At 44.8% G+C, this 144,179-nt stretch overlaps 2 protein-coding genes across 2 annotated transcripts; both read left to right on the top strand.

The window, feature by feature from the left end:
- The first annotated feature begins 9,937 nt into the window (after positions 1-9,937).
- On the top strand, positions 9,938-12,606 carry LOC148141828 (putative G protein-coupled receptor 139). Its single transcript, XM_087977614.1, has 2 exons — positions 9,938-10,076; positions 11,708-12,606. The coding sequence occupies exons 1-2, from the start codon at positions 9,944-9,946 to the stop codon at positions 12,604-12,606; spliced, it is 1,032 nt and encodes a 343-aa protein (XP_087833740.1). The 5' UTR covers positions 9,938-9,943.
- Positions 12,607-66,640: 54,034 nt separating this feature from the next.
- Positions 66,641-123,748, top strand: LOC148141827 (putative G protein-coupled receptor 139). Its single transcript, XM_087977613.1, has 2 exons — positions 66,641-66,854; positions 122,817-123,748. The coding sequence occupies exons 1-2, from the start codon at positions 66,641-66,643 to the stop codon at positions 123,746-123,748; spliced, it is 1,146 nt and encodes a 381-aa protein (XP_087833739.1).
- The last annotated feature ends 20,431 nt before the right edge of the window (positions 123,749-144,179 follow it).

Here is a 144,179-nt window from a genome sequence, read left to right as displayed (position 1 = left end):
GCTGGAGGAGATTAAAAACTAACTTCTAGAAATGGAAAGAATTCACGTGGAGGAACAGAAAGTTCAGCAAGTGAGAAGGGCAGCAGAAATGGCAGGTGAATACATGTTGGTGCATCAGACAAGCTTCCAGCCAGAATGTCGTCCTGTGAGGGATAGACTTTGGGAGAAGGGCAGATCCTACACTACGAAAGAAAGAATAGAGAACACTGGTAAGAATTTCCCACAGGATAAAGAAGCCGCCGAAGAGGGTGGGCAGGAGGTGAAAGGCCTCAGGTGTGTTCACTGTAATGGAGTGGGACACAGAACATTACAGCGCTGGTGGCTTCAGAAGGACACTGGGAAAAGGTGTTTTCACTGCCAGAAGGTGGGACACAAGTCACAGCGCTGGTCGTTAAAGAAAGGCATTGTGGGAAAAGAAGCTAAGCCAGTGGCATTAGTGAAGGGAGTAAAGGAGACCCCAAGAAGAGTCGAGGAGCTGCAGGAGAGTGCACAGCCTCAGCAGGGGCTGCGTATGGAGTTAGTACCTGATCTCGACAAAGTATTCAACTCTGTGGGTAAAGTTTACTCAGAAAGAACAAGGGGTGAAGGAAAAGAAGTTTGAATTTGAGATACAGGATCTAACCAGTCGCTGATCGTAAAGGATGAGCGAATATGCATTCGTTCTGATCTGTTACCCGAGAGTGTGGTAATTTGGGGGATAGATGGACAGAAAGTTAACGTTCCCCCATGTACAATCAGGTTGGAGTGCCAACTCAAGACTGGGGAAGTTACAGGGGGAGTAACTGACAGAGTGGCAGTACCAGGAATTTAGTTTGTTCTTGGGAATGATTTGACTGGATCCAAGGTGGAAGTGACACCCCTTATTGTGGGGAAGCCCAAGGAAGACCAAGAGACTGGGGAGTTAAAACAGGACTATCCTGGTATCCTCCCAGACTGAGTAGTAACCGGATCCACTGTCTTAAGTCACAGAATGAAGTGAGAAGTAAAGAGAAAGATGAAGGAGTCGAGGTTCAGTCAGTGTAGAGGAGAAATGGGCCGAAGTGCACCAGATTGTGTTGCCGATAGCACACAGACAGGAAGTGACACATGAACTACCTGTACAAGGTCACCTATGGGTATGACAGACTCAGGCTAAGGTTACAAACAGTTTTATTGGCCTGGAATGCACAAGGATGTGGTTAACCTTTTGCCGTACGTATCATACATGGCAAATGGTTGGTAAGCCACAGGCGGTAAGAAAACCAGCAACTTTTTGCCAATTCCTGTATTTGAAGAATCTTTCATGCAGTTTATAACTGATTGTGTAGGTCCCCTCCCGAGAACTAAAAGCGGGAACCAGTACTTGTTAACCATTATCCTAGGATTCTCTGGGAAGCAAGGGAGGAGGATTGCAGAGCCATTGGCCTTGATTTTTATGACCTCTTTGTCTACAGGAGTAGTGCCAGAAGACTGGAGGATAGCAAATGTGGTTCCCTTGTTCAAAAAGGGGAGTAGGGATAACCCTAGTAACTATAGGCCGGTGAGTCTCACTTCTGTTGTGGGCAAAGTCTTAGAGAGAATTGTAAGGGATAGGATTTATGCACATCTGGATAGGAATAATGTGATCAAGGATAGTCAGCATGGTTTTGTGAAGGGCAGGTCGTGCCTCACAAACCTTATTGAATTCTTTGAAAAGGTGACGAAGGAGGTTGATGAGGGGAAAGCGGTAGATGTGGTATATATGGATTTTAGTAAGGCGTTTGATAAGGTTCCCCATGGTAGGCTACTGCAGAAAATACGGAGATATGGCATTGAGGGTGAGTTGGAGGTTTGGATTAGGAATTGGCTGGATGGAAGAAGACAGAGGGTAGTAGTTGATGGCAAAGTTTCTTCATGGAGTGCCGTCACTAGCGGTGTTCCGCAAGGATCTGTTTTGGGACCATTGCTGTTTGTCATTTTTATAAATGACCTGGAAGAGGGGTTAGAAGGTTGGGTGAGCAAGTTTGCGGATGATACGAAAGTCGGAGGAGTTGTTGACAGTGAGGAAGGATGTGGCAGGTTACAGCAGGATATAGAGAAGCTGCAGAGCTGGGCAGAAAGGTGGCAAATGGAATTCAATGTAGCTAAGTGTGAGGTGATTCACTTTGGGAAGAATAACAAAAAGATGGGGTACTGGGCTAATGGTCGGATACTTGGTAGTGTGGATGAGCAGAGGGATCTTGGTGTCCATGTACACAGATCTCTGAAAGTTGCCACCCAGGTAAATAGTGCGGTGAGGAAGGCATATGGCGTACTGGCTTTTATTGGTAGAGGAATTGAGTTCCGGAGTCCTGAGGTCATGATGCAGTTGTATAAGACTCTGGTGCGGCCGCATCTGGAATATTGTGTGCAGTTTTGGTCGCCATACTATAGGAAGGATGTGGAGGCACTGGAACGGGTGCAGAGGAGGTTTACCAGGATGTTGCCTGGTATGGAAGGAAGATCGTATGAGGAAAGACTGAGACACTTAGGGCTGTTTTCATTAGAGAAAAGAAGGTTTAGGGGTGACTTGATTGAGGTGTACAAGATGATTAGGGGGTTAGATAGGGTTGACAGTGTGAACCTTTTCCCGCGTATGGAGTCGGGTATTACAAGGGGGCATAGCTTTAAATTAAGGGTGGGTAGATATAGGACTGAAGTTAGGGGTAGGTTCTTCACTCAGCGAGTTGTAAGTTCATGGAATGCCCTGCCAGTAGCAGTGGTGGACTCTCCCTCTTTATGGGCATTTAAGCGGGCATTGGATAGGTATATGGAGGATAGTGGGTTAGTATAGGTTAGGTGGGCTTGGATCGGCGCAACATCGAGGGCCAAAGGGCCTGTACTGCGCTGTATTGTTCTATGTTCTATGTTCTATGTTCTAACTCTAGCTCTGTAGTATATTTGAATTTTCTTTATCCTATCGTGGAGTGCCTGGGTCAAGGGTGGGGCACTGGTTGGGAGAGGATATGATGGGCTTTTGGAAAGGAAGTGAGGCCCCCTGGGAACAAGGGGGAAAATCTCCGTTTAAGTATGTTTTATATTTTTTCTATTTAGAAATAGATTTTTATTATATTGATGTGAGTGTATTAAAGGACCTCTATTTTTGTGAATTTTATATGTTCTATGCTCGGGATGTTTTGGATGGGGTTTCCCCTCCCAAGTGGTCTCAGACTTGCCCGGACGATTATGGTTAATCAGTCGGTTAAATGGTGCACCTGGAATGTCAAGGGGAGTAATTCACCAATCAAAAGGAAGAAAATATTATCAAACCTCAAGAAAGAAAGGGTTGATATAGCTCTCCTACAGGAGATACATTTATTGGATAAAGAACACTTGAAATTACGGCTGGGTGGATTTGATCAGGCCTTCTTTTCTTTCTCCAGCTCAAAAAGTAGGAGAGTTGTCCTCCTTATTCAGAAGAATCTCCCTTTCAAAATCCTAAATCAGATAAAAGACGAATCTGGAAGATATATTCTGATTAAAGCCCTTAAAATGAAGAGGAATATGGGATCTTAAATCTATATTGTCTCCAAATTGATGACTCTTGGTGCTCGTCATACAATTATAGGGGGAGACTTTAATTGTATTATGGATCCGGAAATAGATAGGATTCCCAAGAGTGCTGCAGGAGTATCCCCCAGATCCAGACAATTGGTGGATTTGAACAAAGAATTAGGACGAGTAGATGTGTGGAGATGCCTTCACCCACAGGACAGAGATTTTTCTTTTTACTCCGATCCACATAAATGTCACACCGGAATTGATATGGTTTTTGTCCCCTTGACTTTTAAAAATTCCATAATCATCCTGTAAAATCGGTAGTATAGCAATTTCTGATCACGCTGCTGTATATATGGAAATCAAGGTGAGGAACAATGGGACATCCCCTCGGTATTGGCGTATGGATTCCTTCCTGATGAAAGATAGTAAATTTGTAAAGTACTTCTTTCAAGAATGTAAAACTTTTTTAGAAATTCATTCAGATACGGCTAGCAACCCATCAATGATGTGGGAGACCATCAAAGCTTACGCGTGAGGTTTGATCATTTCATACTCAGCGACCCAGAAAAAATTAAAGGGAGAACAACAGCGTCTGCTTGACATTCGCTCAAAAGCAGCTGAAACAGCACACACTGACAGACCTTCTATTATCAAATTACAAAGGATTACGGCCCTTAGGGCAGCTCTAAACACCACGCTTACCCAAACGGCTAAAAGGGAAATATTATTTGCAAAACAAAGGTTCTAGGAATTGGGCGATAAACCTGATAGATACAGAGCATTTCTTGTAAAGAAAAAAAAGGCTCCTCCAACTATCACGTCTATCAAGGAAAGTGTGGGTACTCTGACTCATGATCACAAAAGGATTAACACAATCTTTAGAAAATTTTATTCTGTTTTATATAAATCACAGGATTGCGAAGATAGAGCTAGGAGGATGCAGTCATTATTTTTAAAAACCTGACCTTTCCGGACCTAACTCCGGAACATGTATCGGTCCTGAATGTTCCCTTAACAAGCCAAGAAATACTTGACACAATCAGGCAGCTTCAGAGCGGTAAGGTCCCTGGCCCAGATGGCTTTCAAGCTGAATTCTATAAAGAATTTACAGGAATATTGGCTGGTCCACTTATGGACATGTACAACTACTCATACAGTCAGGGCTGTCTCCCGCCTTCGCTGAAAGAGGCAAATATCTCCCTTATTCTCAAAAAAGGAAAGGACCCAGAAGATTGCACATCATACAGACCAATATCCTTGCTAAATGTAGATTTTAAAATCCTTTCGAAAACGTTAGCATTGAGGTTAGAGAGGGTATTGCCATATATCATAAAGGAAGATTAGACGGGGTTTATTAAGGGCTGTAGATCATCCAATAATGTTAGAAGGGTTTTGAATATGATTCAAGCCTGCCATCAGGGAAAGATACCAGGAGTAGTAGTCTCATTAGACGCGGAAAAGGCATTCGACAGGGTTGAATGGTCATATCTGTTTTACACTTTGGAAAGGTTGGGCGTTGGAAAGGTGTTTGCCAAATGGGTCTCAACATTGTATAATGATCCCAAAGCAGTTGTGATTACCAATGGATTAGGCTCGGAAAGCTTCAGTGTGGGTAGGGGCTGCCGTCAGGGATGTCTTCTCTCACCATTGCTATTTACATTAATAATCGAGCCACTAGCAGAAGCCATACGGGCTGACCCTAATATAACGGCCCCGAGGATTGGTACAGGTAAACATAAAATTACCCTTTATGCAGACGATGTTCTCCTATTCCTCAGTATTTCCCTGATGTCCGTGCCTCGCTTAATCCAAGTTATTAATATATTTAGCGCATCCTCAGGCTATAAAATTAATTTTTCAAAATCGGAGGCTATGCCAATGGGCGGCCTTGCTCGTGTTTCCACCTATCGGACGGATCCCACTTTCCCTTTCGATGGTCCCTGGAGGGTTTTTTATATTTAGGCATTTTTATTACCCCAGTATTTAGCCAGCTATACAAGGCTAACTTTGTGCATTTACTGGAAAGGATAAGGCAGGACCTCCAGCGATGGGGAGACCTTCCAATTTCCTGGCTGGGTAGAATAGCACTAATTAAAATGAATGTCCTGCCCCGTCTCCTATACCCTATTAGAATGCTTCAAGTGATGCTGCCAAGGCTGGCACTATGTAAATTGTATGGCTGGTTGGGTTCCTTTATCTGGAATCATAGACGGCCTCTCATTAAGCTGAAGAAGCTACAGCTTCCACAGGTAAGGAGAGGACTGGATTTTCCAGATTTTAGGAAATATCAGTTAAGTTCCCTTTTAAGCAACATAGCTGATTGATTGCGGGTCAGACAAGACCCAATCTGGCTGGACATCGAGGCTTCTCAAGTAAAATGCCCACTTATTAAGGTCTTATTTTCAGACAAGAAGAAAATCATCACTGATCACTGTAAAAACCCTATAATACTAAATACAATTAAAGCTTGGAATATAATGCAGCAAAATGAGGGCAATTCACATAAAACATCCCCCTATACTCCGATAGTGGGGGCATGGGGATTTCAACCGGGGCTTACAGATGTCACTTTCAAACTCTGGAGATCCAGGGGTATCTCCTGTTCAGGGGATCTGTTTAAGGAAGGGGTCCTGATGTCTTTTGAACAGCCGCATCTGAAATTTGGATTACCTAATGGTGATCTCTTTCGATACTTCCAAATTCGAGATTACATACAGAAGAAGACTACACTATTAGATAGTCTTTATAAATCAGACAGAGAACGTAGAGTGCTATGGCCAATGGGGGTATTTTCGGTCAACACTATTTATCATTTATTACATGATGAAGTATTGGAAGATATGGACAATCTGCTTAAAACATGGGATCAGGATTTGGGGCTGGAAATCTCCATAGAAATATGGAATGACATTTGGGAAAATGCCAGAAAAACCTTCATCTGCAACAGAACCCAGGCCATTCAGTTGCAGATACTTCACAGGGCCCGTATAGCACCGGACCGATTGGCAAAATGTAAGGCAGGAGCATCTCCAATGTGTCCCAATATGTAAAACACAGGTGGGCACTCTTGTACACTGCTTATGGACTTGTCATAAGATCCATAAATATTGGACTAAAGTAGCAAATGCCCTGACAGAAATCTTGGGAACTCAAATTAGACTGGATCCAGTATCTCTCCTTTTGGGCTTTTCAATCTTACCTTCCCTGGATGTGCACGAGAAGAGATTATTTTCCATTCTCTCTTTCTGTGCAAAGAAAAATATTTTGGGTGAACTGGGTGGCTGAGGGCCCTCCTGGATTTTCGAATTGGCTCAGAATAATCATGGAATATATTCCCCTTGACTTCCTTACAAACATGGTGCACCAAAAAACCGAATTATTCTATAAAATATGGCAGCCCTTCTTGAAATACACAGATACAGATATTTCGGCCATTCTAACAAGGGCTTTTATCGAGTTGAGACGACGACTCTGGCTGCTCCGGGCCCCTTGGGAGAGGAATCCCGCACGAGTACGGGTTTTGTTACGATCTGATGTTAACACATTCCGAGCATGTACTTTACGACTCAATTTCTGTGTTATCCGTCGTTTATTCTTTTCTTGAGTAATGTAAGAGATTTAATCATACACGCTGGTTAGTTGTAGGTTAGATTAGTAGTTAGTTGAGTTTTGTCTTTTTTTCTTTTCAGTATCTCTTCTTTTGTTTGATAGAGTTTGGCTATTATTTATTGAAGATTTAATTGTATATCAATGTTTATACCTGGGTTTTTTATTTGTAAACTTGGAAAAGCATGTTATGTTTTCAATAAAAATATCTGTTAAAAAATCATTTCAGTGACATCACACCGTAAATGTTTGCTATAAATTCTGTGTCTTACAATCTTACAAATAAACCTATTGGACTATAACCTGGTGTTGTGTGATTTTTAAATCACAACAGGGAGAGAGAGAGAGACTAAATATTTAAATTTCAAAGTAGCACCAGAATAATACAGCTCCATAGTGAGTATTTTAACACGAGCAGCGAGTTCTGGAACGCCGGGAGCAGCAAGTTCTGGAACGCAGTGAGCAGCGAGTCCTGGAACACCGGGAGGAGCAAGTTCTGGAACGCAGTGAGCAGCGAGTCCTGGAACGCCGGGAGCAGCTGAGGTCTGGGGCTTGGAGCGGGGGTCAGGGACAAACTGGGAGTTCTCTTCTTGCTGCTCGAATTGGATGTGAGACAATCTGTTTTACTGAATGTGCCTTTGTCAAGGGGTGTGGTTATGGGATGTTCCTATATTGGAACAGATAATTATAATAGTTACTCCATCTATTATTTGGCTCTGGATTTGGATCGAGTTACACCTGAGCCAGTTCTTTTCTTTATCTTTCCTCCTGTTGTCTTTTTAACGATAGTGTACAAATAAAGTGTGTTTTGCTTCATATCTGGTTTTCCCAATCCAATTGCACCTGGAACACAACATCTCACACGGACCTTTCAAATACAAAATAGTTCAGGTCTAGATTATCTTCTTATTGTATGTTGAGGGTGTTCAGTCAGGTCCATAATACATGTTGTAATTGTAAGAAAGAGAGTGCAGGAGCACAATCTGGTGAGCAACTCGCGGTGAGAGCTCCCCAGTTGGTGAGGGAGACATGCCCCAGGTGGCTGGCACTGGGAGGATGGTCAGACACCGTGTACCTGCTCAGGCCTAGGCAGGAGAGGAGCCTGTGGTGTTGACAATCAGGGATTTCATCCACATGCACAGGGAGGGCCAGGGACAGCAGGCTGGGCTGTGGGACACAATGGCCCTCATTGGCCAGAAGCTGCAGCAGGGCAGACATGTGACTGTCCGGCTGGGCCCGTCTCTCCCTAAGGGTCTGCTGGAGGGGTGTACACTTAATCAGAAGAAAAAGACATGACCAGTTTCGTATTCTAAGCTTTTATTTGAGATGGGATGTGGACATTTGTTGCCTGTCCCTAATTGCCCTTAGCTGAGTTGTTTCATTTTGGAGAACAATTAAGAATCAGAGTCAATCACCTTGGTCTGGAGCCCCGTGTCAGCCAGACTGGCCAAGAATGGGAGATTTCCTTCCCTAAAGTATATTATGAACCAAGTGGGTTTTCACAATAATGACCACGTAGCCACCATGAGGGAAGTTTTTAATTCTCAATGTTATTGATCACTTGCTGCAATGAACTTTGAACTGATATTCCCGGAATATTAGCCTCGTGCTCCTGATTATGGATAGGAACATGACCATGCTTCCCGCTAAAGTCTACTGATCAGCAATTACACAGAAGGGAAGACTGGCTGGATTTCATAATCACAAAACCCAAGATTTTTACAAAACAGATGGAACCTATTTGGTTTTGCCTTTGAAGGAATTGCTTTGTTTTGTCTACCCTGCCTGCTATGTTCGCTGGAACTGAAAATTCCTCATAACATGATTTATCCTGTTCCATTTGAAACCCAGGATTGAATCTGCTTCCATCAAGTCCTGAGGCAGTAGATTCCCAGATTTAAACAACTCTCTGCATCTGAAAACAATTTCCTTTTTTCTCCTCAGCTTTTAAAATCCTCCTCGTAGTGAATGTGTCCTTGAAATAATGTCCATTATTTATCAGTTAAGGTCAATCGTATGTTTCAGAAAGGGCAGTGCTGCCAATGCTGACCCCGGGGCAATATCACGGTGTTCTCCCCTTCCAATCTGAACCATGACCATTCACCCATTCCCATTATAATCTGTCCCCTAACCAATGCCTTATCCACACTCCCACTGCACCTTTTTCATCAACGTTTTTCAGTTTCTTAATGTGTGTGAATTAAAAGCCCATCGACAACCAAATGGATTAACCCAATAGCTATTCCTCATCTTCTCTGTTACTTCACCAACAGAATTTCATAAAATGAGTCAGAAGCGATTTTCCTTTCATGTATGTTTGCTACTTGTCAAATATTATCTCATGGTTTTTCTAAGCCCCACATTAAATTGTCCCAAGATATAAAATTTAAGAGCTCCCTTTATATATTTTATTGACATTAGACTGGCTGTTCTGTAATTAAAGGGTTTAGCCATCTCTACGTTTATAAACCTCCCCTGCTTGTCTGGTAACCCCCCTTCCCAAGAAGGATTGAATGTTTCAGACTGACCTTTATGCAATTTCTCCAAATTCCCTCTTCGCCTGTCTGGGTGTAATGTAACTGTTTTAGTTTATGGTGGGACATAAAGTGCTGGATTGAAAGAGGTTAATTGGATTTGGTTGTTCAGTGATTCTGACTGATGTCAGTCTCCATGGATCCTAATTGTGTCACTGGAGGGTTTCTGACTTTTATTAATAAGAGGTTCCTTTTAATGCATTACCCCACAGGATCAGCAGGAACATCACCTTCCAGCAGCAACAGGCCTCTGGACAGAGGGAAAGGAGAGATTGGAATCTGAGAATAGATTGGAATTTACAACAATGGACAAAGGATTAGATTCCGCTCTCTACATGCTTTCTCTAGATCGAATCCCATTAGAATGGCGCATCAGATACACACTTCAGGTTATTCAAGTCGGTTACTATCCCATCCTGGCTATTCTTGGTGTCCCTGGTAAGTCTCTCTAACTAGTTATTGACTTGATGACCCATATTTAACTCTGTTATTGTTCCTGTCGTTGACATTTTGTGAAGCCTGTAACCAGTTGCTTCATTTCCAATGACAAATCCCATTCCCTGTGCATTGATACAAACCCCTTCCCTGACCAAAGGCTAAGGTTGAAGCAGAATGGTCCCAACCTTGGGTTCTCGTGTACACAAAGCTGATTTCAACCCCCTTCACCTCTCCATCCCAATCCCCTGATAACCACATCCATTATGTCACCCATCTCCATCTTTTCCTGAGTCTGTCTGCTCAATAAATACACACCAAACACTTCCTCAAGTCTGTGAAAAGACAAAAAGAGATGGTAAAGTGAGACTTTGTTCCATTGAATAGGACACTGAGGGAAACAAGGAAATAGAGACTTTGAACATGTACTTTGGATTGGTCTTACAGCTGGGATACAGCAAGTAATTCAAGAACAGTTGAAAATAAGCGGGAAAAGGGAGGGAGAAAGTTTAAACCAGCATGGTCATGAGACAAACGTATGAAGCAAACAACAGAATTAAATGCTGTCAAGTGCCACTTACCTGCCAACCACATTTTAATATCTTCTAAAAGTGGTTGCAGACCTTGTTGTTCTTCTGTTATCCAATGTCTCATGTTATTTATGTTGGGAATTGGTTTAGCTCAGTTGCTGGATTGTTGGTTTACAGAGCAGTGTGGGTTCAATTCCCATCACCACTTTGTGGTTACCATGAAGGACTCTCCTTGTGAATCTCTTCCCTTGCCCGATTTCTGTGGCCCTCAGGTACAATCACCACCAGTCACTTCTCTCTGTAATGAGAGAGCAGCTCCTGTGGTCTGGTAAGACAATAGCAACATAAAAAAATGTTTATGTTACACCTTATCTGTATTGCTCATCAACATTAGGTGAGAGTTTTGTAAACTATCTGAAGATTCAAATAATTTAAGAGTCAGCCATGGATCAGCTGAACTGCAAATGTAAATGGGCTCAGGAATTTACTGCAGATGGAAATTGTATGAGCCTTTCAAAAGGTAAACCCTCTGGATCTTGGGTCATTCAAACATTGTGTCTGTCCCATCAAAACCCTCGATCTTCCATATGTCAGAGAAATTGTGTTCCATTCCAATATTGACACATTGACAGTTTTTTAGATTCATTGACATATTTGCTGGTCTCTAACCCGTCTGTGCTCTTCAATTGCCCTGTTAAGCTTACTCTCACTCTGGTGGCTGGTCTTGGTTTTATTCTGCCACACTCTTTATTCAGCCGTCTCTCTCTACTCTAATCTCATTGCTGTTCTCAGGCCAGCTCTGTCTCTGCTCTTTACCCCCGTTCATCTCTTCACTGCAGGTGGAATGAAAATGTCAGCTTAGCGGTGACTTTTATCCAATATTCTATAACATCATGTTTCATTCCATCCCTAATTATAATTTGCATTTTATACTTGCTTTCTTTGAATGTTAATCTGTCTCAAGCAGATAATCCTGTGGCAGGTACAATCATTTCAATTCATCAGGCACAGTAACATACATGGAAAAGACAGTAAATCATGAGTCAAATCAATTCCTTTGATTCAACCTGATGAATAATCCTCGTTTAATTCCCTCTCTTACAGTTAACATAGTGACGATTGTGATTTTGTCTCAGGGTAAGTGTGGTCTCTCAAAATGTGTTACTTATTACCTGGTGGCCATGGCAGCAGCTGATCTCGTGGTTATCATCCTTGATCTGATATTGAGGCACATTCCAATTGTTTATGAGGAGCAGTTTGTTTTCCTGGAGTCCATCCCAGTGTGTAATATCCACGCCATCCTGCTTTATGCAGCCACTGACTGTTCTGTCTGGTTCACCGTCACTTTCACCTTTGATCGGTTTGTGGCCATTAGTTGCCAGAAGCTGAAAAGCAAATATTGCCACAAGAAAACTGCAGCCGTGGTTCTGGGAACTGTGACTGTGCTGAGTGGATTAAAGAATATTTTCTGGTACTTTATGTTAATGGGTCGATATTCACTGAGGAATGACCCTTGGTTTTGTGATGTAACACTCATGACTCTGTTTTCTCGAATCTGGGTAACAATAGAATTTCTCCATCATATTCTCACCCCAGCTGTCCCATTTGTCCTGATTTTGCTGCTAAATGTTTTCACCGTGAGACACATTTTACTGAGCAGCAGAGCTCGCAGGAGACTCCGGACTCCCAGCAGTGGCCAGGGATCCAGAGACACAGAGATGGAGAATCGAAGGAAGTCCATTATTTTACTGTTTGTTATCTCAGCAAATTTCATCCTATTATGGGCCACATTAATGCTGTTTTCTATCTGTAGGCGAATGTGGTTACTGGGCTATCGCTCTGTATATATACATGGTTTTGTACAGGAATGTGGCTTCATGCTGCAGCTCCTGAGTTGCTGCACAAACACTTGTATTTATGCTGTTACTCAAACCAAGTTCAGGGAACAGCTGAAAAATGCACTGAAATATCCCTTCACATCAATTGTTAAATCTACTGGATGATCAGAATAACCCATTGTTGAGAGTTTCTCATTATATTCCATCTTTCCAAGAGGGACCAGGCTGTTGCTGTGATAAGGTATGGGTGGTCTATTTGCCCTCCCTGGGGATAATGTTATGGACCAGAACAGATCCCCTCAAAAGTATTTTGAGAAGGTAGCCTAGACCCAAATGTTTTCTTCTTAAATGTAGATGTAGTGTTGTGTTCCAGAGGCAATTCGATTGGTCAAAATGCTCAACGTTAGCAAAATACAATTTATTCAAACACGACAGATAAAATACAAATAAAAAGAGGAACATAGAATAACTTAACTCTGTTGGAAAACTTAACAGAATAATAAATCCAGTAGCAACCCATAAACACACCCTTTTGTAAAAAGGCAAATTCGGAAAACAGATTTTCTCACATGCAACCCAACGGCAGAGAGAAAGAAAAAAAATGAAGCATAACTCAGAGAGAGTAGTATGAGGAGACATTTCCTGCTGCTTCCAAGCCTCTTTTGACTCCAATAGCAACTACTGACAGTGACCTAAAATTCTGTGACAGCTTGCGCACACCCATTCAGGCTGCTTCTATTGTTGCAACTTTAAAAAAACAAGACCTCACAAAAGTTGTTTATCTTCCCATAGACTGCTCCGTACCTGTTCCCCAATCTCTCATTAAAAGAAACGAGGACAAAACACACCTCTGAAAATCACAGCCTTGTCACAGTAATGCAATCAACGTGGGGCCTGTTCCTGATGGTGATGAGATGGAAGGACATAGGAGTCATTTAGGAGTAGGAAATCAGAGAATCTATCTGCAAACAGAATAGCCTGAGGACCCTCTGATTGTTCATTAAACAGTAGCATCATTAATCTCCACCTAGCATTGCTCCCTTCCCCAGAGGCTAAACTTGTTTCCTCACTGAACAGCTTCTCTTTTACCTCATTTCACTGCCGCCAACTGAAGGGGAATGCAATGTGTCCCCACAATGACCCCAGCTTTTTTTTATTGGTTATGTTGAGCTTTTCTTGATCTAATCCTGCAAGGCCCCCTCCCTCAACTCGATTTTTGTCAGTACATTGATGACTAGATCAGTGCACTTCATAGTCACATGATGTATTGGATCATTTTGGTCACCATTTCCAGGTTTGATCCTTCTCCCCTTCACCAGGTCCATTTCCAAATCCTCCCTTCTCTTCAACTTCTCTTTCAATTTCTGGGGATGAGCAGCCAATGAATACTCGTTATGAGCTCAGCCACACATCCTCAGACTGCCCTTTCTGTAAGGATTCCATTCCATTCTGAGTTTATTGGTGTACCTCATCTCTGTTGGGAGAGCATAGCCTTCCACATTTGAAGGTCCTTTTACTTTTCTCTTGTATGAGGATTCTCTCACACAGTCAGGGGTCTTATCAAACATGGGGTTGGGGGAGTGTAAGAACCCTTCCCCTCCCTCTTTGTTGGTTTCCTCCCTCCCTCCCTCCTCCACACTCAATGCATTATCTCCTGCCCCAACTCTAACGTGACGCCATCACAAAACATCTTGGCCCTGCATTTCCCTTGCAGCCTTCCCAAGGGTCTATTCCCTCTGGAGTGGCCTCAGCCATCCTGCTTACAGCACCTTCCTGTGCGACTGGAGTAGGCATAACATTCACCTCATCCCTCGTCCAAGTGTAAGACCCTAAACACTCCTTTCCACTGGGAAAAGAAAACAAAAGTATTTTCCTTCTTTTACCTTTTTCAAAATCAAGAGACTTAATTTGCTCCTGAAAATGCTGTGTCCTCTACAGAGGGAGAGGGGCCTGTTCACCAGAGGGACAGGGGATCGAGAGTGGGGTTCGTACCCGTGGTGATGGAGGATTGGGAGTGGGGCCTGTTCAGCAGATGGGTGGGGAATGGGATGATAGAAGATTGGTTGTGGGCCAAGTTCCCATGGTGTCCGGACAGTGAGCAGATCGTAATGTCCACTCTCACTTTCAATAACATTGACCCATTGGAGCAGGGAGAGGGCATGAGGGGTATGTGCAACAAGCACACACCAGACAGAGATGGCCATTCCCCAGAGGAGTGAAAGAAGAGGAGGAGTAGGAAAAGCTTTTGTGATTGGGACTGGGATTCCTCCCATCCAGAGATGCATGGTTCAGCAGTTTGCCTCAGGCCCTGAGTGTGTAACACGTGGGGATCTCTCTCCAGCTGAATTCATCTCAGATTGACTGGGCACCTCTGTTCTTTATTTGGAATATTTAGCTCTCAGTCTGTGTCAGGGGCATTAGTATCATTTTAAAATGATCAGATTCCACTCACAGGGTCCACACCGGGACTGGGAAATGAACAGGACCCAGTGTCACAAATCAATTCCACACATAGCTCCCACTTTCTAATAAAGCCAGTCAGCTCCATTTCTTCAACCCCTCTCTCTTTATCTAATGGTCAGGGTTGGAACGTCACCTGGGTGTAAGGATCCTGATGTCTGAACCGAACTGGGAGGGGGAGACTGAGCCCAAACCTCCTGGCAGTGAGACTGGGATATACGTGTGAGGGAGTGAGGGAGGGAATGAGGGAGTGACAACAGTTTTATTGAGTAAACTGATTTCCAGAGGTGACGGCAGGGGGAGGATTTTATACTTTCTGGAGTCCTACAGCCCAGACTCCAATTCCATGCAGATGTCACTATAACAAAGCTCCATCTCCACACACTCAGAAGATAAACTGAGATTAAAGGTCCAATTCCGTTCTCTTTACACCTCCCCCAGGTTCTTCAATGCTAATGCTTTTTACCATGACCATACAGCCATTAGCACTGAACTGGTTTATTCTGATCCCCACACAGCTCATCAGTCTATTTTGCTCAAGGGTCAAATCTCCCACGGTGTGCTTTGTGAAAGTGTAGGATATAGACGATCTCTTGTCGATTCCCAGAGCAATGATGTAATGGTGGATGAGAATGGCGGCTGGTTGTTGTGCTGTGACACTCAGGAAGAGGAGCCTGCAGCAGTGAAAACCACTCAACAAAGAATGGATTTCCAGGAGGAGAGTCCAGGCTGTAAACAGACCCAGCTTTTAGAAAGGAAGGCAAAGTAGTGACATTCTCATGGTCCTTTCTCACAGCTTTGCTCTTTGACCTGGAGATGAATGTAATCAGATGGAGAGGAGAATGTAGGGTGTTCCACAGAGAAGGGTGGAGACAAGGAAATACAGATTGCACCATTATTCTAGGGTTGGGATTTGTTCTGTTATGTCTCATAGGCTGTGTGTCAGTATACAATACAGAGACATGCTCATGGTATCATCATGGTGTATGGCCTGAGGGTGGAAAGGTCACCGACTCCATCAGACCGCCAGGAACAATTGGAGCATGACATGTGGCTAGGAGAATGCTGCTTTCTGCTGTAACCCAGTCGTTAATGTTAGCCCATTCACCTGCAGGTGTACCTGCAAATACAAGGTTTTCTATATAATAGTCAGCTGCAATAAATGTCATTTGGAATCAATACAATGATGCTCACAACCAGTTTCTTATGTAACCATGGAAACATCAGCATTGTCACATCGGGTAAAACACTCTCCTAGATCAAACTCTCACGAGGAATTTCTTTCCCTGAAGGTGTTTCTGTTGTTAAGGCTTGAGGTGACTGAGGTGCAGAGAGGGACAGTGTGGGGAGTCCGTGAAAGTGTCAGACTGTGCCATCATGGACAATAAACTAACTACAGGAACAGGGTCAACAGGAACTTCCTGCAGATCCACTCCCACAGCCACCATCATTCTGTAGGTGATTCCTTCATGAAGGAGGGAACAAAATATCCTGTTTTCTCTCTCTCCAGACTTTCCTTTTCAAGAGTTAGGTCACTCAGTAACTGTAGCAGAAAGTTTCCTGCAGCTAATCATTTCCAGACCTTGGAGTTCTGAATATTGCTGCAATGCAGAGGCTGTTTTGTTCATTAATGCCTCTCACTATGATGTCAATTGGGGATGAACACTGGATGTTTGAGTGTAAGAGTTTTGTAAATCTTCTGCAAGATTCTCAGTTTCCACCTGAAAAGCTTGATTGCCTTATGTGCCTGTTAATAGTTGGTCTTTATATTCTGTCGTCTCACTGAGGGAGTCACACTGTGCCATTCCTTGCTGAGATTGAATGGGTCAAGCTGGTTTTAACATTTCCACGTTAACATTTACCGAGGGACACTCTCCGTACGCAGGAGCTCTATAGTCTGTTCTTATCGACTTTGACTGAACAAACATTCCAGTTTATCCCTGGCTGACTGATGGGTTGGTTTTATAACTTCCTGCTACCATCTACATATCTCAGCGATTTCAGCACAGGGGATATTAAGCTGAACTTAGAACAAGTTAAAGATCTCTTTATCCCTGGGTAGCTTTTTATTAGCTACTTGGTGGTAATGGACTTTAGGAGAAAGTGAGGACTGCAGATGCTGGAGATCAGAGCTGAAAATGTGTTGCTGGAAAAGCGCAGGAGGTCAGGCAGCATCCAAGGAGCAGGAGAATTGATGTTTGGGCATGAGCCCTTTTTCAGGAATGAGGAAAGTGTGTCCAGCAGGCTAAGATAATAGGTAGGGAGGAGAGACTTGGGGGAGGGGTGTTGGAATAGGTGGAGGGAGGTTAAGGTGAGGGTGAGAAGGTGAGGGTGATCATGGACTTTCCCAAGGATTGAAGTTTCTCTGAATGTGCTAAGCGCAGGTTGATCCTTTCTATACACATTTGCAAAGATGTGCTTGAATACACAGGCTGCCTATTCTGTCTGTGAAGGTGAGACAGTGTCTTCCCCAGAATTAGTCTCATTTGGAACAAAGACCTCTCACTCCGACTCCAGTAAATAAATGACTTCAATGAATGATTTCCTTTTCGAAAATTATATTCTGAAAGAGCAAACCCTGTCCAGAATCCCTTACAGCTGGTCACTGCCATCTTTAATGGGCCTTCTTTTCCTGCTGATTTCACCTTCTGTTCCCCACACTCTCTCAAAGCTGGGTCGGAGTGTCTGAAGGGGAAGGTGATCATTTGCAGACTGAGCCAATGGCTGCATCTTCTATGTCTGCCAAGCAAAGGCTGTCTAAAGTTGTACAGAGAGATCTGCTTAATGAGGAATCATAGTCATCAAGAACAGTGTACAGTGTCACTCTAAATTTACTTGTGGACAAGGCCAGCAATGGAAGTGACCTTTTGGGGATTATCCATGGGATCATAGAGAGATGGGGTTCAGATCAGGAGGGTAACAGGTGACAGATCTCACCTGCCTCCCGAAAGAAACAGCACCCACCCCCTTCCTCCAGACCTCCCCCATGCAGCTGAATTGGAGACTTTGCCCGCGACTGCAGGGCACCCCAAATACCATCATGGTCATGAGGAAGTTGGCAGCACCCCACTGTACCCAGGGCTCCCCCCTGGAAGGAGCTGTGTGGGTGACAGTCACAGCGACTCCCCCCCCCAACGTAGTGATTGGGACCAGGTGGATCTGGTGGACTATGAGCTCCTTGATGAGGGATGTTAATCTGGGCCAAATCAGGAAGCCCTGGCTGACCAGTATTACCAGGGGATTGAGAATCTCCTCAGTTCAGGAACCTGACTCGGAGCTGGCTGCTCACAGCCAGTGTACTCTGCCCAAGTAAATCAAGGGGGATATGGTGACAGGGTCTGGGGGCTCAGGTCCCAGATCGGGATGGATTTGGATCGGTTCAAACAGACTTGGGGATTACTGTCCCAGACCTTAAAATAAACCTTCGGTGGAAAGATACGGTTAGTTTTGGTTACTTGTGGTTGGTTAAATCAAAAGCTGGGGGAAATGGCTTTTAACATTGCAAAAAACGTTCTGGGTTTGAACAAACTTCCCAAATTTGCCGAGGAAGTTTAGAAAGAGAAACTTTCAGAGTTAGCAGACAGGCTAAAATTTCCAAATTACCAAAATTCAACAATAAAGACATAGAAGCCTTTTTGAATTATTTTGAATAACCGGTGAGACAGATGACTGGGCCAGAGACTGTGGGGGTAATGGTCGTTCCTCCCAGTGGGAGTTGGTAGGTGGGGCGAGTGAGGTGTTTGCAGCGCTGTCAGATGGGGGTGTGAAGAGATTGTGAAGATGGTAAACAGGCTCTCGAGTGGCTACAAATGGATTTCAGAAACATATAGACAGCAGGTCGGCAACAAAGGAACCAGGTCAGACATGTATCTGGTTTGAAAGAATTAAACATAACAACGTCCATAGATAGGGGAGGGCATTAAAGATAGAAGAGATATACAGGGATTGGAGAGAAATTATTCTGCAACTTAATGTGTTCATTTGATCTTGCTATCGAAGACTGGGCCCAGGATGTAGAAAGAACGTGATATTTCTTCTGGGCAACTGACACTGGGGCAGGTGAAACGCAACAAGTAATCCTTCGGACTGCTTGCAGACCCACAGCATTTTCAGTCACAGGGAGTTTAAATGTTCCTAGAGGCACCAGATACCAGAACCTTCCGAGAATTGACAGAGTTGCTGAAGGAATATTACGACGACAAACCATTTCTACTCCTCAGACGCCATCGGTTTTCTTCGGCTGTTAGAGGACCAGGGAATCCGTAGAGATTTTTGACGGGGTTGAGGCGACTGGCAGAGGCAGGTGGTTTTGGGTTAACACTGAAGGAGATGCTGAGAGACCGTTCTGAGGAATGGGAGACATGGGGATGGAGCCAGCTTTCCCATTGCTCATCACCAGATACTGACTGAACCCCATCAGGGTCATCCAGGGGTTTCCAAGATGGAGATACAAACAAGGAATTATGTCTGGTGGCTGGGATTGGATGCAGCTAACACAGCTGCATTGGTGGGCAGTGCCCAGAGTACCAAGGATAAAAATTACCACCAGCTGAGCTCCCATCATTGTGGGAATGGCTCGGTTACACATCGATTATGCAGGTCCTTCCATGGGCACAATGGGCATTGACAATGACCAGGAACTAAGTGGTTGGATGTGCATAAAGTTTATTCAGCAAACTCAGGGATGATGGAGAAGCTGTGAGCATCATTCACAATACACAGAGTCTGGGAAGTATCAGTCATAGAGAGTGGAACATCATTGACTTCAAAAGATACTCAAATTCTGTGGGAAAATGGCATTTGCCACATAAGGTACTCCATGCCAACCATCGTCCAATGGTCTGGTGGAAAGAGTGTTCCAAATGTTGAAGGCAGGCTTAAAGCAGCAGCCTACAGTGTCGCTCGATACCAAACAATCCTGGTTCCTGATCGAATCCTCACACTTCCTCCAGACCAAAGGGGTGGCCATGGGCGCACGTATGGGCCCCAGCTATGCCTGTCTCTTTGTTGGCTACATAGAGCAGTTGATCTTCCGTAATTACACCGGCACCACTCCCCACCTCTTCCCCCACTACATTGATGACTGCATTGGCGCCACCTTGTGCTCCCGCGAGGAGGTTGAGCAATTCATCAACTTCACCAACACATTCCACCCTGACCTTAAATTTACCTGGACTATCTCTGACACCTCCCTCCCCTTCCTGGACCTCTCCATCTCCATTAATGACGATCGACTTGACACTGACATTTTTTACAAACCCAGACTCCCACAGCTACCTGGATTACACCTCTTCCAACCCTACCTCTTGCAAAAATGCCATCCCGTATTCCCAATTCCTCCGCCTCCGCTGTATCTGCTCCCAGGAGGACTAGTTCCACCACAGAACACACCAGATGGCCTCCTTCTTTAGAGACCGCAATTTCCCTTCCCACGTGGTTAAAGATGCCCTCCAACGCATCTCGTCCACATCCCGCACCTCCGCCCCCCTGACCCCACCCTCCAACCGTAACAAGGACAGAACGCCCCTGGTGCTCACCTTCCACCCGACCAACCTTCGCATAAACCAAATCATCCACTGACATTTCCGCCACCTCCAAAAAGACCCCACCACCAGAGATATATTTCCCTCCCCACCCCTTTCCGCCTTCCGCAAAGACCGTTCCCTCCGTGACTACCTGGTCAGGTCCACGCTGCCCCTACGACCCACCCTCCCATCCTGGCACTTTCCCCTGCCACTGCAGGCATTGTAAAACCTGTGCCCACACCTCCTCCCTCACCTCTATCCAAGGCCCTAAAGGAGCCTTCCACATCCAAAGTTTTACCTGCACATCCACTAATATCATTTATTGTATCCGTTGCTCCCGATGCGGTCTCCTCTACATTGGGGAGACTGGGCGCCTCCTAGCAGAGCGCTTTAGGGAACATCTCCGGGACACACGCACCAATCAACCAAACCGCCCGTGGCCCAACATTTCAACTCCCACCCCACTCTGCCGAGGACATGGAGGTATTGGGCCTCCTTCACCGCCGCTCCCTCACCACCAGATGCCTGGAGGAAGAACGCCTCATCTTCCGCCTCGGAACACTTCAACCCCAGGGCATCAATGTGGACTTCAACAGCTTCCTCATTTCCCCTTCCCCCACCTCATCCTAGTTCCACACTTCCAGCTCAGCACTGTCCCCATGACTTGTCCGGACTTGTCCTACCTGCCTATCTCCTTTTCCACCTATCCACTCCACCCTCTCCTCCCTGAGCTATCACCTTCATCCTATCCCCCACTCACCCATTGTACTATGCTACTTTCTCCCCACCCCCACCCTCTAGCTTATCTCTCCACGCTTCAGGCTCTCTGCCTTTATTCCTGATGAAGGGCTTTTTCCCAAAACGTCAATTTCACTGCTCCTTGGATGCTGCCTGAACTGCTGTGCTCTTCCAGCACCACTAATCCAGAATCTGGTTTCCAGCATCTGCAGTCAGTTTTTACCTCAATTCTGGGCCCAGCCCACACGCAACAACAGGATAGTTCCAGCAGAGTTGGTGATGGGGAGAAGACACTGCACCAGGTTAAACCTGATATTTCCCAAACTGGGGGAGGGCTGTTGGGTTGAAACAGCAGCAAGATCACCAATGCCAGCCACATGCCTCCTCGAAGTGAGGGAGACCATTTCATTGAGGGGATGACGTTTGGTGCCAGAACCATGGCAACACCTCTGTATGGGTACGAGGTGAGGTTGACGTGAGGTCAGGTCCTGTGACTTATAAAGTTTGGGGAAAGTGAGGCAGTCCTGAACCAACACGTGGATCACCTGAAAACTGTTCCCTCACAAACAGGGCAGGAGCAAAACATACTAGGCCCCTGTCAACAACCAGAAAGCCTGTCAGAAACCATGGGCTCTCCCCTGGTTGGTGTGGGTTTGAGCATCAAAGAAAATGTTCAGGCCCTTCCTCAGTCTGGGAAACCAGTGGAAGGTGTTGGAGCAGCTTGTTCCTGGCCAACAGCTGGTGTCTACTCGAAATCATGTTTCTCCTTTCCTGTCTCTCTGTATTCCGAACAATCCTCCAATTCCCAGTGAAAAAACCCTCTCCATTTGGAGAGGAAAGGAATTGCTTTATGAAAGTAAAAGACTGTACTGTGAGGTGGAGTCAGGACTGTAGGGAAGAGCTGCTAATCTGAGAAATGGATGTTATCACCGACTTGTCCCTCACTGGAACAAAACACAAACTGACCCACAATTGACAATCAGCACTAAACTGATTCTGGAGTGTGCACCATCTGAGAGGGTGGGGATGGAAACCACGACCAGCCTGACTCCAGGTTCCAGAAGGAATTGATCTGACCCTCCTTCACTGGAACTGAGGGTGAAATGGCAGGGACTAGATTAGAGTCTAGATTAGAGAGGTGCTGGAAAAGCAGGGGGTGCAGTTACTGGGACAGGGAGCTGGATTAAACAGCGGGGAATGCGGTGACCGGGACAGGGAGCTGGATTGATGTAGAATTCAGACTGTCTGGTTTATCTCACCATGTTGTTTATCTTGAAGAGCAGGGAATTTGCATGATATTCTCTTCACTTGCTGTCCCTGCCAATACAGTGACTGATAAGCCATTTGTGTGGGGAATTAAACTGCTTCACTGACTTTATTAAACCACAGCACTGTAACTGCATAATGTGGTGAGTTAACCACTGTCCCATGATCAGTGATTGAGATGAATAGATCCAGTCACCCAAGACCTGGAGGAGGCTGAGGAAGGGATGGTAAAGAGGTGGTGAGAGCAAGCCTGAAACCTCCAGGGTGTTCTATCTCCTGCTAGAGTTTTGCTCTGAGAGCAGTTAACCCTTCAATGACTGCCCCTGCCTTAATCATGGATCCTCACTACTCCAGGTGTCTGTTAATTATATTGAGGCACACTGTCTCACTGAGGCAAAGCAGAAATATGACCTGGCTTTCTGCTTGGAGCCAGTGTCAAGTTAAAGCTATCTATACCCAAACGCTCAGCTCCATAATGTTGGCTCCATTTAAAATAGTGCAATCTACACTGAAGCAGCTTCAGTGTAGAACTAATCCACTCTGGTTATGACTCCACTGAGGAGTCCCATTTAATTGAAATGATTTGACAAATGCACATCTGAGCTTAATCCCTTGATCCCATCAACACCAATTAATTCCATGTGAACAATGAATTTGGGATAATAACCCACACAACTGAAGATTGTGACAACTCGACTTTGTGGTCTTGGCTCAGTTGGAAGCTGAAGTTCATGAATATCCAAGTTTATTAAATGCAGTTTCAGTAATTGCCCTCCATGGGTCATGTTGCACATTGTTGTGTCCCCCACCACTCATCAGTAACCCACCTACAAGCCAAAAGTAATTGGTCTCCCTTTGAGCACAAAAATAGGGCACACTTTCCTCACTACCTAAGGATTCTGTTTGTCCTTGGAGTCTCAGCTCAAATCAGTTCTGTGATCACATCTGGTCATGTATTTGGAGAATGAAGTCTGTCTATCTAATTATGTACTTGGCATGATGACCGTTTAATTAGTTCATGTTGTCATTTTTTTTCCGAACATCATTAACTGCTCTCAACAAGTCCTCATCAGACTGGTAGTGACTAAGAGAATGGAGTCAGTCTTTACCAGACTGGACAGAGACGGAATATACCCTTTGGAGGATATTGGGGAACTGATGGGTGTTCACGGTTCCATAGCTCCCTTGTAGTTGAACTCTAATGCCACCCAGCTGTTCTTTGCCCTTTAAATGGAGTTTGACAAATTCCTTTCCATTCGGAAATGGGAGGAGGCCTGGCCCACTCTGTTGGTGGGAGATTCCAGGTTCTCCTGGTTAATGATTGCAATGGGAATGTGTCACTCAGTCTCAGTCTCAGCATCCCAATGCCACCATCCCTGTTCCTTGGGCAGATGATCCCAGCGGTTGTATCATGGGAAGATGGTGGATCTCCTTTTGTAAAATTACTAATACTTTGGATGTTTTGAGATGCTTCTATTTAAAATCAGATGGTACACTTGTGGGGAGCCATTGTTTGAAAGAATGACACTTTTGACATTAGAGCAGTTGATTTTAAATTAGACCAGGTTTTTGCAATTTTTCCTCCCATCCTGCTTCCTGTGAACCTGCCCAAGGGTCAACCCATACCCCTGAATAGTTCTGTCTCTACTGGGGGATGGAATTAACAGGAGTCCAGCTAAATGACCAATTATCTCAGTAATTATACGAATGTTTAGTGAGTTTTGAGAAGATTTGTGACTCAGGTTGAGGTTCTGGATGTACGTTTGCTCACTGAATGAAAACTAACTAGCTGTGTGGGAAGATTGTGCACGTTTTCATTGCACACCTTCTCCAGTGAACTGTCCTCCTTCTCAAACACACCCGTGACATCGACAATGACCACCAAACATTTTCCGGAGAATAATGTCCAACTTCCATCATCATTCATCCCCGGCTCTTATCCAAACTTCTACAAATGTTTTCTAACGGTATTTACCGACAAGTTCATATAATTTCTGAACTGTCTTTTAATGCCATTTATTTCCTTTAACCCAATACCATTGGGTCCTGCTGCTGTTCTGGGACCCACCCCACAAATGATCATCCATTTCCTCTACTGGTTGCTCCATCAGGTGATCAGTGGAAATAATACCTCCATTCGACTTAAATCACATCATGAGCCTTTATTGGAGGTTAACGTCACCCTCTGATCTATTCACTGACCCGATGGGCTTACAACCTGGTATCAGCAATAGACAAAAATCTGGGGGTCTCCAACAGTCAGTTAGTGTTGAGATGGTAGTCATTTTTCTGGTGTGGTTAATATTTGTCACAATCCCCCCAGCACAAGTGAGCTTACAGGGTGTGGCCAGGTATCTGTCCATCCGGAACTCGGGAGATTGACTAAATCTCCCATTATTTATTTAATAGCACCGTCCAATGGCAGTGCCTACAATCCACGCAGGTCAACAGTGGATCGAGCCAGACCAAGCCAACCGGCTGTACCACAAACCTAAAGCCAGTACTCTGGTCCAAAGACCAGTAAAACCAGCTTAAAAACAAGCAATAAGAGTTAAACAGGTACACTCTCCCACTGCCATTACCAGAGGAACCATGAGGTACAACTAAACATCATGAGATAAAAATCTGAACAAACACTCTCTCAACGGTGACTACACAAGCAAGGCTTCCGGGGAGACCCCAGCCACAAATAGAGCCACATCCCCCGGCATTCCCGAAATGGGTTTAGCCTACTCTCCTGTTCGAGGGCAATTGCTGTGTGATTTAGAATATAAATCAGTAGTTAGTTGAATAAAATGATTTAAGGACACAAACCTTCTGAAGTTTTTAACACCAGCAGTTTGTGATGGAGTTGAAGGCTGTAGCCAGTTCCAAGACAACGGAAAGATCCTTTCTATTGCTCTGGGCTCCTTTTGAATAATATTTTGTAAGAAGGCTGTATTTCCATTACAGCCCAGTTTTGCTGCATTACAACCATTCTGTCCAAAATTCAAACTGAGTCTCCTCGCTTAAACCCTCAGGGAAAAGACTTGCTAAAATCAGGCCAATAGTAATAGGTCTCTGGTTATCAATTACTTTAAGGCTGTCCTTGTCATCCAGTCTTTGGAATTAAAACAGTTTGATTTGTCAATGAATCGGGTCTCGCTCCTGATGATCCAGAGAGAACCTGGAGGTGAGCAGTAACTCTGTGAATGTTAATGGCCTCCAGGTTCATCCCATTGGGTCCTGGGACACGTTTCGGATTGATCTCCTCAATCGCTGTCTTGATTTCACTTCCTTCTATGGGGCTCATCAGGAGCTTGACATTCCCCCTGATGGTATATGGCTAGAACTAACGTCTCAGCTTCATGATTGGGAATGGATCATTCCCCACTGTATACCCTTTCCAGCTCCTCACTGGGTAGAGGACAGAGGGGAACAGTCAGTGCCCCAGAGTTTACTGGGTACATTATCTCCTATTGTTATTCAGTATTTGAGTCTCTTTAATGGGATTTCTTAGCCAAATGTTTCCAGGCAACACTATTGATGTCCTCTTTCTGCCTTCTCTTACTAGTCCTCTGTGCCCTCCTGCCATGATCTGCTTTCCTCCCTTTCCCTGAAGTTGTTTCTCCTTGAGTCAATGATTCCGTGTTCTGAGCCCCAGCCCCTGCTCTCTTGTTTCTGGATCCTTTTTAACTGATTAATTCTTCTGTCTGAGTTAGTTGTTCTTCAGGATCAGTATTACACAATAGGCAGGTAATTGCATAATCTCCTTAGCAACCTCAAGGAATGGCATTTAACCTTAAAACAGTGCAGACATTGAGAGAATTCTTCTTTTCCCACTAATGCTGCCAAGCCTGTTCCCTTGGCTGTGTTTTTGCTCGATAGTAGGTCGGGACAGTGGGAATCTCGTTCATCCATTCATGCGCGTCACTAATTAGGTGGCGAGGCATTTGGTTACATTGAACACTCGCCATCTATTGTATGGGTCGTGTCTGTTCAGAGTTTTGTCGTCTCTCGTCGATGTGAGACCGAACCCCAATCTAGTGTTGCCACAGATTTAGAGAGGCAACTCTAAAATATAACACTTTATGACTAAAATTAAATGTAAAATATTAAAATGTATTAAAACAAATATAACTGAGAATTTAACATTTATAATTAAAGTTAGCAAGCTGATTTAAAAAGTCCATAAAAATGTGAATTAACTGTTAGGGAAGTTGTAAGACGAATGATCTCTTGGGTAAATGTCTTGTCATGTTTAATTCCTGATATCTTCATCAATTCATTATTCTCGTGCCATCTACCCCCTTGATCCTATCATGAAGCCAGAAAAGGATATATTGGCACCTTTTTAGTTCGGTGCAAAATCTCCTCCTTTCAATGTTGTTCCTTCTTTACCTTCTCTTCCCATACTAATTGCAAAGAATCATTTTCATTTTCAAACCATATAGTGATGCCCACCAATACTGCTCAATTATCCTTAGGCACGATTTAGGTCAGGAATCCCCAGCGTCCCTTCCATATCTTTTAAATGGGCTTCAATAAAGATTGTCCAACCATTTCCTTTGTAAATTGAGTGAATGCTTCTACAACTTTGTTATGGCTCTTAATCCTCATGTTCATGGGGCACCAATTTAGAGGCAGCACTGTAGCTCAGTGGTTAGCACTGCTGCCTCACAGCATCACGGTCACAGGTTCGATTCCAGCCTTGGGCGACTGTCTGTGTAGAGTTTGCACATTCTCCCCGTGTCTGCGTGGGTTTGCTCCGGATTTCTCCCACCGTCCAAAGATGTGCAGGCCAGGTGAATTGGCCGTGGTAAATTGCCCATAGTGTTGTGTGCCTTTAGTCAGAGGGAAATGGGTCTGGGTGGGTTACTCTTTGGAGGGCCGGTGTGGACTGGTTGGGCCGAAGGGCCTGTTTCCACACTGTAGGGAATTGAATCTAATCATGAAATATGAGGAACCGTTTCCATGGTTACATTGCATCACCTACAATTCTTGTTACTTAAAGGATAGAGTTGACCTTGTGGGATATGAGTTGACCTTGTGGGATATGAGTTGGTTTTAAGTAGAAAAGTGTTGATGACCTTCAATGTCTTTGTATATAACCATGATCTAGTCCAATTATTAGGTGATCATTTTTAAAGTAGTGGACGCCAGCCCCTTGACTGGGCAACACCATCCACTTCTCGACCTCTAATTCCCTCCATTTATCATTTTTACTAATGGTCTCCTCTATCTCTTCACAATTATTTGTAAGCTGCGTAGTCCCGGATCCACCTGACTGGGTACTAATTCGAGGATTCCCTAATTCTTTCCGATATTTCAGATTCATTACATCGGAGTGAGGTATCTTGTCAGAGGATCTTGTAAATGCCTTGTACTTTCGTATTACTGCGATTGGAATTAAAATCGCTAACTTAGTCCGAGTCCACCACCTCTATTACGGGCATGTAAAAAGCCATCTGTAATCGACTGGCAGATGTAAACTCTCTCAAACCCTGAATTATCATATCTAATCTGGAAAGATAATTTTGTGAAGCTACTAAAGGTTAAATAGTTGTATAATCTGGGGATAAAATGTTTGAAACAGGTGCAGAAAGCAGAGTTATTTAAGTCAGGATCTTTTTAAATTCCTTACCCAATGTTTGATAACCTCTTCCTGATTGGCCATGTCTATGCTCGGCCATGGACCAATTTCAGCTCCAAGATACTTGCCCACATTTCCGGGCTCGATGAACTTTAATATATTAAGTCCAATTAATCCTATTATAAACATGTTATTTTTACAAATAAAATGTAACCCTTCAGTTTTCCTGATGTTTACGTCCAATTCTGTAATCACTCAATTTCTGCTCTATTTTAAGGTTAAATGCCATTCCTTCGTACGTACCACTTACTAATGCAATGATAGTTGTCCCCAGTGGGATTTAAAGGGATTTTTTTTTTTGACCCTCTTAAGTACTCGAAGAGGGTAATGGAGATATTGAAAACAGGTGATAATGAATCTCCCCGCTTTGTACCTTTATTGAAAATGTCAAAAACCTTCTACTATAGTGCTATTAGTATATAAATTTGCTATTATTACTGGCAGAATTCATGAAAGTAATAATCAATTAAGGGTTTTTTTCCTTGGGTCAGGAAAGTAAAATGTCGCACATTGCTGAAATAACTCCACAAAGGATGGTGTTCTGTCAGCAAGTCATCCTTTCTTTGTATGTGGGAAGTCCTTGACACTGATCCAACTCCCTCAGAGCCAGCTCTCTCCGACATGATGTATGACACCCCCTGTTTAATATTTTTCCCCTTTTATACAGTGAGAGACACAAGGTCCACCAAGCTTTATTTGGCTTCCACCACCAGGTAGGCCGCGCCCTCATGGAGGACGGTGAATGAGCCCTCGGTGACCTCCTCCCGGGCCAGGCAAATGAACACCTGGCGCCGGAAGGAGTAAATGTGTCGGAGGGCAGGGTCCTTCAGACCGAGCAGGAGCGGCTGGACACCCGACCGGATTTCCCCCAGGGTGGCGAGGTGGGGGAGAAGGAGCTCGCTGGCAATGAAGGGCGGGACGTTAGAGATCAGGGCCGTAACCTCCAGAGGGTCGACGGGCAGATGTATCCCGCCCACAGTGAGCCCCCTCTCCACGGCCAGGTGGACCGCCTGCTCGGTCTTCAGGAAGAAGACGGCCTTCCCGTACATGCGGGCCGCAGCGACGATGGCCAGTGGGCCGACCACACTAGCCATGGCCTTGCTGCAGGCCTCGATGGTCATGTTGGGATGGGGATAGGCCTTGACCCCCAGGCGTTTGGTGAGGTGCCTGAAGGGGGTCGACGTCGCAGCCGGGGTTGGGACAGCCGAGCCCAAGGCAGCGGCTACCCCGGCGTAGGTGTGGCTGGGCCCCGCGACCTTCGGGCTCGCCATACTCTGCTGCTGGACGTTGGCCGGCCCCAGGCAGCAGCGGCAGAGGTGGGCCTCCGGCAGCAGCAGTGGTGGTGGGGGTTGTAGGGAGGGGCCAAGGCGAGTACCAGGCAGCAGTGGAGGAGGCAGGCCTCAGGCGATAACAGCAGGCCTCGGGCGAGTCCTAGTTTGGCCCTCAGTCACGGCGGTGGGGGCAGACCTGTTGGGGAGGGTCCCAAAGGCAGGTCAAGTCCCAGGCAGCCCCAAGGCGAGTCCCAGGCAGCGGTGGCGGAGGCAGGCCTCAGACGACAGCAGCAGCGGTGGAGGTCCCGCAAGGGGCCCAAAGGCAAGTCCCAGGCTGCAGCGAGGCAGGCCCCAAGCAGCAACAGCCAAGGCAGGTCCGGGCAGGGCCCCAGAGACCAGCAGTGACGAGGCCTAGGCTGCAGCTCCAAAGGCAGGAGCCAGACCAAAAAGGCTCCTGCCTCTCCTTCTTCCTTCTTCCTTCTTCCTTCTGTATGTGCGTAAGGCAGTAGCACAGGGGCAGTGCCCCTTAAGGGGGAGAGTCCCAGCACGTGAACTCACTCCCGCCGGCGCGCTGCTGGAGAGTCCCTCCCCTCCAGGGGCCGGTGCCTGGACCTGTTGATGGCCAGTTTGGCCAATCTCCAAGTTATTTTTGTTAATCAGGACCTCCTGATTGGGGTCTTCAAGCCCAGGCCAATCAAGGACCTTGTAGCACACAAATCCCCCCACCCTCCCAGGGGACTGGGTCAGCTCCTCTTGTAGCTTTTCCTGTGACGTTTCCACCCCAGCTCCAGTCCCTCTGATGCGGACTCTGACACGGCCTGTACCGGACTGTAGTTCCTCTCCTTGTATCCGGAGCATCTCGAGAATTTCCTCCTCTTCCAGCAGTAATGGTATCGAGGCTGCATCCATCTTAGACCCTGAGGTTTCCTCGACACCAGCCGGAGGGGAGAGCCCATGGTTTCTGACAGGCTATCTGGTTGTTGACAGGGGCCTAGTATGTTTTGCTCCTGCCCTGTTTGTGAGGGAACAGCTTTCAGGTGATCCACGTGTTGGTTCAGGACTGCCTCACTTTACCCAAACTTTGTAAGTCACGGGACCTGACCTCACGGCAACCTCACCTCATACCCATACAGAGGTGTTGCCATGGTTCTGGCACCAAACGTCATCCCCTCAATGAAATGGTCTCCCTCACTTCGAGGAGGTATGTGGCTGGCATTGGTGATCCTGCTGCTGTTTCACCCCAACAGCCCTCCCCCAGTTTGGGAAATATCAGGTTTAACCTGGTGCAGTGTCTTCTCCCCATCACCAACTCTGCTGGAACTATCCTGTTGTTGCGTGTGGGCTGGGCCCAGAATCGATCAGGAACCGGGACTGTTTGGTATCAAGTGACGCTGTAGGCTGCTGCTTTAATCCTGCCTTCAACATTTGGAACACACTTTCCACCAGACCATTGGATGATGGTTGGCATGGAGCTGTCCTTATGAGGAAAATGCCGTTTTCCCACAGAATGTGAGTATTCCCTGAGGTCAATGATGCTCCACTCTCTATGACTGATACTTCCTGGACTCTGTGTATCGTGAATGATGCTCACAGCTTCTCCATCATTCTCATCCCTGAGTTTGCTGAATAAACTTTCTGCGCGTCCAACCACTTAGTTCCTGGTCATTGTCAATGCCCATTGTGCCCATGGAAGGACCTGCATAGTCGATGTGTAACCGAGCCATTCCCACAATGATGGGAGCTCAGCTGGTGGTAATTTTTATCCTTGGTACTCTGGGCACTGCCCACCAATGCAGCTGTGTTAGCATCCAATCCCAGCCACCAGACATAATTCCTTGTTTGTATCTTCATCTTGGACACCCCTGGATGACCCTGGTGGGGTTCAGTCAGTATCTGGTGATGTCCTTAACTCTGACAATCCCACTTGCTCCACACAGTAATCTGCCGTCCTCGATGGTGACCTGGTCTTGCTGGGATCAGAAAGGTTTCAATCCTGGTTGTGATGGCCCTTCTCCTTCCCCCATTCCCACCAGCTGCTTGTTTCACCAGGACAGGATCTTTGTGCCCTCAGTCGGATATTGTCAGGAGTGACTGCAAGGGTGTCCAGGATGTTTTATACCAGAACAGACCCTTTCATGGGAACTGGGAGACCATTTACCCAAACAGTGTTTTTAATACCATCTGATTTGGATGTTGCTAAGCCATTGGATTGTCCCAACCCACGTGGAGGGGGGCTTTGCGAGGTGGGCACTCTCCTGGGCACCAGCCGACAAGTTTGTTACTCAGGTCAGACTTTGTGGGACCCTTTGCTGTCTTGAGTCCACATTCCAGCAGCGACTACAATGGCGTCTGAGCCAGATCCTGAAGGACTCTTCAGCCAATTGGCTGAGGTCCAGCTGAGGGCTGGCCTTGGGCCCCTCTGTTCAGGACATGCCCAGCTTGAGGCTCTGGGATTGTCTACACTCAAATGGTGCTGCCCAACTCAGTCAGACAGGTGAGAGTGTCCCCTTCATTGGGATGGCCCGACAGCTCCCATGATGCACTTGCTGCAGTTTCTAATGACAAAGCCAGGTGTCGTAGCTGTTTGAAGTCCAGTTGGGCTTCAGCCGGTAGATCCCTCTGTGTGGTTATGTCATTAATCCCACATCCCCACGTACTGACTAACAATGGGAAAGCTGGCTCCACCCCCATGTCTCCCATGCCTCAGAACGGTCTCTCAGCATCTCCTTCAGTATTAACCCAAACCACCTGCCTCTGCCAGTCGCCTCAACCACGTCAAAAATCTCTACGGATTCCCCAGTCCTCTAACAGCTGAATAAAACCGATGGCGTCTTAGGACGAGAGATGGTTTGTGGTCGGAATATTCCTTAAACAACTGTCAATTCTCGGAAAGTTCTGGTACCTGGTGCCTCTGGGAACATTTAAACCCCTTGTGACTGAAAATGCTGTGGGTCTGCGAGCAGTCCGAAGGATTGCTCATTGCTTTTCACCTGCCCCATTGTCAGTTTCCCGGAAATCATATTGCATTCTTTCCTGCATCCTGGGCCCAGTCTTCGACAGCAGGATCAAGTAAATCAAGATTCACAAAATAAACCAGAAACGCTTACCCCAGCAATAAGATCAAAAGTTCTTCAGGCGCGTCCTGTTTTCTCCCATAGCCACAGAAATGACTGCGCTGATGTTTAAATTTTCTGTTCCTCAGTTCTTATCATCTCTGGAAGTGAGTTTTTAAGTTTCAGAATAATTTCTAAGATCCCTGTGTGACTTTTCTATCTTTAATGCCCTCCCCTATCTATGGACGTTATGTTTAATACTTTCAAACCAGATACATGTCTGACCTGGTTCCTTTGTTGCCGACCTGCTGCCTATATGTTTCTGAAATCCATTTGTAGCCACTCGAGAGCCTGTTTACCATCTTCACAATCTCTTCACACCCCCATCTGACAGCGCTGCAAACACCTCACTCGCCCCCCCCTACCAACTACCCTTGGGGGGAACGACCATTACCCCCACAGTCTCTGGCCCAGTCATCTGTCTCACCGGTTATTCAAAAGAAATGAAAAAGGCTTCTGCACCTTTATCATTGAATTTTGGTAATTTGGAAATTTTAGCCTGTCTGCTAATTCTGAAAGTTTCTCTTTCTAAACTTCCTCGGCAAATTTAGGAAGTTTGATCAAACCCAGAATGTTTTTCACAATGTTAAAAGCCATTTCCCCAGCTTTTGATTTAACCAACCACAAGTAACCAAAACTAACCGTATCTTTCCACCGAAGGTTTATTTTAAAGTCTGGGACAGTAATCCCCAAGTCTGTTTGAACCGATCCAAATCCATCCCGATCTGGGACCTGAGCCCCCAGGCCCTGTCACCATATCCCCCTTGATTTACTTGGGCAGAGTACACTGGCTGTGAGCAGCCAGCTCCGAGTCAGGTTCCTGAACTGAGGAGATTCTCAATCCCCTGGTAATACTGGTCAGCCAGGGCTTCCTGATTTGGCCCAGATTAACATCCCTCATCAAGGAGCTCATAGTCCACCAGATCCACCTGGTCCCAATCACTACACGGGGGGGGGGGGTCGCTGTGACTGTCACCCACACAGCTCCTTCCAGGGGGGAGCCCTGGGTACAGTGGGGTGCTGCCAACTTCCTCGTGACCATGACTGGGTTTGGGGTGCCCTGCAGCCGTGGGCAAAGTCTCCAATTCAGCTGCATGGGGTAGGTCCAGAGGAAGGGGGTGGGTGCTGGCTCTTTCTGGAGGTGGGTGAGGTCTGTCAGGGGCTTTGTGGTATATTCCTGCCCCTTCACCCATTCCTGCCCCTTCTCCCATTCCTGCCAGTTGGAGGGGGGTGGCTGTAGGAAGTCTGAACCACGCTTAGACGGACTGACTTTCCTGGATGGCTGTTGTGTCCTCATGTCCCCCTCTCCTACAGCGATCAATTTGTGGATGACCCAGGTCTCATTTACAGGAGGTGTTAGAGGGGTTGAATTCCATAGACCCCTCCCTCCTCCTTTTTGAGGTAATGGGAGACAAAGGTGTGGACCCAGCTTTTTGCCTGTGGGTTAGTGTGATGTGGGTCATATCCCCGAAATCACGGACAAATTGGACACAGTCTCTGGGCAAAACTGTTGGAGTGTTCGCCTTGTTGGTTGCATTTGTCTAGCACCTCGATGGGGTCTGCCTTATCTTGCCCGATGGCAGGGAGGACCTCAGTTCCTGGTGTCAGGGGTCTCCCTCCTGAGTTGCTAGTTCTCAGGGTGGGTCTGAATGGCCTGCTGGCCTGAGGCATGTGATCCTCCGTGTCCAATCAGTGTGTGACAGCCTGGAGATAGATTTCATCAAAAAACAGACCTGGGTCTTCCCTTTCCCTGGGTACATGGGTCAGGGGGTGGGTGCTGGGGGCACAGTCACCCTGGGGAAAGATGGTGGGGCTCCCTGTCTGTGGGCCAGAGGGGGATCAGGTGTGGCTGGGTCAGTGTCGAGCCTCTCACTTATCTCCATGGGGAGGGAGAACCCCAAAGCTGCCCGTTAGCCCGTTCTGGGCTGAGACCGGTTCCTCCTGGGGACTGGATTTGTTCCTGGGACTTTGTTCTGTGTTAGGGTCAGATGCGTATCACTCCATGTTACAGACTTGGAGGAGACCGGTACAGTCCCTTGGAGCTGACTGTAATGTTGTCTCAATCAGTCCATGTACAGTAAGGCTGTCTCCTGGTCCCCAGTGACCCTCCCCTCACTAGAATAAGCATTTCCAAATGGTGGCTGGAACTGTTCCACATGGATCAAGCTTTCCTGTAACTTTCAGTCTTGTTCCTTGTTGAAGAGCTCGAGCCTTGCATTCTGCTCTGTTCTAGTGTGGAGTTGAGTTTGGGATTGCCTGGATCCCATGCTGCCTTCCCCTGGGGAGTCTGTCCCAGCTGCAGGCAGCAGCAATCACTGGGATAAGCTTTATAGCTTTCTTCCCCACTTCCCAATGGGCTTCTCCCCACAGCTCCTGGACCAGGGAACCTTCACCCCAACGCCAGGCAGGCTCCCTGGCACATGCTGCCCCTTTGGGACATTTCACACAGAGATTGCTTCAGGGTGTCCTGCTGTTTTTGCCATTGGGATCCCTTGTCATTTTAACAGGTTTATGTCGTCCTTTAATCAATCCGTTTAAAAGGAAAATGAGGATCCAGTGTAGTTACCCGGCCCGTGCTTTGCCTGTCCCAGTTTAAGACTCCATGGTGGTCAGTGTCAGTGTTTCTCATGTTCAGTTTATACCCTGGCCTTCACGTGGGGCAGCTGCTCTCTTCAAGACCAGCTCAGGCTGAACGTGCAAGATACCGGCAAGGAAGGCAGTTCAGGTTAAAAGGACGTAAAGGGTCACTTTGTACTGAAGCCAAAATGTTATCTGGAACAGGGGGCCTCTAAGACCCTGTGGACACCTTAACCAATGTACACAATATTAACTTCCCCAGGCACCATGGGGTGTGTTCGGAAGGGGCTACACAGCACAAGTCTGCAGGCAGGGAACCAGGTCACAACTTTATTTGAACCAAGGTTAAAAGTTCAAGTTCAAACTTTGACCAACTATTTATTTTGAACTATCTGATTCTTTAGAAACTGAAAATCCTTCCCAGATGCTGGTAGCTGGTCTGTCGAATGGTTTGGTTTGGTCTGTTCCTCTCTATCCGGGTGAAATCTCTCTCTGGTCGGAGGGTGAGCTGCTCTGGTCACTGCGTGTCCCCATGTACCTTGAGTCCAGTTGGAGAGTGCAAGTTCCCCAAGTCCTGCCAGGCTGGCTTATACCCTCCTGGCTACCTTCTGGAACTTTCCAAGGACCTGACCAGTTCAGAGCTATTGAATTAATTGGTTCATTCATCTTGACGTGCTGCTGATGGCTCTCTGGCTTCCTTAACAGTAACCCCTTTGTGTCTGCTCTTGTGCCCGGAAGTCTGGCCCAGAATATACACCTGGTCTCTAGCCTTGCTGAGGCATCTCAGCCCCATGCATAGTGTTTGTTCATCAGGAAGGGCTGAATTGCCCTTTCACACTTCCTAATGTGTTCTGATGTGCCTCTAGTTGGCAATTGTCTGGGTTTGAGATCTTGCAATGACTTTTCCCTGAGGCTGAATTGTCTCTTGTCTTGGTTCACATATTCCCAGCATGCTTTGTATTTTGGCCAGTTTTGATGCCCTGTTTATTCCAGTTGCTGTGCCTGTATTTCCAGCCTCCCTTCCTGATGGGTTTTATTTCCAGCATCTGCAGTCTTTTTAATCTCTCACCAAGTTTGTTCCACTGTGAGGCCTCTTCAAAGAATGCCCACTTTGAAGAAGTTCTCTCCCACGAAGGGTTACCCCTGAAATGTTGACTCCTATCCCCACACTGATGCTGCCTGGCTTGCAGTGTTCTTCCAGCCTCCTGCCTGTCTGTTTTATTTCACTTGAGCAGTTAAAGGCTGCTACAATGGCAGTATCCCATAAACGCATCCTTTGCAAAGGCAGTTGAGTCATACAGTTCTTACACTGCTGTTGGGAACCAGACCAAACCCCCCCCCCCCCCCCCCCCCCATGTACATTATGAAGATAGACGAGACCCCAACCTTTTCTCATTTTGAAGGAAAGTGCCAGGCGCTGCATTCTGGATACAATTCAACTGGCCAACCTGGCAGACTTGAAGCAAAACAAACTTTATTCATTCTTCTTCGTTCAAATGTCTCAAAAGAAACCAGAAAGTGGAGAGTAATTCCATTGGAAATATTAATGCTATAATTTGAGTGGCAAAGTGGTTAGCACTGCTGCCTCACAGTGCCAGAGACCTGGGTTCAATTCCAGCCTCAGGCGACTGTGGAGTTTGCACATTCTCCCCGTGTCAGCGTGGGTTTCCTCCGGGTGCTCCGGTTTCCTCCCACAGTCCAAAAATGTGCAGGTTCGGTGAATTGGCCATGCTAAATTGCCCGTAGTGTTAGGTGAAAGGGTAAATGTAAGGGAATGGGTCTGGGTGGGTTGCTCTTCGGAGGGTCGGTGTGGACTTGTTGGGCCGAAGGGCCTGTTTCCACACTAAGTAATCTATCTCTGTCTTCAATTTAATTAATAAACAGTAACTGTTCCAATATAGTAACATAAACACACCCTTGGTCAAGGCAAATTCAATAAAAGAGATGGCCTCATATGCAATTCACCAGTCCAGGAGAAAATCAAATTGGGCAATGGAAAGGTGAACTGCAGCTTCCAAGCCCAGCTTCAAGACCCCAGCAACAACTGCTACTGAGGAACTAAACCGAACATTGCTGGCTGTGGGGAAGCTTGACCCCACCCACTCCGGCTGCTTCTGTTGTTCCAAACTTTGTAAAACCAACCAAGACCTCGAATTGTTTATTGAATTGGATTCAAATAGACACCTTGGCACCTCTGTCTTAAAATCTAACCCAAAAAAAAGGATAAAGTACATATCTTAAAAAAACCGTAATATTTTCACACCTCCCTCTTTTTTCTAAAAAAACCTCAACTCCTCCACAGACCACAATAAATACACACTGACTCTAAACATGCAGGCATTCACCATTACAGACCATTTTGTCAGTTTTCTCCTGGTACTGAACACCTCTATCTCCTTCAAAGCTGTGACAATGCATCAGCATTTACCTTCCCCCATCCTGCCATGTGTCTCATTTTCAAACTGACTGCAATAATAAGCTCCATCCAAACAGTCTGGAATTTTTACCCTTAATTTATCCCTGAAACATTAAATGGTTATGATCAGTGTGTATACAATTAGCTCGAACACCTTACTGACAATATAAATGTTGAAATGTTGCAACACCAACTCTAAGCTCAAGGTCTCCTCTATCATGGAATATTTCTTTTGATTCTTCAATTTTCTGGAAAAATATTCCATCAGTCTTTCTAACTTATTGTCATCTTGCAAGAATACAGCGCCGACACCCAAATCCCTCTCATTGATAGCCACCTTGAATGGCTTTGTATAACTGTGTGCCTAACAATGAGGCAGTGGTTAACACAGCTTTCAGGATGTCAAATGTCTTCTGCCAGAATTCCATCCACTGAAAGTTCATGTTCTTCAAGTCCATCAATGAAGCAGCCACAGACTAAAATTCCCTACGAGCTTCCGATGAAAATCGGACAGTTGCAGGAACCATGGTATATCTCTCTTTGGAACGGCAAACCTCCCAAAACCTTTGTTTTCATATCCCCTGGGTGGTATGTGTGTGTGTGTTCGATCACATGGCCCGGGAATGTGACTTGTGCTTTTGTGAATTCACTCTGCGCCGGGTTTATCACCAAGCCTGCTGCCCGAAGGCGATACAATAATTCTGATCGATGCTTCAAATGTTTCTTTTTCCATATGTAACTAAGGAATGATGAATACCACAGTTAGTGGTAATTTCAAAATAGTTAGTCTTTGACATGGGGCTGGCACATTTTTCATAAGAAATAGCATGGCTAAATTGGCACAGTCCATTTGGTGTCATGAAAGCTCTCTCAGATAAAGGTACCTGTGAGTATCCTATAAATTCCAAATTTGTCTTGGTGAGACAATTTATATTTCAGTATTCCAAAAATAGAATAGGATATGAATCAGTTTTTGTAACTGCATTGAGTTTGTGATAGTCAATACATAATCATTGGGTACCATCTGGTTTTAACACTATTACTATGAGTAAGCTCCATTCACCAAAACTCATGATGATTATATTGTCTTTGAGCATGCGTTCAAATAGCTTTTCAATCTGAACTAACTTTAGTGGGTTAAGTCTAAAGATGTGGCTTAACTGGAACAATATTTCCTACATCCATATCACGCTTAATAGATTATGTCCCAGTTTATTCCCATGTGGTTTTACTAACTTTCAGGCCATTTAGGTTTCCACTGGAAGGTAACTTGATTTAACCCCATTATTGAGAACTTCCTCATTGGCCAATTTGATGATGAGGAATGTCCAATTCAGTCTCTGAACTTGGCTCGTCGCTGTGTTGGGAGCAGCATCACATTCTCTTTATTTACCTTCCCTATCAAAATACCTTTTTTGAGTATATTCACATGGTACAGGGTTCTTTCAATCTGGCATTCTTAAATCATTTACCTCCCTCAATATCCTCTTGGATTTGATAAGGCACACTAAACCTTGTCTTTAAAGGTTCACCTACCACTGGCAGGAACACAAACACCTCCCCTCCACCTGCAAAATAAGGATTCTTTTTATTTCTTGTCTGTTTCCTGTTTAATCTTTCCATTACAGTAGGTGCTGGGTGCATGCAGCCTCCTCCCAATCCAGGCATTACGCCCCTCCATGTGTGACGAATGACTCGATGTTTCTGGCTGTCCTGAGGGAAACATTCCAATGTCCCATTCAAGTCTAACTTCAGGTGTGTATTACAGGGTCTGCCGCTGTCAGGGGTGTTTGGAAAATGTCAGTGGGCAGCTGCAGCCTGTCTGGATTCTGTGTGATGTTTATTGGCATCATGTTAGTCAAGCTGCCTTTGCTTTCCCAGCATGCTTTAGTTTATGGCCACTTTGTTGAATTTCATCAGAAATCAATTATTTTGGGAACCTCTCCCGCCACAGTCCCTCCTCTTGATCCTGAACAAAAGCTCATACCAATAATAGAAGACCAGTCTCTGTCCGGTGGGTATAAAACCATTCAGACTCGAGTAAAGCACAATACATACATAACCAACTGGAGTGTTACAGATGGCATGAGAAAGGTACATGTAACTCGTATCAGAAACTGGAATAAATAAGGTATCGGAAACATGAGCAAATACAAAACAAGAGGGAAACTACAATGGCCACACGTTATAACGTCATTAATAATAAAAGAAAATCAAACTGTATTCGTGCACAAGGGTGGCTAAGATTCACTTGCCTGATCAAACAACAAATGAAATGACAAAGCGAAACAAGTTCTAAAATCAGAAACAAATTTCTAACAAAATGTTTCATAACTGGAAACTGGAAAGTGAAGAAACGTTATAAAAACCGGGAAAAACTTTATACGTTGGAGAGTGGAAAATGGGAATATCAAGCAAATGTTTTAAATCTCAAAATTCGCTAAGGAAACAAATATCGCAGAACATTGTGCACACAATGGTAACGAAGACTGATTTAATTGGGTCTAATCAAATATCGACAAGGTTTCAATAGGCTGGGGGAGACCGGAAGTGGACTGAGAGTTTGACAGTTTGTTCTTCCAGTGGGTAAATGTAACAGTGAGGACTGGTGATGTACACTGGGCTCACCAGAGTCAGCAACATACACCGTTCTCACTGTCAGGAAGGCAGACACAGGGATGGATTTGTGTGTTGGAGCACCAGTCCCAGAAAACCTCCCAAGTCATTACTCGAGTCTCCTTTACCTCTTTGTTGGTATCATGGGCCTGCTGTATCGCCTTGGTGATGGCTCTATGGGCTGTGTCCAACCGGGCTTGAATCTGCTGTGACTCCTCCGACAGGGGCAGGAGACCGGGATTATACTTCACCGGGTATTCCTGCAGCATTTGGCTGAGTTTCTCACTCCCATTGAATTCCACCCTGTCCCTTTTGTGTCTATTTATCAGCTGAGTTTGGCCTATTCTGGCAGGGATGTGGGGCCTAGTACAGGTGGTGGTGGTGGTGCTGACATTGCATTGGGTTATCCCATACTGATAACCCGGGGTGGGGTTAATACTGCCCCAAGCTCCCCTCGCCCTTATGTTGGTGTCCAGATTGACCCAGAAAGGTTTGCAATCAGGCTGATGTTTGTCTTGAAGCCACACAGTGCGTGTGAATTTGAATAAATTGGGTACAGGCCTGTTATCACAGGATTAATTTGGTGATATTTGTCCAAAGTGGTGCCTGTAAACCTCCTGTTCTTCTCTAAAGCGTACTGTGTAGGATGTTGTCATCTCCTATCCATAGATCCTCATGAATCATGCCTGTGTTTACTGCCTCAGGCACCTTTTGTCCAATTCTGTTGTGTCATTATTGGGAATCCTAACACCATCCCTAATGCTTTCCCAGGAGTCCCTTTGCAGTCCCTGTTGAGCCAGACTCTGGTCAGTTGCCTCCGTTGGCAGTCTGATCATTTGGAGTGTTTCTTTCCCTTAAATAATTATTCGATCTGTTCATCGCTGCTCCAGAATGGACCCTGTCCCTGTCTATCACCCACTGTCCATGTATGCTGCACAGGGCCCAGTTCTGTTACATGCTGTCATCTTCTAATTTCCCTCATCGTCTGTTGTATTGTTTTGGAATGTCCTTCCAGCCCAGCTAATTTCACCCACTCACTATGCTCATCAACGTAGGTGTACCCCTATCTAGCTAACCACAGCCAGATGATCTTAAGGGGGAATGGGTTAAAGTAATGTGGACCAGGCTATCAACAAGGCGAGGGATGAGCTGGATTTTTCAACCATTTGATTACGTTACCACTCATCATCCGTCGTGTGGCGCGTGCACTTTAATTCTGAACACCACAATTACCCACCACCTTTCACTGACTTAAAATACTTAAAATTTTCATGTTTTATTAATAAAAATTAAAAATACTAGTTAAAATCAATACTAATTAAAATTAATCTAAAACCTTATTTAAAAACAAAATTAAAAAGTTATTAAATTTTGTCAACTGGAGAATCCTAAGAGTCCATAAAAATCCTTAAAAGCTCGAGAGTTAAAGATAAAACAATGTTTGAGATGTTCTGAGCAAAAAATTTAAATTTCTCGATCCCGAGGTTTGTCCTTAGTTCTTTGTTCTTTTCGAACCATTTTCCTCGGGATCCCATCACAAAACCATAAAAGGATTTTTTGTTCCTTTCATCAGGTCCATTATTACCTTTTCCAGATGTTTATACTTGTTTTTCTTCTCTTCCCAGGTCTGTTTGAGTGAGTTAACTTGTAGGTCTGTTCTAATTGTTACATCGATCACGAAAATCTGATTTTCCTTTTTAAAAATTAAATCTGGTATCCATAATTACCTGGTATTATCTTTAATACAGGGATCCACGTACATTATCCATCCTTTTTTCTTAATAAACTTTGTTAGTTCTTCCATTACTCTATTGTCTTTTTATCCTCATATTTTTAACAAAGGGACACCATCCTGAGCTATGCACAATTGTTTCAGAATTATCATTACATCTCTGACAACCCTTGATATTAAATGGCCTTCCATATGCTAGCGTCCCCAGTGATGGATATAGGTTCGTTCGTAATAAAATCAAATTTATTACTTTGGACATCTTCACGAGTTGTATTTTTGTCAACTGTTATTAGAGATATTATCATCCTTAAAATAATGGGTACCAGCCCCTTGACAGGGCAAGGCCATCCATCTCTGAAGTTCCATGGATCTCTAGTTAGCATAGTTCTTATTGCTAAATTCTTTTCCGTCATTCTCTTCCTCGATAATATGAGATTCTCCCAAGTGTCGATTTATATTCGGATTCCAGATATTTTCTAATACTATCAATTTACTGAGTTTGTGCATTTTCGTGGCTATACTACCACTCTCGAATGAAAACGAGGCATGTAAGATTTCATCCTCGGATTTGTATAGCGTCTCCATATTTCCTCAAAATCGCAATTGGAATAAATATTGACAATCTGTTCAACGCGAGGCCGCCATCGCGGGATTCTGTATATAATAGCCCATCTGTGATGGATTGTGGGAGATGTAATATTTCCTTAATTGCATTTTTAATTGTTATCCAGTTTATTAAGATAGTTTAATAATATCATCTAATTTTATCAGAGGTATAATCTAGGGATAAAATAGATTTTAAGTTCCAATTTCTGAACCGGTTTTAAAAGGGATCTTTTAAGATTTTCAATCCATCTACCTAGTTGGTTTTCCCAATCCGATTGGCTTACACCAATCCATGGGTCTATCTTTGCTCCTGAATATTTATCAGTATTTCCCTCGTTAAACTTCCAATTTGCTTTGTCATTTATATATAAACCTTTTGTTTTTCTTATATTGACCTCCATCCCTGTACTATTACAAAATTTCTCAACCAGTTTTTAAATTGTATGCCATTCCATCGTAAGATTGGCTAATTAAAGCGATATCATCGGCAAACGCTAGAGTTGCACAACGGTAGCTCTCTTTATCTTGACCTAAAAACAATCCTCTTTTTCTTTCTTCGATAGTGCTTATAAGGGGGTCCATAACTATATTAAAAAGAATTGGTGATAATGCATCACCCTGTTTGACCCCTCTTAAAATTTTAATCGGAGTTAAATTGTTTTCATACAAATTTGTAATTAATTTAATAAATGCTGGGGGGAGCTGAAGCCTTTTAAGGGCACTTATAATTAATTATATGTCCTACGGTATCAAAGGCTTTCGCCAGGTCTACGAATATCACCGCTAAATCAATTTTATTACTCTTGGCTCTATTTTGATATTCTCCAGGATTTTAATATTTTCTCACACCCTGCCACACCTGCCACAAAACCTTTTTGCCTTTTATTTAAATTTATAACTCTACTTAATCTATTGGCTATAATTTTTGTCAACAGCCGAAGCATAATTGGACCTATAGTGACTGGTCTCCAGTTATTAATATCTTTTAATCCGTCCTCATCACTTACTTTGGGAATCAGCCCTGTTCAACTTATCTTCACTTTATCTGAGATTTTACCTGTTTTTACCCAAATGGTATATATTCTCGGAATTATCATATTATCTTTGTTAAATATTCTAACGATTTCTTTGTGTCATCCAATCTGGTCCCGCCACGGATTTAACGTCCAGCGCCTTCACTGCCTGATTTACATCTTCTACCGTTGTAGGACCAGTCAGTATGTCACATATTGATCCCTCAATCTGACCTTTTGTATTTAGCAAAACCTCTTAGATTACTTTTATCGTTGGAATTAGATAGTCTCTCTTTAAAATATTCCTCTAATTCCTCCTTGCTAAGCGAGCATTCACACCTAGCCGGAGCCCCCATCAGGGTTCTAGCTAAATATTGCCTTCTAGTTTTATGTAAAACCTGTACTTCTTTGAACTTTCCTCATTTTCTACTGTATCTTCTCTTAGCGTTATTTACCTTCTTGTTACATTCTTGTCTACTATCCTTCTGCTTGGTACCTACTTGTTTTTCATGTTTCAATTTCTTGAACTTATTCTCAAATTTACCGACTATCATATCCACAATACTATTGTAGTCCTTCATTATACCTTTACTCTTCCTTATTTTATCCTCTATTATCTCTACTAATCCTGTTGGTGACCTGTCTTTATATCCTACACTCCCATTAATATTATTATTACCTTGATGATTATGCTCACCAGCGCCTATCTCCTCTATTACAGTATCTATATCCAGATCACTACTCTCTCTTTTATTATTATTACAAAGGGCCACTTCCTGACTTATACCCGCAACTTTATCACGGCTTTTACTGTGTTTATTGAACAATCTCCTTTTATCGGAAATCTGTTTTGCTGTTTTAGTTTTCAATTTTTCCGCAATAAGTTTATTGATATTTTTACAACCTCAAATCCAATTCCAATTCTAATTGGAATATTTTAATTTCAGAATTAGGCCATATACCTCTTTTACCTTTTTCTCCTCCTTTTTCCGAGTTCTCTTTATTGTCGTTTTTCCTCTTATCGTTTCTCAGGTTGGGATGTACGTGCCTCTCGTGTTGTCCCAATCCTCTAGCTGTTGTAAATTTCAATGGGCACATTTCACATTGGTATGATTTCTCGTCTTCCCTCTCTTTAATATTATTATTATTATTATTATTATTATTATTATTATTATTATTACTATTTTATTATTACTATTTTATTATTACTATTACTGTGGCACTTAGAATAGTGACATGCGACTGCGTGATAGTTACCTTCCCAGCCACATTTACTACATTTAATTCTTACCGCTTTTAATCCCTTTACATAAGTTTAGATGTTTCCTAAACATTCCCATAGTATTATAAATATTGTTACAAAATTTACACACACAATTGTCGAACAGGTATTCTATTATTATCTCTAATTTATCTTCCTCATTCCTCATTAATAACCGGATGAATAATCCTCCTCTCAGTCCTCTCCTTGTTGCTCTCTAGTTCTCCAAGTTGACTAAAATCAAATGGCCCTTTAAAATTCAAATTAAAAATTGTCCGGCTGTTAAACGAACCAGACTCGAGAGGGGCCTTCTCTAAGAATCCTTCCATTCGAATTTGGTCCTGATTCCTCTGGCTTCCTCGTGCCTGCCAGAGGGCAGCCATGCCGGAGTAACTCTTAGGGTCCCTTCCCTTTGTGTTGCAATGGCTTGTCTCGTCCATGTTTGGCTAACACACTTAGCACACGGTGCCGCCAATAACAACCGTGCGGGGCGGATATTTTCCCGGTCTCCCACCCAACCGTAAATTTTGGAGTTAGACATAATCGCCACTGCCAAAACTAGGTTTCTGTCATTGACCGAATGGTCACCAAACGTCTCGTATCTTTTCTCTGGTCGTATCAGCCGATCTGATCCGAGTAATGCTCTTACAACAGAAGGAAATAATAAACCTGTCAGTGGCATACAGCCGAGGTTAACACCAGGGATAACACCAGGCTGATATAATCTCGAGACAAGTTAGAACCACTCCTCCTGTTTGGAGCTTCCTCCTACAGGTCGTTTCCAGGGGGAACCATGTGGAGATTCGACCAACTTTGCAATCGATAAAATACGTAGAAACGATTACAAAGGTGACTACACAGGCACTGGTCAGAGACCAACAGCCATTAAACTCTGTAGTCACATCCCCCCCCCCCCCCCGCACTTTAAATTACATTACCCACCACCCTTAATTAGTGAATTAAAATAATTTACTTTTATTATTAAAATATTAAAATACTAAATAAAAATTTAACCTATAACCCTAATTAAAATTAATCTAAAATTAAATACTTAAATTCTAAAAAGTTATTAAATTATGTCAAATAGAGAATTCTATGAGTCCATAAAAATCCTTAAGAGCTCAAGAGTTAAAGAAAAAACTAGATTTGTGATGTTTTGGGCAAAAGTTTTAAATTTCTCAATCCCGAGGTCTTTCATTAGTTCATTGTTCTTCTCAAACCGTTTTCCTCGGGATCCCGTTACGAATCCATAAAAGGATACTCTTGTTCCTTTTGTGAGGGCAATAATTTCACTCTCTCGATGTTTATATTTTTCTTTCTTTTCCTCCCAAGCCTGTTCAAGTGAGTTAGGTTGCATGTTCATTCTGATTTGTTACGTCTACCACCAAAACGCGATTTTCAAGATTAAGTCTGGGATCCATAATTTCCCATTTTTGTCTTTTGTGCGTGGTTCCACATATGTTGTCCATCCTCTCATCTTAACAAACTTTGTTAATTCCGCTATTCTATTGTGTCTCTTAATCCTCCAGTTTTTTTACGAAGGGACACGATCCCGAAATGTGCGCGATCGTTCCTGAGGTCTCATTACAACGCTAACAATTCTTGATGTTAAGTGGCTCTCCATAGGTTAACGACGCCCTTGTAGGATATAAATTTGTTCATAATTGAGTTTATTACTTTGGATGTCTTCGTATGCTGAATTTTTGTCAACCAATTATTGGAGATGGTATTGTTCTTGAAGTAAAGGGTGCCCGCCCCTTGACAGGGCAAGGCCATCCATTTCTGATGTTCTATATTCCTCCAGTTGGTATAGTTCTTGTTACTAAACTCTTCTATACCATTGTTCTCCTCATCAGTAATAACCATTTCTTCCAATTACCCATTTATATTTGGATTCCAGATTTCCTTTAACGGTTTCAATTTATGAAATTTTGGCATTTTTGTCGTTATACTAGAACCCTTGAATGAAAATGTGGCATGTAAAATTTCATCCTTGGATCTGTATAACTTTTCATATTTCCTTAAAATGGCAATTGGAATAAATGTAGATCGTTTATTCAGCACAAGGCTTCCATCGCGAGTCCTAGTATATAAAAACCCATCTGTGATAGATTGTGGGAGATGTAATAATTCTTTAACCGCACTTTCAATTATATTATCAAGTCTAGTAAGATAATTTAGTGATGCTTCTGATAAAATTAATAATAATAAAGTCGAGGGATAAAATATCCTTTAAAGAGTTCCAATTTCTGTACGGATTTTAAGAGATCTTTTAAGATTATCTATCCAGTCTCCTAGCAGGTCTTCACAATGCGATTGGCTTATCCCAATCCATAGATCAATTTTTGCACCTAGGTATTTATCGGCGCTTCCAGGATCTATAAACTGTATCTCTCCCTCATTAAATTTCCAGTTAGCCCTATTATGCATATAAAAATAAAACATTTATTTATAAAAGTAAAATCCTTTAGTTTTTCTTACGTTAACCTCCATACCAGTATTATTGCAAAATCTTTCAGTTTTAAATTGTAAGCCATTCCTTCATAGGATAAATGCTGTATCATCGCAAACGCGAGGGTTGCACAATGGTGCCTCTCCCTATCCTGACGTAAAAATATTCCTTTTTAACCCTCTTCAATAGTGTTTATGACAGGGTCCATAACTATATTGAAAAGAATCGGTGACAAGGAGTCACCCTGTTTAACTCCTTTTAAAACCTTGATCAAACTTGTTTTACAATTAAAACCTTCAATTCTAGTAAAATTATTATATAAACTTATTAATTTTATAAAATCTTGAGGAAGTTGAATTCTTTTGAGGGCATTAATTATCAATTTGTGCCCAATGGTATCAAAGGCTTTAGCCAGGTCGACAAATACCACAGCTAAGTCAATTTTCTTTTACTTAGCTCCATTGATAATGTTTTCAAGTATTTTGATGTTTTCTTCACAACCTGCGACCCCTGCCATAAAACCTTTTAGCCGTTCATTTACATTTATTACTTAACCTATTTGCTATAATGTTTTGTAAACATTCTCAGCAACATTCGGCCCATTGTGATGGGTCTCCAATTATTAATATCCTTTAAACCGACCTCATCACTGACTTTAAGGATTAGTATAGTTCTGCTTATCTTTAATACATCTGAGATACTGCCTATTTTAAGTCAGATTGTATAAATTCTGGGGATTACTGTATTATCTTTTTAAGTATTTTAATCACATCTGAATGTCATCTGTTTCGGTCCCGCCGTGATTTTCACATCCATCGCCTTTAAGGCCAGATTGACGTCTTCCACCGTGACTGGGCTGGTCAGAATATCACAGAGAGACCCCTCAAGTTGACCTTTATACTTGACAAAGCCTCTTAAGTTACTTTTATCATTAGGAATAGACAATCTATTTTTAAAATAATCTTCTAGCTCCTCCTTGCTGAGTGGGCATTCCCATTTGGATGGAGCTCCCATCATAGTTCTAGCTCGGTACTGTCTTTTATTTTTGTGTAAAACCTGAATCTCTTTAAATTTTCCTTTTTTTTCCTACTATATCTTCTCTTAGCATTGTTTAATCTCGAATTATCTCTGTCTAATATCCTTATGCTTAGTAATTAAATCCTTTTTTGTTTCATTTTATTCGATTTATTACACTCGTTAATCTACCAATGACCATATCCATAACGCTGTCATAGTCAGTTATTGTTATACATTTGCTTTTACTTATTTTGTCCTCCATCATCTCTAATAATTCTGTTAGTGGCCGAGTTATAGATTCTGAACTCCCATTAGTATTAATATTTCCTTGATGACTATTCCCTTCTATTACTACACCTTCCATTGGAGTATCTAAATCCATGTCCCTATTCTCCTCATTTCTATTATCATTAATGGGGACTATTTCTTGACTTAGTGCCCACTTCCTTATCGCTAGTCCTATTTTGTTTTGAGTAATCTTCTTTTATCGGAGATTTGTTTTGGTGTTTTAGTTCTTAGTTTTTCTGCAATAAGTTTATGAATATTTTTACAGCCTGAGTGTTCCTGCTCTAACCGTTTTACCATTTCTATTTCGGAGTTGGACCAAATTCCTACCTTTCTCTACCTTTTCTAAATTGCCTTTCTTTTCTTTATTTCTTTTAATATTCCTTAAATTTGGGTGCACGTGCCTCTCGTGCTGCCCTAAACCTATGGCTGTGGTAAATCTAAGTGGCCAAATTTCACATTGGAATAGTTTATCTACTTCATTACTACTTTCTTTACTGTTACATTTCGGATAGTGACAAGCGACTGAGTGGTAACTACCCTCCCAGCCACATTTACTACATTTAACTCTTACTGCTTTTATCCCCTGACACTGATTGAAGTGTTTTCTAAATAGTCCTGTCGTATTATAAATGTTATTACAAAATTTACAAATGAAAATTATTTCTCGTGTACTCTATTATTATTATTTCTATTTTACCTTTCTCAGTAACAATCGGAGGAAAACCCTACTCTCTCTGCTCTCTCTATCGCTCTCTGATTCTCTGTTTTGACTAAAATTAAAGGGCCCTTTAAAGTTCGAATTAAAAATTGTCCAACTATTAAAAGAACTAGATTCTAGAGGGGCCTTCTCTATGAATCCTTTAATTCGATCATGACATTTCTCGGCACTTTTCCTGGCTCCCTCATGACTGCCTGAGGGCGGTCGTGCCGGAGTAACAATTATGGTCTCTTCCGTTTGCGTAGAAACGGATGGTCGAGTCCTTATTTGGCTAATGCATTTGGCACACGGTGCCGCCAATAGCAACCGTGCGGGGTGGTTATTTTCCCAGTCTCCCACCCAACTGGAAATTTTGGAGCTCGACATAATTGCCAATTTGCCAAAATAATAGGGGTTTCTAAAATTGACCGACAGGTCACCAGCCGTCTCGTGTTTTTGCTCTGGTCGTATTAGCCGACCTGGTGCTCATGCAACAGAAAGAGTAAATTAAAACCACCAGTGGCTGCACAGCGCTGGATAAAACCAATGATAAAATCCACACCAGTAAAACCACATAAAGCAAGCGAAAACCACTCCTCCGTTATTGAGCTTCCTCCCTCACGCCATTTCCAGGGGAACCACACGGCGGTTCGACCAACTTTGCACCCGGTAAAAATACATAACAACGATTACGAAGGTGACTACACAGGCACAGTTGGGAGACCAACCAAACAAATCAATCTGTAGTCACATCCCCCAACAAGGCTGCCGGCTTTATTCCCAACTATTTCCCCATTGGCATCCTGCTCATTAATAGTGTCCAAAGTCTGTTTCCCTTGTTGGGTGAGGACTCTGAGCTTATTGTCCTGGGCGGCCAAATCAAGGGCACGACTGGTTGATGCTCCTGCCCCATGTGCTGTCGCTAAGTCATTCAATATTTCCCTTTTATGTTGTATCTCTGTCCTGGGTTTGGTCTTTCTGTCATCTGTCCCTATCTCTCGTCCCAGTTATCGGTGGGATACTGGGAGGTTAGATTAGATTACTTAGTGTGGAAACAGGCCCTTCAGCCCAACAAGTCCACACCATCCCGCCGAAGTGCAACCTACCCATACCCTTACCTAACACTACGGGCAATTTAGCATAGCCTGCACATGTTTGGACTGTGGGAGGAAACCGGAGCACCCGGAGGAAACCCTCGCAGACACAGGGAGAACATGCAAACTCCACACAGTCAGTCGCCTGAGGCGGGAATTGAACCCGGGTCTCTAGCACTGTGAGGCAGCAGTGCTAACCACTGTGCCACCGTGCCGCCCGCATAGTATAGTGTTTGAAGCTTGAAGCACCATTCGGGCAGTTGGGTTCCTGCTAAATTCACCACCACAGGTGCCAATTCATGGGAATGTTTTCATGCAGAACTTTTCCAATTAGTTTTAAAACTAGTCTGTTTTGTGAAGCGGATGTGGCTTTAAGACAAAAGGGTTAGGTTGCCTTTCTGGCTGGTTTCAGGCCATTCCTAATCTCTTATAGAATGAAGTTTCCCTTTTGAGTTTCCTGGGATATCGCTGCCAGAGTTCCAATCTCTTTTCTGAGTCTCTTGGTAAGCCTCCTGTCTCGGGGACACCCATTGCTGGAGAATCCCCACCAATCACCTGTGATTGCTACACTCCGGTAACAGTCACCTGAGCTTCCATTTCCTTTTCTGTACACTGCTCACTGATTGTTACACCCGACCATGATACTTTTATTGGGGCATCCCCACAGCACGCCATCCTCATTCGCCTGCGTCCGGTGGGTCAAACTGTCTGTACCCCAGGGGCATTGACCCAGGTTTGTTTGATATCTCCTGCAGGTGGTTCCTGATGATCCCGATGAGGAAATCTTTATTGCGTTCTCGTGGTTAGCCTGGCACGTGGCACTGGTACCAAGTCTGTCAGTACATAATGAGTCTTCATTGGCTGCACATCCTCAGAAATTGAAAAGTTGGGGGGGCAGATTTGGAAATGGACCTGGTGAAGGGGAGAAGGATCAAAATTGGAAACAGTGACTGAAGTTATCTGAACCCCTCGCTCCTGCACCATCTCTCAAGTTACGTATTCATCCTGCCTATTCTTTCATTTCTACTCTGACTGGCACGTGGCACTGGTAGCAATCCTGAGATGACTTCTTCTGAGATCCTACTTTGTAACTTGGCTCCTAACTCCCTAAATCCTGCCTGTAGGACCTCCATCCCATTAATTCCCTACCTCATGTGGCCTACTTTATTACAGAGAAAACAGCTGAGCTTTCTTATTTCCCTTTCCCCTCAAAGGTTTCCTCTTTACCCTGTGGTGAACTATCATTAATATCTTCAACAAGATGTCCCTTTTCCCTTACCACGTGAGGATTTCCATTTTTCCCCAATTTCGATCCATCTCCGATCAAAATTGATGTTGGGAGCCAAACTTTGATTTATGAACCAACTCACAATCATCTGCCTTTCCCACTGATAACCTTGCAATCGTAACTCGCTCTTCCACGTGAGTTCTGGTTACTTCAGGAAGTGAATTTTGAAATCCTCCATGATAATTGTCTCTCTAAGATTGTCCCATGTCTGATCGATTTTCAATGCTCTTATCCACCGATCAAAGTTACTTGGTTTGATCCTTTCAAACTCTGACACCAGGCCCCTCCTTAGGTTCTAAGATGCCTATAAGCTTCTGGTTGGAGCTCCTATGCACTGAAGATGGCTTTTTTCATCACCTGATACTCCCCAGATACCTCCTGATAATGACACAAATACTTCACCAGCTCCACCTACCAACTTCACTTGGATCAACAATACCCACATGGTCACTGGCCATTTCATTTGTTTAGCCACTTTCTCCAATGAAATGAAAAAGCCACCTACATTTTTCTTGTCAAATTGAGGCAACACTTGAACATATTTAAACAGATTTGATAAAGTGTGACACTGGAAAATGCACAGCAGGTCAGGCAGCATCTGAGGAGCAAGAGAGTCAATGTTTCAGGCATAACCCTTCATCAGGACTAGGGGAGAGGGAAGGGGGCTGAGAAATGGGGCATGGGGCTAGGGGAAAGGTAGGGGGGCTAAGGCAGGATGTGATTGTGATTGGACAGTGGGAAGGAAGATAGGCATGTAGGTCAGGTCAAGAGGGCAGTGCCGGGTTGGATCTGGGATGGGGTGGGGGGAGGGGAGGTTTGGAAATGGATGAATTCCATGTGAAGCTCTATACTTTATCGACTCTGTCCAGCATCTACAGTCCTTGCTGCCTCCTTGTATTTTAACCCAATCCTCACCAGCCCTTGACTATGATGTGATCATGCTCCACCATCCCCATCAATCCTTTCACTTCTGTCTCTGCCATTTTAAGTCAAATTTTAGTTTGCATGTTCCAATGTCTGAAGTACAAGAGCGCTCTCTTTCTCCTTTTCTTCTGTAAGGCCCATCCTTCCCTTTTGTTTCTCCTGTTTTTAATTGTAATTCAAACTCTTTCATTTCCTTTTCTCTTTATTTTTGTTCTGCCTGGGACAATCTTTCTTCCTCTTCATCCCTCGCCAAAGCCTCCAATTCAACCTGTTGGATTTGCAGTTGAATTTTGCCAGTCTCCAATAATGCTGATGGCTTTCCTGGTAATTGTAAATGTTGAGCTTTTGCTGTGATTATTTCCCCTTTCCTCGCAGACACGGGCAACTCCAACTCCAACTTGTTTGCCAATTCTGAAAGCTTTGTTTTGTTCATTTTCTATAAAAGACCCAAAGTGATCTCTTCCTCCCTCAGGAAACACTGAGCAACTGAAAGAGCCATTATGACACACGACACATGCTGCTTTAGCTAACCGAGCACAACACCCAAAATAAAACCCCCCCACAGTCACCAGTCACTGCCTTTTCAATTGACTAACTGTAAACCCAACCTGCAACAAGAGACTCTGATCCTGGGTGCGGCTCTAATTTGTTCTGGGCCAGACAAAACCCCCTCAAAGGTATTCGGAAGATATTCTAATCTTCGTTTTTATTTTAAAGATCTGTGTGAGGCGTTGTGCTGTAGATGCAATTTGATTGGTCGAACTATTTGATGATATAACACTAGTTATATAAATTCAAACAAAATAAAGAATTGGGTTAAATAACTGCATCAAAATGCTTAACAAACTAATAGATATATCAACTACTAACTCTTCCAAAAGATGAACATCCCGTAAACATACCCTTGGCAGAGGCAAATTTAGTAAAAGAGGTTCTCTCGCGTGTAATTCTAGCAGCAGGAGGAGAAACTCAGCTTTTGACTGGAACACAGAGCAATAAGAGCTTCCACATCCAGCTTCAAGACCCCAGCGACTGCTGAAACTAAAACTAAACATCTGGGTTCTGTGGGAGATTAACCCCACCCATTCAGGCTGCTTCTATTGTTCTAACTTTTTCAGCTGACTGATTTGTGTGTCTCAACCTGTCTCTATAAAGGACAAAATACACTTAAAGTCACAGTATTGTCACAATAATAATGAAGGCTTTACAAAATTTGAGTCAAATACATTGAGTGGCCATTTTTTTAGGCAGACTCCATCATGTAACTTATATTTAAATCATTCACACCTAAAACATCCCATGGCGACTCCGAGACATGGAATCACAGGAGGAAACATAAGTTGATGTTCCCGAGCATAAGCAAGGTCTTTGTGAGTGGGGCCTTTAAGAATACACGCCTGGTGGGCAGAGGCAAATCCAGGATCATCTTACTACTTGCAGTTACTTTGTTGTGGTGATGGTCAGCCTGGTTGCTATGGAGACTGCTGGGTGGGGGTCAATGCTGCCCCTTCACCAATGGTGGCAACAAATGTCACGGTTACTCCCAGTCCACCATGCCATCATCACCATGGAAACAGGCAACACACAGCCTCCAGCAGGGTGGTCCCCAAACTCTCATGTTACTGTGGGAAGCAATTCTGGCAACCATCTCTCCATCAGCATGGGGAGAAGATCCCAGACCCACCCTTTACTCTGGAAATGAGAAATGCAACAGGAAAATACTCAAAAATCTTGGTAATTTGATATTTGTAGTCCAATAATGAATTTAACGATTGATGTAAATGGATATATCAGCACATTCTTGACCTTCTCTCTAAACCTGGTCTGGGTCACTGCATAAATACAAGTGTTTGTGGAGCAACTCAGGAGTTGCAGCATGAAGCCCAATTCCTGCACGTATTTGTCGAGATAAATAGTCACGTAACCGAAATCGAGGAGTCGACTCCACATATTATACACCACAAACAATGCCCACAACAGGATGAAATTGGCCGAGATAACAAACAGTAAAATGATGGATTTCCTCCGACTTTCCATCTCTGGATCTCTGGGACTCTCGCCACTGCCGTGAGGTCGGAGTTTTCTCCGGGTCCTGTTGCTCACTAAAATATGTCTGACAGTGAAAATGTTGAGCAGCAGAATCAGGAAACATGGAACTACAACGGTTACAGTGTAATGGAGGAACTCGATTACAGCCCAGACCTGAGAATACTGAACCTCGAGGGTTACAATGCAAAACCAGGGGGAGTTCCAAAGGTAATAGCGACCAGTGAACATAAAATACCAGATGATGTTCATTGAACAGCTTATCACAGTCACTGTTCCCAGAACCACTGTGGCCGTTCTTTTGTTGCAATATTTACTTTTCAGCTTCTGGTGACAAATGGCCAGAAATCGATCAAATGTGAAAGTGACAGTGAACCAAATGGAACACCCAGTGGCTGCAAACAAAAAGACTGCATGAATATTACAGGCAGGTATTGATTCCAAGAAAATAAACTGCTCCTCAAAAACAATTGGAATATGTCTCATGATCAGATCAAGGACAATGACGAGTAGATCTGTTACTGCCACGGCCATCAGGTAGCAAGTCACACATTTTGAAAGGCCACAGTTTCCCTGAGACAGGATGGCAATTGTCACCACGTTGGCTATGGGAAGGAAAAAAAACAATTATAGAACATTCCAGCACAGTACAGGGTTCAGCCCTCTGTTCCACAGGTCAGTACAACAACCTGAAACCCATCTATCCTACACTATTCCTTTTTTCATCCAAATGTCAATCCAATGACCATTTCAATGCCCTTAAAGTTGGCGAGTCTATTACTGTTGCAGACAAGGCATTCCACGCCTGTACTATTCTGAGTAAAGAAACTACCTCTGACATCTGTCCTATATCTATCACCCCTCAATTTAAAGCTGTGCCCCTCATGCTAGCCATCACCATCTGAGGAAAACGGCTCTCACTGTCCAACCTATCTAACCCGATGATTATCTTGTATGTCTCAATTAAGTCATTTCTCAACCTCCTCCTCTCTAACGAAAACAGCCCCCAGTCCCTCAGCCTTTCCTCCAGAAGACCCTTCCTCTATACCAGGCAATATCCTAGTAATTCTCTTCTGAACCCTTTCCAAAGCGTCCACATCCTTCTAATAATGTGGTGACCAGAACTATACGCAACACTCCAACTGTGGCCACACCAGAGTTTTTTAAGCTGCAGCATGATCTCCTGATTCCGAAACTCAACCCCTCTACCAATAAAAGCGAACACCCCATATGCCTTCTGAATAACTGTAACAACCTGGGTGGCAACTTGCAAGGATCTGTGTACCTGGAGACCAAGATCTCTCTGATCATCCACACTATCAAGAATCTTACCATTAGCCCAGTACTCTACATTCATGTTACTCCTTCCAAAATTATACACCAGACAGAGGATAAAAATGTAAGTTTCATTAGACCTGTGGAGATTTGTTTAAGTATTACTATACTCAGATAGAAATCATATAATACCAAGTTATAATCCAACAGGTTTATTTGGAAGGTTGTGTACAGAAAGCTAGTGTTTCCAAATAAACCTCTCTGACTTTAACATGGTGTTGTCATAGAGATGTACAGCATGGAAACAGACCCTTCGGTCCAACCTGTCCACCCCGACCAGATATCCAACCCAATCTAGTCCCACCTGCCAGCACCCGGCCCATATCCCTCCAAACTCTTCCTATTCATATACCCATCCAAATGCAATTAGATGTTGCAATTGTACCAGCCTCCACCACATCCTCTGGCAACTCATTCCATACACGTGCCACAGTGTGTGAAAAAGTTGCCCCTTAGGTCTCTTTTATATCTTTCCCCTCTCACCCTAAATCTATGCCTTCTAGTTCTGGACTCTCTGACCCCAGGGAAAAGACTTTGCCTATTTAGCTTATCCATGCCCCTCATAATTTTGTAAACCTCTATAAAGTCACCCCTCAGCTTCTGATGCTCCAGGGAAAACAGCCCCAGCCTGTTCAGCCTCTCCCTATAGCTCAAATCCTCCGACCCTGGCAATGTCCTTATAAATCTTTTCTGAACCCTTTCAAGTTTCACAACATCCTTCTGATAGGAAGGAGACCAGAATTGCATGCAATATTCCAACAGTGGCCTAACCAATGTCCTGTACAACCGCAACATGACCTCCCAACTCCTGGACTCAATGCTCTGACCAATAAAGGAAAGCATATCCTATCTACCTGTGACTCCACTTTCAAGGAGCTATGAACCTGCACTCCCAGGTCTCTTTGTTCAGCAACACTCCCTAGGACCTTACTAAGATTTGCTTTCCCAAAATGCAGCACCACGCATTTATCCGAATTAAACTCCACCTGCCATTTCTCAGCCCACTGGCCCATCTGGTCCAGATCCTGTTGTAATCTGAGGGTAACCCTCTTTGCTGTCCACTACACCTCCAATTTTGGTGTCATCTGCAAACTTACTAACTGTGTACCTCTTATGCTCACATCCAAATCATTTATGTAAATGACAAAAAGTAGAGGGCCCAGCACCGATCCTTGTGGCAATCCACTGGTCACAGGCCTCCAGTCTGAAAACCAACCCTCCACCACCACCCTCTGTCTTCTACCTTTGAGCCAGTTCTATCCTTTGGCTAGTTCCCCCTTTATTCCATGAGACCTAACCTTGCTCATCAGTCTCCCATGGGGAACCTTGTCGTGTGATTTTTAACTTTGTCCACCCTCGTCCAACAACCACAACTCCCCATCATATACTCAGATTGATGTAATCATATATGCTGGGGAGAAGGATTACCACTCAATGAAAGAAATCATTACCAAAACATTGAAATTGGGGATGAAATGAAACCTGCCTGATTACATTTATAAGCAATTGCGTAAATGGGATTGCTGGATCTTTTTCATTTTTTCACAATAAGAGGATCAGAGCAGAAATGAAAAGCAGGCCTGGGAGCCACATTCCTCGTGAGAACGTCAGTGAGACCATGGGAATTATAAAGAGCAGCAGCAAAACAGGAGCAGCTTCAGTGAAAGTGTGACCATAATGTGGGGTGGAGTACGTCTGAGTGGAAAAGGTGAGCTGTGAGCACCAAGTGAGATCAGAGTGAATTTGGAGAGGGAGGGGAACAGATGGCAGCCCATGTATGGTCCCAGACCAGAGTGTAGATAAAGATGAGAGAGCAGGTTCAAACAGCCCCAAAAAGCAATAGAAAGTGAATGGCCTGGTGAGGAGGAAATTTCAATGAGTGCATGTTGGGAGAACAGTTAATAAAACATTCAGTGGCTGAGACCAAAGAGTTTTGCATGGTCTGTGCTTTCTGCAGGTTTGTCCCTGGGAGGGTGATGAAGGTAACACTGGAGCAGCCAAGCCTGGGTTTAACAAAGATGTGGAGGAGGGTTTATGCAGCAGATGGGCTGAGACTGAGACAGAGGACAATATGATGGAGATTGTGCGGAGCAGGTTTGGTGATAGTGACGGAGAGGAGTCAGTGCAGGTGTGACCAGGCTGTTTCAGTATCAGACATTGTCCAGGAAGTGGGATAGAACTGGGGCTGTGTCTGACACTGAAGGTCGTGGCTTCAGTCTTTAAATCACAAATGACAAGAACATTCACCTCAATATAACATTGGAGAGACTTACCAGGGACACCAGTAATAGCGAGAATGGGATAGTAAGCTGCTTGAATAATCTGGAGAGCATATCCAATCTTAGCTTCTAATGGCATCCAAGTTGCAGAAACCATTTGAAGTGCCCAGGTTAATGTGCGATCCATTGCTGTAACATTCCAGTCCATTGCTATCAGACTATGATCCCTCCTTTTCTCTCCTTCCCTCTCTCTCTGATGTGAGTCAGAATTCTCCCTCTGGCATGATGAGCTATCACGTTGGAAAGAGACCTTTATGAATGGAAGCGGGAACCCTCCAGTGAATCCCTCAGGACCCATGGAGAGTGACATGAATCACAGTCAGAACAAACAAGTTTCAGTTAACCCCTTGCAATCCAACACTCTCTGTACCAAAACAAAGTGGGAGATTTCCTGTCTGAGGTGTGGATGAAGGTTGTTGAGGAAAAGGAATGTTTGACACTGAGCAGTGTCTTTGAATCCAACTTGGATGTGGGGCCTGGGAGATTTGGAGCAAATACAAACATTTCTCTCTCCCCACACCCCTCTGCCTTCCGCAAGGAAAGTACCTTGGTTCACACCACACTCCCCACTAACCCCTCCAAACCCCCAGCACCTTCCCTGTAACAGAAAACGATGCAACACCTCCATTACCACCCCTCTCCCCTCCATCCAAGGCCCTAAACAGTCCTTCCAGCTGAGACAATGGTTCACCTGCCTCTCCTCCAACCTAGTTTCCTGCATCTGATGCTCCCAACGTGGTCTTCTCGACAGCAGGGAGACTGAACGTAGACGAGGTGACCATTTGACTGAGCATCATTGCTGGGGCATGAAATAATCAGCCTGACCTCCTGGTCACTGCCCAAGTCAATCTCCCCCCTCCCCCTCCATCTCCACCATGTCCAACCTCAGCCTCCTGCGTTGCCACTGTGAATCAGACTACAAATTGGAGGAACAGCATCTTATCTTCTGCCTGGGTAGCCTACAGGACTCAACATCGAGTTCTCCAATTTCAAATAGCCTCCCTTCCCATCCCTCTGCTTCCTTTCCAGCCTCCTGACTTCCATTCCCTCATCACTAGCTTCATGATCTTTCCATCCCTAACATCATCCCATGTTAGCAATTACTCTCCTCCTCACCTCCTTGACCAGACCTAATCTCTCGATCTTCCTTCCTACTGACCTATCACCACCCCCCCCCCCCCCCACCTTTCCCCCAGCCCACCCCCTCCTGTATTGATTTCTCAGATCCCTTCCTCCTTCCTGGTCCTGATGAAGGGTCCTGACCTGAAACGCTGTTTCTCCTGCCCCTCTGATGCTGCCTGACCTGCTCCATGTTTTTGTTGACCAAAGCTTTGATCCTGCCTCTAGACATTGCCACTGAGGCTGGGAGTGACCTGTTAGCTCTTCCTGATCGTGAGGGTTAGTCAGCCTTGCTGGTCCCGACAGAACTCCCTTGTTGACCGTCCAAGGTCGGACTTGCCTTTCTGAATTATACTGAAGGATATCAATGATGTGATGGACAGGGTTCAGGGTTTGTGAGATAACAGAATGCCCAATTGCTCCAGCAAATGTCAATCTGACACAAACGATGCTAAGTGTTTTTTCACCAATAACAACACTGATTTACTTTGCCTTGGACTGAGTTGAACTTATGTGCCTTTTGCGTTCCCTGACACTCAGGGAAAAGGCTGTCAAGTTTTTTTTAAGAAACGCTTGTATAATGAAAGGGGAGTGGTCAGCTCTCCCAGCTCAGCTTCTCTCTGGTTTGGTTTGATCAGTCTGACTGTTCACTGAAAGCAGGCAGTCAGCATGAGGCTGCTGCTCCCAGAAACAGCTCCATGGAAGAAGGTGTTTCATGCTGAATCCCACTGCCATACCTCGCTCTCACGCTCTGGCTCTCACTATGTCTATCTCTCTCTCGCGCTCTCTCTCTCTCTCGCGCTCTCTCTCTCTCTCGCGCTCTCTCTCGCGCTCTCTCTCGCTCTCTCGCTCTCTCGCTCTCTCGCTCTCTCGCTCTCTCGCTCTCTCGCTCTCTCGCTCTCTCGCTCTCTCGCTCTCTCTCGCCCTCTCGCTCTCTCTCGCCCTCTCGCTCTCTCTCGCCCTCTCGCCCTCTCGCCCCCTCGCTCTCCCCACACACTCCCACCCCCCCTCTCTACTGTAAGATCCTGTGTTTGATTTTCCCAGTTGTGCCAAGGGATTGTTGCTAGTATTTCGAGCAGGGTCAGTAAGTTGGGATAGTCAGTTGGGTTTTCAGATCAGTTACATTCTCTTTTGTTTCACTCGGTAATCTTTTAAATAAATCCTGTTTTGTTTAAAACAAAGTGATTGGGCCAGCTCCATCCCTACTGGTGTATCCACTGTCCACCTGCTTCAAACAACCAGCATGGTTCGGGCATGGGCTACTTTGTTGTACAGTTTTGAGGGGAGTCTGGCCTGGTCCATAACATAATTTATGCAGAATCATCAGACTCTCAGCTGTCGGGGTCTTATATAAAACCATCCTCCCCTTGTGGGACCCTGGGTGTGATTGTATGTAACATTGGACTAGTTTGTTATCAACTCTTTATTCAGCTTACAGCCAGTTCTGGGTTTGAATATGTGACCAGCTCACTAGGATAGCTTCTCAGTTTGACTCTGGGTGAGTCAGAGATACAGATGATCTATTTAATTTTGAAGAGTAAGACTGACCTTTTTACAACCTTGTTAAATTTCCGCTCTGTCCTACTCCGAGATGCTGATGTGAGTTACTGATGGGGAGAAACCTGGGCAGGCCACTCACCATCCGACCAAAGTGGAGTTTAAGCTATTCCAACAATGTTTCTGACAAGGAAACATGTTTTTGAAAGCTCGTTGCTATAATGTCGATGTGTATTTTTGCCATACTTAGTCGAGCAGCAATAAGCCTTGCAAGGCGAGTACAGCAGCAGTAATTGTACAATTCCTTCCTCTATGTGCACATTGTACAGAGGAACTACAGAGGCTCAATCTCTCTGCACGGTCTCGCTGATTAATGCTTCACTGGGACAAACCCAAAGATGTCAATGGTTCATGGGCCACTCCAATATCTGAATGAAGATCAGTAATCCTCTCCAAAGACCAGTCTGCACACCTGGTCCAAATCCCAGCCTGAGAGAATTGTGGCTTCTTCATTCCAAGCAGAGACTTGGAATGGAGGTAAATACAATTCCCTCCTCAAAAACATCCAGACTGTTATGGAACTGACCCGACTGTCCAAAGTATATTTTGGAGATAGCCGAGATCTAACTTTTACTATTTTTAAATATAAAAGGTGCTGTGTAGCAGATATGATTTGATAAGTCCATCACTAAGCTTTAATCAAAACACAATTTATTCCTACAACAAGTTAAATTAAAGTATTGGCATAATTTTAATCTATTGAAATACATAACAAGATATGGTATTATTTAACCACAACTGTTCCAGTACTGGCAGCATCCCATAGACACCCCCTGGGCAAAGGGAATTCAGCCACACCATTACTATTATCACGTGCCATCTCTCTCCAGTCCCGTGGTCAGGAATGCTGAAAGAAACAACCTGCCCTTTTTGGTTTCTGTATTTAAGAGGAAGCCTCTCTGAGACATCACGGTACCAGCAGTGAACTGTGTTCAGCTCTAACAGCTAAGACCAAAATCCTCTCTGTCTCTCTCTGTCTCTCTCTGTCTCTCTCTGTCTCTCTCTGTCTCTCTCTGTCTCTCTCTGTCTCTCTCTGTGTCTCTGTGTGTCTCTGTGTGTCTCTGTGTGTCTCTCTCTGTCTCTCTCTGTCTCTCTCTGTCTCTGTGTGTCTCTGTGTGTCTCTGTGTGTCTCTGTGTGTCTCTGTGTGTCTCTCTCTCTGTCTCTCTCTGTCTCTCTCTGTCTCTCTCTGTCTCTCTCTGTCTCTCTCTGTCTCTCTCTGTCTCTCTCTGTCTCTCTCTGTCTCTCTGTGGCACAAGGAATATTCTGGGGATGGATGGGGGTTTTACAAAAGGTGATTAAGGCCAAACATCTGGAATTAACAGCCATGCTGGAGTTGGAGCTGCCTCCTTCTGGGAGGAATGGAGAGATAATTGCAGCAATAGCTCGGTATTTAAATTTGCTGGACACTTTTCTTTGTTTATTCATTTGTGGGACTTGGGCATCACTGGCTGGGCCAGCATTGATAGCCCATCCCTATTTGCCCTTGAGAAGGTGGGGCTGAGCTGCTGCCTTGAATCACTGCAGTCCACTTGCTGTGGGTTGACCCACAATGTCGAAAGGGAAGGAATTCCAGGATTTTGACCCAACAACTGTTAAGGAACGGCGAGATATTTCCAAGTCAGGGTGGTGAGTGGCTTGGAGGGGAACTTGCAGGTGATGGTGTCCCCAAGTACTTGCTGCCCTTGTTCTTCTAGATGGAAGTGGTTGAGAGTTTGGAAGGTGCTGTCTAAGGATCTCTGGTGAAGTTCTGTGGTGTATCGTGTAGAATAGTACACACTGCTGCTACTGAGTGCCGGCGGGGGAGGGATTGAATGTTTGTAGAAATTGATGGAAATGCCATCCGAACCTTGCGGGATAGAACACAGAACATTCCCAGCGCAGTACAGGCCCTTCGGCCCTTGCGCTGACCTCTCATACCAATCTGAAGCCCATCCCACCTACACTATTCCATGTACGTCCATATGCTCGTCCAATGACGACTTAAATATACTTAAAGTTGGCGAATCTACTACCGTTGCAGGCAAAGCATTCCATACCCTTACTACTGAGTAAAGAAACTGCCTCTGACCTCTGTCCTATATCTATCACCCCTCAATTTAAAGCTATGCCCCCTCGTCCTCGCCTTCCCTATACTTGGAAAAAGGCTCTCCCTGTCCACCCTATTTAACCGTCTGATTATCTTATGTCTCTATTAAGTCACCTCTAAACCTTCTTCTTCTCTCCAACGAAAACAGCCTCAAGTCTCTCAGCCTTTACTCGTAAGACCTTCCCTCCATACCAGGCAACATCCTAGTAAATCTCCTCTGCACCCTTTCCAAAGCTTCCGCATCCTTCTTATAATGCAGTGACCAGAACTGTACACAATACTCCAAGTGCGGCCGCACCAGAGTTTTGTACAGCTGCAGCATAACCTCATGGTTCCGGAACTCAATCCCTCTAATAATAAAAGCTAAAGCACTGTATCCCATCTTAACAACCCTGTCAACATGGGTGGCAACTTTCAGGGATCTGTGTACCTGGACACCGAGATCTCTCTGCTCATCTACACTACCAAGAATCTTACCATTAGCCCAGTACTTTGCATTTCGGTTACTCCGACCAAAGTGAATCACCTCACACTTGTCTGCATTAAACTCCATTTGCCACCTCTCAGCCCAGCTCTGCAGCATACCTATGTCTCGCTATAACCTACAACATCCTTCGTCACTATCCACAACTCCACCGACCTTAGTGTCGTCTGCGAATTTACTAACCCACCCTTCTACACCCTCATCCAGGTCGTTTATAAAAATGAGAAACAGCAGTGGACCCAACACTGACCCTTGCGGTACACCACTAGTAACTGGACTCCAGGATGAACATTTCCCATCAACCACCACCCTCTGTCTTCTTTCAGCAAGCCAATTGCTGATCCAAACTGCTACATCTCCCACAATTCCATTCCTCCGCATTTTGTACAAAAGCCTACTGTGGGGAACCTTACTGAACGCCTTGCTGAAATCCATATACACCACATCAACCAGTTTACTCTCATCTATCTGTTTGGTCACTTTGTCAAAGAACTCAATAAGGTTTGTGAGGCACAACCTACCTTACACAAAACCATGCTGACTATCCCTAATCAAATTATTATTTTCTAGATGATTATAAATCCTATCTCTTATAATCTTTTCCAACACTTTGCCAACAGCTGAAGTGAGACTCACTGGTCTATAATTACCAGGATTGTCTCTACTCCCCTTCATGAACAGGGAAACCACATTTGCTATCCTCCAGCCTTCTGGCACTATTCCTGTAGACAATGACAATTTAAAGATCAATGCCAAAGGCTCGGCAATCTCCTGCCTGGCTTCCCAGAGGATCCTAGGATAAATCCCATCCGGCCCAGGGGACTTGTCTATTTTCACACTCTGCAGGATTTCTAATACCTCTTCCTTGTGAACCTCAATCCCACCTAGTCTAGTAGCCTGTATCTCAGTAATCTCCTTGACAACATTGTCGTTTTCTAGAGTGAATACTGTCGAAAAATAATCATTTAGTGCTTCCCCGATCTCCTCTGACGCCACACACAACTTCCCACGACTATCCTTGATTGGCCCTAATCTTACACTCGTAATTCTTTTATACCTTAAATACCTATAGAAAACCTTAGGGTTTACCCTGATCTTATCCGCCAACAACTTCTCATGTCTCCTCCTGGCTCTTCTGAGCTCTCTCTTTAGGTCTTTCCTGGCTACCTTGTAACCCTCAAGCACCCTAACTGAGCCTTCACATCTCACCCTAACATAAGCTACCTTCATCCTCTTGATCAGAGATTCTACTTCCTTCATAAACCACGGCTCCCGTGCTCTACAGCTTCCTCCCTGCCTGACAGGTACATACTTATCTAGGACACACAGGAGCTTTTCCTTGAATAAGCTCCATATTTCTAATGTGCCCACCCCCTGCAGTTTCCTTCCCCATCCTATGCTTCCTAAATTTTGCCTAATCACATCGTTATTGCCTTTCCCCCAGCTGTAACTCTTGCCCAGTGGTATACACCTATCCCTTTCTATCACTAAAGTAAACATAACAGAATTGTGATCGCTATCACCAAAGTGCTCACCTACTTCCAAGTCTAACACTTGGCCGGACTCATTACCCAGTACCAAATCTAGTGTGGCTTCGCCCCTTGTTGGCCTGTCTACATACTGTGTCAGGAAGTCCTCCTGCACACACTGGACCAAAAATGACCCATCTATAGTACTTGTACTATGTTTCCAGTCAATATTTGAAAGTTGACGTCCCCCATGATAACTACCCTGCCCCTCTCACTCCTATCGAGAATCATCTTTGATATCCTTTCCTCTACATCTCTGGAACTATTCGGAGGCCTATAGAAAATTCCCAACAGGATGACCTCTCCTTTCCTGTTTCTAACCTCAGCCCATACTACCTCAGTTGACGAGTCCCCAAGCATCCTTTCTGCAACTATAATACTGTCCTGAACCAACAATGCCACATCTCCCCCTCTTTTACCATCTTCTCTGTTCTTACTGAAACATCTAAACCCTGGAACCTGCAACAACCATTCCTGTCCCTGCACTATCCATGTCTCCGAAATGGCCACAACATCGAAGTCCCAGGTACCAACCCATGCTGCAAGTTCACCCACCTTATGCCGAATGCTCCTGGCGTTGAAGTAGACACATTTCAAACCAACCTCTTGCTTGCTGGTGTCATCTTGCGTCCCTGAAACTTGATTTCGGACCTCCCTACTCTCAACCTTTTCTATACTTGAACGACAGTTTTGGTTCCCATCCCCCTGCTGAATTAGTTTAAACCCACCCCAATAGCATTAGCAAATTCCCCCCCCAGGATATTGGTACCCCTCTTCAGACATTCCCACTAGTCTCAATTCCCAAAGAGACTGTTGAAAAATAAGGAAAAATAAATAAATTTATTACCTTACCATCTGGCGCACAGGTCGTTTTTTTTTGGTAGGAGGAGGAGGATGGGTGGGAGACACTACCCGAGTAGTGTTTCGGGTAATGCAATCACACAAATAGGTCTTCCCCGAAGTCCTTCGCTCCTCCCTCACACCTCTCGGCAAATGGATGGCTAACATTCAATTGAAAATGAAGCAGCTTAAGTTAGAGGCAAAAGACAGGGAAAGGGCATCAGAAATGAAACTGTTTGATTTATGATTAAAAGCAGAGGAAAGCAAAAAAGAATAAATTGCTTTAGCAGAAAAAAAGAAGAGGGGAGAGGAAAGAAAGAAAGCGAAGGAGTTTGAACCTCAGAAACTGGCTCTTTGACAGAAAGTCAGCTTAAAAGGATAGAGATTGGGATTAGATTCATTGGAATTCAGAAGAATGAGGGGAATTCTTACTGCAACATGGATACGATACAAGTAGAGAGAATGTTTCCACTGGCCGGTGAAACCAGGACAAGAGGGGCATCGCTTCAAGGTTAAAAGGGAGCAGATTTCAGACTGAATTGAGAAGGAGCTTCTTCACCCAGAGGGTTGTGAATCTATGGGATTCCCTGCCCAGGGAAGTAGTTGATGCTATCTCAGTAAACACGTTTAAAACTAAGCTAGTTTTTGTTGAGCATTAAGGGATATGGTGAGAGGGCGGGTCCACGAACAGATTCACCATGATCTGATTGAGCTGTGGAGCAGACTCGAAGGGCCGGACGGCCTACTCCTGCTCCTGGGTCAAATGGTCTAATGAGATGAAGGAAAGCTTAGTGAGGAAGACAGTGAGGATGAGCCAAAGGCCTGGGGAGGATCTGTCTAAATATATTCAAGCATTGCCTCAATTTGATGAAAGGATGAGGAAGCCTTTTTCATCTCATTTGAAAAGGTGGCTGAACAAACGCAGTGGCCAGGGACCATGTGGGTTTTCCTGATCCAAACAAAACTTGTAGGTCACGCTGTCGAGGTATTTGCATCACAATCAGAGGAGGAGGTACATGGGGTGTATGAGGAGGTGAAGAAAGCCATTTTAAGCGTATGTGAGCTTGTGCCCGAAGCCGACAGACAGTGTTTCAGAAATCGAAGGAAGGATCCTGATCTAAGCCACACCGAGTTTGAAAGGATCAAACAAAGTAATTTTGACAGGCGGATAAGGGCATTAAAAATAGAGCCAACCCTTAATGTTATTAGAGAGACGATTATGTTGGAGAAGTTCCCAAAGCGGTGAGAACTCGTATGAAAGAGCAGAGTTTAAAGCAGCAAGAGTAGCAGCTGAAATGGCTGGTGATTATGAGTTGGTCCATAAATCAAAGTTTGGCTTCCAAAATCCATTTCAATCCGTGAGGAATAGATATTGGGGCAAAGAGAAATCCTCACGTGGAAAGGGAAGGGTAGATCCTGGTGAAGATCATAAGGACAACTTACCCCAGGGTGAAAAGGAAAGAGAAGTTAAAAAGCTCCAGTGTTTTCACTGCAATAAAGTAGGCCACATGACATCAGTGTTAGTGGGTTAGGAAAAGCACTGAGAAGCCAGATGTAGAAAAACAGGATAAGCTGGAGAGTTGTGTTGGAATGGTAACAGAGAGCACAGGAGAGGCTGGAAAGCTGCACCAGAATGTACAAGCTGGTCGGAGGTTGGTTAAGGAGGAAGTGGGCTGAAAATGTGTTGCTGGAAAAGCGCAGCAGGTCAGGCAGCATCCAGGGAACAGGAGAATCGACATTTCGGGCATAAGCCCTTCTTCAGGATTTCCTGAAGAAGGGCTTATGCCCGAAACGTCTATTCTCCTGTTCCTTGGATGCTGCCTGACCTGCTGCGCTTTTCCAGCAACACATTTTCAGCTATGATCTCCAGCATCTGCAGACCTCACTTTCTCCCCTTCTTAAACCATACACTTGTGAAGGTAAAGTTTATTCGCATAGGCCAGGAGCAGCAGGTAAAGCGGTTACAATATTAAGAGACACAGCACCCTCTCAGTCTGTGATGCTGAAGGATGAGGAGATATGTACCTCTAAAGGACTATTGCCAGAAAAGGGGCTAGTAACAGGAATTCACTGAGACAAGAAGCGCTCAATCATCTAACCTGAGGGTTAGAGTGTGCAGTGAAGAGTGGGGAGGCCGTGGTAGGAGTACTGGACAAACTCTCAGCTCCAGGAATACAATTTGTCCTTGCAAATGATCCAGCTGATTCACTGGTAGGAGTGCTGCCTACTGCGGTTGAAAAGCCAGTAGAAAATCAGGCAACTGGACTATTGCATAGTCACACATCCTGGAATTTTTCCCAACTATGTGGTAACGAGGTCACAAAGTCACCAGTGGAAACAGGAGAGACCAAACGGTACAGATAAGAAAGTTGAAGTGGAATGAGCAGAGACCCTGTTGGATCAGATGGTGGGACAAACCAGGAGCAGATAGGTGACACAACTGACATTTTTAACTGAGTTACAGCAGAAAGATGAAAATTTAAAACAATTGTATCAAAAGGCATACACAGATAATGAATCCAAATGTATCACTGAATGTTACTATCTTAAAAATGATGTCTTACTGAAGAAATGGAGACCATCACACATTCAGGCCGATGAGAAATGGGCAGAAGTTCAGTAAGTTGTGTTGCCAGTGAGTTAGAGAAAGGTGGGACTGTGGGTGGTGCATGAGCTACCTCTCGGGAGTCATTAGGAGTGAGAAAAACACAAGCTAAATTGCAAAATGATTTTTTTCTGGCCTGGACTGCACAAGGATGTAATTGAATTTTGCCAGACATGATGTGTAGGAGCTGGTGTTGGATTGGGGTGGACAAAGTTAAAAATCACACAACACCAGGTTATAGTTCAACAGGTTTATTTGGAAACACTAGCTTTCGGAGCACTGCTCCTTCACCAGGTAGCTAGTGGTGTGGAACCATAGGACACAGAATTTACAGCAAAATATCATTGTGTCATACAACTGGTGCGATATATTGAACAAACCGAGATTGATGTTACGTCTGTTATCTTTTAGAATGGGTGCAAATTTCAATTTATTAATATGTAAATTTATTAATATGTAAATCTGAGAACTTCTTCCAAGTCACATTCCCAAGATAACTTAAGGTTTTGTGAAAAAAAAAGGTGCCATCTCAGCTCAGTGCAAAGGTGTGAGGTTAGAGACTGGAAGTGTTCCAATGTTGAGTCAGACTGGTTCTATTTCCAAAGTAGGAATGTACAAAATGTCACGTGGATTACATTGCCTACCTACGGATTGTGAGATTCTTGAACAAAATAGAATGTATCTGCAAATACAATTCTGCAAATGCACTCAGGAGGTTCCAATCAATATTAGGGACGTTGAAGTCACCCATGACAACAGCCCTGTTACTTCAGCCTCCCAATCTGCTCCTCCATATCTCATTTGCTAGTGGGGGGTTGATAGCAAACTCCCAGTAAAGTGACTGCTCCTTTCCTGTTTCTGCCTTCCACCCAGACTGACTCTGTGGACAAATCCTCCTCAATGACCTCCCTTTCTGAAGATACTGTGATACTATCCCCAATTAGCAATGCCCCTTCCCCACCTCTTTTACCTCCCCCTCTAATCTTTTTGAAATATCTTAACCCTGGAACATCCAGCAACCATTCCTGCCCCTGTGATATCCAAGTCTTCGTAATGACCACAAGATCATGCTCCAAGTACTGATCCATGTTCTAAATTCATCCCCCTTATTCCTGACACTTTGTGTTAAAATAGACACACTTCAACCAATTACACTGACTGCAACTTTGCCCTATCAACTGTCTATCCTTGCTGACAGGCTTCCTGCATGCTGTATCAGCCAGGATCGTATTGAATAGAGGAGCTGGGCCGAATGGCCTTCTCCTAGTCCTATTCTCTGTTTCAGGCAGCAAGGTCAGGGGGAGGGGAGGGGGGAGAGGATGATGGGATTGTGTACAGTTTCTGCAGGGGGTGGGGTGACTGGTCAGAGCTCTAGGGAGTTTAAGGGGTTGGGGAGGATGAATTTGGGACGGGGTGTATGGTTAACTAGTTGGGTTAGTTTAACAGTAATCCAGGTGTTAAACCAGGTTTGTAACTGTCCGACCTTTCCTGGGGAAACCTCTGAATTCTGTCCTTTTTAATGGATTCTTCTGAATGTTCCCGACAAGGGGGAATGGTCCATCTGAATCTTCAATTTCTCAGGTAATTCCCACAGAGTCTGCTGTATCTGAAATCCATCTGCTCCCAGTGTATCCCACCAATCTGTGCTGCTGCATCAATTAACTCCCTCAGAGTCTGAGCCACTTGCTCCACCCCCATCGGCTCGGACATTCCCCCAAAACCCCGACAGACAGAGAATAGCCGCATCAGGCACACTCCACTGACCCTCCTCAAAGGCCAGGCTAGTGCTGCCTGTCGGTGCATTACTCCTTTTGCTCTTCCCATCCCTCCCTCCCCATGTTTTTATATGTTCAGCCACTCCCCTTCACAACTGTTATTACTCTGAATCCCAGTGTTGCTGCCTCTCACTCTCTGAGCAGCTTCCCTCCTGCAGTAATGGCCCCAGTTTGAGTTTTAATGGATGTTCCCCCCCCAGTATCGACCATCTCTGATGGACAGCCCTGAGTGTCATACAGCAGGATCTCTGCCTGATTTCTGTATCTCCCTGGACTGATTGTACTGACCTACAGGGCTCTGCATGGTCCACTCTCAGACTGTAATGACACAGAGCCCGTGACCACCTGACGCTGTCAAACTCTCTGAGCAGTTACCCTTGCCTTACTGTCCTGGGACTGATGGTTGTCTCCACTAACTGAGAGAGTTCCTGTCCTTAGATTGAGACAGGCTCGTTCCGTTTGAAGATTATGCAGTTTGATCTCACTTGTTCACACTGTGCCAGTGTGCACAGCAAACAATGTCCAGTACCAGTGCTCCATGTCCAACTTCCCAACTGACTCAGTGAACACAACCATCAAAAACCAACTGCCAGGCTCAGTGTCTGCACTATAGGGTAGGGCAGGGCAGGTGCACTGTGAGATTTTAAACTCTGGCTGAAGCAGAAAAGCATAGAACACAGAACAAAGAACATGACAGCACAGTCACCTCTCAACCTCTTCTCGCCAACGAAAACAGCCTCAAGTCCCTCAGCCTTTCCTCATAAGACCTTCCCCCCATACCGAGCAACATCCTAGTAACTCTTCTCTGCACCCTTTCCAAAGCTTGCTCATCCTTCCAATAATGTGGTGACCAGAACTGTGCACAATACTTCAAGTGCAGCCACACCAGAATTTTTGTCCAGCTGCAGCATGACCACATGGTTCCAAACCTCAATCCCTCTGTCAATAAAAGCTAACACACCATCTGCCGCCTTAACAACCCTATTAACCTGGGTGGCAACTTTCAGGGATCTATGTACATGGACCCCAAGATCTCTCTGCTCCATTTACACTCCCAAGAATCTTACCATTAGCCCAGTACTCTGCATTCATGTTACTCCTTCCAAAGTGAATCACCTCTCTCTTTTCTGCATTAAACCCCATTTGCCACCTTTCAGCCCAGCACTACAGCTTATCTATGTCCCTCTGTAACCTGCAACATCCTTCAGCACTGCCCACAACTCCAACGACCTTAGTATCATCCGCAAATTTACTAACCTCTCCTTCTATGCCCTCATCCAGGTCATTTATAAAAATAACAAACAGCAGTGACCCCAAAACAGATCCTGGTGATACAACTCTAGTAACTGAACTCCAGGATGAACATTTCCCATCAGCCACCACCCTCTGTCTTATTTCAGCTAGCCAATTTCTGATCCAAGCTGCTAAATCACCCTCAATCCCATGTCTCCGAATTTTCTGCAATAGCCTACCGTGGGGAACCTTATCAAATGCCTTAGTGAAATCCATATATACCACATCAACCACTTCATCCTCAATGTTTGGTCACCTCAATAATGTTTGTGAGGCATGACCTACCGTTCACAAAACCGTGTTAGCTATCCCTAATCAACTTATTCCTTCCTTGATGATTATAAATCCTATCTCTCAAAACCCTTTACCCACAACTGAAGTAACTTCACTGGTCTATAATTACCAGGGTTTTCTCTGTTCCCTTCTTGAACAAGGGAACAACCTTTCCTATCCTTCTGGCACTATTCCTGTCGACAATGACGACATAAAGATCCAAGCCAAAGCCTCAGCAATCTCCTCCCTGGCTTCCCAGAGAATCCTGGGATAAATCCCAGGGGACTTATCTACTTTCATACTTTCCAGAATTGCTAACACCCCTCCTTATCAACCTCAATCCCAACTCGTCTAATAGGCAGAATCTCAGTATTGTCCTCGACAAGGCTGTCTTTTTCTGTGTGAATACTGACAAAAAATATTCATCTATCTCTTCTCCTATCTCCTTGGACTACACACAACTTTGCATTATTGTTCTTGACTGGCCCTAATCTTACTCTAGTCATTCTTTTGTTCCTGATATGCCTATAGAAAGCTTGAGGGTGTTCCTTGATCCTATTTGCCAAAGACTTCTCATGTCCCCTCCTTGCTCTTCTTAGCTCTCTCTTTAGGTCCTTCCTGGCTAACTTGTAACTCTCAAGTGCCCTAACTCCCTAACTGAGCCTTCATGTCTCATCCTAACATAAGCCGCCTCCTTCCTCTTGACAAGAGCTTCAACTTCTTTGATAAACCACGGCCCCCTCACTCGATCACTTCCTCCCTGCCTGACAGGTACATACTTATCAAGGACACGCAGTAGCTGTTCCTTGAACAAGCTCCACATCTCAATTGTGCCCATCCTGTGCAATTTCCTTTGCCATCCTATGCATCCTAAATCTTGCCTAATTGCATCATAATTGCCTTTCCCCGAGTTATAACTCTCACCCAGCAGTATATACCTATCCCTTTCCATCGATAAAGTAAACATAACCGAATTGTGGTCACTATCACCAAAGTGCTCACCTCCCTCCAAATCTAATACCTGGCCTGGTTCATTACCCAGTACCAAATCCAATGTGTCCTCGCCCCTTGTTGGCCTGTCTACATACTGTGTCAGGAAATCCTCCTGCACACGTTCGACAAAAACTGACCCATCTAAAGTACTTGAACTATAGCATTTCCAGTCAATATTTGGAAAGTTAAACCCCCCATAACACTACCATGTTACCCTCGCTTCTACCCTGAAACATCTTTACAATCCTTTCCTCGACATCTCAGGAACTATTCAGAGGTGTACAGAAAACTCCCAGCAGTGTGACCTCTCTCTCCTGTTTCTAACCTCAGCCCATACCACTTCAGTAGACAAGTCCTCATCAAACATCCTTTCTGTTACTGTAATACTGTCCTTGACTAACAATGCCAGACCCCCCCCCTCTTTTATCATCTTCTCTGTTCTTACTGAAACATCTAAACCCCAGAACCTGCAACAACCATTCCTGTCCCTGCTCTATCCATGTCTCTAAAATGGCCACAAGATTGAAGTCCCAGGTACCAATCCTTGCTGCAAGTTCACCCACCTTATTCCAGATGCTCCTGGCGTTGAAGTAGACACACCTCAAACCACCTTCCTGCCAGCCGGTGCACTCTTGCAACATTGATACCTTATTTCTGACCTCACTACTCTCCTCCTCCCGGACACTGGAACTACATTTTAGATTCCCATCCCCCCCGACTGAATTAATTTAAAACCTCCCAAAGAGCATGAGTAAATATCCTCCCCAGGATATTGGTACATCTCTGGTTCAGGTGTAGACTATTCCATTTGTAGAGGTCCCACCTGCCCCAGAATGAGCCTAAATTATCCAGGTATCTGAATCCCTCCCTCCTGCACCATCCCTGTAGCCAAGTGTTCAACCGTGCTCTCTCCCTATCCCTCGCCTCACTAGCACAAGGCCCAGGTAACAAACCAGAGATAACAACTGTTTGATCTGGCTGGAGTTGGGTGCACTTCCTGCAGTTGTGCTCAGCTGGAACATGAATGGTGTCTCTCACCTCAAACATCCCACAGGGGGAACACTGTGCTACATGCACTACCATCCCAGCTAACTTCCCTTCTGAAGGAATGATTGAGGGCAAGAAAGGAAAGTTTGATCCTGTGAATACCCGAGGAAGTACAAACTGAGCACCAAGAGAGTAATGAAGGAGCCTCTGATCTGCCTCTTGTCCAGCCTGGCAGCTGTCTGCCTGGCCCTGTTTGGAAGCCTTTTCAGAATTTCCTTGGAAAACATTCATTTCCAGAAATTTCCAAGGTACAAATGTGGCATTCAGCTGTAACCCAAAAAGAAAGGATTCCTTGTAGCAGTGATTCGAGACAGCCCAGACACAAGCTGAAAGGATCATCAAAAGGAGTGAGGATGGAGATACCCATTTGATAATTAACAGGAACTGGGAGCTATCAGAGAATACCTGGGAAATGGTCAACTGAAGTTTTAGATGTGGTCTGAAATTTCACAATAAAATTGATTGTCCTCATTAAAGTAACATCTGATCCATAAGACAGGTTCAGAACGAGATGATGGTGTTACTGGACAAGCAGAAGGAATTCAACAGAAGCATTATCTGGGTAATGAAGGTTTTAGCTGCAGACTCGCTCATTGTAATTAGTTATTTTGAAAGATTTGTTGAAACCGAGTGCACAGTGTCAGAATATGAATTGCAACATTGCATGAAGCTGAATTTTACGATCAAGGGAATTATTACTTGGATAAGAGTTAAATCTTTACCAAGTAGGAAGGAGGTAGGGTTGGTGTTTAAGTGTTATATATGCTTCAGGTTTTGCATGACAACTCACCACAGTCAGTGAAAGGATGGTAATTCTGTGTAAAATAGAAGGAACAAACCATTTCTGCACAAAGCAGTTTCAATTCAGATTCTCTTACCGTTGCACTTGAAGCCATGAAAAGGCTGAATAGCTGGGGTCCTAGCACAGATCCCTGTGCCACCTCACCAGTTACTGCCTGCTTACTCAAAAAGGACCCATTAATGCCTACTCTCTACCAACCAGTCTTTAGGAAGTTGGTGAATTTAGAACCTGCTCAAACTGGACAGTATGTTTAATGAGACCTAATTACTATCAGCAAAACACCAAGCAATGTCATGAAATGTTCTTGAAATAGTGGGTGCATTGGTGGTCACCTTCCAGGATTCTATGGTCTCTGGAACAGTGCCAGCAGGTTGGAGGGTGGTGAATGTTTCTGCAGTACTTTATAACAGCATTTATTAAGCAGTGGCAGGGTCAGACCGAGTCAGTGGGAATTTATGAAGGGGAAATCATGCTTGACAAAGCTGTTAGAATTCTATGAAGTTGTAACTCAGAGTTGACAAGGGGGAGCCGGCCAATGTGGTATATTTGCCCTTCCAGAAAACATTTGAGAAAGTCTAACATAAGAGATTATTGTGCAAGATTAAAGTGCACAGGATTGGGGGAATTCTATTGAGATAGATTGAAAACTGGTTGGTAGAGAGTAGGGATCATGGGTCCTTTTCAAATTAGCAGGCAGCACGGTAGCACAGTGGTTAGCACTGCTGCCTCACAGCGCGAGAGACCCGGGTTCGATTCCTGCCTCAGGCGACTGTCTGTGTGGAGTTTGCACATTCTCCCCGTGTCTGCGTGGGTTTCCTCCGGGTGCTCCGGTTTCCCCTCACAGTCCAAAAATGTGCAGATTAGGTGAATTGGCCATGGGAAATTGCCCGTAGTGTTAGGTGAAGGGGTAAATGTAGGGGAATGGGTCTGGGTGGGTTCCTCTTCGGAGGATCGCTGTGGACTTGTTGGGCCGAAGGGCCTGTTTCCACACTGTAACTAATCTAGTCTAGGACCCCAGCTATTCATAACATATAGTAATGATTTGGATGAGGGAACAAAATGTAACATGATACCAAGTTGGGTGGGAGGGTGAAATGTAATGAGGATGCAGAGATCCTTCATCATCACCTGGACAGGTAGGGGGAGTGGGCCAATCAATGGCAGATGCAGTATAATATGGATAATTCTGAGGTTATTCACTTTGGAAGCAAAAACAAGGTTGCAGATTCCTCCCTGAATGGCTGTAAATTGGGAGAGGGGAGTGTGCATTGAGACCTGGGTGTGCTTGTGCACCAGACATTGAAGGGAAGCATGCAGGGGCAGCAGGCAGTAAAGGAGGGCAATGGGATGGAGGCCTTCAGTGTGAGAGGGTTTGAGTACAGGAGCAGGGATGTGTTGTTGCAGTTATACAGGGCCTTGGTGAGGCCACACCCAGAGTATTGTGTGCAGTTGTGGTCTCCTTTTCTGAGGAAGGATGCTCTTGCGCTTGAGGGAGTGCAGTGAAGGTTTCCCAGGCTGATTCCAGGGGATACCGGGACTGATGTATGAGGAGAGGTTGACCAGGTTAGGATTGTTTTCACTGGAGTTCACACCAATGAGGGGAGATCGCACAGAGATGTCTAAAATTCTAACCGGACTGGATTGGGGAGATGCAGGGAGGATGTTCCCGATGGAGAGTGTGTCCAGAATCAGGGGTCACACCCTGAGGATTCGAGCTGGGTCATTTAGGACCGAGATGAGGAGCCATTTCTTCACCCAAATAGAGGTGGGCCTGTGGAATTCATTACCACAGGGAGTAGTTCATTCCAAAACAGAGTGTATTCAAGAGGTGGCTAGATATAGCACTTGGGGTGAATGGGATCAAAGGTTATGGGGAGAAAGCAGGATTATACTATTGAGTTGGACAATCAGCCATGGTGGTGATGAATGGTGGTGCAGGCTCGAAGGGCCGAACGGCCTCCCCCACTTCGGTCTCCTATGTTTCTGTGTAAATTGTAATAATACTGAATAAAGTTTACCATAACTTGAGCAGTAATAACCAGCAGATGTGTTGCTGACATTGCCAGCTGGATGACAGGAGTACAGGTCACAAGGTTACAGTGACCCTGAGACAGGATGAGTATCGTCAGCACATTGATTGTTAAAGAGAAAACAATGACAAATTAGAAAGTTGTCATGAAGCATCCTCTTTTTGTTCATCAGACAGAAAAAAAAATAATGTTTAGCACAAAACCAAGATGGCAGATCATCCTTTCACTGAGATGAGACAATACTCAAGATCAATACCATCCCCTCAAGTTTATACAAAGTTCAAGATGCAATACGTCTCACAATCAGATATTTTCAGGATTCAGGCCACTTTGCTGGCTCAAACAAAATCTCTGAAATCACTACATAGCAAATCCCCCTTTTACTGATATCTGGTGCCTTTCGATGTCACATCCTGCTTCGTGTCTGATGGCATCTCCATCCCTCAGTACAGAATGGACCCTTCACTTTGGGACTGTGCACAACTCGGACTTAGACAGCACCACAGACTTTATAGAATCCCCACAGTGTGTAGACGGGCCTTTCGGACCAACAAGTCCACACCGACCTTCCGAAGAGGAACACATCCAGATCCGTTCCTGTACCCCATATTTGCCCCTGACTAATGCACCGAGCCTATACATCCCTGAACACTATGAGCAATGTAGCATGGCCAATGCATCCAGCCTGTATATCATGGAATTGTGGGAGGAAACTGCAGCACCCAGAGGAAGCCCACGCAGACACGGGAAGAATGTACCAACTCACACAGACAGTCGCCTGAGGCTGGAATCCAACCCCAGTCCCTGGCATTGTGAGGGTGCAGTGCTAACCACTGAGCCATCGTGCCGTTCCTGACTTGCGCAGGCTGAGAGTCCTTTCCTGTTAGCAGAAATCCCTCCCTGTTGTGGGCTCACCTCAGAATCACAGTTCTGCAGCAGCAAACACAACCCAATCAATGTTGGTGGGCTGTCTAATCCATCCATTGGAGTAGGATATGGTCCAGTTTGTCACGCATCACTCCAGATCGCTGCACGATTCCAATCAGATCATCTTTCTGCTCACATTGTTAAGCTGGCCCTTCAACTGATCAGGGCAAACCTCATTGATCCATTCATACAGCAGATAAATAAAGACCACTGACATTTTCAACATCATACCATCTCTCAATCCCTAAACCCTTACTCCTCCCCCACCTCACTTCACAATCACCTTATCTTGGATCCAGTCCAGTTCAAGCCTGTCCTTAAGATACAAGCTAGAGGTATAGAGTCATGGAGATGTACAACGTAGAAATAAACCCTTTGGTTCAACTCATTCATGCCGACCAGATATCCTAAATAAATCTAGTCCCATTTGCCAACACTTGGCCTATATCCCTTGGAGCACTTCCTATTCATATCACCACCCAAATACCTTTGAAATGTTGTAGTTGTACCAGCCTCCACCATTTCCACTGTCCACTTATTCTGGACTTGCACTCTCCTCTGCTTGACAAGGTTGCCCCTTACATCCCTTTTTTAAATCTTTTTTTCTCTCATCTTAAAGCTATGGACTCCCCCATCCCGGGGAAAATACTTTGTCTATTTACCCTATCCATGTCCCTCATGATTTTATAAACCTCTATTTGATAAACCCTGTATTGTAACAATTCATCATTCCCTGTCAGCCAATCAGTTATCTGGTCATGGCTTGGCAATTTGCTAATCTGATACACTTTAAATTTAGTCAATTAATGTCTTACTTTTGACTTTGTTGAAAGCCTTCTAACAGTACCAATAAACCACATCCACGTTTTTCCCTATGAACACTTTCACAAATAATTCACAAATAATTTCTGTAGATTTATCAAACATGATTTCCCCTTTGTAAATCCATCCTGACTCTCTCCAATCCCCCACTGTCTTCCATCTCAAATGTTTTATCACAGACTCTAACAGTTTCTCCACTACAGCTGTCATTCTGTAAGATCTCAAACTTTGTACTGTCACTCTCCATGCTTGTTAAATAATGCGACTACATTATCGATGTAAGAACTGTTTCAGAGTCAATAGAGATTCGAAAATGAATATCAATGTATTCATGACTTATACACTCACTTCCTCATGTGCTTTGGGTTATCGATTACCAGGTCCCTGTGGATTTACATAGAACATAGAACAGTATAGCATGGTAAAGGCCCTTCAGCCCTCGATGTTGTGCTGACATTTTATCCTACTCCAAGCCAACTTTAAGTACATTTAAGTTGTCATTGGACAAGCATATGGACGTACATGGAATAGTGTAGGTTAGATGGGCTTCAGATGACAGGTCGACGCAACATCGAGGACCGAAGGGTCTGTACTGCGCTGTAATGTTCTATGATCTATGATCAAACTACCATGATTTGGAGACATCAGTGTTGGACTGGGGTGGACAAAGTCAAAACTCAGACCACACCCAGGTTATAGTCTAACAGGTTGATGTGGAAGCACTAGCTATTGGAGTGCTGCTCCTTCATCAGGTGGTTGTGGAGAGTAAGATTGCAAGGCACAGAATTTATAGCAAAAGTTTACAGTGTGGTATTAACTGAAATTATATATTGAAAACGACCTGGATTGTTTGTTAAATCTCTCCTCTTTTAGAATGACTGTGGGTTTCAGTTCGTTCATTTGTAAATTGCAAAATGTTCTTTAAAAGTTACATTCCTGAGTGAACTTTAACAATTGGTGTCATGTCGGCCCAGATAATGGATTGAAGGTGTGAGCCTCCCTGTGTGAGACTGTCTGTGCCACAATGGTCAGACTGATTCTAATCTAAAAAATGGATTTACAGAATCTGACACGGATTCATGCAGGTTTTGAGTGAAGTAAAATGTAATTCTGCAAGGACAAATTCACCCCATTCCTGCGCGCACACACACGCACATACACACACACACACACACACACACGCACACTCTCACACACACTCCTACAGACACACACACACACACACACTCCTACACACACACACACACTCCTACAGACACACACGCACACGCACACACTCACTCACACACACACACACGCACACACACTCCTACAGACACACACACTCCTACAGACACACACACACACACTCCTACAGGCACACACACTCCTACACACACACACACACACACACATACACACACTCCTACACACACACACGCACATGCACACACACGCACACACACTCCTACACACGCACACACACACACGCGCACACACACTCCTACACACACACACGCACATGCACACACACGCACACACACTCCTACACACACGCACACGCACACACGCACACGCACACACTCCTACACACACACACACACACACACTCCTACAGACACTCCTACAGACACACACACACACACTCCTACAGACACTCCTACAGACACACACACACTCTCACACTCTCACACTCTCACACACACACACACTCACACACTCACACACGCACACACACTCACACTCTCTCTCACACACGCACACACACTCCTACAGACACACACACACACACACTCACACACTCACACTCTCTCTCACACACACACACACGCTCACACACACACTCACACACACACTCACTCTCTCTCTCTCTCTCACACACACACACACACACACACACACACACACTCACACTCACACTCACACTCACACTCACACTCTCTCTCTCTCACACACACACACACACACTCTCACACACACACTCACACTCACACTCTCTCTCACACACACACTCCGACACACACACACACACTCCTACAGACACACACTCACACTCTCTCTCTCTCACACACACACACACACACTCCTACAGACACACACACACACACACACTCCTACACACACACACACACACACACACACTCCTACAGACACACACACACACACACACACTCACACACTCACACTCTCTCTCACACACACACACACTCACACACTCACACTCTCTCTCACACACACACACACTCCTACAGACACACACACACACACGCTCACACACACACTCACACACACACACTCCTACAGACACACACACACTCACACACTCACTCTCTCTCTCTCACACACACACACACTCTCACACACACACACACTCTCACACACACACACACTCACACTCTCTCTCACACACACACACACACACACACACACACTCACACTCTCTCTCTCACACACACACACACACACTCTCACACACACACACACTCTCACACACACACACACTCACACTCTCTCTCACACACACACACACACACACTCCTACAGACACACACACACTCCTACACATACACACACACACTCCTACACACACACACACACTCCTACACACACACACACACTCCTACAGACACACACACACACACACTCCTACAGACACACGCACACACACACACACACCTACAGACACGCACACACACACACACACCTACAGACACGCACACACACACACACTCCTACAGACACACACACACACACACACCTACAGACACGCGCACACACACACACACACACACACTCCTGCAGACACACACACACTCCTCCAGACACACACACACACACTCTCCTACAGACACACAAACTCACACAGACCCTCTCTCAAACACTCACAAACACACTCCGACACGCGCCATCCCTTCAGATTTATACCCTTTTACACTCACACACATACACACATACACACTCTCTCACAGACACTCATAACCCCCTGTAAATCAAAGTTCTCGGCTGAGAACTTTGATTCACACAACAACATAGAATCGCTGAGCAGAAACTGACAGCTAAGATTATGTGCCCATGAAGACAGCCTCAACTGTGGTCCTGGGTTCATGTTGCGATATACATGACACTTCCAGACTGCGCTGTATTTGTAAAATCTTCCTTACTGTCCTATTTTGACACCAGCATCTTCATAAATTATGATCTCTGACTGAATTAGTTTGTACAGTTTTGAATGAGGTACTACATTGCTTAAAACATTGGTGTGCAACTCTCACACTTACTGTATTATTCCAGTTATTTTATTCATCTCCAGCATCATGTTATTTTTAAATTATCTCTCTACCTCATTTAATGGGTACATCGGTCAGCCTTCCACTTGTATTCCACCTGTTGATATTTTTCTTACAGGGCGTGATGCTCTTGATCAAATGCAGATGTCCATTATTCAGCCTCTCAACACGTCACTCACCCCATTTGTCTGATCTTTTGTTCTCTCTGGTCATTAATCTCTCTGCTTATAAATGATGTGGCTGTGTGCTTCTGTCTCACTGCACCTAACAACAGGGTAACTCTTCAAACACTTGGGATTTCAATTAAACCTATTGGACTATCGGCTGATATTGTGTAACTTTGGCCTTTTCCCACCCCAGGCTAATAACGACACCTCCACATATTGCCAACTGTGAATACAGAGAGCACTGAGACCTAAATTCTGATGGAAACTGAGCATCGACCTGTGGGTGACCTGTTATTCTTGTTACCATGTCGAAAGAGTGCGTGGTCACTTTGAGAGAGTTGTCCTTTATGAGCTGAGAGATTGTAACATCACATGTGTCTGTGACTAGCTGACGGGTGCAGAGAGGGCTCGACATTGATAATTTGTGTCAAATGGCTTGGGGGGGGTGTTTTGATGTTAAGGTAACCGGATTGGAATATAACCAATTAATAACTATGCCCAGGATACGAAAAGCCAATTGAATTTAAATTTTATAAAATTGACAATATTACACCAATGAGAGGGTAAGATGTTGGGGATATAGAAAGGAAGGGCATTTTGAACATTAATGACAGTGAATTGCTCATTGGACCAGAGATTGCATTTCATCTGAAACAGGTTCTCAAAGCTTCAAACAAAATCTCCCAGAAGGCCCCATCTATTACAGAGACCAAGGAATTTTATACAAAGGCACTGGTCGGAAAAGAGAAAAAAAACTTAAAGCCGACAGCCCAGGGAGAAAGCAGCAAAATTGTGGATGACACCTTTGTAATCATTAAAAACACAGAAATAGAAAACACACACCGGATCATCAACGCCACACTCACAGGAATCCGATTCACTAGAGAGGAAGAAAAGGACAACCAACTCCCATTCCTAGACGTGAGGGTACAGAGAACACCGAACGGAGAATTCACCACAGGAAAGCCACACACACAGACCAAGTCCTGAACTACGAAAGCAACCACCCCAACACACACAAAAGAAGTTGCATCAAGACACTGTTCAAAAGGGCCACAACACACTGCAGTACACCAGAACTGCAAAAAGAGGAAGAAGAACACCTCTACAATGTATTCGCCAAAAACGGATACCCCGCAATTTCATCAACAGATGCCTAAGGGAAAGACAACGGAATGAGGACATGCCACAACCCAAAGGACTAGCCACACTACCATACATCAAGAACATTTCTGAACTGACAGCCAGACTACTGCGACCACTAGGACTCATAACAGCACACAAACCAACAGCCACTCTCAGACAACAACTCACCAGAACGAAGGACCCGATACCCAGCATGAGCAAAACCAACGTAGTGTACAAAATCCCATGCAAGGACTGCACAAAACACTATATAGGACAAACAGGAAGACAGCTAACGATCTGCATTCATGAACACCAACTAGCCACGAAACAACATGACCAGCTATCCTTTGTAACCACACACGCAGATGACAATCAACAGGAGTTCGACTGGGACAACACTACTATTACAGGACAAGCCAAACAGAGAACAGCCAGGGAATTCCTAGAGGCGTGGCACTCATCCACAGATTCAATCAATAAGCACATCGACCTGGACCCAATATACCGGTCACTGCAGCGGACAGCTGGAACTGACAACCGGAAGCGGCAGATACAAACCACTACAAATGCCGGAGGAAACACCACAGAAGCGCTTCACAAAGAGACACACACAGGTACACAGACTCACACCCAAAGAGACATCCAAAGAGACACACACAGGTACACAGACTCACACCCAAAGAGACATCCAAAGAGACACACACAGGTACACAGACTCACACCCAAAGAGACATCCAAAGAGACGCACACAGGCACACAGACTCACACCCAAAGAGGCACACACAGGCTCACACCTAAAGAGACACACACAGGCATACAGATTCACACCTAAAGAGAGACACTCACAGGCACACAGACTCACACCCAAAGAGAGACACTCACAGGCAATCAGACTCACACCCAAAGACACACACACACACACACAGGCACATAGATTCACACCCAAAGAGACACACACACAGGCACACAGACTCACACCCAAAGACACACACATACAGGCATACAGACTCAAACCCAAAAGAGAAACACACACAGGCTCACAGACTCACCCAAAGAGACAGACAGACAGACACACACACACACACACACACACACACACACACACACACACACACAGACCCAAACCCAAAGAGACACACACACAGTCACACCAGACTCACATCCAAAGAGGCACACACAGACTCACACCCAAAGAGACACACACAAACAGGCATACAGACTCAAACCCAAAAGAGAAACACACACAGGCTCACAGACTCACCCAAAGAGACAGACACACACACACACACACAACACAGACCCAAACCCAAACCCAAAGAGACACACACACAGTCACACAGACTCACATCCAAAGAGGCACACAGATCCACATCCAAAGAGACACAGACACACACAAAAACACAGATACACACACAGGCACACATACCCACACACAAAGAGCGAGAGAGAGAGACAAACACGCAACACAGGCCCACATCCAAAGAGACACACACACAGTCACACAGACTCACCCAAGGAGAGAGAGACACAAACACACACACACACACACGCAACACAGACTCACATCCAAAGAGACACACACAGGCCCACACCCAAAGAGAGAGACACAGGCACACAGACTCACACCCAAAGAGACACACACAGTCACACAGACTCACCTCCAAAGAGAGAGAGACACACACACATGCAACACAGGCCCACATCCAAAGAGACACACACACAGGCGCACAGACTCATACACAAAGAGACACACACACAGACACAGACCCATATCCAAAGAGGCGCACACACAGGCACGCAGACCCACACCCAAAGAGATACACACACACATACACAGGCATACAGACTCACACCCAAAGAGACACACACACACAGGTGCACATATTCACACCCAAAGACACACACACACACATGCACAGGCACAGACCCACATCCAAAGAGACGCACACAGGCTCACACCCTAAGAGACACACACACACAGGCACACAGACTCGCACCCAAAGAGACACAGACACACACACACACACTCACATCCAAAGAGACACAGACACAGACACAGACCCACATCCAAAGAGAGACACACAGGCACAGACCCACATCCAAAGAGACACACACAGACACAGACACACATGCAGGCAATCAGACTCACATCCAAAGAGACAAACAGTCACACAGACTCACATCCAAAGAGACAAACAGTCACACAGACTCACATCCAAAGAGATGCGCACACAGGCACGCAGTCCCACACCCAAAGAGATACACACACACACACACACACACACACACACACACACACACACACACACACACACACAAAGATACACACACATAGGTGCGCATATTCATACCCAAAGACACACACATACAGGCACACAGACTCACATCCAAAGAGAGACACGCACAGGCACACATACCCACACACATAGAGACGCACGCACAGACTCATACACAAAGAGACACACACACAGGCACACAGACTCACATCCAAAGAGACACAGACACACACACACACACAGACCCACATCCAAAGAGACACACATATACACAGACCCACATCCAAATAGGCACACAGGCTCACACCCAAAGAGACACAGACACACACACAGACTCACATCCAAAGAGACACACACACACACACAGACACAGACCCACATCCAAAGAGACGCGCACACAGGCACATAGACTCACACCCAAAGAGACACACACACAGGTACACAGACTCACACCCAAAGACACACACGCACACAGACTCACACCCAAAGAGACAGATACACACGCGCACACGCGCACACACAGGCACACACGCACACACAGGCACACAGGCCCATATCCAAAGAGAAACACATACAGTCACACAGACTCTCACACAAAGAGACACACTCACAGGTACACAGACTCACACACAGAGCCACACTCATAGGTACACAGACTCACCCATAGAGACACACACACAGGCACACAGGTTCATACCCAAAGAGAAACACACAGACTCACACCCAAAGCGAAACACACAGGCACACAGACTCACACCCAAAGAGAGAGAGAGAGACACACACACACAAGCAACACAGACTCACACCCAAAGAGACAGACACGCAGAGACACACACAGACACACACACACACACAGACACACACACACAGGTGCACATACTCACACCCAAAGATACACACACAGGCACACAGATCCACACCCAAAGAGAAACACACACAGGCACACAGACCCAAACCCAAAGAGAGACGCACACAGACTCACACCCAAAGAGAGAGACACACAGGTACACAGACTCACCCAAAGAGACACACACGCACCACAGGCCCACACCCAAAGAGACACACAAGCACACAGACTCACACCCAAAGAGAAACACAGACTCACACCCAAAGAGAGACGCACACAGACTCACACCCAAAGAGAGACACACACAGGTACACAGACTCACCCAAAGAGACACACACGCACCACAGGCCCACACCCAAAGAGACACACAAGCACACAGACTCACACCCAAAGAGAAACACAGACTCACACCCAAAGAGAAACACAGACTCACACCCAAAGAGGTGCGCACACACACAGTCACACAGACCCACATCCAATGAGACAGGCACACAGACTCACATCCAAAGAGGCGCACACAGACTCACAATCAAAGAGACATACACACTGTCACACAGGCACACAGACTCACACCCAAAGAGAGACACACGCAGGCACACAGACCCACACCCAAAGAGACACACAAAAAGGCACACAGACTCTCATTCAAAGAGAGACATACACAGGCACACAGGCTCACACCCAAAGAGACACACAAAAAGGCACACAGACTCACACCCAAAGATAAATACACACAGGCACACAGTCTGTGTGCCTATGTGTGTCTCTTTGAATGAGAAAGAGACACACATAGGCACACAGACCCACACCCAAAAGACGCACACACACAGGCTCACAGACTCACAAACAAAGAGAAATACACACAGGTACACAGACTCACCCAAAGAGACACACACACACAGGCACACACAGACACAGGCAACACAGACCCACACCCAAAGAGACACACACAGGCACACAGACTCACACCCAAAGAGAAACAGACACAGCCACACAGACTCACATCCAAAGCGAAACACACATAAGCACATAGACCCTCACCCAAAGAGACACATGCACACACAAAAACACATACGCCAAGCTACATGTATACACAGATGCACACATACAGATACCTGAGAGATGTACTAACTCAGATTTGCTATGTCAGAAAGCAGTCATAGAGTCTTAGAACATGGAAACAGCCCCTTCCTCCTATTTTGTCCATGTCGACCATAATCCTAAACTAAACTAGTCCCACCTGCCTGCTCCTGCCCCATAGCCCTCCAAACCCCTTGCTGTTCATGTACTTATCCAAGTGTCTTTTAAATCTTGTAACTGTGCTCCCACCCACCCCTTCCCCAGAAAGTTCATTCCATACATGGTCCGCCCTCTGTGTCAAAGCCAAGATGTTGTTTGATTTCAGGAAGAAGTTGGATATGACACTTGGGGGTGAAGCCATCAAAGACGCATAGGAACAAGCAGGAACAGGCTATTGATTTGGATCATCAGGAGTGATCATATTGAATGGTCCAGCAGGCTCAATTGGCTGCCAACCCACAGAAACCCAAACATACAAATAGAAAGCAGGAACCGTCAACAGTGCTTCACTCGAAGGCCCACTGAAGGTGTTACCCAGTAGGGTGACGAAACGTCTGAAAATAAACCTTTCAGCTCAGCGAGCAAACCTACATCCAGAACCATCACCCTGCTACACACTGCAGACACTGCCAACGGAGCGTCCTGCAGTTGTGATGTCCTTGGCTCTGACCTCAGAGAGAGCCAGAACACCATCTGCAACTGAGGAAATGCCAGTCTCTACCCCTCACTATTAACTTTCCTCCCACTATTGTTCTCCCTCTCGTTCTGCAGGTCACTGGGCTGTATCAGTTGGAGGGGTGGTGTCTGGTTTATCATTTGCAGGTTTGTAATGGGTGGTTAATCTACATGGGTTGCCATTTCTGCATCAGATACAGGACCAGTAATTGTTACAGACTCTGTATCAGCTTCTCTATCAGTTGGAGGCAGTGTTATTATTGCTGTGTGTGTCGTTGTAACCTTGTGTATTGACTTGGGATACGAGATTTTATTTTGACTGTGTATATATTGGTGTTACTTGAATTCATTTCAAATTCTTTATTGGCTGCATTCCACATGAAATAGTATCATAAATTCTCCTCATCAATCACTGTCCACAGTTTAAACACATCCTGGAGGGCAATTGTATCGCCTTGGAATTTGGCATCTCACATTTGGGGTATAATCACTGAATGGGTCCAGTCCAGTGAAACAATGGGGGGTTTGCAGATGGGACGGGGTAGATCGAATGGATATCGTAATTATTGGCCAAATAAATCTTCACATATCGACAACTGAATTCTTGTGAGTAGAGATGGTACATGAGTCACAGCGTTAAATATATTTATCACAATATGGATGGAGCATTGTGACAGTGTTGTTTTTTTTACAGAAGTTGAATGATGTTGCAATCTTACTATCCCCATGTTGGGACTCCCTCCCAAAGGCTATAAATTAAAGACCTTGAGAATTCAACAGCGCAGAGTTTAAAGAGAGAATTGCCTGCAGCACAAAGGGCAAAATACTTTAGAAAATGCTTGAAACATTTGGGATTATTGACAAAGTATTCTACGTGATGCTTGCCATTACAGGTGTCACTGGTAAGTCACGATAACTATTGATATTGCACAAACCTGTGTGTAAGATGCTACCGGGTTTTATTCTTTAACTGTTCATGTTCCATTCTACTCTATTGGTCACTGTTACAGAAACACTGTCTCAGTGACATCATTTGGTTGTTCAGATATCTGGAATAAATACTTTCTTCATTCTTTATATCTTCAATTGATAAGAAACCTCTGCTTACAACTCAAAAACTCTGCACATTACAAAGATATTGCCTTTAGTGGAACATTGTGTGATATTGAATCAGGCCTTAGAGGAGGGAAACTCTCTGAAGGAAGATATTAGATGAAGTCAGAGTAACAGAACACTGGGTGTAGGTCATTCAACAAGCTGAATATTTTGTCGCACCTTTGTATATTTTGTGATGCCCATAAATGATGTAGAGGAGACTGTACGCTATTGGAGGAGATTGGCAAGAACAAATCACTTTGTGAATGACACAGACCTTGGCTGGGTAGTTGATGAAGGACTTCTGCCCGAAACCTCGATCCTCCTGCTCCACGGATGCTATCTGAGTGGCTGTGCTTTTCCAGCACCACCCTCTTCGACTCTGGGTAGTTGACAGTGGGGAGGAGAGAGGAACATACAGAGGGATTGGTCAGATGGATAGGTCAGTGTCACTTTAGATTAGATTCCCTACAGTGTGGAAACAGGCCATTTGGCCCAACAAGACCAGACCGACCTCCGAAGCGTAACCCACCCAGACCTATACTCCTACCCTCTTACCCTACATTTATGCACCAAACTAATGCACCAAATACTCTGGGCAACTTATGGCTAATTCACCCGACCTGCTCATGTTTCAATTGTGGGAGGCAGCCGGAGGAAACCCATGCGGACATGGGGAGAATGTGCAAACTCCACACAGACTGTCACCTAAGGCTGGAATTGAACTGGGGTCCCTGGTGCTGTGTGGCAGCAGTGCTGACCACTGAGCCACCATGCTAGCCTAATTTCATTCTGGCAAATGTGAAATGATGCACTTTGGAAAAAGGAACAAGACAAGAAAATACTCAATGAATAGCAGGATGGTAGGAAGCTGAGGAACAGAGGGATCTTGGAGGGTGTGCACACAGACCCAAGAAAAGACCAGGACAGGTGAAGAGGGTTATTAAGAAGGCATAAAGGACACTTGCCTTTATCAGTCGCGGTATAGATTATAAGAGCAGGGAGATGATATTGAAGCTGTACATGGCTGGATGTACAGTATGGATTTTGCAGTTGCTCCTGAGATTGCAGGCTTACTTACAGATTTATGATAGTTTTATTATAGTCATATATCAACAATATAAGATTTTTATTCATTTTGTTTCTTTAAAATGTAAACATCAAAAAAAATCATGATTTGTTTTCAAACAGACTTTCTCTTTACCAGCTATTCAGAGGCTTACAGTGAGTGGCTGACCATTGGTTGCTTCACCGAGAAATGTCTAAAAAAAAATGACTATACACATTTTAAGAAGAGGTTCTTTCTCCAAAGTTGAAAATCACACAACACCAGGTTATAGTCCAACAGGTTTAATTGGAAGCACACTAGCTTTCAGAGCGACGCTCCTTCATCAGGTGATAGTGGAGGGCTCGATCGTAACACAGAATTTATAGCAAAAATTTGCAGTTCTTTCTCCACATTACAATAGGTTTTTTTTTGATTAGCTGAGTACGTTTTTTTAGATGAAATTGTGTTTTCATTTTGGAGAGTCCTACGTGTGTTCAACTCTGGAGAAGGATTTGTTTTAAAAACTTATTGAAGAGGAGTCATTTTAATTCAGTTAATGATATAAGTGGTTGATTAAAGATTTATATGTTTGGCTTTCTTTTTAAATTGTTTTGCACTTTTAACATTACTTTCTGTAGGTATCGAAAGTGAGTTTGTTTTATGTACAAGGTATTTTGAAAGTTGCTTTTTTAGGCTTAACGTTACCGTGAGCAGAAAGAGACACAGGAGTGAGATAGCTAATAGATTTCAAAAATGATTACCCAGAAAGATCAGTCAGATGGGTGACTGTCAGGAAAGTAAGCAGTTAGTTCAAAAGTCTCTGGTGGCTTTTCCTCGACTGAATAAATATTCCCGCCCACCTTCCGAGGACCCCTTCGCCCACCTCCAACACACTGCATCCACCTGGACATCCCGCGCTGGCCTATTACCTGTCCTCGACCTCTTCATTTCCAACTGCTGCCGGGACATTAACTGCCTCAACCTGTCTACCCCCCTCCCCCACTCCAACCTCTCACCCTCGCAACGCGCAGCCCTCCAATCCCTCTGCTCCAATCCTGACTTCACCATCAAGCCAGCGGATAAAGGGGGCGCAGTGATAGTCTGGCGCACTGACCTCTACACCGCTGAAGCCAAACGCCAACTCGAGGACTCCTCTTCCTACTGCCCCCTCGACCATGACCCCACCCCCCATCACCAAACCATCATCTCCCAGACCATACAGAACCTCATCACCTCAGGAGATCTCCCACCCACAGCTTCCAACCTCATAGTCCGGGAACCCCGCACTGCCCGGTTCTACCTCCTTCCCAAGATCCACAATCCTGTCCACCCTGGCCGACTCATTTTCTCAACATGCTCCTGCCCCACTGAACTCATTTCTACCTACCTCGACACTGTCCTATGCCCCCCGAGTCCAGGAACTCCCCACATATGTTTGATGCACCACCCACGCCCTCCACCTCCTCCACGACTTCTGTTTCCCCGGCCCCCAACGTCACATCTTCACCATGGATATCCCATCCTTCTACACTTCCATCTGTCATGACCAGGGCCTCCAAGCCCTCTGCTTCTTCATATCCCAACGTTCCCAACAATACCCTTCCACCGACACTCACTCATTTGGCCGAACTGGTCCTCACCCTTAACAATTTCTCCTTCGAATCCTCCCACTTCCTCCAGACCAAAGGGGTAGCCATGGGCACACGTATGGGCCCCAGCTATGCCTGTCTCTGTGTTGGCTACGTAGAGCAGTTGATCTTCCGTAATTACACCGGCACCACTCCCCACCTCTTCCTCCGCTACATTGATGACTGCATTGGCGCCACCTCGTGCTCCCGCGAGGAGGTTGAGCAATTCATCAACTTCACCAACACATTCCACCCTGACCTTAAATTTACCTGGACCATCTCTGACACCTCCCTCCCCTTCCTGGACCTCTCCATCTCCATCAGTGACGACCGACTTGACACTGACATTTTTTACAAACCCACCGACTCCTACAGCTACCTGGATTACACCTCTTCCCACCCTACCTCTTGCAAAAATGCCATACCGTATTCCCAATTCCTCCGCCTCCGCCGTATCTGCTCCCAAGAGGACCAGTTCCACCACAGAATACACCAGATGGCCTCCTTCTTGAGAGACCGCAATTTCCCTTCCCATGTGGTTAAAGATGCCCTCTAATGCATCTCGTCCACATCCCGCACCTCCGCCCTCAGACCCCACTCCTCCAACTGTAACAAGGACAGAACGCCCCTGGTGCTCACCTTCCACCCTACCAACCTTCACATAAACCAAATCATCCGGCAACATTTCCGCCACCTCCAAAATGACCCCACCACCAGGGATATATTTCCCTCCCCACCCCTTTCCGCCTTCTGCAAAGACCGTTCCCTTCGTAAATACCTGGTCAGGTCCATGCCCCCCTACAACCCACCCTCCCATCCTGGCACTTTCCCCTGCCACTGCAGGAACTTTAAAACCTGTGCCCACACCTCCTCCCTCACCTCTATCCAAGGCCCTAAAGGAGCCTTCCACATCCATCAAAGTTTTACTTGCACATCCATCAACATCATTTATTGTATCCGTTGCTCCCGATGCGGTCTCCTCTACATTGGGGAGACTGGGCGCCTCCTAGCAGAGCGCTTTAGGGAACATCTCCGAGACACCCGCACCAACCAACCACATCGCCCAGTGACCCAACATTTCAACTCCCCCTCCCACTCTGCTGAGGACATGGAGGTCCTGGGCCACCTTCACCGCCGCTCCCTCACCACCAGACGACTAGAGGAAGAACGCCTCATCTTCCGCCTCGGAACACTTCAACCCCAGGGCATCAATGTGGACTTCAACAGTTTCCTCATTTCCCCTTCCCCCACCTCACTGCAGTTCCAAACTTCCAGCTCAGCACTGTCCCCATGACTTGTCCTACCTGCCTATCTTCTTTTCCACCTATCCACTCTACCTCCACCCCCACCCCCCCATCGACCTATTACCTTTATCCCCTCCCCCACACTCACCTATTGTACTCTATGCTACTTTCTCCCCACCCCCACCCTCCTCTCACTTATCTCTCCACGCTTCAGGCTCTCTGCCTGTTTTCCTGATGAAGGGCTTTTGTCCGAAACGTCGATTTTACTGCTCCTTGGATGCTGCCTGAACTGCTGTGCTCTTCCAGCACCACTAATCCAGAATAAATATTCAGTTTTGGGTACTGTTGAAAGGGACAGTCTGTCCGAAGAAAATAGCAGGGGCTGTCAGTTATTGGACAATAGGAATGATACTTACATTAGGCAGCGTTTGACAAAACGTAAAAGAATTATTTTAGAAGAGACTCCCTTGTCAGGAGAAAGAGACGCTGGAGATTCTGTGCCAGTGAGCTTAAATTTAGGATAGTATGTCACTTTCCTGGTACTAGGATGAAAGACCTCTCTGAACATTTCAAGCATACAGATAAATGTAAGGTTGAGAAGCCAGAAATGATTGCACACATTTGGAGTTATGCCATTTTTAGGGAAAAGATCCTGTTGTTTTCTCCTGACAGGAGAGTCCCCTATAACAATAATTCTTTTAAATTCTGTCAAATGCTGCCTAACATAAATTTTATGGCGTTAATATAAGAGGTTAGGAAGAAGATTAAAAAACAGAATCTTAAAAGTAGCAGTCTCTGGTTTAGTTCTGATGCCAAACTCAAATGAGGGAAGGAACAAAAAGGTTAAAGCAGATAAACCAATGGCTGAAGTGCTGGTGTATTGTTCAGTGATTTTTTAAAAATTGATTGGTGGGACTTGGGTATCGCTGGCTGGCCAGCATTGATAGCCCACCCCTATTTGCCCCTTGAGGAGGTGGTGGGGAGCTGTTTTCTTGAATCGCTGCAGTCCCCTTGCTGTGGGTTGGCCCATAATGCTGGTAGGGAGGGAATTCCAGGATTTTGACACAAAGACTGTGAAGGAACAATGGTATATTTGCAAGTCAGGATGGTGAGTGGCTTGGAGGGGAACCTACAGGGGGTGGTGTTCCCAAGTACCTGCTGCCCTTGTCCTTCCAGATGCAAGTGGTCCTCGGTTTGGAAGGTGCTGTCTCAGGATCTCTGGTGAATTTCTGCAGTGCATGTTGTAGATAGTACACACTGCTGTTACTGAGTGGTGGAGGGATTGAATATTTGCAGATGTGGTGCCTATCAAGCAGGTTGGTTTGTCCTGGATAGTGTCAAGCTTCTTGAGTATTGTTGGAGCTGCAACCATCCAGGCAAGTGGGGAGTAGTCCATCACACTCCTGACTTGTGCCTTGTAGATGATGGATAGACTTTGGGCTGTCAGGAGGTGAGTTACTCACCGCAGTTTCCCTACCCTCTGACCTGCCCTTGTGGCCACTGTGTTTCTGTGGTGAGTCCAGTTGAGTTTCTGGTCAATGGTAACCCCAAGAATGTTGACAGTGGGGGGGGGTTTCAGTAATGGTAATACTGTTGAATATCAATGTGCAATTGTTAGAGTGTCTCTTATTGGTGATGGTCATTGTCTGGCATTTATATGGCGCGAATGTGACTTGCCTCTTGTCGGCCTAAGCCTGGATATTGTCCATATTTTGTTGCGTTTGATCACAGACTGCTTCAGTATTTGAGGAGTCGTGAATGGTGCTGAACATTAGATTAGATTAGATTAGATTACATTACAGTGTGGAAACAGGCCCTTCGGCCCAACAAGTCCACACCGACCCGGCAAAGCGCAACTCACCCATACCCCTACATTTACCCCTTACCTAACACTATGGGCAATTTAGTATGGCCAATTCACCTGACCTGCATATCTCTGGACTGTGGGAGGAAACCGGAGCACCCGGAGGAAACCCACGCAGACACGGGGAGAACGTGCAAACTCCACACAGTAGGTCACCTGAGGCGGGAATTGAACCCGGGTCTCTGGAGCTGTGAGGCAGCAGTGCTAACCACTGTGCCACCGTGCCACCCACAATAACACTGTGCAATCATCAGCAAACATCCCCACTTCTAATCTTATGACAGAAGGAAGGTCATTGATGAAGCAGTTGAAGATGGTTGGGCCCAGCACATTACCCTGAGGGACTCCTGCAGAGGGTCCTGGAGGTGAGATATCTGACCCTCCACAACCACAACCATCTTCTTGTGTACCAGGTATGACTCTGACCAGCAGAGAGTTTGCCCCGATACCCACTGATTCCAGTTTTACCAGGGCTCCTTGATGCCATACTCGATCAAATACAGTCTTGATGTCAAGGGCTGTCCCTCTCCCCACCCCTCTGAAATTCAGCTCTTTTGTCCATGTTTCACCCAAGGCTGTAATGAGATCCTGGTTGAGTGACCCTGGTGAAACCAAACTGGGCGTCGCTGAGCAGGTTATTGCTGAGCAGGTGCTGCTGGGTAGCACTGTTGATGACCCCTTCCATCACTTTACTGACGATTGGGTGGTAATTGGCCAGGATGGATTTGTCCTGCTTTTTGTGTGCAGGACATACCTGGGCAATGTTCCACATTGTGGGGTAGATGCCAGTGTTGTAACTATACTGGAACAGCTTGGCGAGGGGAGCGGCAAGTTGTGGAGCACAAGTCTTCAGTGCTATTGCCAGAATGTTAACAAGGCCCATTGCCTTTGTAGTTTCCAGTGCCTCCAACTGTTTCTTGATATCGCGTGGAGTGAATCAAATTGGCTGGAGACTGTATCCATGATACTGGGGACCACTGGAGGAGCCCGTGATGGATTCACCTCTCGGCACTTCTCACTGAAGGTTGCTGTGAATGCATCAGCCTTATCTTTTGATGTGCTGGGCTCCTCCATCACTGAGGATGGGGATATTTGTGGAGCCTGGTCCTCCAGTGAGTTGTTTAATTGTCCATCACCATTCACGACTGGATGTGGAAGGACTGCAGAGCTTAGATCTGATGTATTGGTTGTGGGATCGCTTAGCTCTGTTTATCACTTGCTGTTTATACCGTTTGGCACACAGGTCGTCCTGTTTGGTAGCTTCACCAAGCTGACATCTCATTTTCAGGTATGCCTGGTCTTGCTCTTGGCATGCCCTCCTGCACTCTCCATTGAACCAGGGTTGATCCCCTGGTTAGATGGTAGTGGTTGAGTGGGAGATATGCTGGACCATGAGGTTACAGGTTGTGCTGGAGTACAACTGTGCTGCTGTTGATGGCCCACAGCACCTCATCGATGCCCAGTCTTGAGCTGCCAGATCAAGACTAGCAGTTTGAAGTCTGTCCCAATTAGCATGGTGATAGTGCCACACAACACAATGGAGGTTATTCTCAATGTGAAGGTGGGACTTTATCTCCACAAGGATAGTGTGGTGGTCACTTTTACCGATACTGTCATGGACAGATGCATCTGCAGCTGGCAGATTGGTAAGGATGAGGGCAAGAATGTTTTTCCCTCTTGTTGGTTCATTTACCACCTGCCGCAGACCCAGTCTAGCAGTTATATCTTTTAGAACCTGACCAGCTCGATCAGTAATGCTGCTACCGAGCCACTCTTGGTGGAGGACAATTGAAAGCCCCCCACCCAGAGCACATCCTGTGCCCTTGCCACCCTCAGTGTTTCCTCCAAGTGTTGTTCAACATGGAAGAGTATTGATTCATCAGCCGAAGGAAGAAAGTATGTGGTAACCTGTAAGAGGTTTCCTTGCCCATGTTTAACCTGAAGCCATGAGACTTCATGGAGTCCAGAGTTGATGTCAAGGACTCCCAGGGCAACTCCCTCCTGACTGTATCCCACTGTGCTAGCCCCTCTGCTGGATCTGTCCTGCTGGTGGGATGGGACATATCCAGAGATGGTAATGTTGGTGTCTGGGGTGTTACCTGTAAGTTATGATTCTGTAAGAATGACTATATCAGGCTTTTACTTGAGGAGTCTGTGAGACAGCTCTCCCAATTTTGGCACTAGCCCCCAGATGTTGGTAAGGACTTTGCATGTTCGCCAGGGCTGTTTGTGCTTTTGCCGTTGTCTTCTCCGGTTCCAAGGTTGATGCCAGTTGGTTCGTCCAGTTTCATTTCTTTATTGTGACTTTCTAGCGATTGACACAACTGAGTGGCTTGGGAGGCCATTTCAGAGGCAGCTGAGAGTCAACCACATTGATATAGCTCTGGAGTCACATGTAGGCCAGACCAGGTAAGGATGGCCGATTTCCTTCCCGAAGGACATTAGTGAGCCAGGTGGGTTTTTCCAACAATTGACAATGGTTTCATGGTCATCGTCGACATTTACTCCCAGATTTGTTTTATTGAATTCAAATTCCGCCATCTGCCATGTCGAGATTCGAACCCAGGTCCCCAGAGCATTATTCTGGGTTTCTGGATTAACAGTCATGTGATAATACCACTAGGTGATCGCTCCCAGGCATTTAGGTTTTTGGACAGTTGGAATGTCTTCTGGGACAGAAAAGACTGGTTCAAAAAGGCTTGTTTTAACTTGAACTGGAAAGGGACAATATCTTAGCGGGAGATTTACTAGTTCCATTAAGCGAGACTTTATACTGTGAGAGAGAGGTGGTGTGGGGTGTGGAGGAATTCTAAGGAGCTCTGTAAATAGAAAGACTGATGAGGATGGTTCTAAATGTGAAAGGTTCAAGTCAATTAGGAAAGAAAGACAAGAGAAAGTCAGAGTACATAGCACCTGTAAAGAATTAAATAGTATTTATTTCAGTGCAAGGGGTCTTTCAGGTAAGGCTGGTGAACTCAGGGCATGTTTAGAAACATGGGATTGGGACATCACAGCTGTTATAAAAAGTTGGCTGAGCGAGGGACAGAACTGGCACACAGTGTTCCAGGTTTCAGATGCTATAGTAAGAGTAGAAAGGAAGACAGGAAAGGAGAGGGAGTGGCATCTTTGATTAAAAAAGCATTGCTGCTGTAACTAGAGAAGATATTTGTGAGAAATCATCCAGTGAAAATACATGGGTAAAAAGTTATAAGTAAGATAAGAAAGATCAATTGGTAGCTTCCCCGTGCGCAATAGTCAGAGAGAAATTGAGAAACCAACATGTGGAGGCATCTCAGATGTATGTGTATATGCTTAATAAGATTGTAACAAAAGGAGAGTTTAATTTTCCAAACATTGACTGGGGCTACCACAGTGTTAAGGGTTTGGATGGTGAAGAATTTGTCAAATGTGTTTAAGAAAATTTTCTTCATCAATATGTGGATGCTCCGACTGGAGGAGGAACAAAATTAGATCTTCTTTTGGGCAAGAAGGCAGGGCAGGTGACTGAAGTGAAAGTAGGGAGACATTTTCGTTCCAGTGATGATAACTCTACTTGTTTTAAAATGGTTATGGAGAAAGCTAAGCCTTGTACCAAAGTTAAAATCTTAATTACAGAAAAACAACTTTTAATGCTTTGAGACAAGAACTTTCAAAAGTTGATTGGTGTAGATTGCTCACAGGTAACAGGACGTTAAACAAGTGGGAGGCTGTCAAGATTGTGATGACGGGAGTTCAGAGGAATTATGTTCCTGTCAGAGTGAAGGGTAAGGCTTGTAAGATTCAGAAACAATGGAGCAATAAAGAGGCTCTGGTCAAGAATAAAAGAGAATCTTAGATATAGACAACTTGGTTCAAATGAATCTCGTAATCAAAATAAAGGGTGTCGTGGCATTCTGACAAAGGAAAATATGAAAGCAAAGAGGGGAAATGCAATTACATTAGCAAATAAGGTTAATGATAATTCAAAGAAATTTTACAAGGACGTTAATAGTAAAAGGGTAACTAGAGAGAGGGTTGGCCCTCTTAAAGATCAAAAAGATTGCCTTTGGATTAAACCCGTGTATATAGGGAAGATCAAAAGTGAATATTTTCCGTCAATTTTTAAATTGATCAATCGGCTGAAAAATGGCAGAAGGAGTTCAATTTGGATAAACGTAATGTATTGCATTTTGTTATAACAAAACAGGGGCAGGATTTATATAATTAATCATACAGCCTTGGGTAGTGTTGTTGAACAGGGGGACCTGGGGGTCAGGTACATAATTCATTGAAGTTGACATCACAAATAGATAAAGCACATTTCCCTTCATTGCTGAGTTCTTTGAGTATAAGTATTGGAAAGTCATGTTGAAGTTGCACTGAACATTGCTGAGGTCTGTCCTGTTTCCAGTTCTTGGGTTGGTCTGTTATAGGAAAGAGAGCAAGAGAGGGTTCAGAAGAGATTCACAGGAATGTTGCCAAATGTGAAAGGTTTGGGTTATAAAGAAAGTCTGGAGAGACTAGGACTTTTCTCATTGGAGCTGAAGAGCATTGAGAGGTGACCTTATAGAGGTTTATAAAATCATCAGGACGATAGATGGGGTTAATGGTAGGTGTCCATTCCCTGGAGTGAGGGATTTCAATTCTGAAGGGCATATTTTTAAGGTGAGCAAAGAGAAATTTAAAAACAAGATATGACAGGCAAAGTATTTACACAGAAGGTGGTTTGATTGTGAAATGAACTTTCTGAGGAAGTGGTGGCTGTGGTCACAGTTACAATGTTTAAAAGACACTTGGAAAAGTACATGAATAGGAAATGTTTGGAGACGTATGGGCCAGGAGCAGGCAGGTGGGACTAGTTTAGTTTTGGATTATGTTTGACATGAACTGATTGGACTGAAGAGTCTGTTTCCATGTTGCATGACTCTATGCCTTTGGTGCGACCGTAACTGGAGTACTGTCTACAGTAGGAAGGAAGTGATTACACTGGGGAGGGTTCACAGGAGATTCACCAGGATGCTGCCTGGAATGGAGCATTTCAGCTATGAAGAGAGGCTGGCTCAGCTGGAGTTGTTTTCTTTAGAGAAGAGAAGTTTGAGGGAGGTGTGATAGACATGTGCAAGATTGTGAAGGGCATGAACTGGGTGGAGTGAGAGTAGCTGTTCCCCTTTAGGCAAAGAGTCAATAACAAGGGGCATCATTTTAAAGTGAAAATCAGGAGGTTTAGTGGGGATTTCAAGGAAACATTGTCACACAGAGCATGTGGGAGTCTGAAATGCAATGCCTGGGAGGGGGTTCACTCAGGAAACCTCACAACCTTTAAAAATTACTCGGATGTGCACTGAAAATGTTATAATATTCCAGGCTATGGGTCTAATGCAGGAAAGTGGGACTAATGCAGTTTATTGTACATTTTTGGCAGTTCGAATTCAATAGACCCAGGGCCATTTCTGCATTGTACGATTCTATGTTTCAAGAGATAATTAATTACTGGCAGTATCTTTCAGTGTGGAACTGTACCAACTCCGGGTCTTTGGAAACAATAAAATACAATAAAAGGCCATACACTGGAGGGAGTGGGAATCAATATCTAAGGGTAAGGTTGGCAGGAATAGGGAACCCTGGATGACAAGAGATATTGAGACTTTGACCAGAAGAAAGAACAAGATATGGCTCAAATACAGGCAACTGGGATCAAGGGAATCCCAGCAGGTATATAGGGGATAGAGGAGTTTATTGAAGAAGGAAATCAGGAGGACAAGAAAGGAGCATGAGATGCCTTGGCTGAGAGAGTACCTCTTTGGATTCACCCTAATTCTAAGTATATTAAAGGAAAAAGAATAACTAGAGAGAGGGATCGGGCCCTTCAATGACGAAAGTGGACATGTATGTGTAGAACCACAGGTGATGGGTGAGGTCCCCAATGAATATTTCTCCTCAGTGCTTACCATGGAGAAAGACGTAAAGACTTGGTAACTTGGGGAAGATAGTGGTGCTATCTTGGGGAAAGTCCATATCACAATAGAGGTGGTGTTGGATGTATTAGCATATATGAAGATGGATAAAACTCCAGGTCATGATCAGATTTATCCAAGAACACTGCAAAAAGCTAGAGAAGAAACTGGCTGATGTTTTTTCATCATCGTTAACCATGGGTGAGGTCCCAGAAGACTGGAGGGTAGCGAATTGTGCCATTATTCAAGAAGGACTGCAAAGAAAAACCTGGGAACCAAGGACCAGTAAGCCTAACATCTGTGGTCGGTAAATTACTTTAGAATATTCTAGAGAGATAAGGTATACATGTATTTGGAAAGACAGGGTTTGATTAGGAGTCATCAGCATGGCTTTGTGATTGTGTGATCATGCCTCACCAATTTCTTGATGGTGTGACCAGGAAAGCTGACGAGGGCAGGGCAGTAAACTAATCTCTGTGGATTTCAGTAATGCCTTTGATAAGGTCTCATATGTTTGGCTGCTCTGGAAGGTTAGATTACATGGAATCCAGGGGACACTGACAATTTGGATACACAATTGGTTTGATAGTAGGAAGCAGAGGGTAATAGTGGAAGGATGTTTGTCAGACTGGAGGCCTGTGACTAGTGGAGTGCCTCAGGGGTCAGTGCTGGGCCCATTACTGTTTGTTATCGATATCAATGATCTGGGTGTGAACGTACAAGGCATGATTAGTAAATTTATTGATGACACTAAAATAGGAGGTATTGTGGACAGTGAGGAAGGTGATCAGAAATTGCAGCAGGACCTTGATCAGCTGGGGAAGTGGGCCAAGAAAGAGTAGTAGAGTTTAATATAAGTGTGAGGTTTTGCATTGTGGAAAGTGAAATCAAGATAGGGGCTTCATGGTGAATGGTAGGGCCGTAAGGAGTGTAGTGGAACAGAAGGACCTTGGAGTTCAGGTACACGGTTCTCTGCAAGTGGAGTCCCAGGTAGACAGGGCAGTGGAGGAAGGCTTTAGGCACACTGGCCTTCATCAGTCAGGGCACTGAGGATGAAAGTTGGGAAGTTATGTTGTAGTTGTACAGGATGTTGGCGATTAATTTTTGTTTTGTTTTAGATTAGATTCCCTACAGTGTGGAAACAGGCCCTTCAGCCCAACCAGTCCACACCGACCCTCCGAAGAGTAACCCACCCAGACCTATTTCCCCCTCACTAATGCACCGAGCACTCCGGGCAATTTAGCATGACCAATTCACATAACCTGCACGTCTTTGGACTGTGGGAAGAAACCAGAGCATCCGGAGGAAACCCATGCAGACACTGGGAGAATGTGCAAACTCCACACAGACAGTCGCACGAGGCTGGAATCGAACCTGGGACCCTGGAGCTGTGAGGCAGCAGTGCTAACCACTGAGCCACTGTGCCTCAAACCTATGCCCTCTAGTTATGGGCTCCCAACCCCATGGAAAAGACCTTGTCTGTTTATCCTATCCATGCCCCTCATGATTTTATAAACATCTATAATGTCACCCCTCAGCCTCCAACGCTCCAGGGAAAACAGCCCCGTGTTGGCCAGCATAGAAATGAAAAAAAATAAGCAGGATGAGCACGTGACTTGAGGGATGGTGTAGGAGGGAGGGGTTCAGGTTTGTTGGACATTAAGACCGGTTCTGGGGAAGGTGGGACTATTACAAAATGGACGGTCCACCTGAGCCAGTTCTTTTCTTTATCTTTCCTCCTGTTGTCTTTTTAACGATAGTGTACAAATAAAGCGTGTTTTGCTTCATATCTGGTTTTCCCAATCCAATTGCACCTGGAACACAACATCTCACACTGACCTTTCAAATACAAAATAGTTCAGGTCTAGACTATCTTCTTATTGTATGTTGAGGGTGTTCAGTCAGGTCCATAATACATGTTGTAATTGTAAGAGAGTGTGGGAGCACAATCTGGTGAGCAACTCGCGGTGAGAGCTCCCCAGTTGGTGAGGGAGACATGCCCCAGGTGGTTGGCACTGGGAGGATGGTCAGAGATCATGTACCTGCTGCGGCCTAGGCAGGAGAGGAGCCTGTGGTGTTGACAATCAGGGACTTCATCCACATGCACAAGGAGGGCCAGGGGCAGCAGGCTAGGCTGTGGGACACAATGGCCCTCATTGGCCAGAAGCTGCAGCACATGCACAGAAGCTGCATGTGTAACTCTAGTCAAATCCAGAGCCAAATAATAGATGGAGTAACTATTATAATTATCTGTTCCAATATAGGAACATCCCATAACCACACCCCTTGACAAAGGCACATTCAGTAAAACAGATTGTCTCACATCCAATTCGAGCAGCAAGATGAGAACTCCCAGTTTGTCGCTGTAACAGAGAGAGGGAGAAATAGCTTCCACACCTTCAGGACCCCAGCAGCAAGTGCTGCAAGCTCAAACTACAGATGAGAGTGGTTCTAAAGGAAGAGAACTAAACTGGGCCAAGCCCAATTATATCAAAATTAGGCAGGAGCTGGAAAATGTGGATCGGACACAGCTATTTGAAGGGAAGTCCACATTTGAGATGTGGGAGGCTTTCAGAGATAGGTTAAAAATAGTGCAGGATAGACATGTCCCGTTGAAGGCAAAGGATAGGAAGGGCAAGATTCGTGAACCGTGGATGGCAGGAGAAATTGTACGACTAGCCAAGAGGAAAAGGGAAGCGTACATAAGGTCTAGGCAGCTGAGAACAGAACGGGCCCTGGAGGAATAGCGGAAGAGTAGGACAAGTCTTAAACAAGGAATCAAGCGGGCTAAAAGGGGTCATGAAATAGCTTTAGCGAGCAGAACTAGGGAGAATCCCAAAGCATTTTATTCTTACATAAGAAGCAAGCGGATAACTAGAGAAAAGATTGGTACACTAAAGGATAAGGAAGGAAGGCTGTGTGTCGAACCTGAGAGAATGGGTGAGATTCTGAATGATTACTTTGCATCAGTGTTCACTGAGGAGAGGGACATGATGAATGTTGAGATTAGAGATAGACGTTTGATTATTCTGGGTTAAGTAAGGAAGATGTGTTGGGTAGGCTAGAGGTTAAGGTGGACAAATCCCCAGGACTGGATGGGATCTATCCCAGGTTGCTGAGGGAGGCGAGAGAGGAAATAGCTGGGGCCCTGACAGATATTTTTGCGGCATCCTTAAATACAGGTGAGGTGCCAGGGGACTGGAGGGTTGCACATGCTGTCCCCCTATACAAGAAGGGTAGTAAGGATATTCTGGGTAACTACAGACCAGTGAGCCTGACGTTGGTGGTGGGAAAGTTGCTGGAGAGGGTACTGAGAGATAGGATCTGTTTATATTTAGAAAATAATGGGCTTTTCAGTGATAGGTAACATGGTTTTGTGTGGGGGAGATTGTGCCTTACTAATTTAATAGAGTTCTTTGAGGAAGTGACCAAGTTGATAGATGGAGGAAGAGCTGTTGATGTCACATACATGGACTTTAGTAAGGTGTTTGATAAGGTTCCCCATGGTAAAACTAATGGAGAAAGTGAAGTCACATGGTGTGCAGGGTGTTCTAGCTCAGTGGATAAAGAACTGGTTGAGAAACAGGAGACAGGAGTAGTAGTTGAAGGGAGTTTCTCGAAATGGAGAAAGGTGACCAGTGGTGTTCCACAGGGATCAGTGTTGGGGCCACTGTTGTTTGTGATATTCATAAATGATCTGGGAGAGGGCACTGTTGGTATGATCAGCAAGTTTGCAGATGACACAAAGATTGGTGGAGTAGCAGAAAGCATAAGGGACTCTCAGAGAATACAGGAGACTATAGATAGACTGGAGAGTTGGGGGGAAAAGGGGCAGATGGATTTCAATCCAGGCAAATGTGAGGTGATGCATTTAGGCAAGACTAATTCTAGAGTGAATTATACAATGAACCGAAGAGCCTTGGGAGAAGTTGATGGGCAGAGAGATCTGGGAGTGCAGGTCCATTGTACCCTGACGGTTGCTGCACAGGTGGATAGAGTGGTCAAGAAGGCATATGGTATGCTTGCCTTCATTGGACGGGGTATTGAGTATAAGAGCTGGCAGGTCATGTTAAAATTGTACAAGACATTGGTTTGGCTGCATTTAGAATACTGTGTGTAGTTCTGGTCACCACATTACCAAAAGGATGTGGAAACTTTGAAGAGGGTGCAGAGAAGGTTTACGAGGATGTTGCCTGGTATGGAAGGTGCCAGCTATGAAGAGAGGTTGAGTAGGTTAGGTTTGATTTCCTTAGAAAAAAGGAGATTGAGGGGGCACCTGATTGAGATTTGCAAAATCATAAAGGGTATAGACAGGGTGGATAGAGACAAGCTTTTTCCCAGTGTGAAGGATTCAATAATGAGAGGTCACACTTTCAAGGTGAGAGGTGGAAAGTTTAAGGGGGATACATGCGGCAAGTACTTCACACAGAGGGTGGTGGGTGTCTGGAAGACATTGCCAGAAGAGGTGGTAGCGGCAGGCACAGTAGATCCATTTAAGATGCGTCTGGACAGATGCATGAGTAGGTGAGGGGCAGAGGAATACAGATGCTTAGGAAGTGGACGACAAGTTGAGACAGTAGATTTGGATCAGCTCAGGCTTGGAGGGCCGAAGGGCCTGTTCCTGGACTGTAAATTTTCTTTGTTCTTTGTTCTTAGCCCCAGGCTATTTAGCCTCTCTCTATAGCTCAAATCCTCCAACACTGGCAACATCTTTGTCAATCTTTTCTGAACTCTTTCAATTTTCACAACATCATTCCAATAGGAAAGAGACCAGAATTGCCCTTGCTAATACGCATTGACAGAAAAAAACGGTGGCGTCGAAGAGCAGGCCCCCCCAGAGGGGAAGCTTGCGACAGTGGGAAAATTTCTACAGATGCAACATGGCCTCTCTACTCCTCCACTGAATACTCTGACCAATAAAAGAAAGCATACCAAATGCCTTCTTCACTATCCTATCTACCTGCAACTTTACTTTCAAGGAGCTATGAATCTGTTGTCCAAGCTCTGTTTGTTCAGCAACACTCCCCAGGACCTTACCATTAAATATATAATTCCTGCTCTGATTTGCTTTTCCAAAATGCAACACCTCTCATTTACCTAAATTAAACTCCATCTGCCACTCCTCAGTCCATTGGCCCATCTGATTAAGATCCCATTGTACTCTGAGATAACCTTCTTTGCTGTCCACTAAACCTCCAAATTTGGTGTCATCTGCAAACTTACTAACTATATCTCCTATGTTCACATCCAAATCATTTATATAAATGACAAAAAGAAGTTGGACCCAGCCCTGATCCTGGTGGCACACCACTGGTCACTTGGCTAAATGACTCGCTTGTAATGTAGAGTGATGCCAATAGTGTAGCTTCCAATCCCCAGTGGCTGAGGTTACCATGAAGGATTCTCCTTCTCAAGCTCTTCTCTGCCTGAGGGATGGCAACTCTCGGGTTGAACTAGCGCCAGTTGTCCCTCTCTCATGATAGAAGGTCATCTATATCAATTTCCTTATGGTATAAAGTTCAACTGTTGTGTAGACAGTGTGGATGATGGCATAAAATTACAAATGGACATTGATAAACTAATGGGCAACACTGTGGCAGATGGAGTTCAATATAAACAAGCATGACGTTATCCAATTTGGAGTAAAAAAGGGTAGGTCAAGGCATTCTCTAGATGGTACAAAGTGGTTGGCCAGAGCGAGTTGGGGTTCAGATGCATTGATCTTTAAAATATCACAAACAGTTCAGAAAATAATCAAGGTGGCTAATGGGATGTTGTTCTTTCTATCTAGAGAACTAGAGTTAAAGTCTAAGGATGCAGAAGTTATGCTGCAGTTAAACAAAAACCCTGGTAAGACCCCACTTGAAGACTGTCAGCAGATTGGGGCACCACATTTGAGCAAGAGTAGATTAGTCTCAAGGGAGCTCAATGTTGGTTTAAAAGACTGATACCTAAACTCCAAGGGTTACATTATGACGAGAGATTAGGCATGTTTTGTCCACAACTTTAAAAAGTTACAGGGTGATCTGACTGAAGAGTTCAAGGTGTTAACGAGAAAAGATAGGGTTGAAAAAGAGAAATTATTTCAACTGGTAGTGGATCCTAGAACGAGGCTGAATAGTCTGCAAGGTAGTGCCCAGTGTTCAGAGCAATGTGAGGAAGCATGGCTACTCACAAACAGTACTCGAGATTTGGAACTGGATACTGGATCAGTTCTTAGTTTGAAATCGGAGAGAGATTTTTATTTTATTGGTGTCTCAGTGGTTAGCACTGCTGCCTCGCAGCGTCAGGGGTCCGGGTTCAATTCCTGCCTTGGGCCACTGACTGTGTGGTGTTTGCACATTCTCTCTGTGTCTGTGTGGGTTTCCTCTGGGTGCTCCAGTTTCCTCCCACTATCCAAAGGTGTGCAGGTTCGGTGAATTGGCCATGCTAAGTTGTCCCATAGTGTTCAGGGACGTGTAGGTTAGGTGCATTAGTCAGGGGTAAATTATAGGGTAGGGAAATGGATCTGCGTGGGTTGCTCTTCAGAGAGTCAGTGTGGAGTTGTTGGGATGAAAGGCCTGTTTCCACACTGACGGGATTCTAATTCTAAATGTATTGAGGGATAGTGGCCAAAGGCAAGTATCCGGAGTTAGGCCACAGATGAGCCATGATCTCATTGGATGGTGGAACAGCCTTGAGTGACTGAATGACCTTCCTCTCCTCCGATGTTACTATAATCTGGTTGTGAAAGTTCACGAGGGAAAATGGAGTATAACACTAAAGATTTCTTCACTGAGTAGAACATGAGCCAGTCTGTTTGAGATATAAACAAAGTTATTAAGGAGAGAGGTGTAACTTTGTACAGAGATGGGTCAGTGGTCAAACAGTGAATGTACGCACAGCAAATATTACACATTCTTCTCAGGTGAATAAACACAACAGAAACAGTGGATTCAAAATAGCCATGAAGTAAAATGCTGCTGTTAGCTTCTAATAATAATACTAACTCATTTGTAATACTGTCCTGTGGGAGATGTCATCAAACTGAAAATTGTTTTCATTGTTCTGTGAACCTGAGGGTGTAGGTTCCACCATGTTACCCTGAAGGGGGAGCTGGTTTGATCAGAGTCTGGTTTTGGTCTTGTAGTTGAATTAATTTTGAAGACTGGAGCTTGTTCTGAGGCTGCATTTGCTGATCGTGAGACAGGCACAAAGGTTCCCAATGTTAATTTTTTTTATTTTGGCTCATTAAGTATGGTGGGTGTGGCTGGACTGGCCAGCTCGACATCAAAACACACTCCAAAGTCCTCTGTCACTGTCTGACATGTTTTCTGTTTGTCTCCCCCAACATGAGCACGTGTAGAAGATGGCCATTCAGCCCATTGTGGAAGAGTCTGGTGCTGGAAAAGCACAGTTAGTCAGGCAGCATCTGAGGAGCAGGGGAGTCAACATTTTGGGCAAAAGCCTTTCATCAGGAAGAGCTTATTCCTGAAACGTTGTCTCTCCTGCTCCTCAGATGCTGCCTGACCGGCTGTGCTTTTCCAGCAGCACACTCTTGGACTCTGATCCCCAGCATCTGGACTCCTCACTTTCTCCTCTTCAGCCCTTTGTGACCTCATTGACGGCTCAAATGAGCATCATTACCGAGTGCCAATTGCCTGTTTTTACTCCCATGCACTTATGTATTACTTTAACCTAAATAATCATCGAATACCTTCCTCAATGTTTCAATTCCCCACCTTCCCAGTCAGTACATTCCAGACTCTAACTGCTCTCTGAGTGGCAGAGTTTTTTTTTCTCAGATCTCCCTCACTTCTTTTGCACATCTCTTCATATCTGTGCCCTCTAGTTCCTGTTTCTTTCACAAGTGGGAAAAGTTTGGTCCTATCTACTCTATCCAGCCTACTCATACGTTTGAAAATGTTGGTCAGGTATCCCTCTCAGCCTCCTTCTCTCCAAGGAGAACAGTCCCAACTATTCAATCTATCCTCACCACAGGAATCATTCCTGTGAACTGCTTCTGGACTCTGTCCAATGCATTCTCTTCTTTCCTATAATGTGATGTCCACAACTGCCCACAGCACTCCAGCTGAGGTCGAATAAGTCTCTTGTACAATTTCAATATCACCTCCTTGCTCTCACACTCTATGCTCTGACTAATACGTACTCCTCATCATTTTTCACCCTCCTCTGTATTCCTATGGAAACCATGAGAGCCATTGATGTTGAGCAGTCACTATTCTCTCTGGTCATGATTGCAAACTCATTTTTTTGCTAGGAAAGTCAAAATGTAAATAAATGTGTAAAATGCCCAGTGTCCGAACTGTCTGATTCAGGTGAAAGGAAATTCACATTATTTTTTGTCATTAACAAAACAAAATATTGCAAAAAATACAATTTTCCTAACTGATAGGGAGAACTGAAAAATGAATTTCTATTTTCTTTCAATTTCCCACCAAATGCAGACAGACACACAAAGAGAATAAAACATTTAGGAGGGAAATAAAGATTGTCAGAGAAACATTGTTGAGTATCATCAGTCAGGACCACAAAATGGATTGAGTTATTCTCATATTCCTTTTGACTCTTCATTGGAGACACAAAGTTATTTACAAACTGGTTCTCATTCTTTAGTTGGCTGGCTGACGATTATTCGGATCATGAGTCTTTCTTTTCCCTTTGTGTTTCTGAATTCCCTGACTCCTGGTGTCTGTTCTGATCCCTGGCGAGAGGATATGAAGTTGTGGGTCTGATTCCCATCGGTTCTGAAGCTAAGATTATTCTATCAGCAACAGCAGTGTGTCTCTGTGTAGGGTGTGGGGCCTGGTGTGGGGCCTAATGTGGAAACACAACTGGTCAGTGAAAGCTGTAAAAGAGATTTGATCAGAGGCATCCTATACATGATTTGGATGTGAACATAGGAAGTATGGTTAGTAAGTTTGCAGATGAAACTAAAATTGGAGGTGTAGTGGGCAGTGAGGAAGGTTACCTCGGATTACAACAGGATCTTGATCAGATGGGCCAATGGGCTGAGAAGTGGCAGTTGGAGTTTAATTTAGATAAATGTGAGATGCTGAATTTTGGAAAGATAAATCAGGGCAGGACTTGTACACTTAATGGTAAGATCCTGTGGAGTGTTGCTGAACAAAGAGACCTTGGAGCGCAGATTAAAACCCTGAAGACAGGGGTTTAATGAAATGGGAGGGGTGGAGGGGTTCAGTTGTCGGGGTAATTAGAAATCCCAAATGAAAGGAGGAGGTAAGAATGCAGGTCAGCGATGTGACAGATGGTTACCAGACAATAAAGGGGAGGAAAAACTGGTCAACGTCTTTGTGCACCAAGATATTATAAAAATGGAGGGAAATGTTCCAGTAGAACAAACTTAAAAATTGCTCAAAACATTTGAAATAAAATTAATGAGTAAATGGCACAAATAGAAACAAATGGGTATGATTTGGTAGTGATTACTGAGACATGTTTCCAAGGAGACCAGGTCGAGGAATTGAATATCCAAGGAAGATAGACTGACAAGAAAAGCAGGTACTGTAGCTTTGTTGGTGAAGAAAGGGATCAGTGCTGTAATGGGGAATGGCATAAATGTAGGAGATCATGTTGTGGAATTAGTCTGGGTAAGAATAAGAAATAGCAAAGGGAATAAGTACGTGGTGGGTGTAATCGATAGGTCCCCAAACAGTGGGGCACTGTATAAACCTGGAAATATTAGAAGCTTACACAAAAGGTATGGCAATAATCAGGGATGATTTTAACATGGTCATAGATTGGAAAATAAAACAGACAAGGGCAGCCTGGAGGCAGAGTTCATTGAATGTATTAGAGATTGTTTCTTGGAACAGAACACTGTGGAACCACCTAAGGAGCAGCCTACTCTGGGTTTAATATTGTGAAATAAGGAGAGATTAAATGATTACATCATAGAACATAGTACAATACAGCACAGAGCAGGCCCTTCAGCCCATAATATTGTGCTGAGTATTTATCTTAATCGAAGATCTACCAAACCTACATACCCCTCAATTTTCTGCCATCCATGTGCTTGTCCAGCAGTCGCGTAAATGTCCCTAATGTCTCTGACTCTATTACCACGGCTAGCAGTGCCTTCCACACACCCACCACTCTCTGCATAAAGAACCTACCTCTGACAAATCCCCTAATCCCCTAAACCTTCCTCCAATCACCTTAAAATGATGACCCCTCATAACACCATTTCTGCCCCGGGGAAAAGTCTCTGGCTATCTATTCTATATATGCCTCTCATTGCCTTGTATAACTCTATCAAGTCACCTCTCTTTCGTATTCTATCCACTCTCTACTCTTCATAAGATAAGCCCTCCAATCCAGGCAGCATCCTGGTAAATCTTCACTGTACCTCTCTCTGTAGCATCTAAATCCTTCTTATAATGAGGCAACCAGAACTAGACACAATATTCCAAGTGTGGTTGAACCAGGGTTTTATAGACCTGCAGCAAAATCTCACAGCGCCAGGGTCCCAAGTTCAATTCCAGCCTCGGGCGACTGTCTGTGTGGAGTTTGCACATTCTCCCTGTGTCTGCGTGGGTTTCCTCCGGTCCTGCCACAGTCCAAAAATGTGTAGGACAGGTGAATTGGCCATGCTAAATTGCCCATGGTGTGAGGTGCATTAGTCACAGGAAAATGGGTCTGAGTGGGTTGCTCCTCGGAGGGTCGGTGTGGACTTGGTGGGCCGAAGGGCCTGTTTCCACGCTGTTTAAAAAAACTCAATCCCCGTCACCTTTGTTAACAATGCAATCGACTTTGATGGCAACTTTGAGGGATCTATGTATGTGGACCACAAGATCTGTTGTTCCTCTATACTGCCAAAGACTCCTGTATTTAACCCTGTATACAGCATTCAAATTCAACCTTCCAAAATGAATCACTTCATATTTATCCAGGTTAAGGTCCATCTGCCACTTCTCAGCCCAGCTCTGCATCCTGTCAATGTCTTGTTGAAGCCTGCAACAGGCCTTGACACTATTTACAACACCACTGATCCTTGAGTCATTAGCAAGCGTACTAACCCACCTTTCCATTTCTTCATCCAAACTACAAAGAACAGAGATCCAAGAATAGATCCCTGCAAGGTACCATTGGTGGACCTCCAGGTGGAATACTTAGACCATAAGACATAGGAGCGGAAGTAAGGCCATTCGGCCCCATCGAGTCCACTCCACCATTCAATCATGGCTGATGGGCATTTCAACTCCACTTACCCGCATTCTCCCCATAGCCCTTAATTCCTTGTGACATCAAGAATTTATCAATTTCTGCCTTGAAGACATTTAGCGTCCCAGCCTCCACTGCACTCTGTGGCAATGAATTCCACAGGCCCACCACTCTCTGGCTGAAGAAATGTCTCCGCATCTCTGTTTTGAATTTACCCCCTCTAATTCTAAGGCTGTGTCCACGGGTCCTAGTCTCCTCGCCTAACGGAAACAATTTCCTAGCGTCCACCCTTTCCAAGCCATGTATTATTTTGTAAGTTTCTATTAGATCTCCCCTTAATCTTCTAAACTCCAATGAATACAATCCCAGGATCCTCAGCCGTTCCTCATATGTTAGATCTATCATTCCAGGGATCATACGTGTGAATCTCCGCTGGACACGCTCCAGTGCCAGTATGTCCTTCCTGAGGTGTGGGGACCAAAACTGGACACAGTACTCCAAATGGGGCCTAACCAGAGCTTTATAAAGTCTCAGTAGCACAACAGTGCTTTTATATTCCAACCCTCTTGAGATAATTGACAACATTGCATTCGCTTTCTTAATCACGAACTCAACCTGCATGTTAACCTTTAGAGAATCCTCAACTAGCACTCCCAGATCCCTCTGTACTTTGGCTTTACGAATTTTCTCACCGTTTAGAAAGTAATCCATGCATGTATTCTTTTTTCCAAAGTGCAAGACCTCGCATTTGCTCCCATTGAATTCCATCAGCCATTTCCTGGACCACTCCTCCCAACTGTCTAGATCCTTCTGCAGCCTCCCCACTTCCTCAGTACTATCTGCCTGTCCACCTAACTTTGTATCATTGGCAAACTTCACTAGAATGCCCCCAGTCCCTTCATCCAGATCATTAATATATAATGTGAACAGCTGTGGCCCCAACACTGAACCCTGCAGGACATCGCTTGTCACCGGCTGCCATTCCGAAAAAGAACCTTTTATCCCAACTCTCTGCCTTCTTTCAGACAGCCAATCCTCAATCCATACCAGTAGCTCACCTCGAACACCATGGGCCCTCACCTTGCTCAGCAGCCTCTCATTTGGCACCTTATCAAAGGCCTTTTGGAAGTGTAGGTAGACCACATCCACTGGGTTTCCCCGGTCTAACCTACTTGTCACCTCTTCAAAGAACTCCAACAGGTTTGTCAGGCACGACCTCCCCTTACTAAATCCATGTTGACTTGTTCTAATCCGACCATGCTCTTCCAAGAATTTAGAAACCTCATCCTTAATGATGGATTCTAGAATTTTACCAACAACTGAGGTTAGGCTAATTGGCCTATAATTTTCCATCTTTTGCCTTGATCCTTTCTTAAACAAGGGGGTTACAACAGCGATCTTCCAATCATCCGGGACTTTCCCTGACTCCAGTGACTTCTGAAAGATCTCAACCAACGCCTCCGCTATTTCCTTAGCCACCTCCCTCAGAACTCTAGGATGTAACCCATCAGGGCCAGGAGATTTATCAATTTTAAGACCTTTTAGCTTTTCTAGCACTTTCTCTTTTGTAATGGCAACCATACTCAACTCAGCCCCCTGACTCCCTTTAATTGTTGGGATATTACTCATGTCATCCGCTGTGAAGACTGACACAAAGTACTTTCCATCCACTACCACTCACTGTCTTCTTTCGGCCAGCCAACTCTGTATCCAGACAGCCACATTTCCCTGTATCCCATAGCTCCTAATGTTCTGAATGAACCTTATCAAATGCCTTACTGAAATCCATATACACCATATTCCCTGCTCGACCTTCGTCAACTTGCCTTGTCACATCCTCAAAGAACTCAATAACACTTGTAAGACATGTTAGAATGTTTGAATCTCTACAGTGTGGAAACTGGTCATTCGGCCCGACAAGTCCACACCAACCCTCCGAAGAGTAACCCACCTAGACCCCTTTCCCCAGTACTCCACATTTCCCCCGACGAATGCGTAAAGAACCTACCTCTGACTAACCCCTGACTCACCTACGCACCCCTGAATACTATGGGCAATTTTTAGCATGGTCAATCACCTAACTTACACATTTTGGGATTGTGGGAGGAAACTAGAGCACCCAGAGGAAACCAAGCAGACACGGGGAAAATCTGCAAAGTCCGTACAGACCTGCCCCTCTCAAAGCCATGCTGACTAACTTTAATCAAACTAGGTTTTTCCAAATAGTCATAAATCCTATCTCTCAGAATTCTTTCCAGTACCTTGCTTACCCCAGACATAGTACCAATTGGTCTGCAATTCCCAGGGATTTCCCTATTCCCTTTCTTGAACAGAGGAACAACATTCACCTCCCTCCAATCATCCAGTACTACTCCCGTGGAGAGTGAGGACGCAAACATCCTCGCCAGAGGTACAGCAATCTCATTCCTCACTTCCTGCAATAACTTGGATATATCTGGTCTGGCCCTGGGGACTTATCTATTTTGATGCTTCCCAGAATTTTCAGCATATCCACTTCCTTAATATCAATCTGTTCAAGCCTATTAACCTGGTCCATGGTGTTCTCACTATCAACAAGGTCCCTCTCTCTGGTGAATACTGAAGGAAAAAACTCATTTAGGGCCTCCCCTGCTTCTTCAGATTTCAGGCACAAATTCCCTCCACTATCCCTGATCGGCCCTACCCTCTCTCTGATCATTCTCTTAGTCCTCACATAAATGTCAAACACCTTTGGGTTTTCCTTAATCCTTCCAGCAAGGCTTTTTCCTACCCCCTCCTAGCTCTCCTCAGTCCATTTTGGAGTTCTTTCCTCGCTACCCTCTAATCGTCTAAAGCTGTGCCAGATCCTTGCTTCTTTAACCTTAAGTCAGCTTCCTTCTTCCTCTTGGTGAGAAGCTCCTCTTCTCTTGTCATTCAAGGCTCCTTCACCTTCCCGTTCCTTGCCTGTCTCAGTGGGACAAAGTTATCCAATACTCACAATACGTGCTCCTCCACATTTCTGTTGTGTATTTCCAGTAGAACAATTATTCCCAATTTATAGTCCACAGCTCCTGTCTAATAGCAGTAGAATGTCCCCTCCCCCAATTAAATACCTTCCTGTACTGTCTGTTCCTATCCCTCTCCATGTCTCTGGTAAAGGTGAGGCAGTTGTGGTCACTGTCACTGAAATGCTCTCCCACTGAGAGATCTGACAACTGGCCTGGCTCATTGCCTAGCACCAAATCCAATATGGCCTCTCCCCTCGTCGGCCTATCTACATATTGAATCAGGAATGCATCCTGGACACACCTGACAAAATCAGCTCCATCCAGACCATCTGCACTAAGGAGGTTCCAATCAATATTGGGGAAGCTGAAGTCACCCATAACAACAACTCTGTTCCATCTGTACCTTTCCAAGATCTGCTGTACAATCTGTTCTTCCACCTCTCTGCTTCTATTGGGGAGGGGGTTTATAGAAAACACCCAATAAAGTGACTGCCCCTTTCCTGTTACTGACTCCCACCCCCCATGCTGACTCAGGACACAAACCCTCCTCAGCAACCTGCTTTTCTGCAGCTGTGATGCACTCTCTCATTAACAATGCTACTCCCCTCCCCTTTTAAAAAGAACAGGGAGGGATAAAAGATCTAAACCCTGGCACATCCAACAAACATTCCTGCCCATGTCGTCATTACATCGTAGTTCCAAGTACTGATCCATGCTCTCATTCATCACTCTTATTCCTGACACTCCATGAATCATAGAATCCCTACAGTGTGGAAACAGGCCCTTTGGCCCAACAAGTCCACACTGACCCTCTGAAGAGTAACCCACCTGGAACCATTCCCCTACTACTCTACAATGACCCCAGACTAATGCACCTAATCTACACATCCCTGAACACTATGGGCAATTTACCATGGCCAGTTCACCTAACCGGCACGTCTTTGGATTGTGGGAGGAAACCAGAGCAAACCCGCACAGACTTGGGGAGAATGTGCAAACTCCACACAGACAGTCGCCTGAGGCTGGAATCAAACCCAGGTCCCTGGTGCTGTGAGGCAACAGTGCTAACCACTGAGCCACCATGCTGCCTTGCATTGAAACAGACTCATGTTAACCCACCCCTTTGTCCTAACAACTGTGTATTCTTCCTGACAGACTCTGCATTCCATTTCTGCCCATTCAACAGCTACCCTCTCCTCTGATCTGTAGCTCTGGTTCCCCTCCCCCTGTCAAACTAGTTTAAACCCTCCCAAAGTGCTCTCGCAAATCTCCCGCCCAGAACATTGGTGCCCCTTCAGTTTAAGTGCAGCCCGTCCTTCATGTTTAGACCCATCTTCCCCAGAAGGTACTCCAATGACCTACGTATCTGAAGCCCTCCCTCCTGCACCAGCCCAGTAGCCACGTGTTTAGCTACACTCTCTCCCTGTTCCTCGCCTCACTAGCATGTGGCACCGGTAGTCATCCTGAGATTACTACTCCACTCATCCTGGTTTTTAGATTCCAACCTAACTCCCTGAAATCACTTTTTAGATCCTCATCCCTTTTCCTGGCTATGTCATTGGTGCTAATGTGCACCACACATTCTGGCTGCTCCCCCTCCCCCTTCAGAATCTTGTAGACTAAGTCAGAGACAGTCGGTTAAAGTGAGTACTGCAGATGCTGGAGATTAGAGCCGAGAGTGTGGTGCTGGAAAAGCACAGCAGGTCAGGCAGCATCCGAGAAGCAGGAGATTCAACGTTTCGGGCAAAAACCTGAAAAAAAAATCATTCCTGATGAAGGGATTTGCCCAAAACATCAATTTTCCTGCTCCTTGGATGCTGCCTGACCTGCTGTGCTTTTCCAGCACCACTCTCTCAATCAGAGACATCCCAGACCCTGGCACCTGGAAGGCAACATACTTTCCGAGAGTCCCGCTCGCAACCTCGGAATCTCCTGTCTATCCCTCCAACTATTGAGTCTCTTCCCACTACAGCTTTTCTATTCTCCCCCCATTCCTTCTGAGCCACAGATCCAGGCACAATGCCAGAGACTTGGCCACTATGGCTTTCCCTGTTAGATTGTTCCCCCTCCCAACAGTATCCAATACGGTATACCCATTATTGAGGGGAACAGCCACAGGGGATCCCTGCATGTCTGCCAGTTCCCTTTCTGTCCCCTGACTGTAATCCATCTACCTTTTACCCTGTACCTCAGGTGTGCCTATCTCCTTGTAACTCTACTCAATTACCCCTCCGCCTCCCAAATGATCCGAACTTTATCCAGCTCCAGTTCCAGTTCCCTAACACGGTTTCTGAGGAGTGGGAGTTGAGTGCACTTGCTGCAGATGACGTCAGTGGGGGCAGTAGTGGTGACCCTTACCTCCCACATCCGACAGAAGGAGCATTCAAATGTCCTAACATCAATTCCCATTGTTCTGAATTCCCAAGGAGTCGATTGAAAAAACTAGTAACCATACCAAATGGGTAAGTTAAAAATCACACAACGCCAGGTTATAATCCAACAGGTTTCATTGGAAGCACACTCGCTTTCGGAGCGACGCTCCTTCATCAGGTGATTCTCCGAACCATACCAAATGGGCACAGTGAAGCTTTTTGTTTTGGTTAGTGGAGGAAGTTGGGTGGGAGGCACTACCTAAGTAGAGTTTCAGGTAAAGCAGCTGCACAAATATAATACCTCACTTTGTCAGCAGCCCTGTGTCTGCTCCTGCTCTGTGCGCTCCGGCTATTCATCAGGTAAGTTATTAAAGATTAAATTAATTTGCTGGCAGTTCCCTGGTCCTCACTCTCACTGTTCCAACTGCTGCTGCAAGAATGGAGGCTGCTGATCTCATGAGGTAAGTTTTTAAAGGAGGATCCCTTGGGGAGTAGTGACTATAGTCTGATAGAATTCAAAATTCAGTTTGGGGGTGAGCAAGTGGAGTCCCACAGTAGTGTTCTGGAATTAAAGAAAATAAATTACATAGCCATGGGACAGTTTTGGCCTGAGTAGATTGGACAGGAAGGTTTAAAGGTAAGTCAGCAGATGAACAGTGGCTGATGTTTAAGGAACTACTCGATGCCTCACAATTAAAATATGTCCCAATAGGAAGAAAGGTGGTTAGCACATGGCTAAACCAGGAGGATCAAGGACAATATAAAGTCAAAAACTAAGATAAGAACATAAGAACTAGGAACAGGAGTAGGCCGCCCGGCCCTTCGAGCCTGCTCCGCTGCTCAATAAGATCATGGCTAATCTTCTCATGGACTCAGCTCCACTTACCCACAGTTTCACTATGTCCCTTAATTCCTTTACTTTTCAAAAAAGCAATTACTGAAATAGCATTGACTACTTCCCTGGGCAAGGGATTCCATAGATTAACAATCCTGTCAGTGAAGAGATTCCTTCTCAGTTCAGTTCTAGATCTGCCTCCTCTCATCTTGACGCCGTGCCCTCTTGTCCTAGTCTCAGCTACCAGTGGAAACATCCTCTCTATTTCTATTTTATCGATCCCCTTCATGATTTTATATGTTTCTATAAGATCCCTCCCTCATTCTTTTGAAGTTCAACGAATATAATTCCAATCTACTCAGTCTCCCTCAGAATCCAACCTCCCCAATTCTGGAATCAACCTAATGACCCCCCTCTGAACCCCCTCCAGTTCCAGTCCATCCTTTCTCAAGTAAGGAGACTAAAACTGCACGCAGTACTCCAGGGGTGGCCTCACCAGCGCCCTACACAGCTGTACCAATACCTCCCTGCTTTTAAACTCAAGCAGAGGCAAACCAAATTCCAAATTCCAATGGCAGACTGGAAAATTGAGAAACTTACCAAATAAACAAAGGGATACTAAACATTTAACAAAAAGAGCTAAGGTAAATTATCAAAGAAAACTAGCACAAAATATCAGAAATGATGTCGAGGGCTTCTGTGGGCATTTCAAAGGGAAAAGAATCACTAAGGTGAATGTTAGTCCTTTGGAAGATGAAACTGGAGAGTCCCTCATGGGGAACACAGAAATGGCAGTAATGCTGAATCAATACTTTGCCTCAGTTTTCACGCTGGGGCACTACAGTGCCGTGCCCGCTAGAACGGGCAAGTCCGAGGCAATAGATAAGGCAGAACTTAGAACAATCACCATCGATAGGGAGAAGATACTCAGTAAACTATTAGGATTGAGGACAGACAAGACCCCCGGGCCTGATGGCCTACACCCTGGCGGATTAAAGGAAGTCGTGGTAGAGGTAGTGTATCTATTAGTTACACTTTTCCAAAATTCCCTGGACATGGGAAAGGTTCCAGTGGATTGGAAAAGTGCTAATGTAACAACCTTATTCAAAAAGGGAGGGAGGCAAAATGTGAGAAATTAGTATAACATCTGTTGTTGGTAAAGTGTCAGAGTCAAATATCAATATCAGCACATTTGGTAAGTCAGAATGCTATCCATCGGAGTCAGCATGGTTTTATGAAGGGCAAATCACGTTTGACTAATATGCCAGAGTTTTTCGAAGATGTAACAAACATAGTGGACAAAGAGGATCCTGTCAATGTAATATATCTGGACATCTGGAAGGCATTTGATAAAGTGCCACACAAATAGTAAATTCACAAGGTTGGGTAATCTGAGATTGGGCTAATTTATTATCTTGGAGAGGTGACTAGCTGATGGAGAGAAGACAAAGAGTTGGGATAAAGGGTTTTTTTTATGGATGGCAAGCTGTAACTAGTGGGGTGCCACAGGGCTTGGTCCTTGCTACTTACCATCTATGTTAACAACTTGGATACAGGGATAGAAGGCTGAACAGCCAAATTTGTGAATGACACAACAATAAGTTGGGCGGGAAATTGCAATGAGGAAATAAGAGCCATACAAATGGATATAGAGAGGTTAGGAGAGTGGGCCGAATGTGGCAGATGGAGTTAACGTGGATAAGTGTTTCTGAAAAAAAAACTGTGTTTGAGAAAATGGAGTGACCTGTTACCTGACTGAGGAGAGTCTTCAGGGTGCTCCAATGCAGACCGATCTGGGTATCCACATTTAATAAGTCACAGAAAACGAGCATACAGGTACAGCAGATAATAAAGAGAGCGAATGCAATGTTGGCTTTTATAGCTCCAGGAAGAGGATATAAAGGTAAGGAAGTATTGTTGCAACTATGCAAGGCATTTGTGAACCGTACCTGGAGTATTGTCCAGTTTTGGTCCCGTTATTTGAGGGAAGATGTGGTGATGTTGGAAACAGTTCAGAGGAGGTTCACTAGATAGATCCCAGGGACAAGCGGTTGGTTGTATGAAAAGAGATTGAAGCGTTTAGGCCGATACTGTGGGGAATTTAGAAGAATGAGCGGAGGTCAAATTAAGGGATTTAAATTGATAAAGAGTGTGGATAAAATAGTTGTGGAGCGGAAGCTTCCTCTTGTTGGGCAATCTCGGACGAGTGATCATAGTCTTAGGATGAGGGGCAGCAAATTTAAAACAGAGTTGAGGAGAAACTATTTCTCCCAAGGGGTTGTGAATCTGTGGAATTTACTACCCCAAAGTGCGGTGGATGTTGGGACAGTGAGTAAATTTAAGGAGGAGTTCGACAGATTTTTAATTGTTAATGAGTTGAAAGGAATTGGGGAGAAGGCAGGAAAATGGGGATGAAGAGTATATCAGCCATGATTGAATGGTGGGGCAGACTCGATGGGCTGAATGGCCTAATTCTGCTCTGATATTTTATTAACTTATGAAGGTTCATAATTTCTTGAAAGTGGAGATCACAGCTAGATTAACAGCACAGAGATGGAACGGAAGGGAGTGGTCATCCACAACAAGCTTTCTTGGACTCTTCACATGGATGCATTGGTCACAAAGGTCCAATAACATCTCTTCTTCCTCATGCAGCTGAGGAAATTTGGCATGACGCAAATACTCTTGCCAACTTTTATAGGCGTGCCATCCAGAGCATTCTGTCTGGATGTATACCACTACCTGGTATGACAACTGTACCATTTAAGATTGGACACGGTTACAGAGAGTGGTGAACTCAGCCTGGAAAACCCAATGAAGGAAGACATGCCATATGCCTTCTGAAAAACTCTATCGACCTGTGTTGCTATCTCAGGTAACAATGGACCTGAACACCCAGATTTCTCTGTGCATCTATTTTCCACAGGGCCTTTTCATTTACTGTATAGTTTGTTCTTGATTTGAATCTTCCAAAATGCATCACCTTGCACTTGCCCAGATTGAACTCCATCTGCCATTTCTCTGCCCAACCCTCCAATCTGTCTATATTCAGCTGCATTGTCTGACAGTCCCCTTCACTACCTGCTACTCCCCCAATCTGAGTGTCATCTATAAACTTGCTAATCAGACCACCTACACCTTCCTCCAAATTATTTATGTATATCACAAACAACAGTTGTCCCAGCATCGATCCCTGTGGAACACTACTGGTCAGAGGTCTCCATTTTAAGAAACGCCTTTCCTCCACTCTTCTCTGTCCCCTGCTGCCCAGCCAGTTCTTTGTTCATCTAGCTAGTACGCCCTGGAACCCATGCACCTTCATTTTTTCCATCAGCCTACCATGGGGAACCTTATCAAACACCTTATTGACGTCCATGTATATAACATCAACATCAACTTTCCCTCATCAATCAACTTTGTCAATTCCCCAAAGAATTCTATCAAGTTGCTAAGACATGACCTTCCCTCAAAAAATTATGCTATCATTGATAAGTCCATTTTCTTCCAAATGTAAATAGATCCTTTGCCTCAGTATCTTCTCCAGTAGCTTCCCTACCACTGACGTCAGGCTCACCAATCTATAATTACCTGGGCTATCCCTACTATTCTTCTTAAACAAGGGGAAAACATTAGCAATTCTCCAGTCCTCCAGGTCCTCACCCCGGTTCAAGGATGCTGCAAAGATATCTGTTAAAGCCCGAGTTATTTCTTCTCTTGCTTCCCTCAGTAACCTGGAATAGATCCCATCTGGACCTGGGGACTTGTCCACCTTAATGCCTTTTAGAATACCCAATACTTCCTCCATCCTTATCCTGACTTGACCTAGAGTAATCAAACATCTATCCCTAACCTCAGCATCCTTCATGTCTATGTCCTCAGTGAATATTGATGCAAAGTGTTCATTCAGAATCTCACCAATTTCTTTGACTCCATGTAGAACTTTCCTCCTTTGCTCTTGAGTGGGCAAACCCTTTCTCTAGTTGCCCTCTTGCTCCTTATATCTGAATAAAAGATTTCAGGATTATCCTAACCCAGTTTGCGAAAGATATCTCATGATCCCTTTTAGCCCTCTTAATTCCTTCTTTCAGATTGGTCCTATATTCCCAATAGCTGAAAATGTGTTGCTGGAAAAGCGCAGCAGGTCAGGCAGCATCCAGGGAACAGGAGAATCGACGTTTCGGGCATAAGCCCTTCTTCAGGAATAACGTCGATTCTCCTGTTCCCTGGATGCTGCCTGACCTGCTGCGCTTTTCCAGCAACACATTTTCAGCTCTGATCTCCAGCATCTGCAGACCTCACTTTCTCCTCCTATATTCCCAATATTCTTCCAAAGCTTCGTCTGTCTTCAGGAACCTAGACCTTATGTCCGTATCCTTTTTCTCTTAGTTAGTCTCACAATTTCACCTGTCAATCAAAGAACAAAGAAAATTGTTGCACAGGAACAGGCCCTTTTGGCCTATTTCCTCACCTTACCATTTCTATCCCTCAACATGTCTCTCCTGCACTCTAATCAAGCTCTTGTTAAAAGCCTCCCACCTATCAAGTGTGGATTTACCTTCAAACAGCTGCTCCAATCAACATTGCCCAGCTCCTGCCAAATTTTGATATGGTTGGCCTTCCCCCAATGTAGCCCTCTTCCTTTTGGACCACTTATGTCTTTGTCCATGAGTATTCTAAAACTAATGGAATTGTGATCACTATTCCCAAAATGAGCAATCTACCACTGGGTGCAGTTATCCGCCTGATTGTTGTCTGGATGTCATTAAACAGGCAAGCGAGTGGGCTTCCGGTTCCCAAATAACAACCATCTGAACCACTATTTCATTTCTATTGCTGCAGTCTTACCTTCGCTGTGTTAGTGTGACATGCAAGATGATTGATCATTAACTATAGTTCATTTTCCATTCTCTCCTGTAGTGAATTTACTGGGAATTGTGATTCTTTCCCATGGAAAGTGTGGTCTCTCTACCTGCACAACACGCTACCTGGTGTCCATGGCAATAGCTGATCTACTGGTCATTATTACTGAGGTCATCATCTATCAAATCAATTATTATTATTTCCCAAAGAATTTCCTCGATATCACTCCAGTGTGCAGTGTAAACGCTGTCCTGTCATCGGCAGCCACTGACTGTTCTGTCTGGTTCACTGTCACTTTCTCCTTTGATCGATTTGTGGCCATTTGTTGCCAGAAGCTGAAAACAAAATATTGCACGGGGAAGATTGCGACTGTGGTTCTAGCAACATCATGTATCCTGCTTTGTTTGAAAAACATCCCCTATTACTTTGCATACAAACCTTGGGTGATAATTGACAATGTGCCTTGGTACTGTGTTGTGAAGCCAAGCTATTATACAGATCACAAATGGATGGGGTTTTCTTGGTTTGACACTGTTTTAACTTCATTGCTACCTTTTGCTTTGATTTTACTGGTCAATGCTCTGACCGTCAGATACATTTTAGTGGCCAGTCGAGTGCGTAAGGGCCTGAGGGGTCAGAGCAAGGGAGAGAGTCACAGAGACACAGAAATGGAGAGCAGACGGAAGTCTATGATTTTACTGTTCACAATATCTGGCAGCTTCATCCTCCTCTGGTCAGTATTTGTTTTAGAATTTGTATATTATAACATCACTGGAGCAGATCCAACAGATTACACACCATCAGAATACGTTTTCCAACAAGTGGGAGCAATGATGCGGAATTTCAGTTGCTGCACGAACACTTTTATTTATGTGGTGACTCAATCCAAATTCCGAGATCAGCTGGAGAGTATGGTGAAATATCCAGTTACTTCAATTCTTCCAATAGTGAAGAAACATAAGAACAGAGACATGTCCAGAGCTGGGTAAACAACCAGGGTGCTCTACTCAGTGATTGACAGCTCTCATGGTCAATCATGAAAGGTTACACAGTGACTGGTAGCTGATTTAGCCAATCAGAAAACTCGGCTCACTAACTTACTGTAATGTCAATCACAGAACTCTGTCCCTTGTCTGACAACCATATTCCTGATGAAGGGCTTTTGCCCGAAACCTCAATTTTCCTGCTTTTCGGATGCTGCCTGACTTGCTGTGCTTTTCCAGCATCACTCTAAGCTTGACTCTGATCTCCAGCATCTGCAGTCCCCATTTTCACCTAACAACCATACTGGCCAATCACAGAGTGACGGAAATAGCCCTAAGCAAGTCAAGGAGCTCTGCTCAGTGACGGTCATCCAGCTCAGGTGGTCAATGCTCCCAGACAGACATGTTCTCCAGCATGGCCGCTCTGTCATCAGGAACCTGACTCTCATTCACAGCTGAACTCACTCGGCAATTGTACATGTCCTCTGACAACTGTAATGTAGACTTGTGTGTATCTTTGTGTGAGTGCGTGTGTAACTGTAATGAAGACTTGTGTGTATCTTTGTGTGAGTGCGTGTGTCCAATGAGTATCTGTCTCTGACTGTGTGAGGTTAGGAGTCCAAGAGTGTGGTGCTGGAAAAGCACAGCTGGTCAGGCAGCATCTAAGGAGCAGGAAAATCGACATTTTGGGCATAAGCCCTTCATGATTCCTGATAACCAGCATCTGCCGTCCTCACTTTCTGAGTTGATTATAACCTTACTGTGAAGCCTTTTCCAAGGATGCCTACATTGAAGTTCTCCTCCTCTCTCTACATTCCTGAAGGTCTTATGCTTGAAACGTCGATTCTCCTGCTCCTCAGACGCTGCCTGACCTGCTGTGCTTTTCCAGCACCACCCTCTCGACTCTGCTCTCCAGCATCTGCAGTCCCCACTTTCTCCTGTGTGGGGTTATGTGCAAGTTTAGGGTCTGTGAGTCTGTGTGCTCCTGGATTTGTTCCTGTTTGTACATCTGTCTACATTTTTGTGTGAGGCTGTATGTGTGTGCACACGCGCTTGTGGGTTTACCTGCATGTAGGCGAGTTTCTCATTCTGTTGGGAGGTGCCTGAGTGTGCATGTGTGTGTGAGGGATAGTTACAGTCCCAAGCAGAGGGAGAGGAAGCTCTGAGTGAGTGAGTGGGTGAGATATTTTCATCACACTTCAGATAGAGATCAAACTCTGGTGAGTTGTTGAGTTCTAAATTGGAACATAGGAACAGCAGTAGGCCATTCAGCCCCTCAAGCCTGTTCCACCAATCAATGAGATCATGGCTGATCTGTGGCCTATCTCCATGGATTTGTCTTTGGTCATATCCCTGAATACTTTTGTTTAAGAAAAATGTATCTTTTGCAGATTTAAAACTAACAACTGATCCAGCATCCACTGCCAACCACTTGTAAAAGAGAGTTCAACATCTTTACCACTCCCCCGTGTGTAGAAATGTTTCTAAAAGCTCCCCTAAACGGTCCGGCCCTAATTCTCAGATTGTGCTCCTAGTTCTAGAATCTCCAACCAGTGGAAATGGTTTCTCTTCATTGACCCTGTCTTTTCATGTTCATGTGCTAAAGACTGCAATCAGAGCATCCCTGACTTTCTAACTTCACAGAACAAAATCTGATCTAAAGTGTTTAATTTTTCCTCATGATGTAACCCCGGCGTTGGTGTCTGTGTGCGTACATGTGTGTGTTCATGCGCTCGTGTGTTTGTGGTGTGTGTTTATCAGTTTGTGAGATATATACAGTCCTCAGTACATCGCTATAGGTGACAAAATGTGTGCGCGCACGCACATATGCAATTATTAATACTACGCTGAATTTGAACATCTTTGACACAATTTGTCTCAATCAGCTACTTTGAGATGAACTGTTGATGAAAAAAATCTAACAGTGTTGTCATATCCCTTATAATGCTGCTAGAAATTAAGTACATTTGTTTTATAATCTTACATTCAATTGTGTAATAAACCTCAGTGTGCATTTCTTATAAAATTGCACATTCAGTTGTAGAATAGATTTACTTTTGTGTCATAAATTTGCATGAAATTTCAGCTAAACTATGTTCAATTGTATAATACATTTATCTTCATTAGCCTCATTAAAGTAAACTTGCTAACTTTAACCAATACTTGTGTACAAATGTGCACAAGTATTCATTTTGGTAATCAATTGTGTCATAAACAAAGAGAACTATAAAGACACGATACGTAATCGCAAACAGGAGGCGGCCATTCGGCTTCTCAAATCTGCTCCACTATTCAACAGGATCACGGCTAATCCAGGATTCCTCACGTCCACTTTCCTGCCCTTTCCCGGTAACCCTGATTCCCCGACTGATCAAGAATCTCTCAGCCATAAACATACTCGAGGACTCTGGCCCACAGCTGTCTGGGGCAAGGAGTTCCAAAGACGCTCAAACCTCGGAGAGAAGAAATTCCTCCTCACCTCAGTCTGAAACTGGTGCCCCTTTATTCTCAGTCTGTGCTGTCTGACCAGAGACTCTCCAATGAGCAGAAACACACTTTTAATATTTACCCTGTCACAACCCTAAAAAGATCTCTATATTTCCATGAGATCACCACTCACCACCGATCTCCAACCAGAGAAAAACCCATTTATCCCAACTCTCTGCTTTCTATAGGTTAATCAGTCCTCTATCCATGCTGGTCCCCTTCCTGTAATTCCATGCATTCTTATCTTATGGATGGATGTTTTATGGGGCACCTTATTGAATGCTTTCTGGAAATTCTGGACATCGACATGTCAATAAAAGCTTCTCAAATTTATCAGCAAAAGGCAGTTGAGATCCCAGGTTAACGTTGATCTTTTCACTGTAGATGTATAATAATCTGATGCTTTCTTCTCTTTCAATTCCAATCCCTTGGCAATAAATGGGAAAGCAGGAATTGTCCTCCAGATTGTTGGTTGGACCATCACAGTAACCTTCTGTGATTCGGAGCTGTTTGTCATAAATGGTGAACATGGGAATGATTGAAGAGGATTGTGATCATAAGAGAATGTATGTTTGAGAGATATACAGAGAGGGGGTTAATGGTAGGATTCTTAGTAAGGTGGAGGAGCAGAGGGATCTTCGGGTCTATGTCCATAGATCTTTGAAAGTTGTGCAGTTCTGGTCGCCTCACTTTAGGAAAGATGTGGAAGCTTTGGAGAGGGTGCAGAGGAGATTTACCAGGATGTTGCCTGGAATGGAGAATAGGTTGTACAAGGATAGGTTGAGAGTGCTAGGCCTTTTCTCATTGGAACGGTGAAGGATGAGGGGTGACTTGATAGAGGTTTATAAGATAATCGGGGAATAGATAGAGTAGACAGTCAGAGACTTTTTCCCTGGGTACAACAGAGTGTTACAAGGGGACATAAATTTAAGGTGAAGGGTGGAAGGTATAGGGGAGATGTCAGGGGTATGTTCTTTACCCAGAGAGTGGTGGGGGCATGGAATGCGCTGCCTGTGGGAGTGGCAGAGTCAGAATCATTGGTGACCTTTAAGCAGCAATTGGATAGGTACATGGATAGGTGCTTAAGCTAGGACAAATGTTCAGCACAACATCGTGGGCCGAAGGGCCTGTTCTGTGCTGTATTGTTCTATGTTTTATGTTCTAGAGAGGGGGAAGGATAGACATGGAGAGGAGCTGACAGACAGGTAGGGAGAGATGGAAATAGAGATGGAAGGGCAATGAGGTATGGGATGGAAAGCCAAGGAGAGGGAGTGTCTAACAGAGAAAAGGTTTTGACAGGGAGAGAGGAAATGCACTCTGAGACCAGCTACAGCAACTCACCCAGAGGATCAGCTCAGACAACATGTAATACATCAGGCACAAATCCCCACTCATCCTCACACACAGACAACTACATACCGATGTACACTGTCTCCCACACGCACAGTGCTCAGTGATGTAAACTCTCAAACACATGCGCATACACACACAGCTGCACACTTTACATCACTGAACGCTGCATGTGAGAGACAGTGTGCAATAGTGCGTATGTTTGTAAGAGTTGACAGAGTGCTATCAGTGAGAGACACTCTTACAAATACACACACACTGATGTACACTGTCTCTCACAACGCTCAATGGCGTAAACTATTCCAAACATGTGCACGCACACAGTGATGTAAACTGTCTCTCATACTCACAGCACTCAGTGATGTAACCTCTTACAAAAACGCACACACACACTTTCTCTCTCTCTCTGATGTACACTGTCTTCCACACTGTGTTCAGTTATAAAAGCTTAATAATGCTTAGACAGACACACACACACTGATGTACACTGTCTCTCAGTGTTCAGCGATGTAAGCTCTTGCAAACATACACGTTATGACGTATACTCTCCCAAACTCTCAGTGCTCAGTGAAAAACTCAAACACACACGCACGCACACACAGATGCACACTGTCTCTCACATGCACTCAGTGATATAACACACACACTAATGTACAATGTCGCTCACACTGCGCATTTCAACAGTTTAAATCACTGAGCGCACACACACACAGTGGTGCACACTCTCACATGCAACAGTGGTGTAAACTCTTGGAAATGCACACACACTCTGATGTACACCGTTTCTCACACTCACAGCATTGTGATGTAAACTCTTTCAAACGCGCGCACACGCATACACACACCGATGCACACTGTCTCTCACTAACACTGATGTAAACACATAGAAACATGCGTGTGCACAAACACACACATGCAGCGTTTCGTTATGTAAACTCTTACAAACGTGCACACACACACACACACACAGATGGACACTGTCTCCCTCAGTGGTCAGCGATGTAAACTTTTACAAACACACACACACTGATGCACATTGTCCCTCACTGACAGCGCTCTGATGTAAACACTTACAAATGTGTGTGCGCATACACACATACACACTCTCACACACACACACACACACACTCTCACACACACACACACATACACACACACTCTCACACACACACACACACACACATACACACATACACACTCTCACACACACACACACACACACACTCTCACACACACACACACACATACACACACACTCTCACACACACACACACACACACATACACACATACACACTCTCACACACACACACACACACACACTCTCACACACACACACACATACACACACACTCTCACACACACACACACACACATACACACATACACACACACTCTCACACACACACACACATACACATACACACACAGTGGTGCACAGTCTCTCTCACATGCAGCATTCAGTGATTAAACTCTTACAAATGTGTGCACACACACTGATATACACCATCACTCAGCGCTCAGTGATTTAAACTCAAAATGTGCACAAACACTGATGTACACTTTCTCTCATACTCACTGTGCTCACACACAAACACACACGGATGTACACTGTCACACACTGCACTCAGTGATATAAACTCTTACAAACACACACACAGATGCACACAGAGGTGCTGGGGAAAAATAAACACCGACACTCCTGCTTTTTTCCCTCTTTACCCCCACACTACTGCCTAACTGTGATAGAGGTTGTGTTCACTAGAGCTGTCTCTGTGGGAGCTGGATCAGTGTGTGAAGGATTTGTGTCAGGGAGGGGACTGACTCGGAGCTGGCTAGCCCACAGCCAGTGTACTGTGAGGAGGGAGAAGGAAGAGGAGAAGAGTTCTGAGTGAAGAGGCATTTTGACTTTTGGTTTTCCTTTGTATGTGTGTTTGTTTTTGGGTTTCTCTTTCTTTTACTGGCTGTAATTGGGTGCACAAGCAGCTGCTACCATCACGGCTGCAGCCTGGGCCTTGCCCACAGCTGAACACCAATTGCTGGTGCCTGGGGCCTGTCTCTACTCCTGCTGCTGCCTGGAGCCCCACATAGACTTAAGTCCCTGAGCCCAGTTCCTGCCCCACACAGCCAGAGTTGAAACTTTATTGCTGGAACAGCACAGCAGGTCAGGCAGCATCCAGGGAACAGGAGATTCGACGTTTCGGGCACAGGCCCTTCTTCAGGACGACCAAGACCAGGACCAGGACCAGGCATAGATTCCCCAGGGGTTTTTGTAACAGTGCGGGGGTTGGGCGTGGGGTCAGGAGGCACGGCAGGGCCATAACCTCCAAAGGATCGACGGGTAGGTGTGTCCTGCCCACAGTGAGCCCCCTCTCCATGGCCAGGTGGACCACCTGCTCGGTCTTTAAGAAAAATACGGCCTTCCCATACATCCTGGCTGCAGCGACAATGGCCAGTGGGCCGACCACACTAGCCATGGCCTTACTGCAGGCCTCAATGGTCATGTCCGGGTGGGGATTGGCCTTGACTCTCAGGAGCCTGAAGGGAGTCGGGGTTGTAGCTGGAGTTGGAGCAGCCGAGCCTAAGGCAGCGACTCATTCCTGAAGAAGGGCCTGTGCCCGAAACGTCGAATCTCCTGTTCCCTGGATGCTGCCTGACCTGCTGTGCTGTTCCAGCAATAAAGTTTCAACTTTGATCTCCAGCATCTGCAGACCTCACTTTCTCCACACAGCTAGACCCCTGCACTGACAGTGGGGAACCCACCACTGAGCTCCATCCAGCAGCCTGGGCCCCTGGACAGGAAACTGGGCCCCTGCCCCACCCACCATCACCTGATAAACCAGGGGCAGGGCAGGAAGTGACACAGCTGGCTCTCCCAACCTTGGCCACGCCTTCTGCATTCCCCCAGCCAAAATTATTCCGACAGAAGCTGGGGGGTAGAAGCCTCAGGCCCCCTGACCTTCGGGCGGGGCAGCAGGGGAGACCTTTCTCCAAGGGCACTGCTGCCTCAGGGAAAAGGTGCCATCCCCAGGAGGGGGAGGGCTTCCCCGTGGCACACTGACGATGCTACCCCTCACAAGGGGGTGTACCCGCAGCCTGACCCACCTAGAGCCCCGGGGGTTCCAGCGGAATCCCCAGTGCCACCGTATCACCAGCCCCCGGGGACGAACCCATACACCATGCAGGCCGCAGTGTGGGTCACAACATCGATAAATATAATACTGCTGGGTCATCGAACGGTGGAGGGGTGGAAGGTGTTATCTTCACTCCTCCCTCCCAGACTGTTTTTCCGGGGGCCCTGGCCCTGGGGGATGACCTTTTCCCCGAGGAGCTGGGGTCCCGGTGTCGGGAGAGGAGCGGGGCCCCGAGCCTCTGCCGCCCGACGACCCAAACCCGCGGCATTCTGGGAAGGGGTGCGCCGAGGAAGGTACCACCGGTGACCCTGGGGGTGGGGTCGCCGGGGGTTTGAGGCCAGTTGGCAGTGCCGGACCAGCCCCCACTCTCACGGTCGGGGAGGGGTCAGTGACCGAGGGCGGTGGTGGACGCTGGAGATAACGCGGAGTCTGTCTCCAGCGACATTTTCCAATCCCAGGTGCCCCCCACCGATCTCCCCCTCATCCCCCTCGAGGAACTCCGGGAATTTGTCGAGGAAACTCGGGGTCGCCGGGATAGAGCCCAACTGGCGCTCGACTGCTGGAGCTCCTTTGAGAGAGTTTATTGGTCGGCCCATGCTGCTCGCCAGGCGCCTGGACTCGACATTAATGAGCGAAAGCGAGTCAGGAACTTCCTGGGGGCACTGCTGGTAATTCTTCACCTTTCCATCACTTTCATCTTCATTTCCATTTAAAGTGGTCTCTGTCAGTCAGGTCAGCTTTATTTTTGCTTCTATTTCAATGATTGGTCTCTTGCAGTGGGGAGGGTTGGGGCACATACATCATAGACATTATGTTAGTTCAAAGGTATTCAGCTATTAAACAAGGATAATGACAGAAACAACCTTGATCACTGTTCAGGATAACCACAAGAGCGTGGAACGCAATAAAGATTACTTCATCGGGATAGTCATCAGGAACCACCCGCAGGAGATATCAAACAAACCTGGGTCCGTGACCCTGGGGTACAGACAGTTTGACCCACAAGACGCAGGTGAATAGGAGGATGGTGCGCTGTGGGGATGCCCCAATAAAAGTATCATAGTCGGGTGTAACAATCAGCGAGCAGTGTACAGAAAAGGAAATGGAAGCTCAGGTGACTGTTACCGGAGTGTAGCAATCACAGGTGATTGGTGGGGATTCTCCAGCAATGAGTGTTCCCGAGACAGGAGGCTTACCAAGAGACCGAGTAATGGGATTGGAACTCTGGCAGCGATATCCCAGGAAACTCAAAAGGGAAAGTTCATTCTATAAGAGATTAGGAATGGCCTGAAATCAGACGCAAAGGCACCCTAACCCTTTTGTCTTGATTTAAAACTTATCAGAAAAGTTCTGCATGAAAACATCCCCATGAATTGGCACCTGTGGTGGTGAATTTAGCAGGAACCCAACTGCCCGAATGGTGCTCCCCCCAACTTCAAACACTATACCTCCCAGTGTCCCACCGATAACTGGGACGAGAGATAGGGACAGATGACAGAAAGACCAAACCCAGGACAGAGATACAACATAAAAGGGAAATATTGAATGACTTAGCGACAGCACATGGGGCAGGAGCATCAACCAGTCATGCCCTTGATTTGGCCGCCCAGGACAATAAGCTCAGAGTCCTGACCCAACAAGGGAAACAGACTTTGGACACTATTAATGAGCAGGATGCCAACGGGGAAATAGTTGGGAATAAAGCCAGCAGCCTTGTTGGGGGATGTGACTGCAGAGTGTTTTGAATGGTTGGTCTCCCAACTGCTTGCGTAGTCACCTTCGTAATTGTTTTTACATGTTTTTATCGATTGCGAAGTTTAGTCGAACTTCCAAGTGGCTCCCCCCGGTAACGACCTGACAGAGGAAACTCAATAACGGAGAGTTGTTTTAATCTGCTCTGTGTGGCTTTATTGGTATGGATTTTATCATTGATTTTATCCAGTGCTAATTTTAGCTATAGTAGGGGATTTTGATCTTCTCTTCCGTTACCAGAGTATTACTCTTGTCAGGCTGGTGAATATGACCCGAGAAGAAACACGAGGTGGCTGGTGACCTTTGGTCATTTAATAGATAGAAAGTGAGGTCTGCAGATGCTGGAGATCAGAGCTGAAAATGTGTTGCTGGAAAAGCACAGCAGGTCAGGCAGCATCCAAGGAGCAGGGCTCATGCCCGAAACGTCGATTCTCCTGCTCCTTGGATGCTGCCTGACCTGCTGCGCTTTTCCAGCAACACATTTTCAGCTCATTTAATAGATAACCTTGTTGGGAGTTTGGCGATTATGCACAACTCCATCGATCCCAGTTGGGTGGGAAACCGGGCAAATAACCACCCCACACGGTTGCTATTGGCAGCACCGTGCACAAAGTGTACGAGCCAAACAAGGAATATGCCATCCGTTTCTACACGGATGGATGGGACCTTTACCCTTATCCCAACACAGTTGCCCTCAGGCAGGCATGAGGGGACCAAATATAGTGTCGGGACGAGACATAATCGAGTTGAAAGATCCGTAGAGAAGGCCCCTCTCGCATTCCGTCCTCTCGATAGATGGACAATTTTTAACTCGAGTTTTGAAGGGCCCTTTGATGTTAGTTGCAGTAGAGAATCAGAGAGAGAAAGAGATGGTACTGAGTTTGGGATAATTCAACCTGTTGTCATTGAGAAGGATAAAATAGAAATAATGATTAAATATCCGACAGATAATTTTACATGTAAATTTTGCAATAATATCTATAATACAACAGGACAATTTAGGAAACAAATAAATGTAAAGGGGTAAAATCGGTTCGAATAAAATGTAGTAAATGCAACTGGGAAGGTAGCTATCACTCAGTCGCATGTCACTATCCAAAATGTAATAACAATAGAGAAAATAGAGAAACAGAAAATATGTTTCAATGTGAAGTTTGTCCACTAAAATTTACAACGGCTATAGGTTTGGGGCAGCATGAGAGGCACATGCACCTTGTATTAAGAAATACTAAAAGGAACAAAGATAAAAGAGATAATCCTGAAAGGGTACAAAAAAAGGAAAGGAGTTTGGTCCAGCTCCGAAATAGAGATATTAAAAACATTGGAACAAGAATTTAGTGGCTGTAAAAATATCAATAAACTAATCACTGAGAGATTAAAAACAAAAACGTTGAAACAGATTTCGCACAAAAGAAGATTATTAATTGAACAAAAAAAGTGATAAAACAGGGGATAATACATGCAACAAAGAAATAGTCCCCAATAATGATAATGAGAATGAAGAGCATAGTGATAATAATATAGATGTTCGAATTGAGGAAAGAATAATAGATGGAAATAAGTACCAAGGAAATATTAGGGACAAGGGGAATACAGAATTGACTCATAAATCATTAATGGAATTACTAGACATTATTGAGGACAAAATAAGTAAAAACAAGTGAATAACGATAGAATTATGAATGAGATAATTAGTAAATTATGTAATAGAAAGGATAGTAAAAAAGTAGATAAGGAAAAAGTTGAAATTAAAAATGGAAACACTCGACAAAGCTATAGGACAACACCTGACAATGCTAGGAAGTGATAGAGCAAGAACAAAGGACAATTTAAAGAAACACATACACTATATAAATATAAAAAAACAGTATCCAGCTAGATCATTGATGGAAGCTCCAACTAAATGTGTATGTCCACTAAGTAAGGATGAATTGGTAGAATATTTTAGTAATAGACTATCAATTCCCAGTGAAAAGAGTAATCTAACAGGTTTAGCCAAATATAAAGGTAATATAGATAGTACCTTGAATGACATGCTGGCCGGCCCTATTTCGGTGGAAGATGTCAATCAGGCCGTTAAGGCGATGGATATTGAAACCGCGGCGGGGCTGGTTCAGATGTTGGTCAAGGACATAATTAGAATATTTAATAAAGACAATAGAGTAATCCTGAGAATCTTTTCTAATTGGTTAAAAACAGGTAATATCCCTGATTCCCTGAAGTAGAACTGTATTAATTCCAAACATTAATGAAGATGGTTTAAAAGATATAAACAACTGGAGACCGATAACGATAGGCCCAATTTTATTAAGACTTTTTACAAAGATTATTGCAAAGAAATTAAGTAAGGTAATCGATTTAAATGAATGTCAAAAAGGGTTCCTCACTGGAGTTGCTGGCTGCGAGGCAAACATTAAAATCCTCCGTAATGTTATCAATGGAGCCAAGAAACAGAGAAGAGAATTAGCAATAGTATTTGTAGGCTTGGGGAAAGCCTTCAACACAGTGGGACATTAATTAATAATTAGTGCACTTAAAAGATTACAGCTTCCCCCAGATTTTATTAAATTAATTAAAGATTTGTGTAATAATAATTTTACAGTAATTGAGGACTTTAATTGTGAGACTAATTTGATAAAGATTTTAAAAGGGGTAAAACTGGGTGACTCTGTCACCTATACTTTGTAACATTGTAATGGATCCCCCCCTCATCAGTACACTCGGAGAGAGTAAAAAGGGAATGTTTCTAGACCCTGAAGGAGACACAGTCACCACTGCCATCCCTTGCTTTTGCAGACGATATAGCCCGAGTCAGCCAATCATATGAAGGGATAGTACACAATTTAAAACTAGTAGAAACATTCTGTGATAACACTGGGTTGGAAGTCAACGTGAAAAAGACAAAGGGATTTCATTTTATTTAAAGAACAAGACGTTTATTTATAACAGTAGGGTAAAATGGACATTTAATGAGATAGAAATACAGTATATAGAGCCAGGTAATACTGATAAATATTTGGGGGCAAAAATTGAGCCGCAGATCAGGCTAAGCCAATCTCACTGGAAGAATCAGTCAGGTAATTGAATAGTAAATCTTAAAAAGTCCTTTTTAAAGCCAGTGCAAAAATTTGAGTTGCTAGAATCTTATTTTATCCCTAGATTGTATTATTATCTTATTTTATCTGAGGCATCTCAAAATTACTTAAATAAACTGGATAATTTGATTAAAGATACGGTTAAAGAAATTTTGCATCTCCCTCAATCCATCGCAGACGGGATACTATATGCCAGGAATCACGATGGCGTCCTTGGATTGAATAAATTAACCATGTTTCTTCCAATTGCCATCTTGAGCAAACTTGAATCGTTATGCGGATCCTCAGATGAAATTCTTCATACCTCGTTTTCATTTGAGGGGATAAGTATAATATCGAAAATGCAGAAACTAAGTAAATTAAATTCATTGAAGGAAATTTGGAATCCATATATAGATGGGCAATTGGACGAAAGAATGAATATTATTGATAATGAGAATATCAACGGTATTGAAGAATATAGAAGCAAAAACTTTACTAATTGGAGAGAATTGGAAGGACAGAGATGGATGGCCTTGCCCTGTCAGGGGGCAGGCATCCATTATTTTAAAAATGATAATATTTCTAATAATTGGTTGAAAGGGATCCAACATATGAAGGCGTCAAAAGTAATTAACTGAATCCTTTTAAGAACAAATTTATATCTAACAAGGGCACCATTAGCATATGGAAGGCCGTTTAAGATTAAAAACTGTCGAAGATGCAATGAAACATCAGAAACCATCGCACACATATCGGGTTGGTGCGCATATGTGAAGAACATGCGGATTAAGAGACATAATAGAATCGCTGAGGGATGAACTTGGTTTATTAAGACAAGAAGATGGACTACTTATATAGAACCACGAATTAAAGATAAAATGGGGAAACTTTGGATTCCGGACTTAATATTTAAAAAAAGAGAATCGTATTATAGTAGTGGATGTGACAATCCGAATGGACAACCAAATTAACTCACTTGAGCAAGCCTGGGAGGAAAAGGTGAATAAATATAAACATCTGGAGAGAGAAATTATGGCTCTCGTTAAAGGAACAGTTGTCTCCTTCTACGGATTCGTGATGGGATCCCGAGGGAAATGGTTTAAGAAAAACAACGACGTAATGAAAGAGCTCGTGATCGAAAAATATAAGACCTTTGAACGGAACACCACGAATCTGGTTTTATCCTTGACTCTCGAGCCGCTAAGGATTTTTATGGATCTCTGAGAACTCTATCAATATCTCTATTGGACATAATTTAATAATGTTTTAAAATTTTACTTAATTTTAAAATAATTTTAGATAAGATTTTATGGTTAATTTTAGTTAATATTTCAAATAGTTAAACTGTATTTAGTAATAAAGTTATGTATTTTCAATCACATTAAAAGGTGGTGGGTAATATGGGTGAATAAAATTAATTTACACTTTCAACACAACAGATGATAAGTGTGTATCAAACATAACGGTTGAATAACCCCAGCTCAATCCTCGCTTTATTGTAATTCTGATTCACAAAGTTTTATCCCATTCCCTTAAATATCATCTGGTTATGGCTAGCTAGATAGGGGTATTACAAAGTCGACAAGCAACAGAAAAACTTGTAAAGGACACTATCCATTCACATTGTGAGTGCAAAAATAGCTGGGCTGGAAGGACATTCCAAAACAATACACCAGATGATGAGGGAAATTGGAAGATGACAGCATGCAACAGAACTGGGCCCTGTGCAGCATACATGGACAGAGGGTGATAGACAGGGACAGGGTCCATTCTGGAGCAGCGATGAACAGATCGAATAATTATTTAAGGGAAAGAAACACTCCAAATGATCAGACTGCCAACGGAGGCAACTGACCAGAGTCTGGCTCAACAGAGACTGTAAAGGGACTCCTGGGAAAGCATTAGGGATGGTGTTAGGATTCCCAATAATGACACACAACAGAATTGGACAAAAGGTGCCTGAGGCAGTAAACACAGGCATGATTCATGAGGATCTATGGATAGGAGATGACAACACCCTACAGTACGCAGTAGAGAAGAACAGGAGGTTCACAGGCACCACTTTGGACAAATATCACCAAATTAATCCTGTGATAACAGGCCTGTACCCAATTTATTCAAACTCACACGCACTGTGTGGCTTCAAGACAAACATCAGCCTGAATTGCCCCAGAAAGGTTTGCAATCTGGGCACCAACATAACCCGGGGGGGGGGGGGTAATACTGCCCCAACCTCCCCTCGCCCTTATCAGTATGGGACAGCCCAATGCAATGTCAGCACCACCACCACCTTCTGTACTAGGCCCCACATCCCTGCCAGAATAGGCCAAACTCAGCTGATAAATAGACACAAAAGGGACAGGGTGGAATTCAATGGGAGTGAGAAACTCAGGCAAATGCTGCAGGAATACCCGGTGAAGTATAATCCCGGTCTCCTGCCCCTGCCGGAGGAGTCACAGCAGATTCAAGCCCGGTTGGACACAGCCCATAGAGCCATCACCAAGGCGATACAGCAGGTCCATGATACCAACAAAGAGGTAAAGGAGACTCGAGTAATGACTTGGTGGGAGGATTTCTGGGACTGGGGCTCCAACACACAAATCCATCCCTGTGTCTGCCTTCCTGACAGTGAGAACGATGTGTGTTGCTGACTCTGGTGAGCCCAGTGTACATCACCAGTCCTCACTGTTACATTTACCCACTGGAAGAACAAACTGTCAAACTCTCCGTCCACTTCCGGTCTCCCCCAGCCTATTGAAACCTTGTCGATATTTGATTAGACCCAATTAAATCAGTCTTCATTACCATTATATGCACAATGTTCTGTAATATTTGTTTCCTTAGCGAATTTTGAGATTTAAAACATTTGCTTGATATTCCCATTTTCCATTCTCCAATGTATAAAGTATTCCCCGGTTTTATAACGTTGCTTCACTTTCAAGTTTCCAGTTATGAAACTTTTTGTTAGAAATTTGGTGGGCGGCACGGTGTCACAGTGGTTAGCACTGCTGCCTCCCAGCGCCAGAGACCCGGGTTCAATTCCCGCCTCAGGCGACTGACTGTGTGGAGTTTGTACATTCTCCCCGTGTCTGCGTGGGTTTCCTCCGGGTGCTCCGGTTTCTTCCCACAGTTCGAAGATGTGCAGGCCAGATGAATTGGCCATGCTAAATTGCCCGTAGTGTTAGGTAAGGGGTAAATGTGGGGTATGGGTGGGTTGCGCTTCGGCGGGGCGGTGTGGACTTGTTGGGCCGAAGGGCCTGTTTCCACACTGTAATCTAATCTAATCTAATAAAAAAATTGTTTCTGATTTTAGAACTTGTTTCGCTTTGCCATTTCATTTGTTGTTTGATCAGGCAAGTGAATCTTAGCCACCTTGTGCATGAATACAGTTTGATTTTCTTTTATTATTAATGACTTTATGACTTTATAACGTGTGGCCATTGTAGTTTCCCTCTTGTTTAGTATTTGCTCATGTTTCCGATACCTTATTTATTCCAGTTTCTGATATGAGTTACATGTACCTTTCTCATGCCATCTGTAACACTCCAGTTGGTTATGCATGTATTGTGCTTTACTCGAGTCTGAATGGTTTTATACCCACCGGACAGAGACTGGTCTTCTATTATTGGTATGAGCTTTTGTTCAGGATCAAGAGGAGGGACTGTGGCGGGAGAGGTTCCCAAAATAATTGATTTCTGATGAAATTCAACAAAGTGGCCATAAACTAAAGCATGCTGGGAAAGCAAAGGCAGCTTGACTAACATGATGCCAATAAACATCACACAGAATCCAGACAGGCTGCAGCTGCCCACTGACATTTTCCAAACACCCCTGACAGCGGCAGACCCTGTAATACACACCTGAAGTTAGACTTGAATGGGACATTAGAATGTTTCCCTCAGGACAGCCAGAAACATCGAGTCATTTGTCAGGCATGGAGGGGCGTAATGCCTGGATTGGGAGGAGGCTGCATGCACCCAGCACTTACTGTAACACCACCTCATGGCCACCTTGTCATCAACATGCCAACCCTTGTTTGGGTCTGATTGATCAGGGTAATGGAACCTGATCAATCCATTGGGAGATACTGAAGACCATTTGAAAAGGGCACAAAGGCTTAAGGATAAGAATCGCCAGAACACCCTGCTCAGGGCCGTAACTGGAAAATAATCAGTGAAAGATAAGACCTCCCACGCCCCTCCCCCCACCCCCACGAAATCCCGGGAGAAGACCAGACGACACCACCACGTGGAGCCCGGCCAAGTTCTCGTGTGGTGGGATACGATCATACAAAGTTAAGTTCAAGCAGAAGATCATTTGTAATGTTTATTATTAGTTTATACTATACTTCATTGTTCCAACATTACTTGGGTCCAATAAACAAGTATTATCGTGCATCAATATTACGAGCCAACTCAGGTTTGTTTTGCTGGCTATATGAATTTAAACAGTGGCAGGCACAACAGAGGTCATTTGGGAGTAAAGAAAACTCAAACCAAAATACTAAAGTATTTTTCCTGGCTGGGCCACTATAACGACATGGGTGAATTTTGCCAGACATAGTCCCACCTGTCAGGGAATTGGAAAATCTCAGGCAGTGATAAGACCAGCAGACTGAATAACCACGCTCACATTTGAGGAACCTTTTAGAAGAGGCTTCACTGATTGTGTAGGAACTCACCCAAGTTAAAGTGGGAGTCAGTATTTGTTGGCCATAATAGATGGGTTCACCAGATTTCCAGAAACTACTCCATTACACTGCAGCATGGGAAAAAGGATTGGAGAAGAGTTACTCAATTGTTTTTTTGTAAACTAACACTAGATATGGAGTACCTACAGAAATATAGGTGGCTCAAGGGTCACATTTTATATCAAAATTATTCGATTCCTGCGACTGTCTGATTTTCATCGGAAATTCGTACAGAATTTTAGCAATGTGGCTGCTTCATTGACGGACTTGAAGTGCATAAACTTTCAGTGGATGAAGACAGTCAGAATGTATTTGATGGGCTGAGGTGGTGGGGTGGCCATGTTGGTAAGGGATGATATTCAGACCCTTGCGCGGGGGGACCTAGAATCAGGGGGTGTAGAGTCAGTGTGGATAGAGCTGAGAAATACTAAGGGTAAAAAAACCCTATTGGGAGTTATCTACAGGCCCCCAAACAGTAGTCTGGATGTTAGATGTAAGTTGAATCAGGAGCTGAAATTGGCCTGTCGCAAAGATGTTACTACAGTTGTTATGTGGGATTACAACATGCAGGTAGACTGGGAGAATCAGGATGGTATTGGACCTCAAGAAAGAGACTTTGTGGAGTGCCTCCGAGATGGATTCTTAGAGCAGCTGGTGCTGGAGCCGACCAGGGAGAAGGCAATTCTGGATCTGGTATTGTGCAACGAACCAGAATTGATCAGGGACCTCGAAGTGAAGGAGCCATTGGGAAGTAGTGACCATAATACAGTAAGCTTCAATCTGCAATTTGAGAGGGAGGGTACAATCGGAAGTGACAAATATTTCTGTTGAATAAAGGGAACTATGGAGCTATGAGGGAGGAGCTGGCCAAAGTTCAATGGTGCAATACCTTAACAGGGATGACAGTGGAGGAACAATGGCAGATATTTCTGTATATAATGCAGAAGATGCAGGATCAGTTCATTCCAAAAAGGAAGAAAGATCTAGGGGGAGGCATGGGTGGCCGTGGCTGATGAGGGAAGTTAAGAAACATATAAAGTTTAAAGAGAAAAAGTATAACATAGCAAAGATGAGTGGGAAAGCGGAGGACTGGGAAGCTTTTAAAGAACAACAGAGGATTACTAAGAAGGAAATACGCAGAGGAAAAATGAGGTACGAAGGTAAACTGGCCAAAAATATAAAGGAGGATAGTAAAAGCTTTTTTAGGTATGTGAAAGGCAAAAAAATGGTTAAGACTAAAATTGGGCCCTTGAAGACAGAAACAGGGGAATACATTACGGGGAACAAAGAAATGGCAGAAGAATTGAATTGGTACTTCAGATCTGTGTTCACTGGGGAAGACACAAGCAATCTCCCTGAGGTAACAGTGGCTGAAGGACCTGAACTTAAGGGAATTTATATTTGCCAGGAATTGGTGTTGGAGAGACTGTTAGGTCTGAAGGTTGGTAAGTCCCCGGGGCCTGATGGTCTACATCCCAGGGTACTGAAGGAGGTGGCTCGAGAAATCGTGGATGCGTTGGTGATTATTTTCCAGCATTCGATAGATTCGGGATCAGTTCCTGCGGATTGGAGGGTGGCTAATGTTGTACCACTTTTTAAAAAAGGTGGGAGAGAGAAAGCAGGAAATTATAGACCAGTTAGTCTGACCTCAGTGGTGGGAAAGATGCTGGAATCTATTATAAAGGATGAAATTATGACACATCTGGATAGTAGTAACAGGATAGGTCAGAGTCAGCATGGATTTATGAAGGGGAAATCATGTTTGACTAAGGTTCTGGAATTTTTTGAGGATGTAACTTTGAAGATGGATGAGAGAGATCCAGTAGATGTAGTGTACCTGGACTTTCAGAAAGCTTTGATAAAGTCCCACATAGGAGGTTAGTGAGCAAAATTATGGTGCATGGTATTGGGGGCAAAGTACTAACTTGGATTGAAAGTTGGTTGGCTGATAGGAATCAAAGAGTAGTGATAAACGGCTCCATTTCAGAATGGCAGGCAGTGACCAGTGGGGTACCGCAGGGATCAGTGCTGGGACTGCAGCTTTTTACTATATATGTTAATGATATAGAAGATGGTATTAGTAATAACATTAGCAAATTTGCTGATGATACTAAGCTGGGTGGCAGGGTGAAATGCGAGGAGGATGTTAAGAGGTTACAGAGTGACCTGGACAGGTTAGGTGAGTGGTCAGATGCATGGCAGTGCAGTTTAATGTGGATAAGTATATGGTTGTCCACTTTGGTGGCAAGAACAGGAAGGCAGATTACTACCTAAATGGAATCAATTTAGGTAAAGGGGCAGTACAAAGAGATCTGGGTGTTCTTGTACACCAGTCAATGAAGGTAAGCATGCAGGTACAGCAAGTGAAGAAGGCTAATAGCATGCTGGCCTTCATAACAAAAGGGATTGAGTATAGAAGCAAAGAGGTTCTTCTGCAGCTGAACAGGGCCATAGTGAGACCACACCTGGAGTACTGTGTGCAGTTCTGGTCTCCAAATTTGAGGAAAGACATTCTGGCTATTGAAGGAGTGCAGCGTAGGTTCACAAGGACAATTCCTGGAATGGCGGGACTACCTTACGCTGAAAGACTGGAGCGACTGGGCTTGTATACCCTTGAGTTTAGAAGGCTGAGAGGGGATCTGATTGAGACGTATAAGATTATTAAAGGATTGGACACTATAGAGGCAGGAAACATGTTTCCGCTGATAGGTGAGTGCCGAACCAGAGGACACAGCTTAAAACTACAGGGTAGACCATTTAGGACAGAGATGAGGAGAAACTTCTTCACCCAGAGAGTGGTGGCTGTGTGGATTGCTCTGCCCCAGAGGGCAGTGGAGGCTCAGTTTCTGAATTCATTTAAGAAAGAGTTGGATAGAGCTCTCAAGGATTGTGGAATCAAGGGTTATGGAGATAAGGCAGGAACAGGATACTGATTAAGGATGATCAGCCATGATCATATTGAATGGTGGTGCAAGCTCGAAGGGCAGAATGGCCTACTCCTGCACCAGGAGTTCCGGAAAGACCACTCCCTCCGCGACTCCCTTATCACGTCCACACCCCCCCACCAACCCAACCTCCACTCCCGGCACCTGCCCCTGCAACCGCAAGAAATGCAAAACTTGCACCCACACCTCCCCCCTTACTTCCCTCCAAGGCCCCAAGGGATCCTTCCATTTCCATCACAAATTCACCTGCACCTCCACACACATCATTTACTGCATCCGCTGCACCCGATGTGGCCTCCTCTATATTGGGGAGATAGGCCGCCTACTTGTGGAATGTTTCAGAGAACACCTCTGGGACACCCACAGCAACGCCCCTCCTCCAAGTCCCTCCTCCCTACCTTTTATCTTCTCCTGCTGAACACTCTCTCCACATTCCTGAAGAAGGGCCTGTGCCCGAAACGTCGAATCTCCTGTTCCCTGGATGCTGCCTGACCTGCTGTGCTGTTCCAGCAATAAAGTTTCAACACCCACAGCAACCAACTCACCCACCCCGTGGCTCAACACTTCAACTCCCCCTCCCACTCCACCAAGGACATGCAGGTGCTTGGCCTCCTCCATCGCCAGACCATGGCAACACGACGCCTGGAGGAAAAGCGCCTCACCTTCCGCCTAGGAACCCTCCAACCACAAGGGATGAATGCAGATTTCTCCAGCTTCCTCATTTCCCCTCCCCCCACCTTATTTCAGTCCCAACCCTCAGACTCAGCACCGCCTTCTTGACCTGCAATCTTCTTCCTGACCTCTCCGCCCCCACCCCCTCTCCGGCCTATCACACTCATCTTAACCTCCCTCGGCCTATCACATTCCCAATGCCCCTCCCCCAAGTCCCTCCTGCCTACCTTTTCTCTTAGCCTGCTTGGCACACCTTCCTCATTCCCGAAGAAGGGTTTATGCCCAAAACGTCGATTCTCCTGCTCCTTGGATGCTGCCTGACCTGCTGTGC

This window comes from Chiloscyllium plagiosum, unplaced genomic scaffold (assembly GCF_037043375.1).
Source record: "Chiloscyllium plagiosum isolate Xiang-an unplaced genomic scaffold, Cpla_swu_hap1 HiC_scaffold_32, whole genome shotgun sequence".
NCBI classification, from domain to species: Eukaryota; Metazoa; Chordata; class Chondrichthyes; order Orectolobiformes; family Hemiscylliidae; genus Chiloscyllium; species Chiloscyllium plagiosum.
The sequence above is the reverse complement of the archived record's forward strand: the minus strand, read 5'-3'. Positions and strand labels throughout refer to the sequence as shown.

Bases quoted from the DNA above. Each gene is read 5' to 3' on its own strand.
- LOC148141828 (XM_087977614.1), top strand. From the start codon at position 9,944: ATGGACAAAGGATTAGATTCCGCTCTCTACATGCTTTCTCTAGATCGA. The intron at 10,077-11,707 runs GTAAGTCTCTCT...CCTCTCTTACAG, and splicing joins GGCTATTCTTGGTGTCCCTG to TTAACATAGTGACGATTGTG.
- LOC148141827 (XM_087977613.1), top strand. From the start codon at position 66,641: ATGTGGGTTTTCCTGATCCAAACAAAACTTGTAGGTCACGCTGTCGAG. The intron at 66,855-122,816 runs GTAATTTTGACA...TCTCTCCTGTAG, and splicing joins GTTTGAAAGGATCAAACAAA to TGAATTTACTGGGAATTGTG.